We start from the raw sequence: 125,867 nt of genomic DNA on the forward strand, positions 1-125,867 counted from the left end.
GGCGATAATCACGAGAAATAAAACGACGCCAACGACGACACCTGTAACAGTGCCGGCGCTAGACTTTGATGGCCGAGGTGCCGGTGATTTTGAGGTGCTGGTCGACTTGGTAGTGACATGTGGCGTTGAGATTAGTTAAGAAGACGGTAAGAAGCATGGCCCTTACCCATTAAGCGTCGGAGCGGTTGTTCCCAGACTACGATTTGTGAATATTCGCTGTTGCATGTTATATTGAACCTACGCACATCTCTGTGTCGGCGTTGCTTCTTAGGGCAACGACCCTGAATCAAGAAACAGGTCTAGGAAGTGGAAGGAGGATAACTTTGCTCCCGAAAACCGTCTTACGATTCAGGTCTTCGATTAAAGGTAGGAAAGAGTCACCCGGAAATGTACATACCATTCCCAGCAGGTGATTTCGATTTGAGTCGGAACCTGCAATGGCCCATGCACTGTTTGAGCCGCAAGTCGTCAGAGAACCGACTGGGCGTTTTAATGTCTGGAATCCCTTAATCGCCAACTCGTTCCACTAGCACACCTCGGGTCAGCGTTCCCATCTGTAGGTATACTTCGGAATGTAAGACATGTTTGGAGAGTGAAAAGGTTGGCAGAATAAGCAATCTGCTGATGCAGGATATTGTGAACAGGAAGGAATAACTCCGAAAGGTGATATACAGGCCCATCACCGACTCGCCGAGCCCGTCGGGCTTCAAAGCCCATAGCGATAGAGGAGGCAGCGAAGTCTGACCGCCCGAAAATGGCAGAGTGCCGGCAAAGCCAGAGTAAAGGAAATCATCTGACTCTTGATACCAGAGTGAGGGTTTATTCAAGTTAGGAACCCCCGCTGGGTCTGCTGTTTGATTGGTTTGTCACAGATGCGTTTGTCCAATTGCGAGAAAGGTCGACAGAGAGTAGTGTATTTCCTGGAGGCTGGCAATGAGTCTAGGCGAGCAAAAACTTCTTAGGAAGCGTACAGTAATTATAGCTCACGCTTCCGTTGTCTCCGTTGTTTGCGAAAGCCGGTTCCCCACCATCTAAGGTAAATTATCCCATCGCTGGCAGCGTGTAAAATTCAGGGGTTCTGCCCGAACATCAAAAAGTCTCTTCTTACAACCTATCGCAACTCAACAACGAGGACACCCACGAAAAAATTTATAGTTTCGCAATTGTTCTTCTCAAGCAGATATCAAACTTCACAGCAGACTATTTTACTGTAAAGCTTATCACTAAAAACTTACTGCGTTGTAAAAATATGGCACTTTGGATGTTCTGCCAAGACATTTTACACGCAAGGCGCCAGTGGATGGTATATAGCCATTTGCCAACAGCGGCTATAACCGCGGTTGTTCTTCGGTCCATGATCTTGATGATACATACTAGCACCCACAAGCATGATTACTTTGTCTTAAAAATTCGGTAATGGCAACGACGCCGGCAGCTTGACGGACGCCAAGGCTTCTTGGGAAGATATCTTGATGAAAAACATGGCTCGATAAAGTCTTGCTGCGCGGAATAATGGAAAAGTAGAGAATGCCTGAAGCGGCATACGACGGGTATTCAAGTCGCATGGTGACAAAAGCACAGAAGGAGGTCAAAGTCGTAGAGGACGGAATATGACGGAACACAGACTGGGCTTCGAGCAAAGGAGATTCGGGACAAGCAATGCTTTTGCACGGCCGGGACTCCAACCAACCATGGCGCAGGAAAGGCGATCTTTCGCAAGCACAGCCTGCACCTTCTAAATCCTACGCTCCAATGTTCACAAGATCTTGGACTTCATGTGGGATGGCTGATGACAGTAATTGCACTGCTTAACAGTCAACTCTATGAGGCAACAAGACGGCACAAAAAGTAGACGAGTTGCAATATGTGCCTTATGCGGAATGGAAAGCGCGCTTTATTAGCGTATGCACAAAGGTCCTGAATCCTTGGCGCGAAGAAAATTGTATACACCCCACCAAGAACAGTAGTGAATAAGGTAGCTTTATCTTCTTCGCTATCGGGTACATGCATCCGGTATCGGATATGTCTCATCACCGAAAAGAAATTAAACTTCATAATCGACACCTTAACGGGAGGCCTTGAGGGAGAAACGGCTAACAACCGAAGATGAGGACTTCAAGCAGACGCACTTCCATATAAGCAGACCTTTTTCACTCCCATCCTCGGAGAACGTTGGTATATCTTCGAGGTAAGATCATAAGTAAGACTCGCTACACCGCGGTGCGTGCCGAATTGATAGGCTTGACTATCTGAGTGGAATTCTACGCTTCTTCCACCAAACCTCGTCTGATGTGAAATTTATCAGATGGGCATTCGCTGTGATGCGAACCATCTGCCTCTACAATCGATAATCAAATGCTTCCAACTGGATTTCCCGATTGGAGGAAAATTGGATGGCACGTTGGCAAGAAGCTAAGAGACATCATCAATCCTCCCGCAGATACAGGTCCATCACGAGAAGAGCGGCGGGCACAAAGACACCGTGATGGACTCAAAGGTCTGGTCTACTTTGATGACTTCGACGAGGTGGAAGCCTGGTCAGCAGAAGATGTCGACCCAGTCCAGCAGGCCAACATGCCCCTCTTGAAACGCTCGGCCTCTCGAGTTCATGATCATGTAAGGCCTACTACCTTGGTACTGCTGTGCCATGACTATAGCGGCGGCTACCATGATTACGAAAGTGTTCGTCCACCTCTACTCAAGGACAAACTGTACGCTTGCAATTACCCTCAATACGTCGATACGTTTGTCTATTTCTCCCACAAGCTCGTATGTGTCCCACCGCCTACATGGATAAACACCATGCATCGCAATGGTGTCAAAGTTCTAGGGACGTTCATTGTTGAGCCCGGAAAACTTAATGTTGAGCGAATGCTGGACCAAGTGAACGGCGAGTTCATCATAGCCAAACAGCTAGCTGCTATGGCCGATGTCTTCGGTTTCGATGGATGGCTGCTCAATATCGAATTGGAGTTTCCCAAATCCGTCAAAGATCTTACAAGTAAGATATGTGCATTGATTCGGAGTCTCAAGCTTCTGTTAGGGCCTGCAGGGAACGTTGTCTGGTGTAAGTCTACTTTCCGGAATGAATCCTTCCTGATCTTTCCCGGGAAATCTGGGATGTAAGACATGTTTTGGGAAGTATCTCACTCTCCGAATGGGCCTCGTAACTCAAACCCTATTTGAAAAAGTGACACTGACTCCGAAAACATGAAGATGATGCTTTGACTACTGATAACGAAGTCGACCATCAAAATGGCCTGACCCTGAAGAACGTTCCCTTCGCTCTTGCTGCGGACTTACTCTTCACGAATTATAAATGGACAATGAAAACCTTGAAGGAAGCGGACTCAACGGGTGAAGTATATGGACTTCATCCAACGAAGACCCTTTTTGGTATTGATGTGTGGGCTCAGAACACTAATATGCCAGGTCCGCATCGAATCACCTTTCCTCCGAAGGGTGGAGGAGGGACAAACACCGGGCTTGTAAGCTTCAGAATCACAGCCTATCTTTGACCGAACGTACCACCTTGCGAATTCGAAATGTTTATTTCAGGAATGAAAGCTTATTAAATCTGATATCTAGGCCTTGGGCGTTTTAGCAGAGGCTGGTTTTTCTACAGCCATCTTTGGGCCAGCCTGGACCCATGAGCATTTCTCCACCTCTGCGGAATCTACTCTGTCCACCGCAGAACGCGTTGAACATGCTATGTGGCTAGGGAAGCGCTTACCATCCGACCTCGGCTGCGATTGTCACGAAGGACTGCCCCATCAAACACGGGAGTACGTCGGGACTCCTATTGTCAATCACGCTTGCGAGTTCCCTGCCGGATCGACACACTTCTTCGAAACCGACTTCAATGGAGCTTTCCAACGAGTGGCAAATCCAGGAGCTCAGGTAAGCCCTCGTTGTCCGTTGATGACGATCAATTAAGCCATGTTCGTGTATCTAGAGTGAGAAGCATATTCGCCCAATGCTTGGATCTCAGGGACCACTGCCTCATCTATTGCCCATGTCGCTACCAGCGTGGGAGCAAGCGTCAGATAGGCCTCCGACCCGTGTGCTTTATGGAGAATTGCCAGATGAGGCTCCTGGAGGCCTAATCGTGAATACGAGGATCATCCGCATGCACGAGAAGACCGCCCCGTTTGAATCATGGGGCTCACATCCTCAAAGAGGAACACATTATCGTCTATGCCTTTTCAAGTTGAACATGCTTGCCGATGAGTCACTCGCCGCTACGATCAGGTTCAAATGTCTTGAAGCGAGCACGGACATAGCTCCAGGTTTCTACATGGGCTATATTATGTCAGACTCTGAGAAACTTTGCTACATCCACGTAGAAATATCTTTCCCGCGTTCGAACCAGGTCCAGGACAAGACGATCATGCTCTCTTTCCCTACCGCCGACTCGCGCCTCGTAGAATTTGGAGTATATGGTCTAGGCCTGATCGAAGACCCAAAGCCACTGGCGCTGTGCCAGATCTTCAATCTCACTATCAAACCAAGAAGTCAAGCGGAATCGTGCTGGACCATCGTTGGCGTGAGAGTGACGAAGCGAGGCCGTTCTCCAGATCACGAGAAAAGGCTGGCATGGAAGTGGAGCAGCTCGGACGATTCACGCCCAGCATTTCTACCGTGGAGCAAGACAACGGGCCCATTCACGTACTTTGATGTCATGATTAGCGGAAAGGAGCTCGGTAGGGCGTATTGCACGGAATTTCCCATCCACAGTGAGGACTTTGATGGGTGCAAAGGTGAAGAAGTGGAGGCAGTCATACGTGGACGCCTCTTCGGTGGTAGCGAGGTTGCCAGCTTGCCGATACAACTATCGAGGGATGAGTTTGGTGTTCCTTGATAGAAATACCAGTATCTTAAAGCTATCTGATTGTATCGTTGCCCGATCGTCGAGACAGGTTCTCTCACAAATTCAAGACACATGGTCATCCTCAAAATCAATCTCTGCTGTCTTGGCGTTCCTTCCCTCGTCGTCTGTATCGACCCTCCTGTCCTCCGTCAGCCTCTCCCTCACGGCCATCAATGCTCTTCCTAACAGGTTCATTCCCCGATCATTGCGTTCTCCCCCACCACAGCTTCATCAGATCCAACCCCCACCTGCGATCAATCTGGCTCGCCACCACCAATTCCCTCTTCTTGTTGCAACTAATCCCTGTCCTAATGCTTCTGTAACCTCAGCATCCTCTTCTCCTAAGCCTTCCCCTAAAAATTATGCCCCTGTTTTACCCAACAGAAAGATTGAACAGTAACGCACCGCCACTCTTTTTACTGTTCCACGATCGCTTCTCAATTTTTTGCAAGGTATTTCGCTTGCGCTAAAGATGAGGAGGCAAGGAAGAGGGCCGCGGTCGTGGGCGACCCGAATGCCACTACTTTGGTATACCTCTATGGATAGTTCGGAGACAGCGGCTCTTCTTCAGGGCGAATACTCGGGTAGTGAGACGGCTTTAGGGCAGTGAAAGGACGCTTCTACTCCCGAAACTTGTCTGGTCACAATTCTAAATATCGTGTGAAACAGGAAGATCTTGCTCCCAAGTGTACGTACCATGTATTGTTCGGCGCAGTTGGAGATGTGAGAAAAGCGGGGGTTGCAGAGGTGAGGCAGAGGACAGAGTAAGGGTGGGATGTTGGAGGGGGAGAGTCAGAAGTAAAGCAGGTGTCGTTAGCAAGGGTGGAGGGGCAGGCAGCGGTGTAGCAGGTGAGCTGAGTTTTTTATCGTTCCTGTGAGGCACTACGGAAATCCTCGGGTGTTGGATGAACCTTCAAAGGGCGTGGGTGAAATCGAGATTTGGCCAGCTGGTCGTGGCTTCAGTATCCCATGGTACTGTGAGCTGTCAAGACACTGCTAAGGGAGCTTGTTCGTTGTATAAATGTGAGATCCATCATCAGAGGGGATTTGGAGCAGAGAGATTGCGAAATGTAGATTGGGCACCTCGAGCCAGAGGCGGAGTACCTATCTAGCTGTCAAGAAGGGGTAATGTGAGAAACGACTGAGCTTGCACGCCGGGAGCATGTAAACCCAAGTTCGCAGTCGTCTATTTGAGATCACAGTGTCGAGTATTCACGGAGAGAATTAAGACGGCTGAACATTGTTCTTTTCAATGCTGGTAGGCCCCTTCTGGAGATTTCCTCAGCGGTGTACATCGTGTCGTTGTCCGATGTCAAACCGCTTTCTCTCTCCATCAAAACCCACTCAACCCTCTTCGAGATTCTCGTGTATTTTAATGAAACTATCGCTTGGCTCATCCGAGCCGGGGTAATCGTAAAAGTGCTGCAAAGTCCACCTCGCTATGCCTGTCGTAATACATGGTATCAATGTTCAGCCTCTCATCATGAGTATCATTGCTTTGCCCTACAGATGCCCTTACCAGACTCGCCCTGCAACGCCTCGAGATGAATTTCCATCTCGCACCTTTACCATCATGATAAAATCGCATATCTTAAAGCTCAAGCTTTGGCTCCCACTTTGTCCCATTCTTCTTTGACCACTCCTCGAGAAAGCTCAAGCCAAAATTCACAGCCTGTAGACCGCTAGTCATTGACCCCATGGGCAGATTAAACTTCCGCTGATATTCGCCTTGTACTACGGCATCTGCGCTTTTGACAGGGAGAAGAAACTGTCGTTCGCGCTTGGCCCAAGTCACGGGATATTCAGATTCGATGTCGCTGATTTTCAAGAAGTCCAGTCCCGAACGCCATGCACTCTGCGATTTCTCGAAGCAGCGACGGAATTCATGGAATGACCCGTGATATGCCGCAGCTTGGCAATATTCTTTCGTCTTCGCAGGATCCGCGGCCGCAGTCTCAGCTAATTTCTGCTCAAGTGGATTGTAATCGAGTCTTTTGAAATCGTAGCAGACCATGTAGTCTCGAATGATGCCTTCGAGCTGGAGGAGGAGACCAGTCAGGTGTTTGAACGGTTGAGCTTCTCTGTTGATGAGATCCAAGAGCCGAAGCATAGACTTCCAGCCATCGATATTGCCAATCTGCCCAAATTGTCGTTGGGGTTCATCAAAAAGCGTGAAAGCCAGAATGTAGCAGAGTACGGATTCTGTACCAATCATGACGCCTCGTTTACGTTCGCTATCAGTCATGATCGGAATTTCCTTCAAAAACACATCCGAGGCATGCTTTAAGTCTGTTGCTTGTCTCAAATACTTGCTAGCGTCACGCTTCACATCCTGCAGACTAGGCTTGCGACCACCAGACGACGTGACAGAATTACGCCGGTTTCCAGCATCTGGTACATTGGGGGTACTATTCAGAGCAAGGCCTCGTGGTGTGGTGGTCGAGCCTTCGCCGGACTCAACACGCAGCATGGGGGCGCTCTTGGGATCAGCCTTCGGAGTGAGTAATTGTGGTTTCTGCGTACTTCCAACATTCGATGGAGCGGGAGAGCTAGTTGAAGGTTGTTTCGGTGTATGAGCGTTTTGCGAAGCCCATCTCGGAGTCTTGTGACGTTTGGCGGGAAGCTCCGGTTCGTCTCTACGATCTAGAGACCCACGCCGCTTTTCGCCAGCGTTGGCAGCCTCTGGATCATTACGCTTTGGTTTCGCCTGTATCTCGAGCCGATTTTCATAAGAATTGCTGGCATGCTTCTGCTCCGACTGCGGAGTCCTTGAACGCTGTTCGTGCTCTATCGTTCGACGGATGTGTGGGTACTTTCCTTGTGTGGGCGGCAACCTTAGATATTGAGCAAGATTTTTGCGATTTGTCTTCTTCCTGATCTTCAAAAGTAGGCGCAATCTTCGTTTCTCAATTCTCTGAGGTGTTGTTGATGCCGTTACCGGTGCGGTGACGGGAGAAATGAGAAGCTTATTCGGTTTCGAAGGTGTAACTTTGTTTGACACAATGTTCTTAGCTGCTTGCCGAGGAGCTGAGGTCACTTGTGGTTGAATCCGTTGGTGTTTGACAGAGTTGACGGAAGCTGTCGTGCTGGTCTTGCTCGATGCATAAGCCTTCCCTCCGACGCTTGACTTAGCGCCCTCTTCGTCGGTTGACGAGCCCGTATCATTCTTCTGCTGCTTGATTTTGGAAGATGGGTTAGGGCTTTTGCTCTTCGCGATGCTGCCACTGCGTCTTCGAATGCTAGGGTTCAACTTGGCGAGCTCCTCTTCGATCTCTGAAGGTAGTGTGGGCGATAGCATTGGCGGGAGACCATGCAGGTTGAGTGCCTCCGTCTTCTTCTCTTTCGGTACGACTTTCTCAGGACCGGGTTGCTTTTCTGTCGGCGGCTTCTCAGCCTTGGGACTTTCATGAGATCTGACCTTTTGCGCATCAGATGAGTCTTTGATGATGCCAATCTCAACACTTGTTCTTTGAGGGGGAACTTTGAGCGGCCCTGCTGATGCGGGGTTGGGCGGCTCAGACGTGGTTCGCGCCTTCTTAGCAGATGGAGCAGCTAGAGGTTGCTCGGAAGCATTGGAATCTTTCCCCACTTCTATCGCGTCCGCCGATCTGACAAATATAAGTATCCAAGAAGCTTTCCAAACATCAGCAGAGCATACCTCTTTTGACCGTGCTGCTCGACCTGGAGAGGCTTTGGCAGTTTGACATTTGCATCAAGTCCCTGGATACTCGCGTCATCTTTCTGATGTTCTTTTGGTTTCGGACCTGTGGGTTTTGTTGTAGCTGCAACAGCCTTGTTCTTATCCCTTTTGTTGTAGTCCGCCAAGCTGATCTTCTTCTTTTGACCCTGCCCTTGAAGTGGAGTCCCGTCGCTACTAGTTCTGCTGTTGGGCTCTTCTGGCGGTGCTAATCCTCCTTTTCCATCGTCCCACCCGCCACGGCAAAACAGACCAGGGGTCAAGTCATTCGTCCGGTCTTTGAAAGTGAGGTACTGCAATTCTTCTTCGTTAGGATCGAAATGACTACCAAGTCGCCAGAGGTTCGCATGCTCTGGGCTTTGGCGATATGTAGATCTAACATGTAAGATGTACGGCGTTTCAGGAAGAACTTTGGCTTTGAGTCGTCTAAATCGAGCGTCCACTGGATGCTCGGCTTTATTCGTGGTTCTTTGAGCTTCGGAAAACCTGGCTGGAGTGGAAGTAGCTTCTTTGGAGGGAAGCGACATGTTCATAGTGTTCAGGTGGAGACCTTGGTACTATGACGATTACCAGCGCCGTCAACAGCGCGAGGTGATAGTCGAGTTCGAACTGGTGGTGAGCGCTTCAGTAAGAGTGAATTGCGGTAGGAGTTACAAATAGAGTCGGGAGGTTGTTTGAGGGGGAAGAACAGGCCATCTGATTGTAATGAGAGGTGGTGGTAGGCTCGGAGTTGTGTCAATGGGCTTCTGATGTATTCCCTCGGTTGTTTTTGCGCTCATTGACGACAGGACTCCTCCTCCACCTTTGGTGTACTGATCCTCGTCTGATTATCACATGCAGTCTCGCAGTGGCCAAAACGATGCTGCGATATCAGGGTGGAATGATGCGAATGACGGATTCCAAATTGCTAAGGTATAGCAGCTGGTGGAGCGAACATGTGATCAGGTTCCATGGAGAGGACAAAGACGAATGAATAAGGGCTAAGGCGCCGATGTGGAGGCAACGACCAAGAAGGAGATTCTGGTGGCGATGGCGATGGCGATGGCGATGGCGAAAGCATTAGACAAGAAGCGGTGGGAACAGATTTGCTGGAGTTGCTGGAGCTGCTGTAGAGCTGATTTGCATAGTACCACAAGCTACATGTACTTTTGACAAAGTTCAAGTGAATTAATCCTTACGAGTAATCCTTAATGCTCTTGACGCTTTTCAAAGATGGACCATGAGGTACCTTACGGCACACCTTCCTTACTTTAGGGCTGGGCGGTGCGGTACGAGTAAAAGGTATGAGTACCTTAGTACGGTAGCACGGTAGGTACCTTAGAGCAACAGATGACTGCGGGCGCTAGACTACCGGAAGACCGGTATTCGGCCGTAATCTTTATGGATGTACCGAGGTAATGAGGTAATAATGTACCTTATCTTAAAGTACGGTACGATTCTTTTCTTTCTCCCTTCCGCTTCATCAAAATACATGGGAAGACTTTCTTATGAGCCACGAAAATCCATAGGTTGGAGTTGTATTAAGATTGGCAAGTCAATGCCAAATCTTCCTCCCAATCATCACCTGTCCCCATCATTTGATGCCCATTTCCTTCGTATCCCTACTTTGCTCCATCGTTAAGCATTTTACCCCCGCCCGGAGACTTCTCCTTCGCAATTCCCTGACCCCCAATCAAAACCTCGACCAGCTTGGATCAACCTGGGTCCCTGCCGCGCTAGGTCTTCGTATCGTCCCGCCATCGACGAATGATCCTCCGAGGTACTCGACAACATATTCAGCTACCTATTCATCGAGGATATCCAGAGACACCCATTGCCATGGCAGAGACCTGCACTCCACCATCATGATAATGAGAAAAGTGTGCAAATCGAGCAGCAGAGCCGAGCCGCAATCTAAAGGTACGGAGGAGCCTAGGATGGTACCGGTAGATGCATGACGTGCAGATTGTACATGGATGATTTCGGGAGATATGTTTCATCTTGAGCCGCGTGTGTCTATTGTCTTGAATGTTTCTTGCGCTTCCCCCCACAGTTGTAGCAGGTGTTCTCGGAACAATGTCTTGTAGCTTGTAGGCTTGCTTGTCCCGTCTCCTTTGGATGGTCAATGGCAGAAAATTCTTTCAGTTCTAAATCTCTGCATCTCTGCATGTACCGTGGCCACTGAGGCAGTGAATTGTTTCAAGGTAAAGTCATTCCCGGGATTGATCCTTTATGCTGACGCTGACGCTGACGTGGGGAAACTGCTTGCTTGCTTTTGATTGTTTGCCCTGCTAACAAATCTAGTGGTATTTTGCACCGATTATGTATGAGACAAGATGAATACATCTGCTAGAACAACCATAATTCCAGCAATGCGTAGAGACGTGGAAGGTGAGTCCAGCGCAGCTGTCCAACGACACCCTGAGAAGCAGAAATAACAACGCCACTGCTCAATGCGAGAATGCAATGCCAAAAGATATGATATGCTATATATACACAATGTCGAAGATGTTCAACGTTCGCCAATCACGAGTCGCAATCGTTATTCAGCGGCGGGAAAGGACATTGGTTGTTGATCAGAGCAACAGGACATGCTGCTCCGCACTCAACCTTCGTCGGGAGCTGCGAGATACACGCAATGTCCAACGTTCCATCCCAGTTGAAGTTGACGATCGAATCCCCAAAGTTCCCTTCCTGCGTGCAATTGAAGCTGCCATCGAACAGCACTTGGAGAATGGCCCAGTTGTTGTTAACGGTGTCTTGCAGTAGCTGATATGCATCAACGCCTACCAGGCCAGCATTCTCGTTGGCGAAAGCGTAAACACGTCCCGTAGGCTGGCTCCAAAAAAGTGCTGAACCCTGACCGTTGGTGCAAACGCTGTTGTTGCCCATGGTGCAGTCCCCACCGCCACCTCCGATCACGGCGTTCTCGACGTCTTGCACGGTCTCGAAAGGGCCAATCATAGGCGTCGATACCCAGCCGTTTTGGGCAAACGCTTCCGAGGTCATGTAAGTCCTGAGAGCATAGTCGAGGCCCTCGACTTTGCTGGGTAAGGAAAGCGACTCGGCGCCCGAATACTGCCCGCTTTCGACAAACTTGACAAACGTTGGCATATCGCTCATGAGCAGTTGAACCGCGTTATTGACCATGTCTGCGAGCTGGTTTGTGCTGTTCCCTAGCTCCGCTTCTAGATTGCCGATTTGCACAGATTGCGAGTTCTGGGTGCCCGTCGGCCAGAGCGCTTTTGCGGTGGAAGGCGCTTGCTGCAGACTGATTGTCAAAACCTGAGCGGCAGACTTCGCGAGGGAGGACAGTCCGAGCACTGTTACTGCGATACTTGGTGCTCCCAAGAATGCCAGACCCACCGAGAGTGCAGTCAGGAGTGTTATGAGGTTGAATGTGGCTGGTTTGATCGGGTCCACTTCGTTAATAAGCCCTTGAATCGTCGTTGATGCATCGCTTTGGGCGGCCGTCAGCGCGTTATAATAGGTAGTAAAGAAATCGTTGAGCGCTAAGCCGTGAGTTAGCTAACGATTCCATAAGAGAGGCTATGAGTTCAGAAGAATACCATAGATGTTTTTCTGTATGTATTGGACTTCTGGCCGGATACTATCAGCTAGGCCGGCGCTTAACGCGTTCTCCGATGGCATGGAACAGAACTGCGCATTAATCTGCGAACAATCTTGTGTCCCTCCGCCTTGCGCAAGACGAAGAAAACAAGTCGTCCATGCCTCGCCGGGCAAGCAGCAATTCGTGCCGTCGTTGCTATTGACATCTGCTGATTGACTGTCGCAAACTCGAGTCGATTTGTTCCAGCCTACTCCCCACTGCCCTCCTCCCAGAAGAAAGTTACTCAGTTGAAGTTCTTGCCAGCATTGAGAATTGAAAGCGGCCGACAGATCCGTGCAATTAACGGTTTGCCTCTTTTCCTGCAGTGGCAGATCCGATCCCTTCTGCCGCAAACGCAGTGGATTCCATCCTGATAATGAAGATAATGATTCCTCTATTCCCATCAAGTGAGACCGTTGCAAGGGCGAAGCAGCAGCCAAGATCAAGACAAGAAAGACCGCAGCCGCGGGAAACAAAGACGAAGACCGCCTCATTGCGTCGACAGTCACCGGCATGGACAAAACGAAGAGGACGGAATGTATGGACGTAATGGGAGTAACAGAACTTGTTGTAGTTGAGAATGCATGAGGTGGAATTGGTTCAGGCGAGCACAACGAGAGTGGGGAGATGCTAGACTATATTATCATCATTAGACGGTAGGAGGGCAATGGCTGACTCCTTGGTAGAAGTGGCCATATCGAGCACGTGGATTGGGCCGCAAGCTTTTTTTTGAAACTTGTTTGGTAAAGAATTACATCCTCCGGGCATTGTTGTAAGCAGCTGGACTCGCAGTAACCCTTGCACCCCATGAGGATCGGGGACATATCCTTGGCTGCGCATGTGAGATGGCTGACTTTCGGAGTCTCGGCTGTGTGGGGGGGGGGCGAAAGCGGCAACTGGGTGAGAGGACAGCAAAGGTTAGTAGGGATTAGGAGGAAATAGTAAGAGAATAATAATAACGGGTAGGGAACAACGGGTGAGTACATATTGAAACTCTCACCTGAGACTTGACTTGGTCTTACGCGACAAGCGCGCCTATATCGAAATCGTGGGGCAAGAAAGGCTAAGCATACGGGAACTTGGAGGGCACAAGACGTCCAAGGAACTGGCGTAGAGTAGAGCGATCGTGAGTAAGAGGCTCAGAGGTACATAGGATCCTACAATAAAGTAGTGTATGCAGACGTACCGCTCGCTTACTCCACGTATTTGCCATGCGGCTCAGGTGATCAATCCTGAATCCTGGGGGGGATCTAATTCCCCAATGCCCATGCTGCTCCACGTCACTTCTCCGCATCTACTTTGTACATCGTATTACCCATGTCGAGGGCAGCTCTCTGTGACAGCAAGTGGCAATTTTTGACGTCGTGTAATAATAAGCTCACCCAGTCATCCTTTGCTGTGCGTCATAGCTGACCAAACACGTCTCACTGCACTTGATAACAATACGAGCCATGCTCTGGTTCTGTCATTGTAACAGACCCTGAAATCGCTGAGCCCGTTGTCCGATTGTTCGTGTCAGATTTTCAAAAGCCTCAAGCTACGAGGTCAGTCAGAGTAAACAGAAGCGGTCATCTATCCGGCTCATCGCGCAACTGTATCCCATGTGCGGTTCTGACAGTCAGCCAATCAGATGCATAACCGTTGCACTAAAACGAGCATTCTGCTCTGGCGACCAAAGTCTATCTTGCAGATCTGATGTTTCTCTCTGTGGCGTTGGACAGTAGCGTTCGATCAAGCATCAGATCCCTTTTTCTCTTCTGTACAAGCTTGACGCTCCTGAGGCAGACTGTGTCTCTCGAAACGGCGAAACAATTGTGGGAGATTTGATAGTCACAGCTATGTTTCCCGCCCAGTAATTCTGTAGTTCGTTACTAGAGCAGCTTCATCGTAGATTCAATCAATTGTCTTTTTACACGCTCGAGAAGACGATCTACCTAGTCGATGAAATGGTCTTTGGCACCGGGCGTTATGGAACTGATGCACGAGTCAGTCATTGGTCAATGTTCTCTTCCTTCGACCTGCTATATGACGCAAGGTGATTGATCTAGGAGAATCCATACGTGCGCAACCAAAACTTCTCATACGACCAGGTAAAAACAACCTCTTGCTAGCTGAAGTGGCCCCTGCGCTGCGGCGAAAAGGTATTTCGATATCGCAAGCAACGATAGAGCAGCTAGAAGTTACAATCACGAGGCACAGTGATGGATGAAAGCACGGCATCCCAGATCCAGCTGGAGGGCAATTCATTCTTTCGCATCAGATCATCTGATCAAAGAGGCAGTATTCCCGGGTCTCGTAGACCAGCACTACGTTTCCCAGCCAGACCCACGTGGCTCGACCTCTGAGAGGCTCCTTTGTCTGCGTTTGGACGCGTGTACGACGGGTTATTATAAACATAGACCCAGGAGCCTTCAGGAGGTGAGACTTCGAGACGAAGCTTTTCGGATAAGAGGACCGAGCGTGGGATTCTGATACTAAGTCCACTCCTTCAGCAATTATGGTGAATCGGATGCGAGGCTAGGATTGGCGCCCGCATACCGCACCTTCTGTTGTATCTCTAAGCATCGATTCGATTTGCGGGACCCCTTACAGAGGCCTTGGGGTTTTAAATGTGAATCCAAAATCCCCAGGAATACTAGCAGGCTCCATTTTTAGGGGTGCTCTGCTCCATGCTACCGGCGCGAGCACTGTATAGAAGTGTTGCAAGAGCAATGGGATCTGCTAGGCCTGACGAGAAACTTCACTGTGGTGAAATGCGAGATAGACATAACTGTCAAAAGAGATTCATGCTGGGAAATGGCCAAGATGACCCTATTTGGGCGCTGGTATTCCGGCCGAATAGTAACTTAGATATATGCATCATGGCCGATCTGCATCGACAGCGGGGTGGCGGTAGCTGTAGCAGACCGCTTTGCTCTTCAATTTTTCGAACCGGAACTTCTAATTTCAACGGACATCAATACGCTGTACCGATTTGCTAATAGCAGGCATACCGTTTCCGAAGCCAGAAGGCGATGCTTTCTCAAAACCTCTGAGCAGCTTCTGTCTGCGCATCATTTTCTTTGACACAACCAACTACTTGTATTGGAATAACGTCAACGAAGTCCTTATTCTCATCTCAGTGGGATGCAGCTTACATGATGATTCCATTTAAAGGGTGAACAATATTAGAAAAATCCTGTTCGACTGATCAGGGACTAGATTCTCTTGACTTCTAAATGTGTTGCTGTTTCCCGTACTCAGTGTAATCTGTGAGTTCTGTCCAAAGAGACAAGGGCACACATGGCCAGCTTTTCAAGACTATACGGCATCAATTATCATAACGAGCCGTGGTCTGCAGTATTCGCATAGGGACAAGTAGTAATCTTCATTCTTTCTTGGGTGAGTAGTTGTACAATTGCTCCCATTAGGCTTAGCGCGTGGATCTTGATTGTTGAGCCAGAGTGCAGCTATTGCCTTTTGCCTTTTCAGGCAACCAAAGCACAAAAATCCGTTCACAACAATTTGACACTCCACTCTCTCTTCCAATATCTTTACTCCCTGTCTACTCCTGATCTCTCCCATCCTCCGCTGATCGAAGCTGTCTGATACCGCGTAACGGCCAACGAGAGCGGCATCCTTTTCTTTGTCTCCTTGCAGCAAAGACACACCCAACATGGCAAACGACGAGTATGATGTATGTCCACGTTCTCTGCCTACTCCTTGAGCTGTGCTAACGGATCTTCGTGAAGTTTCTGTTCAAAGGTACCCCCCCTTGGGCTTACGGCCATTAAAGACAACCTCGCCCATGCTACATGCTACCCACCACCTTCTGCCTAATGGCTCTTACTGATCCTTCAATCAGTGGTCCTCATCGGAGACTCTGGCGTCGGAAAATCGAACCTTCTTTCCCGATTCACCCGCAACGAGTTCAACCTCGACAGTAAATCCACCATCGGCGTGGAATTCGCAACCCGATCCATCCAAGTCGACGCCAAGACCATCAAGGCTCAGATTTGGGACACAGCTGGACAGGAACGCTACCGCGCCATCACATCAGCATACTACCGAGGAGCTGTTGGAGCACTGCTCGTGTACGATATCAGCAAGCATCAGACCTATGAAAATGTGCAGCGGTGGTTGAAAGAGCTAAGGGATCATGCGGATGCGAATATCGTCATAATGTTGGTCGGGAATAAGAGCGATTTGAGGCACTTGAGGGCGGTCCCTACGGAAGAGGCGAAACAGTTTGCCAGTGAGTGGGTATATTCCTGTTTGGGAGACATGGGCTAACGGTCAAAGGCGACAACAACCTATCATTCATTGAGACTTCGGCGCTAGACGCAAGTAACGTCGAGCTTGCCTTTCAAAACATCCTCACAGGTATTCTTGGATGCCCAATCGACTTGATGGCAGCTTGCTGAAGGTCTACAGAAATATACCGTATTGTCTCGAGCAAAGCCCTTGATAATGGCGACTCAGCCCAGAACCCAATAGGCGAGCGTAAAGTCCTTGAGATCAGCAAGTCATCGGATCCAGAGACGAAGTCGGGAAAGTGTTGTTAGGGTACTAATATGTTCGAAGCCTGAAGCCGTTCGGTGTACCAAGGACTCGCTAGATATGGATGCTTTAGTCGTTCTCGGGCTTTAGTGGTTCGGTTTCCTCTTCGAGCTCACGAAGGTGGCCTCAAAGATTTGATCCGTAGTATTACTGATGCGTGAGCAATGCCTCGGATTATTGAGATTAAATTGGCGTCCATTAGGGTGGTGTTATCTGTGAAGCTCTGCTACCGAGTCTGCTTCAACGTGCCCCTTTCAGTGACATCTTGACTGTTAGTGTGCTTCGATACCACTGGCACCAGCATGGAAGCACGGAGCCAGCCTGAGCTCATCCTTGCCTTGTCAACGACGTTACAATGAGATGAAGGTATGAGGAGTGATCTACTGTGTGCAGGAATGACCGTTCTTGTACCGCAAAAGGTTCTCTTGTCTTTTGTCTCTAAGAAGATTCAATCTCAACATGCACACATCCACAGTCTTGCTCTCCTTTTGCATAAACCATGACCGAGTTCTAATCCTCAACTCCACCGGCGCCTCCTTCTCTCGAAACGCCGAAGCCCTTGATCTCAGCCGTTCAACTTCCCCTCCCCTCGAACTCCCTCATCCTCCCAGTGCCATCTTCATCTGCAACACAACTCCATGCTAGCTCCGGCGTTTTTTTCTTCCACGGCCTTCCCAATAACCAATCGGTCACACTAACCACCCTACTTGTCTTCTCTAGATCCCCGTTTTCTTCTGCGTGCTCAATGGTGTGTGTAAGAATCCTTCCCTCCTCGTCAAATTCGAATATGAATTTCCCACAAAATTCCTCATCATCCCTCGCGTCGCCACCCAACCATTCGGTAATCTTGTCCACCTGTTCACTAGCCCCAATCCCACGATACAGCGCACCCATGCCTTTGCCTTGTGTCTTGCCACACGTTTTCCAGCGCACAACAAGGCGCTCGTTGTTGATATGGGAGTAGGTAGGTCCGTTTTTCGCTACGCGCTCACTGAGAATTATAAGCTTGACATTGCCGACAATTGGGACGCGGCCCCAAGCCATAGGGGCGGTCCAAAGGGCTGCATGGTAGGCGACGCGGCCGGAGACTGTGGGAAGGTGGGGGTGGGTCGAGGGGAAGAGGTGGAGGGTAATGTGGGGTGAGAGTATATCGGGTGGAAGGGGGGAGGCAAGGAGTGTAGGGAGGCGGGATTGTAGGATGCGGAGGGCTGTTGCGAGGAGGAAATGGGTCAGTACTTCAAGTCCTTCGAAAGAGGTGCCGAGTGAGACGTACTCTTGCCCAGCTTCAAGGTCCGCTCGTCTGGTGGTGCATCTTCAGATTTGGCCCCAGGTTGTTCGGGCGCACGACGGCGCGGACTTGAGCTCGTGAACCAGATTTCAGGAAAGATTTCGCGGTTCGACTGGACTTGTGCGAGCGAACGGCATGGTGAGCAGAAGGTGGTACGGAGCCCAAAGCCTGTAGGGCGATGCCCCGGCTTCAAGGCATATTTGTCGGCGCGGACAAATTTGGGGAAAGCTCTCCTCATCAGGGTAATAATCAAGGTAGCTCGGGATGAGACATATGGATTGTTAGGAGAGGGTGACTATCATCGTAAAGTACGCAACGAATTCCACACTAAACTACTCTATGGGTGATGAATACTCCAGCCGTGTTGAAAAGCTGCTTGCACGTGACCTTCAAATGACGTACTCTGCGCTCGCTCACGTCGGCTGTCCTATGTATAGATGATCGATTCCCACTTATCGAATCAATGTCTGCATCCCATAGATATTACCGCAGGAAATCTTGATGAGCTCTGGCTTCAGTGCAAATGACTTCGTCCATCTGTATTCAATTAGCACACAAAGTCTGGCGAGAATCCCGCGATGCCCCAGAGACTTCCGGACTGTCTTCGCAGAATCTGCCAGCCTCCAACTCGTGCTCAAGGAGGTGCAGGAGGCTGTAAACGACAATGAGCGGAATCGAAGCAAGAAATCCGATCTATCGAAAATGATAGACGGGTACCACGCCGTTTTACAAGAGCTACATGGTTTGCTGAATAATAAGTACAATAGTCCTGGGACGCAAAGCAGGAGAACCGGTGACAGAATGCGATAGAGTCAGGACCAAATCGAGGAATAGGCAGCGTGCCATATCAAATACTGGTCTGCTGACTTCATTCCACGTTGGGCTAATTGGGTATATTCCTAAGATCAGGTTATGAGATTGTGTCTGCTACTCACTCTCTTGCGCACAGCGCTGGCCAAGCTCGAATTGGGTAGCTTCTAACGCCGCTGGTATGGGAGCATCAGTCTGGACTACGCGAGTGCTCAGTCAGATCTGTGGATAATTTAGAATCAGCCGAAGAAGGCGACGAAGATGTGTGGTTTCAGATGGCTCGAAAGCTAGAAGACGTTGGCATCACTTCGACTATGGTCAATGAAAATTGTTCGTACATCACCGCTTGGATCAAAGATGCCTTGAGAAGTGGCTCTCTGGGCGAGTGTGTTCGTTCGCCAAGCTCAGACTCCCGAGCGTATCTGGCGATGAATGGTGCGCTTCGTTCCAAAGCGTCCTCGATGAGTACCACGAAATCCAACATGAGATCACAAACTCAAGTGGTTTACAGGAGAATATCCGACCGGAACCTAGCCTCTAGACGAGATACCGGTGCGCGCATACGCTCGGTGCGTCTGTACTTATCCAAATTGTTATTGACAATCCTCGCACACGGGAGCCTTGTTCGGGGCCGACCTTCTTTGACTTGCTGCCACACCTGCGAGACGTACACAGCGTGGAAGATCACTCAATTAGCGAAATTCTTTCAGGTGTAGATTTTCTTCACTGCCACCAAGATATGACCATCCACCCACCCACTTGAAGAATACTGTCCTTGTGCCTGAGGGAGTAGGCTAGATTTTCTGGGATCTGGCCGGAGCATTTGTCTGATGCTAGGCACACGGCGCCCACAGGCGACATCTAGAATGCTCCCTTTTGGAACATCATATCAGAGGGTAGCAGCCACAAAATGGGCAGAAGTGTGATCGCTTCGAGTAGACAGCCATACACAACGAAAAGTATCAACAGTTATGCATGGGTCCAATGGACGCATCGTGGGTGTACAAGATCTATGGTCTTACATAGAATAGCATGTTTGAATGCAGTCAACCATGTGGCGAGAGCGGACTATGTTCGACTCTTCGCTACCATGATGCTGCTAAATGCCATTCAAACAACCCCGGAATAAGCCGATAGTAGAATACAAGAGCCAAGCGCTTTCAGCCACATCGATCGTACACATCACGGAGCCTCTTCCTTGTGCATTTTTCTCTTCGCTCAATCCTCGCCAGGCTTGCCACCCACCCGCACCCTTTTAGTCGGTGATCCTCCATTTCTCAAACCATTTGAGATGCCTCCACTGCTTATTGTCACCCTCCATACCGAATACAATCGCCCTAAACAAGACGAACAGCCCGATGACCAGCACGTAAAGCGACCCATAAAGTGCCCACTCAATTCTCTTGTCCTTTCGCGCCAACGGCTTGGTCATCCAATCCGTAACGAATCCCATGGTCAGGATAGCAAAGTACAGTGCCGGGTAATAATGGTGAACATAAGTAACACGCGCCATAGCCACAAACGGTAGATAGTGGAGAAACCAGCCTACAACGGGATAAAGTCCGGCGTAATGAATTTGGTCAATCTCCGAAGGTTTGAGCTCGTCATATCCGCGTTGCCAGCGGACGAGATACCATGCCATCATTGCGCCAAAGACACCAAGCGAGAGGGTGCTGCCCCAATAGACAACGGGGTTGCCAAGGAGGAAGTACTTGACGATGTGATTGTCCCAGCCGCACATACGAAGGCCGACGTTCAGGATAGGCCACTGCCAAAATTGAGAAGCGAGGTCATCTTGTTTGTCGGGATCAGGCACCAAGGCGTTGTTGGACGTCATCATCGCTACGTTAAGGTGCATGAAGTCGCGTAAGAATGGGGACTTGTAAGATCCAGGGTCACCGGCCCGTACTGTGCGAATTCATCAGTATATCATTGTGAATAAAACACAGCAAAAACTCACGTCTTTCGTTCCAATGAGACTCGACGTTCCAATGGGTGTATACATCTCGAGGCTTGTTCTCTTTCGCACAAGTGACTTCAATCTGCTTGAAACCCCACTGCGGAAGATTGACGTTCCCAGCGCGCAGATAGCAGCCCAGAGATGTGTGCCTCAGCCTAAAGGATGTCGTCAACGTCCTAATTTTGGACCAGTCTCTCGAAGCTGCATCATCTACGACCTCAACAGTCCAATGATCTTTGTCGTCACCGATCGTAGTATTGCCATATGACGAGACCTCGTTGTCACTTTTGGTCACAGGAGCGGAAACCGCGTGCGAGTGCAGATTGCGACCTGTCTGAGAATGGATCATGCGGAGGACATGGCCGTCTCCAACGAAGCTAATAGGCTGCTCTGGGTCGTACAAAGGCATACTCCGATTTGGATAGAAGAACCAGTCGTTATTGGCATCCTTGTGATGGTAGCAAGTCACCTGCTGCTGTTGAGATCCCTCGGGGTATGTTTGAACGTGGGAATGCAGTAGACCGCCGCCATAGCCCATGTTTTTCAGTGTAGCTCTTGAACCATAAGCAACCTCCAGTGGGCTATCCTTTCCGACATCGGTGCCTTTCAGATTTGCCTGGAACAGCGAGCTCATCTGCGCATCTCCTGGGCCGCTGTTTTCCAAGATAAGGAAGTGGACCCAGAACGAAAACATGTATACAAGTAGAGGGAGGACGATAAGGCCAAAGGCCCTAGCCACGAGGTGCTGGCCTAGTTCAACCTATGATCCATTAGTCTTTTCACCATCATATTTCTTGGGCGCGCTTTTTTACCTTTGGCATTTTGACATCTCCGAACTTATTCCACAGGTCTTCAATTGTGTAAAATCCAACCAGGGCTGTGCCAAACATTCCCACCCACTTGACGCTGCACACACATCCAATGCTGATTCCACACAGAAACAGCCAGGTGAACCATTCAATAGAAAAGCTTTGATCCCTCAACCTATGGAATCTTGCCCAGCAAAGAACGGTGGTAAATGTAAAGCAGAGGAGCATCGAGTCTAACAGGATGAATCTCGAGATCGTTGCATAAGAGTTCTCGAAAAGCACGGCCATTGTCACCAACCAAACGGTCGATCGTCTGAAACTCATCTCCTTAGCCGTGAAGTATGCTAGGGGTACGCACACAGCACCAAATGCCGAGTTGAAGAGACGCATGAAAGTATAATTGAGCTCCTCTGGGTATTTCTCGCCGGATTTGAATTCAAACGAGCCGTTGTAGCCAGCCAGCAGGCCGGAAAGGCCAACCAGCATTTTTCCCAGAGGAGGATGTACATCGAAATAGAACTCTCGTTTCAAGTAGTGGGAGCCGAACTTTCCAAAGCTGTACGAAGACGGGCCATTAGTATCGACCTTCGAATTTTCCCCAGTCCCCAACGTGGAGCCTAGACTTACTGAGCTTCGTCCCAGGTCACGATATCTGACAGACCTATCTTGTACATCCTTGTGAAGAAAGCAAGTACTGTGAAGATCAAAGGTGCAATGATGAATTCATATTCGTCTAGCGTAGATAAAATTGAGAGAGACTGCGATTTGGGCTGAAGCAAAACTTGTTAATGCAACCACTTCGGTGTAATACCAGCCATTCAACCGCACCTTCTGGGATTTCTTGTCGTCAACCTCCTCCTCAGAAGATGTGAGGGCGCTGTTCTGTCCACCAGGAACGTTTCTTCTCCTTAGATCTGCACCATCTTGTGCTGTCCCCGACGCATGAACGTCCTTGTTGCTCGTCATTGTGCGGTAAAGAGCCAGCAAGTGCTGTTGCCTTCCAATTCTGAGAAGTCAATATGGCGAATGCGGCTTTGGTCTGGGTAGGAACGTCGAAGCAAGGGGGGCAGCTGGAAAAGGAGCGTGAAGAAGCGTTTAACTATAAGGACTTTACGTTGTCATGGGCAAAGTCTTGGATGATGCAAGACACCTCTGCTTCCAGGCTTCTGTCGGAGAAGGATAGAATCGAGATTTTGAAACGTGTCGTTCCAGAATTCCCAATTACGAGGCTCATACGCCGTTAAAGTGATAATTAAGGCTGACCCTACTTTTGTCCTGGGCGCTAGCACGATTGATGTCGATTAGAATGGCAGACGCTACTGCGGGACTACTGCAAGCCACTTGCGCAGTCATCTCCACTAACCCCTATATAGAATAGGAGGTAAACAATGGAGACGCGCTCATGCCTCGCTCCCATGCTTTCGTCCCATGTTTCTTTCATGTCATCGTCGCTTTCTACCACCTTCTATCATTGTCGACTCCCTCTCCACCCTCCACAGCCCAAATTGCCTAGCACATAGCCGGGATTATGTCGCTGAATACCCTCATCTTCAGAAGCTTCCGACGCCCGTCCAAGCCCTCCTTGCGGATGAGATCACCGCGGCAGGTGATCTCATTATGGCTTCGAACGAGTTGAAAGAGCTGGATGACGAGACTCACTGCGATTGCGAGTTCTTTCGCAGATACCAGCTACCGTGTCGCGATATTTGGGCTTAACATCAGCTCTTTGGGACGCTGAAAGAGGAGGATTTTGACCGCTGGGCGTTCATGTGGGAGGACTCGGGCTTTGAGCTCTATGAGGGTATCACCTCGGAATACTACGAGAGGGGTATCGACGGTGAGATTGGGGCGCCGGCGAGGCGTCGACTTGATATGAGGGAGGCTCTGGATACTGTTCGTTTTAAGTACTACGATTTGGAAGAGTCAGTGGAGCACCTTCCTCCAGCTGAGGCCGATCGAGTCATGAAGTGGTGGATCGCCAAACTCTATGGGCATAGCGGACTTTCAGGAGGAGGTGCAGGCCAAGCATGGGGTGGTGGAAGGGGCAAAGAATCCTCTGGGGGGTCTCTACGACTGTGGATATGGGAACGACGGTAGCGACGTTAATCAATGAATTATACAGCCTCAAATGTACCTAATTGAGTGACAGCGAATTGCCAGAAGATCAGACGATTGTTGATACGATGTTTGCCTGAGTTGCACGCGTCTCCATTGTTTACCTCCTATTCTATATGAGGAATGGTGGAGAAGACTGCGCGTGTGGCTTGCAGTAGCCTGCAGTAGCGTCTGCCATTCTAATCGGGACAGCACGATTGAGCAAAGCCGGAAAGCTTGGCAAAAATCTGGCGAACGAGGCTGACTTGAAATAAAAAGCACCGCAACACCATTGTACCAGCGCCATTAGGAATCAAACCTAATACGAACTAAATACCTCCAACCACATGACTTTGGCGAGATATGAAGATAAAAACCTTCCATATTTCCTTTACCACAAATTGGGCCTGCATCCACTTCTTTTGGCAGATCTAGCTGTGACCGGACCACTTCCAAGTCGACGAAACGTGCAAATCATCGCCCATCACGAAAATTGATAATGGTCAGCCGCGAAGATATTCTGCATCTTTTACAGCAGAACATCACCGGCAACTTCGTAGAAGTCAGACCTTGAGTGTTCTATCCCATGTGCTCCTATAGAACACTGTAGATACAAAGTTCTGCTCAAGCATAAACAAGCCATCAAACCGTTCTAAAGGTGTGGCGCTGGGAATCATTCTTCCACTCCAAATTTTCCATGCAAAGGGAACTCTCTATATTCTCCTTTCCTGTTGGGCCGAGCAGATTGAAGTAAAACCTCATTGAGCTCAGTCATCATCTTGACCCAGACGGCCATAATCGCCCCCACCTTTACCCTCGCCTTTCGTCCTTTGTACCATTCTTGATATCCACCCTCCAAGCCCTTCACTACTCGCCGGCGCGTCAGGCGGAAGCCGAGGCTTGCCGTTTTCCACCGGAACGGATGGCGGATTAATGTCAAGACCCGGAATTGCATTGTCTGCTGTAAAATTACCAGGCCCCCCACGCCTAATGTCAAGCGATGGCACGGGGGATCGGTTGCCACTCATCAGAGATTCAACCTCTGCGTGTTGAGCAGGAGTCGGCATCGCCGTGGTAGCGTCGCCGAAGAGTTGGTCCATGTCTTCGAGTCGCACGTTGGCGGTTTCAGGGTAGAGAAAATATACTACGGATGGTCAACACAGACATTACTGGGGTTTGATGATATTGAGAACGGAGACACCATACCGAGAACAAAACTGACAGCGCAGAAAAACGCATGTACGAGATATAACCGCCATTTAATCCATTCTTGTAAGACTGGCGTCAACTCACCCACAATCCAATTGCACGCCCAATTGGATGCTGTACTCAGGCTTGCTCCTTTGGCTCTGATGCTCAGCGGCAGGATTTCTGGTGGGTAAAGCCATGGTATGGGGCCCCAGGAAGCACCGAAAGCGGCATTGTAGATCATGACGAAGATGACGGTTAGTACTGGGGTGTAATGTATGTCGATGAAGATGAAGTATGATATGGCGGAAAGCGAAATGATCATAGCAATGGCTCCAGAAAGAAGGATCAAGCGTCGACCCCATCTGTCCACAAGGTACCATGGAGGAACGGTCGAGAGTAGGTAGGTAATGCCGTTGATTCCGGTCATAAGGATAGCATCACGGCCGACCCATCCGGCCGACTCGAATACGAGAGGTGCGTAGTAGGAAATGACGTTGATGCCGTTCAGCTGTGCCAAACCCTGCGCGGACATGGCGATGAAGAGCCGCTTGTAGTATTTCCTGAACATTTCATAGTACGACCTTTCCCCTTCCTGTCGCTGGAGGAGAACGTCCATCTTGATCTCCCGGTACTCTTGGCGAGCCTTGTCATTGTGAATGTCTCCGCCACCGTATAGGTTGGCAATCACTACAATACCTTCTTCATCGTGATCATTATCCAACAGCCACCTATACCGAGTTGGTCAATCACACGCCACGACTTGCAGTCTAGGGGCGACTGACCTTGGCGACTCGCAGATGATCAGACTACCCAGACCTAGGAGGAGACCCATGAAGCACTGAAGCAGCAGCGGGATCCGCCATGCATAATCACTCGGTATAAAGCTACAGAAATAGTCCACCCACACGCTGGCGGCGTAGCCGCTTATGTTGCCAGTGAATTCGATGCAAGCAAGCTTCCCTCTGTTGTGTGGGGGAGATATCTCGGATTGGTAGACAGGCACAATTGTCGACAAGGCCCCCACGCCCAGACCGGCGATGATTCTCCCAAGAATCATCATCGGCATGCCGTTTGCAAACGTCTGGAGAGCTCCACCCACAAAGAAGATCATTGAGCCAAACAGTATGGTTCTCCGACGGCCGATCATATCTCCTATTCTTCCAACGCAGAGAGATGCAATGAACGCGCCGACCTCGAGAATGGCCACCATTGTCCCTATTTCGGCTTTTGTAGGCTGATTGAAATAATCTTTAAAGTACGAACCTCTGCGTGTGTTGACATCGATCAGCCAAAGATTCCATTGAAGGGGGACCCGGCGTCCTACGTTATGATTCCAGACATCACGCCTTGATCATATCCAAACAGAAAAACTCCTACGGATACAAACACACTAGTGAAGTATCTGCGGTACGTCAACACTGATCCTCAATCATGGAACATTTCATGGAACATACAGCAACGGCTTCCCTGTCAAGCCATGCATCTGGCTTCTCTGTCGGTCGCCCGTCATGATGATGGCGAGGGCTTTCTCTGTGCGTCCGATCTGCCTCGCCGGAGGGTTCGGTATTTCAATAGCCTCTTTACTGAGTCCAGGATTGGTAGCCTTATGCTCTAAATGGATATGCTGTGAGTAATGAACGTGCTTAGGCCGCCGGTGTAATGGGCGTGGGTTGGATCTGCCGATGCCCTGGTGGTCTCCCGACTCCCGTAGACGTATGCGTAAAGGATCCTCCTCGTCGGCAAGCTGTTCGGCAAGGTCGCCAGTATCACTCCAGAGTGAAAAGTCAGAACCCGCAGAATCGGAGGAGTGCCGATTAACCTTCTTCTCGTTGAGCAATGCGGCCGAATCCTCCGCTCTTGACTGAAAGGGAGATGCTAGGGTGCGGAGAGGGATAGTAGCAGAGTCGTAAGGCTTTGAGGAAGGAATTGTGACGGTTGTTGAGGGCAGTAGCCCGTCTGATGGGTTAATCGATTTGGTCCTAGGAGAAATGCGTTGTGGGACGCGGGGGAGGCTTCCTGGAATGGAGCGGGCGACTTGCGCGCTCTCTGCTGAGCAAATAAGATCACGACAGGCGTAGATCACACAGCACTGGACAAGCTGCTGGTTCCTTTCGTTTTTGAAGCTGGTGGGCGAAAAAAAGACGAGTGACTTTGTCACAAGACCCGGTTAATATGCTGTCGTTGGGCGAATAAGTTTGGCAGTTCAAGTTGCAGTGTTAGTGAGTGAGTGAGAAGCCACGGTAATAATGCTTGCTCTTCTCTTAGTGTCATGCAAAACCGTCTTCGCGTTCGCGGCGATTCTTTTCGTCCTGTTCGCTACTTCTATGGTAATAAGTCTTTGTAGAGTCGGCCTGTCCGATCCAAGTCTAGGGTATTCAATGTACGGTTAAAGTAATGGACACAGTCCATGATGAGCTTGTCGATTACGGTAATAGACCTAATGAAGCAAGCTAGGTGTACAGACTACAAAGACCCTCTATAATATAACAAGGAAAGGACAGGGTCCAAATTCCCATTACCCAAGTGCTCTACTGTCTAGAGGTAAGTTCCAGTGTCCCCCACGGCGCGGGTGTGAGATTGATGAAGCTCAGAATACCACCCTACGGACGACATAGTTATTGCTTGCAAAAGCGGCCGCGAGGGGCTAGATGGGGTGTGGCTGGCGAGCCTCCACGCTGGAGCACGACCCTGCATAAGGCAAGCATGTACCTTCGTACCTACCGAGTACCTTTCCCCTCGGTTTTATAGTCTCTTCGTGAAAACCCACCTGAGCGGCGACCCCACGCATCATCATATTGAGAAGGCCAGCTAACGTCAAGAGGTCTCAGAGACTAGCCTTTCCAAGGGTTTTCTCATCTATCCTTGGCACTGAAGGTGGCGAACCTACGGTCAAGTCTGTGCAGGTGCTAAAAGAGCATGTGGGGACCCTCAATATAAAATCGTAGAAGTCCTGTAATTTAGGCGCGATACCAGAAAAAGGTGATAATTCTCTTTAATATCTCCTGAAAAGCGCCATTCTATCTATAAGAGAGTTAATGATTTATACATTTGATTTCCTTTTTCAATGTCTTCTGATAGAAAGATTTATCTTGTTCTAATTGATCATTATAAAATATAGACAAAGACAAAGAAAAAGAACTTATCCAATCTCACGCAAAGAAGCAAGGGAGGCAATTATATGTTCAAGGATGTGAAGCATGAAGGCGAATATAAGAACACACACGGTCTCAGTCTAGTATACGAGTATGTCATGGTACCTGTTCCTATTTTGGTAGCATACTTGCAGAGAGGGGTGGGATTGAGCCACGTGGCTATTCAATATTCAATTGATTTGTCCCTCCAAAAATGAAAGTTCTGACGTCTTCTAACGACAACAAACAGTGTCTAGGACTGCAAAGAATAGGATCAGTCATTTTCTGATGGAATAGATTCAATCAATTCTCCTGCTTCCCGGAGCTTAATTTTCACCACAGACGCCGCTTTCCTCTGTCTTCCTGAGTATTAGGTAACATAGCTTCTGGCGAGCGGTACTCCATGACCCTGACAACAACTCGGCGCCGGCATGCAACGATTTGGTAGTCCATTGTAGAACTAAAGGGGAAAGATTTAGAGTCCGTAGATCCAACGGAGAACATGATGTGTTGGCATCGGTACGTGATTGGTAAGAAAGGGACCCATTGCCTTTTGATTTAGAGAAGATGAATATCAGCTTGAAATCCCCAGGTTGCTGTGGAGTGTTGAAGATCGAACCGAGGGAACCCCGAGTCCCCAAGAGGTTGAGTTGTCAGGTCCGTGGCGTCACTCGCAACATCCGAGGGATCGCTTCACCAGCCACTTCAAGTCGCGCCTCTCATCTCATTTCCCTTCCCGCAAAGCAATCTCCCCTGCAAGTCAGACATTCATTCTCTAGGTAAAGTATTCTCTCCCACCTTCTACCGTATTCGATTCACGCCGACATTGACCCTCGTCGCCATCAAAAGTAGCACTTCTCTCTCTCTTGAACTCCGATCTCTTAGGGTGGTGCTACTCGTTGAAGGTGCAGAGGCTCCGTCACCGTCCCGCAGCTGCCCTGCCGATCTCGCGCGTCGCTCCTTTCTTGTTTTTAATAACAGGCCACTGACAGACACTCGCTCCTGCACCGACAAGCCGACTCTGCAGCCATTGACTCCTCCAGTGCGACGTCAAAACCTTCAAACACAGTAAGGCTACTATCTGCGTCTTTGAGCAACTGTCGTCATTCCGTGGTTACCATCTATGGGAGTAGGGAGTCGGCGAAAGTGGACAGCACGCACCCTCCAACAACCTTACGATGGGTTCCACACAATTCGGCAACTTTCACGTACGAAGCGCACCGCAAATTCCTCAAATTCGGTTGGCTGACCTGCGCAGAATTTCTGTCGAGACTCCACTCTCCCAATATGCAACGTAAGTTTACTCTGAAGCGAACCCTTACCTACTCGACCTTGGAAACGGCTGCGACTCGGTATCACAACAGATGCTGACTTAGACCACAGCTGTTCAGTGAGTCGCCGACACAAAGTGGCACTGGCAGTCAATTAGGAGGATATGGGTTCGGAGGGTGTGGTTTGACAGGCATAACACTCAGCCATGATCGAAATTTATCGAACCTCGGTATGTGCGTATAGACCATAGGAATTTCATCAGTACTGACAGCTTGTAGGGTCAATATTGCTTTGTGGGCTAGCCATCTTAGTGACCACCGTCCTCCTATGGAGAGCAGACAGGAAGCAAGCTGCAGTAGGCCGAAGGTATGGTCTGTCCTGCCAGCTTCTGCCCGCTGCTGACAATGCACAGAGAGTTCCAGCTGTTCCTCGTTGGCTACATAATTGTTGAGATATGTGAGATATTCACAGTGGGCGGTTTTCCCCTGGAACGTAAAGTTAGGCTCGTACGGCTTTTTCCTCCTCCAGCTATGCGCTTCAACTATGCTAACATTTGTAGGGTTTTACTGCTGTTCATCTCGGTTCGATCGTTGCAACTCTATGGGTTTTGCTCTTAAATGGTATTGTCGGCTTCCAAATTCTGGATGATGGCACACCTATATCCCTGGGATTGATACTTTTGTCCGGAATCGCATTCTTCGTTGGCACGGGTTACATAGCTCTCGACACCGCTTTCAGCTACACCCACACGTTTGTGCCCAGTCTCTTAGGGCCGGATAATCGAAACATTGCCCTCTACGTGCTCTATCAATTATGGCCTCTGATATGCTTGGCGGGGTTCTTCCTTTTAGAGACAGTTCTTGTCCTGAGAGTACTTGGGGAGAAAAAGCCGATGTGTATGTGGTGCCCCATCTAAATCAGTGCCTGTAATATACTTACATTAAATCTAGTATATCTCGTGGCGGCGGCGCTGTTGTTTGCTATCGGCCAAATCTTCCAATACGTCATCAGCACTCACATCTGTCGAGGAACCAATGGCAAGATCGACGGCGCACTCTTCGAAACGTTATTCACGCTTCTATCCGTCGTCATGATATGGGTCTTCTGGTCAAGTATAACGGAAGACGACTGGCCTATGCCGACATCAGGGGAGAGCACGTATACATAATGGCACTACTCCCGAGTATCTTCCTTCTTATGTGATGATTGATGTTACTTTAGCGCATTAGCTCTCATGATTATCTTGCATCTCCTTAGTGTGTACAAACATAATAAATAAGTCACTGCACGATCTTGGGAAGGCCAGGCTCCGCTTATTTACGAAGTGGGACTTGAAGCGGATGTGCTGGAAAAGAGGGCGGAGGAATCAGGTGTGATAATGCTGGCGGGAGAAACGTAGTTGTACAATACAAAACAGAAAAATGTACACGTTAATCGTACACGTTAATCAGCTACAACCTCTCATATTCTCGCGGTATTGATCAGAAAAAGGAAGTTGGAAAAGGAACCAACCCGTGGAGGTTCCTGGTGGCTATCGGTCTGGGCGAGAATGTTTCTCTGCCAAGCCTCACGAAATGTACGAGTAGGCCTAATCTTTATAATGCTTTCGAGTCCGACAATCAGCGAGGTAGCCACGTTGAAATCTTCCCAACCTGATTCTTTTGCGAACCTCATCGTTGCACCATGCATTGCATATCAACCCACCTTGTTCAGTAACGATGAAAAGGATTCGGGTACCGGTAAGTTCCGCCAATCTTGGACCTGGCTTCGATGTTTCCGGTCTTGCTGTCCGGTCCGCACCGTCCGCTTCTCAGTCCCAAAGATGGCTCCATTCAATTGCGAGATTGTATGCGAAGGCGAGGGTGCAGAAAGTCTTAGCTGTACTGTCGACGAGAATTTAATTACGAAACTAGCGCTTCAAAAACTATCAGAAGCCCAGGATATTCGTTATGATTGGCAGATCCTAGAGCTAGCTCCAGATGGAGCTATTTGTGATAATTCAATGCAGGGCGCGATACAACGCCGAGACTCTTCTTCAGACACGCAACCTCCCTCGGCGGTCAAAGTGTCGGAAACCAACCCAAGTTAGACTCCACAACAAACGATGTAGGGATTGGCCTGTCAATATCCTCTTTGAGCAAACCGAATAAGACTGAGCAAATAGACGACAATTCGCGAGTCCAAGAATCATGTCGCCTAGCGCAGTAAAGTTAAGTACATCACAGACAAGTTCACTGAGCGAACGGAGTGGGACAAAATAATGCAGCAGAACAACCTTTCTCCAGCCGAAGTGCGCGAAATCATTCGAATTGGTATCGGTGACGACCAAGGGACGGTGCAGAAGACCTTCCTCTCCGACCTTACCATAGCGGGCGTGATTGCGAAAATTAGGATCATAAGACGTCGATCACAAAGAAAGGCAAGCAATACACATACGCTATGCACTTCATCGCCCCCTTGAACATTCAATTATGCGAGTTCAGGAAGTCATCAAAGGCGGTGACACTCAGTCCTCAATCAAAGTAGGCACGCGTTCAATGTCCTAATATCACCAGCATTGACGATGACTGGGCAATCCACGGCATGCATAATATACAAAAAGGAAGCACCGATCGCCAAAGCAGAATGCGCATATCCGCCGCATACACTCACAGGATGTTTGCAGAATTTTCTTCGGGTTCGAGAGAAGTACAGGTGAGTATGGACGACCAAATGCTTAGATGCATATTTCTGACCATGTGGACAGGTCCTCGGCAGCTTCGAGATATTTTCCGCCCAAGTTGCCCAGCATATAATGGGGAGTTGGTCTACACCCTCGCGAGAGCCCTAATGGCTCCTCTTCGCGCATTACGCTCTCACCGGACATCAACCTGAACTCTAGGTCAGGAGCTTCAAATGTGTGCAGTGTGATAGAGGAGGCCGCAGATTTCCGGAATACTCCAGCATCACGGGGCTCTAGCGCAGGAGGAAGTGGAGATGAGGGAGGTGAATATGAAAAAGATGCGGGTGAGGAGCCTGCAGACGACTTAGGAGTCTTAGATGAGGAATACGGATTATCGACCGATGCTATGAGTTCCAGCGCTTCCATGTCGCGCTGCACAAGCATCGACAGCATGGATCATCTCGATAACACTAATCGGGATTCAACCGTTCGTGAAATTGGTGGAGCCAGTATGCCACTCTGGACTAATAATCTGGTACACGCTTCTCAGTCGCCAGCGGTCACGGATCGAGTGATGTCCAGTATGTTTGCATATGTCGAATTGTTCCAAGTATACTGATCTTGCTTATCGCTTTGACGCGCAGAACGCGAGCGCCCTGATACAAATGGTATTCCTGCATACTCAGCTAGCAACTTGCAAATGCCATCTGCTTCACTCATCAGCAATTTGAGGGCATGTAATCGGCCACGTGCCTCAAGATTTGGTAAGCTATCAGGGCTGGAATCACGAAATATATGACGACTAACGTCACATAGAGCTCGACAGAATTCCTTCATCAAACATACCCGACTCCACAACGGTCTCTACTTCTCGCAACGGCACCTCACTTATACCAGCAGGGTATGAAGTCTCATCTTTTCTGCGATTTTCCAACAGAAACACCAGCAAATTATGCATGGCAGGTAGTGTCTTGCGACTTATCCTGGATGGATTGAATGCGCATCGTCTACAGTCCAGAAAGTCCTGTTGAAGCGGACCAAGTCTTCATCTCCAAAAAGGTGCTTTGTTCGATGTTGGTTTGTAATCAATCCCTCTGCTGGAAGACTTTGGCGTATCCACTGAAATGAATTATTTGATCTGCTATATGCGGCACAAGAGATGGACTCGCAGCTTTGATTGCAGCTTTGTCATCAGTGTCCTAAACAGTGCCACATCTAGCTTTCAATGCAGCAAAGAACCGATCAGTGTTTGCGGTTAAGGAATCCACTGTCATCCTTTCCGCCAATCTTCCCTTACTCGTGTGTGCAAGATACCGCAAGAAGCCTTTTGTAGTCGCCAGGCTTGGATTCGGGCTGACCTCCTGAAATGCTGGATGGTTTTCGGTATATATATCCGATCCGAGGAAAAGGGGAGGGAGGAGGAGTAGCAAGAGTCCCTTCCCTTGAACGGGCAAGATGCTCTAAGCCATCAATCCAGCTATTGAACTTTGGTTAGCGGGCGTGTATCCAACCGAAAGAACTCTCTGGTAGACGTAGACATACTCGACATACCCCTGTATGATGTATGCATGGTCTCTTAAAGTCTTCGGTCCATGCGACTGAATTATTCTTGAGTTATCCACTCTAAGATGACCCTTTGGGACGTCGGCACCGTGATCTATAGCATGTGCCAATTGCTCTTGAGGAAAAAGTCGCCGGCCCATCCTGATGGAACGCAGATTTCTTGTGGAAAAGATGGAGGTAAAGAGGGGATTGGGGGAGTGTCTATGAATCTCAGCCAACGCCTGAGCCTGGGGCGGCGTCTCGAGAGCCAGTAGTCGCATGCATGATGCTATGGTTGAAGTGAAGAGGAAGGGGGCATGAAGGAGGGGGGAAGTGGGGGGAAGGGGGGGTGTCAAGGTGGCGTGGTGGCTCTGAAGCAGGGAGTTTCTCGGGCGATAAAGCGGCAGCCGTCGGAAGATCTCCGCCTGAGCTTGGGGCAGATTTTGCCACCATCTCGACACAGGCCTAGCGTGGTCTTGGCACCGCAACTCCGTCTATTTGTACCTGTTTTCATCATGTAGAGAATCAATTAACTATTATATACATCATGAATCCATAGACCAAGTCTTGATTTCTTGACAGATTTCTACTATCTTATCTCGCCAAGTAATTAGGAATGTACCCCGATGTCACCGCTCTTTTGGTGAGCGGAGATTTCTGCGCTGCCCTAACCACCCGAGCATTTTAGCCGCTATTACAACGGAGAAATATATAACATCACAGCTACAATTCGTGGAAGGTGGCCGAGTGGTTAATTATTGCGAGTGACTCAAAAATTGAATTCTTTGACCTGGGTTCTACCTGGTTGTTGCATCTCATATAGGCTTGGGAGACTAGAATACATATTCCACTACCACACATCACCATAATGCCGACTTGATACGTTTACCACCTATTTCTACTAGCATTCGACATCGCCAAGGCATTTCACGGATACGAGACCGGACTTCCTCCATTTCTATCCCCTCAAATTCTTCCATAATCACCTTAATCAACTCCGCCTTGTTCCGTCTTTGTCGACGATGTACACGGGCCTTCAATACATTCCAGACACCTTCTTTAGGATTGAGATCGTGTGATTGAGCTGGATGTTGTAGAGTCTCAATCCAGTTCTCGTCACGTAGCTGATTGGCCCGGCCTACTGGTCCAGATTTCTTGCCATGACTGGGATCCCCATCCTCCATTAGAATACCTCGGCCTTTACTTTATCCCGGTGCATGTACACGTAATTCATGAACTTGTTGAATATGGCCTGGAAGAAGCTCGTCCACGTAGTAATTCTAAGTCATAGAGTTGCCTTTTTCTTTGATTTCGGGCTCGTGAGGCAAGGATTCTTTCCAGAGTTCGATTCGTTCCTCATACTCTGGAGTGGTCTCACGTTTCGGACATCGTGTAGGCTTTCGAGGCTTCTGAATCTTCACTGCAGGAGGATCATAGACAGATCCGGATATGTGCACTGAACAGGGCTCCAGATCCGGCCGAGATTCCATATTTTCCACATCATATCGAGTACCTATTTCACGCAGTACACGTCCTTGTGGCTGAGCGTTTCGTGAAAAATGAGCTTCGTCTGGTGTAGGTAGAGCGTGTCATGAAACCTAATTGGAAAGCTTGCTTTCTCGACTTGAGATCCCAAATGGCTTCTACGCTAAGAGGCTAGTAACCAATCAGATCATCGGAGTTTACGATTCCTAGTCTAAAACACACCTTATTTCTTCATTTTTGATCTAATCACGGATATAAACGGGTACGTCCAAAAGAGGAAGCTGAAAAAGATCTTCAAAATCTTCAAATCTACCTTTCTTAATTCCTTTTCTTTTATCAAAAATATAATAACAAAGTAAGTTTATAGAGTTATAGAATTAATTATACGCTTTTGAATAATATAGCGTAGACGAAATTTGATAAATCATATAACTATGAGGTATTGATTGATCTTCCCACGGTATCGACAAGCTTTCCACTACTGGGAAGCCCACGCCCCAGCACATATTTATTCCCGATGGAATATCGCGGGGTTGAAGATCTTGTAGGATAGGAGAATGTCGTAGGGTAAGAGAGTGTTGTAGGGTTGGAGAATTTTGCGGGGTTAAGATGTCGTAGGAGAGAAGAATATCGTAGAGTAAGAGAGTAAGTTATCGTAGGAGGGGAGAATATTATAGTATAGGAGGCTATCGTACGGTAGACGTCTATCGTAGGGTAAAAGAGTACCGTAGAGTAAGTAATATTTATCCATCTCTGCTCACCTACCTAGGTCATCTAACTCACTCACCCCCATGCGACCTTCTAGGTGCCAAGCAACAAATCAGCTCCACTCTTTATCGCATCTGAACCTGTGGGACATGGCCACACTGCCTTGCCATGAATTCTGCTGATAATATTTTTTTCTACTCGTCATCATGGCCGAATCCGACGACGAGTACGTGCAAGACATCTCCGACGAGGATATAGAAGCCCATCAAGTCACCCGGGGTGCTGGGGCGGGCTCAAGGGTGACCGGACAGGGCAGTCGAGGAGCAGGATGGGAGGTAACCCGCACATGGGAGAACGTTGTAGAAGGCGCGGATGGCACAATCAGTTCCACAGTCGAGGGACTTCTTGAGGCAGGCAAGAGGAAGAGGTGAGAAGCACAGGGTGAAACTCACTGCGATTGAACGCAAGAGGAGCTGCATTTCTAATTTGGATGGAGCTATATAGGCTGCTCAAAGACACCACACCCCTCCAGAGAGGCATCATCCGCCATCTGCTCCTTGTTCTCGACCTTTCAAATGCCATGTCCGACAAGGACTTGCGCCCAACCCGCTACCTCCTCACTCTCCGCTACACCATAAACTTCATCACCGAATTCTTCGAGCAGAACCCTATCTCTCAACTCGGGATAATAGGCACACGCGATGGTCTTGCGCTCACGATATCATCCCTTTCAGGTAATCCAAACGACCATATCTCCAACATCCAGAAATTGCATGAGCAGGAACCAAAAGGTCAACCTTCTCTCCAGAACGCCCTCGATATGGCTCGTGCCGCTCTCTTTCATGCGCCTACACATACGACCCGCGAGGTCTTGATCCTCTTTGGCTCCCTTCTCTCCTCCGACCCGGGTGATATACATGCCACTATTTCCGCCCTTGTCTCCTCCCACATAACTGTCACAATCATCGGTCTCGCCGCCCAAGTCGCCATCTGCCTCACCCTGGCCACCCGCACAAATCCCTCACTACCTCCAAGCCAAACATACAACGTCGCTCTCAATGAAATCCATTACCGCGACCTGCTCATGCGCGCAACCACCCCTCCAACCACGCCCCATTCCACCACTGAGCGCAGTGGAGTTGAAAGCAGTCTACTCATGATGGGCTTTCCGAGCAGGATCGTCGACCCAAGTCCTACACTATGCGCATGTCATTCACGTCCCACGCGTGGCGGCTATCTCTGCTCTCGCTGCAGCAGCAAGGTCTGCTCGCTACCAACACAATGTCCAGCATGCGGCCTCACCCTCATCTTAAGCACGCATCTAGCACGCAGCTACCACCACTTGTTCCCCTTACGCAATTGGCGAGAAGTCACCTGGGCACGCGCAAACGAATCGGGTCAAAAGGTCTGCTTTGGCTGCCAGGCACCGTTCCCTGAACGACCTGCCTCACTGCGGCGCCAGAGTACCTCTGGCGCGCAGAACCATGTTCGGATGTCGCTTGCTACTTCGCGGAGCCAACCTCACCCTCCGAAAGCTGTGCATACTAGTACTGCGAGTAAGGATGGGGTATCCGAGTCTGGACGGTATGAATGCGAAAATTGTGGAAGATTCTTCTGTATTGACTGCGACGTATTTGCACACGAGGTTGTCCATAATTGTCCCGGATGTCAGAGTCGGGAAGGGATCTTGACTGCTGGGACTGGGAAGGGAGTAGGTCAGACGGAGGTGGTGGTTGAGGAGATGACCGGTGAAACGGCTTCCTAGGGGCAGTTTTGTGTGACTTGGAAGGCGGAGAGCGGAATAGCGGAGCCGTAGGATGTTTGAAGTCACGAAAGCGGCATTGAAAAGCGTTGGATACATGGATGATACCATTGACTTGCATGAAGCCGCCTTGAAGATGTGATCGAGAACCAGACGTCCTACCGAGTAGATGTCTAATATTTATAGGCCAACCCTCAGAATCCTGACGTTGCAGAAGAGTCCTGAAAGCTCTCCTCTTGCACGACTGTGGCTCCTTCCCCTTCGTCTGCATCAATTCGTGGAGACACGTCCTCATAATAGATCAGAATGAAGCTTATAACCACTCTCAATTTCCCACTTTGGCCTCCTTGCGATTCATCAGAGCAGGCCTAATAGACCTTGTCCACCATGAATTAGAGAAAAGATGGAGCTTTTAAAGTTCATCACACTCTTGATAGATCTGGGTTAATCCTCTCCACGAGTATTAGATTCAAGCCATTACAAATGTATTGAATTACCAGATTTCTAGAAAAGCCCCTCTCTGTCTTCATCATTTTCCAATCTCTCGTGGCTCTCTCGGTGTTTGGAAACTTAACCCTCGTCCCTCGCCATTTACGGAAATCGAGCTCGTGCAATTCCATTGACTTCGGAAACATGGTAAGTACTCCTCGCGATCCACTGAAGTCAAACTCGTGCAACTCCAGAAGGAAAAGGCGCCATCAGATGCACGTTCCTTGAAGATCGTAGGTGGATGTTGGATAGCAGCGACATGGCAGGTGCCCAACCATTCGTACGCCTATTCTGGGTGTAAGTCGTGGTCTTGTTGACGTCTCGGGGAACAACCACACGCTTAAAATTTCAATTTCGGTTTTGCGCCCAGATTCTTCCTGTCAGGGGCAGTGAATCGAAATTAGCAAATAGCCGTCTCACATTACAGCATCCAATACTCTTCGCTTGATCGTCCTCAGCTCTTCCTCCTTTTCCAGCAGCCTTTTCTTCAATGTCAGCGCTCTCCGCTTCCAGTCAATGTTCTCTTCCTCTTCGTTCCCGTCATCCTCCCCATCTTCTTCGGAGATCTCATCCAAGTCGTTGAAGAATTCGACGGATGACCTCCGTTCATGGTTCACAGACGCTTGCCGATTACTCTCACCATTGATAAGAACTCTAGGTGGCGTGGCAAGCCGCACAGGTCCGCCAGAATGCTCCGGTACTTGAAGCTGCAATTTGTTAGGTTTTCGGGGTTGGGACAAATCGCCAAAGGCGGGCTGCTGATTGAATGTGAGGCTTTGCTGGGTACTTGGAGGCGTCTCGCGGCTTGGGCTTGGACTGGTATGGGTGGGTGTGCCAACGCTGATTGCAGGGGTTTCTTTCGCGTTTGGATTGACGGGAAAGGTTGAGAATGGCCCATCCTGTACTGAGCGATTGCTCGGAGGTCTGCCTCGTAGCTTGCCGGAGGTTGTACTGGTAGTCGATGGCCATGCGCTAGAAACAGCAGGGCCGTGTCTTCTACGGTTCCTGTTTGGCGATTTGCTTGAATTGGTTGAAGGGTGAGCAGACCTGGGCTCGTCGAATGCTAAGCTGGCGGAGAATCCATTTCTGGGAGCAATGGCGGACTGGGAATATGGAGAGGAAGCTGTTTCGTTGCTGGTAAAACGCCATCGCGTGTGCTGACCCATGCTCTGAGCACTCAGCTGATTTGGAGTAGATGTCTGCCCGGTACTGGGCGTCTTGGGTGCAATGGCTACTTGAGCTGCTGCCCATGGGTCACTTTGCTGGGCTTGTGCGCTCCAAGGCATCGCGCTAGATGGGGCTGTTGAGTACTGCTCCTCAAACATGCTTGTGAAATCAGCGCTGCTAGAGCGAGTATGCAATTTTTTATTCGCCGCAGTCGCTTCGACTTCAGCCTCAATGTCCTCGGCTTTTCGTCGGCCACGTTTGGGTCTCCATTGAGGCAGCAGAGCACGCACGGCGAGGTCTTCTTCTGGCGGTATACCATCTCGTACAGTCTCTGCTAAAGATTCCTCAGTCGCGGGCCTTTCTTCAACATATAGAGTGGGCTTGCTATGCAGATAATTGAAGAAAGCATCGACGTGGAAAGCATGAAGCCATCGCTGTTGACACAGAAATCAGTACATCTAAGAGTGATAGCAGATGACAACAGGACGGCAATGAGATCAATATGGGAGAGAGGGTGTGTACTTTTAGCCTGACAGCGTACTGCTGGACCTTCTGAGAACTTTGATTCTTCGCAGCGTCTGGCTGCTCAACGCCCAACTCTATCACAAGCTGGGTCCAAGTCTTGATGTCTTTAGCTTCCAGCCTAGAGATCAAGCCGAACAAGGTGTATGGACTGAAAGTCTTTCCATCGCTCTTTGGCGGTGTACGAAAACCTTTCTTCAACTCGCTGGTATCAACATTTGCACGAATAGATGGATTACAATACATGATAAACTGAACATAAGCATCATCGATAGAGTTGTCGTCGATTTCTCTCAACGGTAGTTCACGCTCTGTAGAAGCGTTGTGATTAGGGTGAAAGCCATTCGGAATGATATGATGATTGGGGATTTGAGGTCTTCCGTAGGCAGCATTAATTTGTGATTGTTGGATATGATGGTTTTCAAGGTTTGGATCAATCATGGAGGCGGTGGGAGCAAGAGTGACGGGTTCGGTGGCCCGACGGGCCAAGGGGATTTGATGAGACTGATAGAATTGATGCATCGTGTTGCCCGTTTCAAAACCATGTACAGAATCCCTTTTCTCCCCCCACCCCAACAATTTAGAGGCAGAACAAGAACAAAGAAGTCTACTTTTTCCCAGGTAGGGTATGTCTGCAAGTGCTTTCAGAGAGTCAGCTTAGCTGATTGCGAGCCCACCAGCTGGCAACAGACTGCCGCTGCCCGCTGGTGCCGCCGCGTCAGCCCCACCGAAGGAGGGAGGGGGCCAGAAGCCCGAGCGAGTGTGTTAGAAAACACCTCAAGAGCTTCAACCACCCAATATCGCAGCTCTTGCTTCTTGGGAAAAGGTCGAACGATTCTTAACAATAATTAGGGTTACTGAGCAGAGCAACTGTTGGTGAAAATTTGAATGATGAAGAGGATAATTAGGCTGCTATTGATGGATTTTGACGGTCAAAATGCGCTGTAAGAGGTAATTGCAGAGGGGTTTGCTACAATTTACAAAGAGCGAAAAGCCCACACTTTTGCGCAGGACATTTGGGGATAACATGTGTATTAAGAGCTGATCTCCTGATAAGTGACATGAAAGAACAAGTACTCTACTTTTTGTCCTATACACATTAATATAGCATATTGCTGTGGTTCAACAGCCGTACTAGGCAAGAAATAGAAGATCCCTCAAGTTCGGTTTGAGCGTTGTCGTATTATCAAGCGGGCAATAGCGGGTCTGAATCTTCACTGGTGCCATGGGACTGGCAATGAATCAACTTGTATATACATGCTTTTGACCAAACGGAATGGTCTGCATGTTCGAAGTTTTCATCAGGAATAGCTTACGAACTCGGGTGCTCTTCATGGTGCTTCCTTGGACCACCAACGCTTGAAGGTGTCCGAAGAAGATAGCTGGATATTGAGCACAGATGTCATTGAGAGCGAATCATAAGCAGCCAGACCAGCGCCACATCTAGCACTGCCTGTGGTCGACAACATGTCCATTGAGGAGACAGACAGCAAGTCGCAAGTAAAAGCAGGACTCGCAACAGTGGAAGTCCTGTTATTAGCAAGAAGGATAGAGTTTGATGCCATCAATTACACTGTTTGGACTGCCTTTATGTCATATTCTTCAAATATCGTTGGCTTGATACGAATACAAGTGTGATCTTCGAAGATGCTAGCATAAAGGTTGCCATCTCTTCGAGAGCAGTACGGGGCTCGGCTTTGCGTACTCTACGTTATAGGCATGATACCACCGGATAAGCACATTCCTCCGGTCATTGACTTGAATTATTTAATAGAGATGTCCTATGCAGGATGTTGTTGTTCCTAGGTCTGAAAAAAAACGTCGGCCAAGCGATTTGAACAAAGAAGCCAGTTCATCTAAAAAGGTCTATCATGCCCGATTTTCACTGACGGCGCACTCCTTGCATTCATGTTCAGGACATACAACATTTGCAACCTATGTAGTGGCGTTTTCTCAATTCCCAACTTCGCCTCAGCGTTCGTTGCGAGAGGTTCTGGTTCCTTGATTGCCTATACATCAATCCTTCCATCGCCTCGTTAAAGATGACATAAGTCAATTTTGCTTCCAACTTAGATACTGTGTAAAGAGAGCAGTCGGCGACAGAGTACGTTTAGGGGTCGTCTTGAGGAAGAAGAACGCTACCACCCCATACACTGATGCGATTGTTCATCTACTGCTGGACTACCGCGCAGACCTGAGCTACGAGGGTGGGCTGATTAGATATGTCTCTGATGAGGGAGCCAATTAGGTAAGTTTGAGTATCGGGAACCTGGTATCCAACCAAGACGACGTTGCCCACGAGGACGTTTGGACATAAACTCAAAGCAGAAGTGGACAGTGAGCGCAGAAAGTGAAGGAGCAACAGGGGAGGGCTGCGATTCGGCAGAAGAAGCGCAAACGATGGTTCAGCGAGCGAGACGTTTCTAAGATTGAACCTGTTGTGAACAAAAGTGCCGTACGCTCCAACCTTGGACTAAGAGGACGATGCAACACTTAGGCCCCATGTCACAGCTACTTATGGGACGGCCTGGCAATTGCAATGATTAGACGAGAGACGATAGGCGACTGGTTTTCTCCGCGTTTTGATACTTACTCGCGATCACACCAGTTTCCTCTTTCCGGTTGTCTTGCGAATGCAGCATCACACACATCAGCTCGCACCAACAATGACTCCGTTCCATCGCCATTAGTACGAACTTGTGATCACTCCTCTGAAATGAGCCATAGCGACACTCGGAGGTTCACTTCGGCAAAATCCGAGGTACCATCCACCAAGCGTGATAGAGCTCATTACTCTTTGCCACTTCCACTTTTAGGATCTCCCGTGCGTCCTGGGACGCTGCTTTCGACATGGCCTTCTTTGATGTTGCAATCATTATGTTTGCTGTGATGCAAGCTCTGACGATGTTCTTGACCGAGGCTCTCCACCAGTCTTCGCATCCAACGCACCGTGCTGTCTCGGCTTTCGTCTTGCTGATAGCTTCCCAATCCTTTCTGGCTGCTTTCAACGCTTGATCTGCAAAGTCCAGGATTGCAACCGCTTGATCGTTGGTTTCAATCTTTGTGGATGCTGTCTGATGGGAAGGATCTCCTGCATCTCTCTCGAGAGTGTGAAGAGAAACACGAGATGCAAATTCGGGATAAGACGGCACCTCAGGGAGAGACACAGAAAGAAAGGGCTGCACTCGGAGAGAATAGCGAAGCGCTGGCGTGCCGTACGGCAAAGGATGGTATGGAGCAGGAATAAGTCCTAGATGAGCTAAGAATGAGAAGAGCTAATGCCGCGGTAGTGAGCACGTTGGCAGATATTCAAAGAGACAACGGAGGCGGTGTCAGACTTACACAGGAGAGACCCTCGGCAAAAGATTGAGTCGCCGATGCCTCAAGCGTAGCGAAATCCAGGAAAGAGAACGAACGGCGAAATGATGTCTTCTGCTTGAGCGTTGGGTTGGCGATGCGCTTAAGCCTGTGCGCGCTGAAAGTTCGAATACGCTCTATGTGCTGAAGCCGAGTGCTTGCCAGATGCTGCAGATACCTATAAATAGCGACTTCAGCCCTTACACATGGTCTGTGGAGGGGTTTCCAGTCTAGATACCAATACATTCCAGCTAGCTCGTCAACTTGGTAGATGTCTAGCTCGAAGCCCATCTGCACGATCCACTCCATCTGGCGCAATTTGTAATAATACGCCCATGACGACAGGGGAAACGACCATATCTCTTCGTTTGGCGCACTTAGTTCCCTAATCGGCTCTTCTTTGGTGTACTTGCGAAGTTCGGTGTCAATCCCTTCAGCCTATTCTATATTTAGCAATAGACAACAGTCAATGTATGATCGGGACCAACATCGAACTGTAGATTCTCCCATTCAACAGCATCGCGACAAAGGATGCGTCGTAATCGAGATCTGTTCAGGCATAGATTTCTAGATATGTTGAGAAAACACTGCTTCTCTTAGCTGCACGAGCCAATCGTGACGTTCATGCTAGACTCACATCCGCAGCTTTTGTCACGAAAGCATCCATCCTCTTCGAGATCTGAAACCTAGGATCTTGGGGCGCTTCGATGTCACCATTGGCTGGGTCGACAAGGATATCTGCAGGCAGCACAAGTTCTTCGAAATCATCAAAGAGAAGTTGCTTCAATGATATGGTCCCAAGTACCCTCATCTCGCTGAAAACCAGTGACTGCAGTAAGCATCGTATGTAAATGGAAGGTTGTGGTATTCGAGATTGGTATGTCAAGACGAACGTCTAAGGATAGGTCAGAACAGCTTTGGTCAAGCGCCACAAGTCAATTCCGCCCACCATGAGACGAGTTCCAGCCTGAGAATCCAGGATTCGGTAAGCATCCCTACCGTTCTGACAGATACCACTTAATCGTGAGAGAGCCTCGTCAAAGCTGATCCTGACTATTGGTCGCGGAGGCACGCTGCTAGCTAGCTTACGCTGTATCTTTATGCCGAAAGAGTTCTCTATCGGCACACCAAGCTTATTCGTCTGCGAAAGCATGGGAAGTAGCTCGAGGCACCTCTCCCATAGCCTCGCTCTTTGACGATCCAAAAATCCATCTGATTGGACAGCAGACAGCAACGTTTTTCGAAGTTGTAGCCGATTGAGGAGGGCGTCTCTGAAGGGACGATCCATCGACTCTATTTCTTTAGTGACAAACGCCATGGCATCCTCTATTTTCGTAGATATATCGGACAATTCGAAGTCGTCGAGCAATTTCCGATGGTACAGACTCACCACAAAGTCTTCTTCCTATACAAAGTTGGCAATTGACTAATTGCCCCCAATCCACCATCGGAAGAAGCGGACTGACCTCGTAGTAATGCTCGGACATGATTCTCCTACGTACAAAGTCGCAAGTTTTGACTAGGCCCAGGCAATATGCCCGAAGTACTAGGTGTAGCAGCTTATTCCCTGGTCCGGACGTCTTGTCCCGCTCAAAACGAGCTTGCTCCAATGTCTTGGGATCGGGCCAGAGAAGTTGATCGATATATGCTGAAGTAAACAACGACTGTGAAAGAGGATGTCCCATGTGCCACGTCATCTACGATACCTACGATCAGTATCAGAAGAGTCCATTGCTCCACATCATTAGGGTACAGCGAAAGCACACCTCAAAGCATAACATTTGGTCCATGATTCCGAGGACCTCCTCTGGTAGTAGCTCTCTCAGGACATCGTAATCATGCTCTACGGATTCACCAGATGTCAAGAAACCGCTATCCATCTTAGGATCCATGATCTATCACAATCTCTCAGCAGTTGATATTGAAATTTTTGCGTGTTGTATGCCGCATTCGCAAGACTGTACGCTTACCTCCAGTGCTCCCACTGCTTCGAATAGAGTGAAGTATTCATCTTTAACAAGTTGACCGGTATTGAGAGCTGTCTAAAATCAGGACTGTATTCTGTCTTCGACCATGCTTGTGAATTACACGGACCTGATGCGGCGGCGAAGAACTCGGAGGTAACATTCTGAGTCACAATACGTTTGCTCTTTGATTGTGGGGGAAGCGGAGAGTGATGCTGCTGTCGCACGTCGTGGTGATCCGGTGCGCTGCTGAGCTTCGAAAAATCCGCCATGAGGTCTCCGGGTTTTCTTAGTTGTGCGATTGCTGGAAAGGATATGGATCTTACCTTTGACGACTTCGAAATTCATGTGGGCTTAAGTCAAGACCGTTGACTATTCGTTCGTGTAGATACACGGGAAGGTGACCTAAGGGTTGCAAGAAGTTACGGAGAGACACGTGATTTGCTACAAATTTGATGTATCTTCTCTTCGATCAACATTATTCTTCCATTTTGCTACCAGCAAATGGAAGTACCAGTTATCTATCGATCTTGTTGATTCCTCGTAAAAGCATCATCTACGGTGAGAGGTGCCTTTCCGCAAGCCTACGACCAGCGTATCTATACACTTGGGAGCCTTTCCCCTCGTTTCCACGCCCCAAAATCCAGCAAACTCCCCTATTACTGTCCTTGTCCATGCCCAGCTCCTTCTGCCATTGAACTAGCATTTGCCTGGGCGAGACTCTTGTTCTCTCCTTGTTTGCCATTCTGCATCATGCCTCGTTAGTTCTCTCTGGTTCGATTTTCTCAACTGTCCAAGCCAGACCCACCTCCCATTTGGCGAACTTCAGCTCCATCTCTCCTCGTCTCTCGGCCTTCAGCCGTTCTCCTTCCTTGAGTGAGCGTCGGACAACGCGGGCTGCGACGGCTAAGTATCGGTTGTAGCTGTGATCTGTCAGCCATTGAATCCAGTTGAAGACAAGTAGACAAACGTCAGGCCTGAGGCTTTCCAGGCGAATGCCATAGTTGAATCTTTGGGGTGTGTGATGGGTCGTAAGATGTTATGGATGGACGGTATATTGCGCGAGGATTCGACTCAATTTATTCGTGCTGTCCAGAAGTGAGTTCTTTGATAGAGCGAGGACACCAATAAATCCTTCCACTTAGCCGAATATCGGTTAATCTATTATTGGTGTCCTCGCTTTATCAAATATGAGCGAAGCGAATAGTCGGACTACGATTAGAAGCTTTGCATCGCGGGACGGGCGATTACAGGTAGCGTGTCACCGTGTGCATAAAGCTTTAGAATTCTTGGCATCGAGAAAATCGCACACACCACATCAACTATGTGCCCTTAAACCCCCTAGAGAACCACCACCGCGTGGTTTAACAACGGGATCCCTATGTGCAAGATACTCGATTCAATGTACTCTACAACTACTCCTAAAGTTGAAATTCTTGGAAGGCGTTCAGAGCAAGCTATCTCTAGATGCTTTATCACGCCCTAGAATAATTATAGAATATCCGGAAACCGGAGGCTCTGGATTTTGGGGCAAGTTGTAGAGTAGATAAAACCGAACATCTTTCATGTTAAGCAAAACATCTTTTCTGCAAGCACGAGATATTGACTTTACAATAGAGTTAAAAGGTACCTTAGTTTATAATGTGTAAGTGTGTTTTTTTTTGACCCGAGAATTCCCAAGCTTTGTGCACATGTTAACCATCCACGGAGATACTAAAAGTAATAGTAAGGTAGGCATCATTTCCGATGGAAGGCTCGGAATGAAGACTGGACTAAGCTACCAAAATCATGGTAGCTCCACTGGTGTTAATTAACAGCGAACACTCCAAGGCGCATTGTCAATGTTTCCATTCTGTACTTGTAGCTGATGTGACAGAGACAGCGCCAGATCAGCCCACTCACACATTCAGGCCTATCTCCTCCGCAAAGGGTAGTATAAACAAGTCACCGACGGTTGAGACCGTTGCTCTTCCGTCCAGCAGAGATTTCGCAACCTTTCAAGAGCAATCCTCGTCAGCAAAGGCGTATATCGGAATTTGGGACGAAGCCTACCGTCTTGACTTGATCTTCGGTAACGGTATCAATAGACTTCCCAAGCTCATCAATCTGGAAGGCTTTGCCGCCTTGTACCAGTCCAGCACCTGTCAGCTCAATGCCTGTATTCATATTTTGGCCCGATTCCAGCGCTTTAAACTTTGCTGCCGCAACAGCCTTTTTGATTTCTTCCCTGCCGACGTTGCCAGCGGCCACGCTTTTGATAGCCTTGACAACTTCTTGACTAGCTTGCCTTATCTGATCAGCATTGCCGTACATTGAAATGGTAAGTAGCCCTGCGTCGGAGTATGTATGATGTGCGGTGGCAGTGTGTGCTTGTGGATAAGCGGCAGTGGCCTTGGACAGCAGGGAAAAGCCTGGCGTCCATTTGATATTTGATTGGCCTCCAAGTAGCGCTGCCAGGACCTGACTCTCTGGTTTGTACGAATTTCCTGTTGCCGATCCTGACCCAGGGAAAGCGATGACCATAGTATTTCCAGAGTCATGAGCTATACGCTCCTCACCGCCGTAGTATTTGGTAGATTCTGTGCCAGTTGACGGAAAGTCCTGCGGCGGTGATTGATCTAATTCGGTAAAGAACTCATTAATCCATTTCGATAGCTCTTGGTGGTCGGCACCATTGGCGACAACGGCGAAGTTTGACTTGGCATACGCGACACGGCTGTACTGCTGGAGACGGTTTTCATTGAGGTATTTGGTCATCGGCGTGGACGAAGACGGGTGGAGAGAGTTCCCAAGGCCACGATGAAACGCGACACCGTGAGCTGAGTTCATGGCAAACTCGAGAGGATTACCGAGCAGCTCCTTTCTTGAAAAGTTCATATTTGGCTCGACCTCTTCGTGAAGCTCGTGGGCTTGCGAAGCTGTCAGTCCTTGAGAGACTTTGGACAAAGGAAAAGGACAGCAACACACCGGTGTACTTGGTTTGGGATATGACCTCTCCTATTAGCTCGGCGAAGTAAGGCAAGTCATCTCTGAGGAATTTTGCGCCAACGACGAGGTTTTCCCTTGAATGGTAAGAGCTGTACTCTCCTCCCAACAGTTCAGTCTCTCTTGTAATCCTCAGAGCAGACCGCTTCCAGGTGTTCTACAAATACGCCGAAAAGCAATCAGCGCGACTGTTCTTCCATATGTAGACGTGTGTGCCTTAACGTCAATTGGGCCGTCAATGCAGTGAAAAACAGACCTTGAATGAGAACTTTTCGAGACCCTCCGAGAACCCCGGCAATGGTTGGTATCGGGTTCCTGCCTTTGCGACGACTGCAAGATGTGTCGTAGGCCCTGGAAGATCTCTACTTGCAACCTTCACCCCTCCAGCATCTCCAATTTCATATGAGAAGCTCCCTGATGCCGCAGTCGCAAGGCAACGCCAGTTGTTCGATCTCATCTGCCATTGAAGAGCGCGCTGCCCATTGCGGGCTAGAGCCGCTCTGGGTATCATATTGGCGGGCGAACAATAGAGGAAAAAAGCCCCACAGTTATCAATGGTTGCTAGCGAAGAGCTTGAGAGATCTTCGTGTCGATGGCAGTCACACGGGTGCCGGCCAATATATTGGCCGGCGGTAGCATTGGCATGAATCCGCCGGACTTCACCCGATATCCAATGATTGCGGCGCCCCACAGAGTGGAAGAAAGGTACAAGAAGCCATAAATTTATATCACTTTAGCACACCTCTTGAGCGCCGGTGGTAATACTCGTGGCAAATCTAGACGATTTGGCATAGTCTCAAGAATGTTTAGATATGTCTCGAGTAAGTGCGCGTTCGAGTCTCTCTCGGGCTTTTGCCTCAAGATCTTGTGTCTACAAGCTGACACCCATTTTCACAGCATGCCTACGAATTATGCACCCTCCTTGTCGATGACACATATGGGGAGTTGACTTCGGTGAGCAGATTTCGGTCGTCCATTCTTGTCGGTTGTAGAAAGGAAAATAGGGCGGAGCTCCGTGGGAAGAAAAAGGCTGAACACAAAAGCGTATCTTCGAAGTTCTACTCTGTTATGGACGCCTGTCTCTCCCCGCACTACAACATCACACACACCTCTCGTATCGCTTGGTCAAACATGGCTTATCCGTCCTCGTTCAGCAACACTTAGTCCTTTGGTACACCTCTTCGGACGATCACCTGACCCTATATGAAGCCAATACCACAGTTGCATATTCCCTTGTGCGATCCGGCAAATATATTAAGATTGCAGAAGCTCAAGCCGGTGAATTTGCTGGCAAAGTTATATCTGATCTCTTGCTTCTAGGACACGCTCGAGTCGGTGATCTAGTGCAAGCTTATGGAGTGGGCCAATCCAGGAGTACCCATGATCGTCTAGCTGCCACTCGCGGACCACCTAGCAACCCTTTGTCGGGTCTATCCGAAGGTCGAAATGAAGAACAAAGTGTTACGCTTGAGTCAATATATGGGACACTTTGTGACCTCCTGCGAACTGAGTCTGTATCACGGGTCCATCTATCTCATTTCCGCTCAGACGCCGACAATCGAAGCGAGGCAGAAAAATTGGTTCCAAAGCCAGAAGAATACAAAGCAAAGAGTAAGAGGGAGCAGGATGCTCAACATGAAGCGGCGGTCAAACGAAAGCTCAAGGAGTGGAAATATTGTGCCGACGGAGAAGAGGGTGAGGTCGAGGATCTCAGGAAAGGAAAGAAGAGGCTACATCAAGACAGTGAACCCCGGCGACCAGATCAGAAGCGCCAACGGCTCTACTCACCCTTGATTCAAGAAGTCGTTGGCATACCGGGAGAAGTCTATCTGCCAATGCTGGGGGAGACTGACTACTTGGATGTACGAAAATTGGAAATTCTTCGAGAAAGGGCCGGACAACTGACTCTTAGTAGAGCAATCTCATCCTTCGGGTCAATCATGCCAAGTTCGTCGTCTTGATGAGGAATGACCACCTCGTCGACCTAGCAGATCGAATAATAAGCACGAGCACTGCCAGAGTCTATGCTCAAGTACTCCGTGCGTTGGAACCAAAAGTACAAGAATGTCGGGAAGAGCCAGAGGACTTGAACAAAATAGACGCAGAAGCTGATCTGGGCTCCTTACCCCAAGTTTCCACAGACGAGCTAGTAGGTGCAATCAAAGACTCTTCCGAGCTGGTCAATGCCTTGGGTAAATCAGACGATGGAAGACTCGACATGGCACAATTTGATCACCCCAAGAAACGGCGGAAGAAACAAGTGATTAGCGACAACGGGTCAGTGGTTGATGGTGAAGCCAGTCTAGATGAAGAAGAGGATGCTTCTGATTCTAATGATGAAGACAACATCTCAGACGTCTCTTCGGATCTCGATGAGGTCAATGGCGAAGCAGGGTTTGACCCTAACGCCATGCCCAGTTTCTCTCATAATCCACACCGCGAACCCATCCGCAATCATCTTCTCGTCCTCGCTATGCACCCTTTAAGCTTTCTTCAACATCTCCCAAAGACATCCATTCTTCCCGAACGATGGACGATCGACTTCCCCACACTAATGAAGAACGTTATCCACCACACCCTTCTCGAGATCATTACATCTCGCCATGGCCTACCCGCCGCACGCCTTACCCGCATCCTCTTCGACAAGGGGAAAACGGATGAGAAAGTATTGTGTTCTACCTCGCTCCTCGCTCAGAAGACTATGCGCAGCTACCTTCTCCCACTCCACAAAGCCGGTATGATCGGATTACAAGAAGTGCCCCGAGACAATAGCCGCAATCCTCAACGCACAAACTTCCTTTGGTTCTTCGACCCGGAGAGATGCAAGGCGAAAATGTTGGAGGAAACTTACAAGACTATGGCGCGATGTTTAGGAAGGGCGAGAGTGGAAGGGGAGAAAGTTAAGGGAACGGTAGAGAAGGCCAGCAGGAGCGATGTTATTGGTAAAGAAGAAAAATTCCTCGGCGTGCAGGAACTCGAAGCGTTGAACGTATGGAGGGAGATGGATGAGAGGATCTGGGGGGAAGTATCTAGGTTAGATGATTTAGTTGCTTGTCTGAGGGACTTCTGAGTTCCGTGACGCTTGAGAATGCGCAGATAGACGGCAAGGAAAGTTAGGAAACTTACAAACCTTCAGTTTTCGGCTGAATCTAAGAAATAAAAGTGTGTCTAGATTATGGAAAGGAGAACGATGGGCCTGGTGGATCGAAATGAACCTTACGAATAGAATACATAGCCAACAACACCCGGCCAACGCCTGCAGCATCTGTTCAATCTGCCAGCCTTCACTTCTTTTGTCAACGCTGGCTGCCATCACTCGCACTGATCCGGCTGCTCAAGCTATTTAGGGGTTCTTCGAAAGCCTGTATGATTGGCCAGTATGCAACTGGTCAGATACTGTTCGCCAGCGTTGAGCAATGCTCCCAGTAGTCCGCCCCCAATTTCTAGACTATTAGGGGGACTGGTCCATGGATGGACGGACTATATATGAACCAGTCTAGATGTCTGGACGGACTAGTCCCACTATTAGTCTAGATATCAATTTGTGTAAGTGGTTTTGGTGGTGTATATCTGGGTATGATGGGCGTATTTTTAGTAGTAATAGGGTTACGATTTCAGATTAAAGGGGTACGAGGCCGAGGGTCGGGTACAAAAGTCTCTGCCGACTCTCCGGCGCTAGGCAGTGAGAAAGTCGGCAGAGATCCTTAGCGAGTAGCAGCGGCCTTCTTTTACTGTATATATACGGTAAATATACGGTTGTTTTATTGAGACGTGTTAGTAGGCCACCTCCGCCTTTAGACGATAAAGAATAAAAAACGGATTAAATAATTAACGGTTATATATCTTAGTACGTATTAATAAAAAATCGTATTAAATCGAAATAACTGTAATATTTTTAATACGTTTTATATATTAAAACCGTTGCGACACCGTTACGACACCGTTCTGGAACCGAGAAACCGTTATAAAATCAAAACCTATTTCGAAAAGAATAAAAAAATTGAGAACTCTGCAATAATAGTTAAGGTCTATTAAGAATAAGATATTTATAAAATTAATTAATTTTAAATAATAAATATATTCGCTAATTCGAACTACGATATTATCTTACTTTATAAATTTTTATTACTCGATTAAATTTACTTAAGCTAAAGAATAGCTTATTTAACTATATAAAGTAGTTCACGTAATTTTTTATTACTAAGGTATCTGTATAAATATCGTTATTCTATTAATTCATAATTACTATCGTAATAGACCAGATCCTCCGATTTAACGTATCAAAATTTGATACGCTTATTGAGAGAAACCAATTTGCTACCGTTTCAAAAAAAGCATCACTAAAAACATATGACGTATTTGATCCTTCTCGAAATCATGGTTGCATTATAAAGCTACCGTTAAAAGGCGGTAAATCTTATTAATTTGATTAAGGTACGGTTAGCGCAACTCATAGCCCTCCGCGAAGGTACCCGACCCTCGGTGGTAGTTTCAAGGCCGATATTATAGAGCTATTGGAGTATCTGAAGTTATGGTTAAATTGAGTCTCTTTACGGAGGAAAATCTATATGCTATTACCGGTACTGGAGGAAGATGTTTTGAAAGTCATAGAGTAGTCGGACCAATTAATGGACTAGTCCAAATCTACTTGGACGGTCAAGCATTTGGACGGACTGTGGACTGTGTAAATAGCTTTATTTGGGACTAGAGTAGTCTAGGCCTGTGGACGGACTAGTCGGACTATTGGGAGCATTGGCGTTGAGTCCTTGTCAAGCTGAGGGAGGCTCTGCTCTCGTTCCGAAAGCTCTTCTAGAAAGGTTTCTGTAGCCGATCTCTCCCAATTAAATCTTCAATCCGCTGTCCATTCCTTGATGCTCCCAGTCCTCTATCTGCCGCGCTACATATGGAGTCGCCCGCTCCATGTGTATTGTTGGGAAATGTGCGTAATGCGACGGTGAGCTGTCACGCCTCGGGAAGACGCCGGGCGTAGGCTCACGCCTTCAGTATCTCGATGGCGTCCAGACCCTTTTTGAATGAATAATATTTTCATGAGTGAGTGTCATCAATAAAGACATTACACATAAGAGTGAAAAAGAAAGGTCCTCTTGTCAAACGATTAGGCAGTTGATGTTATGTTTGAGTCCAGCGTTGGAGCATGCCGTCAGGCTGCCTTGAAATTGTGAAATTAAAAAAACAGATGTGCAAAAATCTCGAAGATTCAGCTAGGAGATCACAACATGATGGTGGAGCAGTGTGCAGGGGTGCAATTTCAACAAAGGATGTAGAATAAAGACATCAATGGCTAGCGTTTTAAGGATAATGGCGGGGCTCAATACTTCCACGGCTTACATTAAAGGTAATTTTACTTCACGGGTTTCGATTCTTCAATCCTAGGAAGATTTGACAGCGCAGTTATAATCGTCTAGATAATTTATCCAATCTTTGAACAGTAGCTAAATAGACCGGCGTTGGTTTTTAGAAGATCCACCCAAACTGTCCAAATTCTGTAACAAGCAACAGATGAAAGGAGGTGTTAGATGGCAGTTACATGATAAGCAGAAGCAGAATAAGTGCTGGGGACTGCGCTTATGCAGTCTGCACTTTATTTGAGTGTTTGGCTAAGGGCCAGTTCGGTAACCACATATTTTGAAAATAACCCCTACTTATTTTCAACTTAGCGTCATATATATACAGGGTATCGTTCGGTTACCATATTTTCAAAATATATTTTCAAAATACCTGAAAACAAGCCTCGAGCCTTGTTTTTTGGCAAAATAAGGCTAAGCACGCTAAAATAATGGACATCCATAACATTAATATACATATATTAGGGTTACCCTAACCCTAACCCACCCAGCAGGGACACCAGCAGGGAGCCAGGGACACCAGCAGGGACACCAACAGGGACACCAGCAGGGACATCAATGGCAATGACGGGGGCAATAGGAGTATCAATGATAGTCAAAGCCTGTGCAGCAGTAGCAGCAGGTATCTCCGCCATAATAACGTGGAATGGTAGAAATTCAATGGTCACTGATGGAGAAGATAATTTTCTCAATTTTTTGCGACGATTCTGACTCAGCCTCAGAAACAGGGTTACCGAACGGAACCGTATATATATTTTACATATTTTGAATATAAATTAGTGCCATATTTTCATTTGCCAAGAGGTGGCGTTATTTAGTGAAAATAAGTAGGGGTTATTTTCAAAATATGTGGTTACCGAACTGGCCCTAAGCCTTCCCCACATTCCGCAGACCTCGGCACGCTAGTGTAGAGGATCTACGACAATCAACTTCCGGTCTTGCTGAACTTCTAACCACCAGTTCAATTCAAACGCATGAAACACACTATGTCTAAAATATCTACTCCCAACAAAGAAGCAATGGCTCCAGCCACATCAGCTGCCCAGCATGGCGATAACATTGCCCATGCCCTCGCAGGTGCTGGTGGGGGTCTCCTCTCTATGACCTTGACGCAAGCCATTCCTTCTCCAGCCCCACCAGTGTTGCAATGCTAAGCGACCTCACAGATACCCACTCATCACGCTTTCCACCCGTGCACAAGTTGAATCCAAGCGCGCTCAATCGTCAACCTATGATGCCATTCGTCGCATCGTCCACCGAGAGGGCGTGACAGGTCTTTACTCGGGCCTGGATAGCGCCCTTTTTGGCATAAGCGTTACCAATTTTGTCTATTACTACTGTAATTATTTGTCTCTATCTATACGGGCCACGGGCCGGCTCACTCGGCCTCAGCATCGCCAGCTAACAATGTCTTTGCCCAGGGTACGAGTGGACCCGTGCCTTCTTCGAACGTGCAGCAATCCGCAGCTCGCGCGCATCTAAGAAGCTCACAACGATCGAGTCTATGATCGCCGGAGCTATCGCCGGTAGCGCCACTGTCCTCATCACAAATCCAATATGGGTTATCAATACGAGAATGACAGCCCCCCTATCCGAATCCTCTTGTTCGAACCTTCCCACATCTTCCACAACGCCCGACAGGCCGGCACGAAAACCATCGAGCTTTGCAACTGTGATGAGATTGATTAGAAGAGAGGGTCCCACTGCTCTTTTCGCAGGGGTATTGCCTGCGCTTGTTTTGGTGGTAAATCCGATATTGCAATACACGATCTTTGAACAGCTGAAAGATGTCCTCGAGAAGCGGAGGAGAGTTACTTCACGCGATGCTTTCTTTCTCGGGGCCATTGGCAAGCTACTGGCGACTAGCATCACTTACCCATATATCACGGTGAAGAGCAGGATGCATGTGGCAAGTGGGGAGACTCCTCGGGACGGCGTGATTCAGAGTCTCACGCGAGTTGTGAGACAAGAGGGTTGGAGTGGACTTTACAAGGGCATTGTACCGAAAGTCACCCAGAGTGTTATCACGGCTGCATTTTTGTTTGCCTTCAAGGACGCACTTTATGAGATGAGCGTGCACGCGCGGAGAAAGGTACCAGCGAAGCTACCGCGGGAAAATAAGAATTAAAGCAAAGAACGATCAGTACATACAGTGTAATTTCTTAATTCCGACGGCCATCCAAGTAGGACAATGCCCACTTATCTACCTGCTGGTTCATCATCTGGGTGTATACGATAATGCCCAACTAAGCATTGCAGCACGACCCACTGGAATTTGCAATCTTTGCCACAGAACCTTACTCATTGATGAGTGGGATACTCTGATGGCGCTGGATTATGTTCTGGTACCAGTACTAATGCAAGGATACGGCTGCACCGGCTGCGTGATGTATTCAGATTTCACGGTACCTTCTTGGGTGATCCTGACAGCTCTCTACTCTAGAAAACATGAAGGGGCTATGCAGGAGCGAATCTTCATTGACAAAGGACTTTGGAAGGTATATCACACTCAGCGTGGAATCATGTGTGCTTTGTTCGCGAAATCCAGCGATCGGATGCCGTATAGTCTTTCTCCAACGGTTCTTCCTTTGTGGTTTTGTCAGTCCGAGTCAGTAATGCACCGGTCGTTTTGCGTGTAAAAGACCACAATGTGGAATTTAAGCCAGTCCATCTCAATGCTATCTTTATGCTGTCTTTATTGGAAAAGATGCCTTATGCAATGCGGCTGCTTAGAACAGCCTCTTTCAGGCCCCAAACCCTTGCTGGTAATGTCACTGACTCACAACGTCTTGCATGTTCTTCTCGTTCAAGAACGTCACTTTCGAAGAGATGAGGCAGCGCAGAAATCTTGTCATGATTCGCTGTCTAGGAAAACCCTCAACATCAATTTGCCGGCTATTAGGTTGCCTCAGCTCCTACTCTACATAAAACATCGATTCACACTACCAACCCCCTCTCCTACAGTTCACGGCATCAAAGCAAACATTGCTGCCCACGTCCTCAGTCCGCCGAGAAGTCCAAACCTAGTCTGACCCCACCGACGACGCCGTGGCATTGCCATCGATCATAGTAGAAAATGAAAAGCAACAACTCAACGACTTCTCTCCATCCACGACCGATGACCAAAGACCCGCCAGATATGCCGGGACTGGGAGATTGATATTCTTTAGAACGTGAATCGGATCGATGACTTCTTCGTACAGTAAGCGTAACGTTTTGCAAGGGCCTCCGCGTACTTCAGGGTGATCGTCAAGGACCCCACTACGTTTCGAATGCGCGCTGAGAGGGGCGTCGAGGGGCATTCGAGCAGCTTGCGCCCGTATACCACAGAGTAGAAGTGGCCGGCCACGTCAGGGGGAACGGGGAGATGGCTCGACTGCAGGCGAGATATCTCGGCGAGCTAGGATTGGATGATCGTGTCTGCTTTGGTGCAGGCGAAAGGGACGGCGTCGGCTCTGGAAATTAAGGTCGGTGCGGGCGTGTTGCCGATTACGGCATTGTGAGATTAAGAGAGTTAGCGCGATAGCGAAGGCTAGGAGAGGAAGAATGTACTTGGATTTCGTCTTCAGATGATTGATTTGTAGAGGTGGTACCTAAATATCCGAGCTGATATAGAACGTGGTATCGAGAATGCCGTATCACCTCGTGAGGTAGTAAGTCACACCCTCGGGCACTAAGCCTAATATGATATGGATCCTATATAAATATCGACTTTCGACGCTACTTCTTAATCTTTATATTAAGAATTAACTAAGTAAGCGAAGAAGATATTACTATATAGCTATATAGATATATAATAAATAAAATAATTTATCTATAAATTTAGATATTATAATAATAATTTATGTTATAATATTAGCCCCTTCGGCTATCGCTAACATATCGCGTATTACCAGGGCTAGTAATTACTAGCCACCATCAGCCACCTATTTTATATATATAAATATTCGTATATTCCATAAATCAATAATCAGTCTTTCAGTCACAATCATTTAATTTCTAACATGTCTGATATCCTACTTTCAACAGGTTATAAGCCCGAAAGCGGGGGGCGTATCGAACATCCTTACACTTCCTAACATAGATATTAAACTAAGTCTTCAGTGATCGTTTATAAATAGATATATCTTATAACGACAGCCCATTTTTTGGCTCGTATCTACTGACGGAGGGCTGTCGCTATTTAATCTCTATATAAAAATATTAAACTAAAATCCTTATTTTATTCGAGGTCCCGAAATCAATACGAATAAAAACCCTTATACCATACGAGAACCCGAATTAATTAAAATCCTTACATTATTTCGAGGTTTCGAAATAATACGGGCAAACCAATAAAACCCTTAGATTATTTCGAGGTCTCGAAATAATACGGGTAAAATATTAAAAATCCTTAGATTATTCTGAGGTCCCGAAGCAATACGGGCAAAACATCAAAAACCCTTATATTATTTCGGGTCTCGAAACGGGTATTTAAAGCCTTGCACTCTTTCTATTTTTCTATCGGGGTTTTTATAGATTTAACGAGGTTAAGTAAATAATTAATCTCGAATATAAAGCGTGGATTTGAAAACTGATATATATAGAATACGATGTGCTGGGGTTTGGGAATCTAGCTTTTAAGGCTTTGAGAGTATTATAATATCAGCCTCTTCGCTATTATATAACATATCGCGTATTATTAGGCTAGTAATTCCAGCCATTATTAGCCATCTATTTTATATATATAAATATCCGTATATCCCATAAATTAATAATTAGTCTTTCGTCCAATCATTCAATTTCTAATATATCTGATATTCTCTTTCAATAATTTATTCTAATTCTTTATATAAATTATTTAAATTAGAAATAATTTATTTAGCTCGAGAAAAAATACTTAATATTATTATTTTTAGCTTATATTTAATTTATAATTAATTACTATTCTCTTAATCTTTACTATTTTAAAATATTTTATTATTATTATTTATTAATATATAAAGATCCTTCCAGCATCTTCGCTTTCGGCGATAATAGAGTATATTATATTTATTATATTTCTAAGAGGTTTATAATATATATTTCTTTCTTATATTATTAGAAATTTTATTTAAATAGCTATTACGTATTATGAATATAATAGAAAAATAGAAATAAAGAGATAGAAGATAGCGCTATTATAGCGTCTTAGTATTAATTTTAATAACTTATAATTATTAGTTATAATATAACTAAGAGCTATAGTTATATAGTTATAGATAAATATAGCTATAGATAATATAGTTATAAATAATAGTAGTTATAGATAATATAGTTATTAGTAATAATAGTTATAGATAATATAGCTATAGATAATAGCTATATAGTTATAGCTATAATATATTAGAGTAATTAGTTTACTTAGCGTATATGTGAAACTAATACGCCTAAAAGACTAAGATATATCCCTCGAAGCGATCCGATTTATTATAGGCTATAAGTCGAAATCGAATAACTCGAAGAGACGAATCTCTAGTAATTTAGCGAGCGACTTTTTACATTTATATTAAATCCATATCTACTACATAAAGTTCTTTCCTTATATTCTATCTATCTATATATACGATTTATTTATATAGTATTTATATATAGCCCTAGCTCTAATTATATTAAATATAATCTATTATATTACTAATAGATTATAAGCTCGAATAGTTATTAATCGAGATTTTAATCTTTCGCTATATTTATCTATTACCGCTATAGCTCTAAATACTAGAGAACGCAGCCGTCTCGAGAATTCCGTCGAAGGATATTCGGGGGTAGAGCTGTAGTAGACTAGGGATACTAATCGAAAAGATATAATATAATATGAAATATTAATCTATTATACTATACTCTAATATAATATAAATTATTAAGATTTATATAATTCTATATCTAATATAATATAAGATCTTAGCGAGATATTTCACGATATAATATATCTATAGTATTATATTATAAAATAATATATATATAAGATATCTTAATTAGAATTTCTATATTTAGAAGTAGCTATTTTAATTATTATTCTAGTTAATAATTACGCTAAATTAATAAGATATAGAATTAAATATAATTATATTTTATTATTCTATATATATAAAAAAAAGCGAGCTATATTTGCTAATAATAAGAAAAGCTTATCTTCTTCTAATATTAGCTATACGAAATTCATCGATACTTTATAATTAAAATTATTAATAATAATTTTATATATCTATTACGTATTTTCGATATCGCTATTTAATATAAAATTATGCGTATTATAATTATAGCCTTTTTATTAAATTATCGATCTAGGAAAATTAATATATTTCTTAGTATTCTTTTGAAAGTATCGTAGTTTAATATAATAAGCTATATTTCTTTAAGCTACTTTCTCGCGATATATAAAAAAAAGATTAAATATAAAAAGTATATAAAAGTATATTTAATAATTTTAGAATAAATTAATAATATTTATAATAATAATTAGAATTAAAAATTAAATATACTCGAATAAGAGATAACTTTATATTATTCGTATAATAGCGATAGTAATAATTAAGATTAAAATATCGATTTAGATAGCGTAGCTTTTATAGTAAATTTTTTATTACTATATATTAGATTAATTACGTATAAATAAAGATTTATAATTTTATCTTTTAAACGTAATCGCGTTTAATATTTTAAGATTTTTATAATAGTTTAATACTTATTAATTAGCGCGTTAATATTATTATATTTAAACTATAATAGCGCTTATTATTAAATTCTATATTACGCTCTTAAATAGCTTAAAAAATAAGATTTATTTAATTATTAATACGTATAATAAAATTACTTTTAATACTTATATCTTATTTAACTTCGATATTATTTATTTTTTCTTAATTTAAGTTTCTATCTTTATTTATATATATAATAATTTATATAATAAATAAAACTTTAAATTTCTTCGTAATTACGCTTATATACTTTTTTTATATAATATTATTAAAATATAAGTTTATTAGAATAATAATTAGAATTAGAAGTTATTTATTATTTATCTATTATATCTTATCTAATTTATTTAAAAATTTATTTCTATTATAATAATAATATATTAATATACTTAGCTTTATACTTTTTAATAGTTATAGCGTAATTAATAATTAAGATATTAGCTTTCTTTATTTTCTTAATTAATTTCTTCTTAAATATAAATATATTTATTCGCTATCGCGATCTCTTAGTATTTTTATTTTAATTAAATTTATTCTCTATTTTTCGTTTTAATTAAGAACTTAATTATTATCTAATTAATTTATATTAAGACTCTTTAATATCGCTATTATTATTAATATTTAATATTTATTATAATAAATTATTAGACTTAATCTTTTTTATTTTAATTATTATAAAAAGATAAATTAGTAAATATATATAAAAGAATTAAAAGACTTATATAAATATTTACGAATATTAAACTATTCTTAATTTTAATTAAAGTTTATTTTATTAAAAAATACGTTAATTCTAATAAATATCGATATTAGAAATAAAGAGAATATATATTATATACTATTTTAAGTATATTATTATAGAGTTTAATTTAGAGAATAATTATTTTTATAAAAATAGTAAGATTTAAAAATAAGAAAATAAGAATAAAATATATGAAAATTTTAATAAGTTATAGTAGTTTAGTATTAGTTAAATTAGATAAAGATAGTTACTTATTAGCTCGCTCTTTTAAATTTTTTATCTTTTAATTTATATAAGCTATAATTATTAGAATCGATATAGATATAATATTAATATAGATATATTTAATAAGATAACTAAGGTATTGAACTATATAGATGAAAAGGAGGTATAATATAATAGGGGATGTCTCCGCCAAGGCCCGCTAGCTATAGGGCTAAGGGGTGTATTAAGAATACGCTCGTAATACTACCCCTCTTCTTCGTTAAATTATATTCTATAATTAGTGAGTGGAAAGATAGAAAAATGGATATACATACATGCTTGACGCCTAAAAAATGGTGAAAGCAGTAAAGAAATAACTATATCCGGGAACCCCAGCATTATATCTTTCTTTATGAGAGGTATTAGAGACAATAATAGCTCTTTATATTTACGCTATAACAACGTCGCTAACTAGAATATAAACGCATATAGAGAGCCTAGCCGGAAGGAAATCGATATAGTATAGCGAAAATCATATTTATAGGCGTAGGGGTAAATAATAATAATTTCCGAATTCGTATTTAAGCGAATAAGATATCGATAAAAAAATACGACGTGATTAGTTAAGGGCTCTCGAATCAAATTAAGCTATAGATACTAAAAACTCTAATTTAATATTAAATAACTTTAATATAATCTTCTCTATAATATATTATTTAGCTAATATTAATTATATTTTATAACGATAATAGTGTAATTTATATATATACTAGTATAGCTTTAAAAGGTCTTTAGAATTATATTAGTAAGGGGGGCTTATATAAAAGATTATATATAAGATAATTCTCGATTAATATAGATCTAAGAGATTAATTCTTAAATTTAGAAAAAATAAGACTATTATAAAGATATCGAACGGTTTTAATTTAATTAAAAACGAGATATTCTCTATTATTCTATAAGTTAACCCTTTATAAATAAAGCTCTTTAAGATATTATTTATAAAAGTCGTCTATTAGATCTTAGTAATTTTCGAATTTATCGCTATTTATATTATATTAGATAGAATTATTATTAAGATCTTTCTACTTAACTTTATACTTAAGACGACTATAGATTAATTTAAAGCTAAATATTTCTTTAATAATTTATTTAATTTAATTATTAATAGTAATATATTTTAATAAAGAGTTTATCTATTCTAGTAATAAATTATTTATTATAAAACTTAAGAGATTAAGATAGAAAACGTTATAAATTCTTATACTTAATAAAAGTTTTAGATAATAAGAGGTTTTAATAAGATCTATAATCTTAAATAAACTAAGTCTCTTATAATCTAATTTGCGGAAAGGGTAATTAAAGATAATATTCTTGCTATTTAGAAAGATCGTATCGCCTATTTAAAAAGTAATCTTTTATTAATACTTATTAGCTTACGTAATCATAGCCTTCTAAACACAATCTATATTACTTCGAATATACATTACAAATCTAAAGTTCCTTTCTGTTTCCGCCGGGTCCGCATCTAAGACATTTGCCGTTTGCCTATTAAGCAGACTTTTTTATTTAATCTTTCCCGTCTGCCGTTTAGTACTTCAAAAATTTTTAGTAACTTTAAATTTCGTAATGCTTAAGTACTTTCTTATACGTCATATGATATTAATATATATCATCATTATATGCGTTATTGTGGCTATACTGGTATTACCCACGCCTATTTTTTAAATCGTCTATTCTGTAATATTTGAGTTACGTTATACTGTTACCGTACCTTATCTCCATTCGATTATTGAACTTTTTTTTTATGCGTATTGCTACTAAACTAGTGACTGCGAAAAGATTAGTTTTTACCGGCTTTTAGCTTTTTTGAGATTTGCTATCGCGAATTTTATTTCCTTTCCGTCGTTTAAATTTATGATTTTCTTTGCTTAAAAACTTATTCTATATAATTCATAATATTCTTTATCTAAATAGTATCGAGACGTTTATATATAGTCTTATAGTCGATAGTATTTAAGCTAAAAGTTATTTAAGAATAAAACCTCTTATTTATAAGGAAAGATAAGATATCGATAGTTAATAAGATAGTATTATTATCGGCAAACTCGATAATAGATAGCTATTTTACCTAGTTATTCTATATATAATTATAGTATATTTAAAGATAACGCTTTATATTCTAATTCGCTCGTTCGGTTTATCTATCGGTTTTAGAGTAGAAGGCTATTAATAGCTTAGCTATAATATCTAATCTCTTATAAAAAAACTTTTATATAATAGCTATAAATTAAGAGCCTTAATTCGATATTATTAAGATCGATAGATTATATAAACGAAATACTTTCTTAAGTAGTAAGTTAACTATCTTCTTAGCGATAGTACCTTTATTAATATCGAAATAGGCTATATAATAACGTTTCTTAATAAGTTAATCGATTACTATTTAAATAGCGTTATAATTATCGAATATAGATAAGTCTATAATAAAGTCGATTAATATATCTTATTATCGCTTCTATAAGATTAATAGAGACTATAATAAATTATACTCTTAATCGTAAGGCGCTTTAGCCCTCTAATAGATATAGTAATTCTAAACGTAGATAGTTATAATAATCCTTATATCTCGTTAATAATATTTTCTTTTAAGTAGCTTATAAGTATATATTATCTTAAGATATTCGTAGAATAATTAATCGTATATCTCTCGAATAATATTAGTATATATATTATCGAATATCTATAAACGATTCTAATAATAAAGTACTTCGTCTTATATAAAGTATTTACTAAGAGTAATCTTTTAAAACTTATTCTTATTTTCGGCGATAGCCTTACGAATTTTTATATAATACTCGTTTTTTTTATTAATCTCTACTATCTTATAATAGATAAGATCGTTAATTATATATATATCGATATATTCGCTATTTAATTTTAATCGATTAGAAATAAGAATTATTTAATACTATTAGCGTAATCGTTCGTCTTTAGAATTAGTTAATTTATATTTAGCTATTTATATAAGTATATTCGCCTTAATATTCTAAGATTCTAATCGATAGATGATCTTTATATTAAATTCGAATAGTATATTTAAATAGCGAGCTTAACGACGACTAAAGTCTCTTCCTTCGACGAAATATATTAAGCTCTTATAATTTATAAAGATCTTAATAGAAATATTAATATATTTTAGCTTAGAATACTAATATTTAAGATAGCAAATAATAGCTAATAACTTCTTATCGTAAATCTAATAATTATACTTAATTAGGGTAAGGTTCTTACTATAGAAGACTATCAGATAAAGTATTCCCTTATCGTTATATTAAAAAAGAATACCTCCGTTAACGTAGTCGAAAGAGTTAGTCTCTAGAACGATATTTTTTATTCTATTAAAATAATATAGGACTAGAACTTTTATAACAGCGACTTTTAGAAAATAGAAGGCCTCTTAATATACTGGCGACTAATCAAATATAGTCTCTTTTGCGGTGAGTTTTATTATGGATTTAACTATTTTAGAGAAATCTCTAATAAACTATCGATAAAAATTATAAAATCCGATAAAGGCCTATATCTCTTTAAGATTAATAGATATAATCCACTTAATAATAGCCTAGATTTTAATAAAATCTATTTATAACCCGTCTATAGATACTAGTAGATCTAGAAATTTAATTTTCTAGACGTAGAATTTACACTTAAGAATATTTATTTAAAGGCCGATATTCTTTAATTTCTAAAGGATTTATCTAACGTATTAAATGTGTTTCTTTTTTATCTTATTATAAATGAGTATATTATCGAGATAGATCTAGTAGAAATCGTTTAGATATTCGAATAGAATATTATTTATATATTATTAATATATAGTCGAGTCGTTAATTAGATCGAAGGGGAGAATCTAATACTTATATACTTTAAGGGAGATAATAAAAGTAATAAAATTCTCGCTATCGAGATATATACGTAGTTTATTAAACGCGGCTATAATATTCAATCGAGTGAGATATTTATATCCCTAGATTCTTACCAAAATCTTATCTATTAATAAAATTAGATATCGATTTCTTTTAATAATAGCGTTTAGCTTTCGATAGTTCATATAAAAACGTAATTCTTTATTCGGCTTTTCCGCGAATAGGATAGATAAGGCGAATAGTGTATAACTTAATATTATAAATCCCTTCTTTAGATATTTATTTAGATACTTCTTTATCTATTTTAATTTATATCCCGATATTAGATAGATTCTACTTTTCGAAAGTTTCGTTTTATCGAAGCTATCGTTGAATTTTAGCTTATAATTATAAAAACGATATAAGGGAAGTATATTCGCCTTAGCTCTATCGAAAACATCGAGGTAATCGTAATACTCTATAGATAGCTTATATTTCACCTTCTTAGAATTAATCTTATCGATACTATTAATCTAAATAGAATAGTTAAAATTACAATATCTTTTATATTTCTTTTCTAAGTTATAGAAATAGAGTTTATTAATTAATATATGAGGATCGCGAGGTATCTAGATAATAGAAGGTATATATAATATTAGCGAGTTATTATAGATCTTATTTATTATTAATATAAATAGTTTATTATCTTTTTCACGAGCTAGTTAATAGTAAACCGCTATATTAATCTTAGCGATATTAATAAACTTAGACTTCTTACTATTCTTATTCTTATTTAATAAGAAGATATTTAAATTAATCTCGTTATTATAGATAAGAGAGAGCTTTATCGTTTTAGTATAATAGATAGAAAGATAAGTAATATAGGTAGCCGAAGGTTCGAAGTTAATAGAAAAGAAAGTTCGTTTATTATTAATATCTAATTATTATTATAATTATATTAATTAAGTAGAAAGAGTATCTTATCTCGTAATATATTAAAAACTACCCTATATTTATTCATTTATGATTTTTCAACTATTATATCGTATTTTAATAATATAATTAATATTAAATATATTCCTTCTCGATAGTCTTTTACTATTATCGTAGAAAATAAATAGTATATAATTAATCGTTTTACGATTTAATCGTTATAATCTCTTAATAATTTAGATTATAATAGTAGAAGTAATTTTAGATATAAAGCCTTATATATCGCTAAAACTAAGAACTTATTTATAACTATATAAGTATCAATATATCTACTATCTATAAGGGAGTTCTTAAATAAATAGATTCTCTCTTATAAGAAAAGCGTAACTTATATACGAAAAGGATAACGTGCTAGGGCGTTATTAAAGGTGTCTACTAGGCATACTTTATAAGTACCTCTTATCGTAACTTTAAAAGAGGCTATTCGTTTCCCGAATCTGAAGAAGAACCGTCGCTACCCGTGATGTCGACGTTATCAATTTCGAATTCTTCGTCTATTTCTATCGCGTGAAGTCGTACTTCCTCGAAGGCCTTTTTACCGGCCTCGGTCTGCGTAGTTATTATATAATCCTTTCGATAGTAGCCTTTCTTATCGTAGTTATAGCATATTAATTCCCTCGATTTTAAATTAATTATAATATTTAAAGGCGTAGTAATTATACTTAAATTAAACTCGATAATAGATATAAGACGTATATTGACCGCGAGTGCTATCGTCGATATTTATATTATAGTTAACTTAATAATAGCTTTTATAAACTTAAAATCCTTATAATTAACACGTTATAAGTTATTTAGCTTTTAAAGATATTCTTTTATAATCTTTAAGATAGTAAAACCTCTTATAACCTACTATATCTTCTTTAGTTTCTTTCTTAATTTCTTAAAAAGATAGTTCTCTAATATAAGAGTTTTATTATAATTAAGAATAATATCTAATTAAATAAAGTCTAAATAGAAGTTAATAAAGAGTTAAATTCTTTATTATAGAGTATATATATTATATAATATATTACTACGTTAATTTAAATTCTTATAAATATCGACTAACTCGTTTATAATCTTAGTAAAAGATTAATATAAATTAGTAAAGTTTCGAAGTCTTCTATATATCGTATATTATATAGCCTTATCGTCGAGTTATAAGATTATATAAATTATCTTAAAGTTCTTAATAAGATAATAATCGCTATTAATCTTAAATTTCTATTTTATTCTAAAGAATTAATCGTTCTAAATAAGGTCGCTATTATTAATAAATAGAGATAAATCTAAGATTTTAATTAATTTCTCTTTTAAATATCTAGATATACGTTTCTCCTTAATCGATAATAGTTATAAATCTTTTATTAACTATATCTTAAGACTATTAACTTTCTACTATAGAGAAGTTATATTCTTTTAAAAGTTTTAGACTAGTTAATTTATCTTCTCGATTATTCTATAGACTTAATATAAATCGTTTATAATTAAGTTCTTTTTTATAATAACGACATAATATCGAGTAATAATCTTTCGAAAATTATTTCTCTTCTAACGAATTTTATTTAATATAGTTATGAATTCGTCGAATTAGTATTTAACTTAATATTATAATTATAGACTATTAGCGATATTTTAAGATATATTTATTAAATTTATCTTATTAGAGATATTATCTAATAAAACTAATATTTATTAAAACTTAATTTACTTTAATAAAGTCTTAATTTAATTTATTCTTTCGATATTAAACTTTACTATAAGAAAGAAGAAAGAAAGGTTTAAAATAAAGTAAAGAGGAGTTTAAATACTTCGAAAGAATGGGTATTAGAGATATTAGATATACTAGAGAGTAATAAAGTTTCTCGAAAACGCGTCGAAATTATTCGATATTAAGAATAAAAATTTTTACTATAAAGCTCGAGATAAGGTTATTTCTTTATAAAGGCTTAATATACTTATCTCTTAATTATTTAAGATATTAAGAAAACTATAAGTACTTTAAATAGTAATCTTTCGAGTATACTTACTTCGCTTAGAGGGTTTCTTATCTTATAGAGAAGTTATATGCGAGGAAGTTTTAGAGAATAGTATTTTTAATTAATTATAACTCGGCCGTTTCTTATCTAATTAGAGCCCCGTTAAAACTCTAGGCGTTATAGTATATAAAGTTGCAGTAATACTACTAGTATATATTTTAAATATAGAAATGTAAGATGATATTAGCTATTTCTTTCGATTCGCTAGCTATATAAATAGTCTAATATCTTCTTTATCCCTTAATTACTATTTATCGAGACCGTTTCGCTATCCCTTTTAGACTTTTTAAAATCGATTTATCTATCTAATAGACTTATCTAGAAATATAATAACTTAACTTAATTTCTTATTAAAGCCCCTATTAGCGTATTTCTTTAAATTCGTTCGCTAATATAAATGAAATAAGTGGGTTAATCTTAGTTATAGTATTAGAATTAATATAGATATAATATTAATATAGATATATTAAATAAGATAACTAAGATATCGAACTATATAGATAGAAAGGAGGCATGATATAATAGAAAATGCCTCCGCCAAGGCCCGCTAGCTATAGGGCTGAGGGGTATATTAAGAGTACGCTCGTAATAATAATAATAATTATAATTATTATAAAAATAGTTAAAATTATATTAGATAATAGCGCTTAATAAGCGTAATTCGCTTAAATTTAAATCTTTAAAATTAAAAAGAAAGTATTTTATTAATATCTAATTTAAGCTAGATAATTTAAAATAATTTAAAAATTTAATACGCGTAATAGATATCTAAGCTTTTCTTTTCTTCTTCTTTCTCTTTAAGACTTTCTTTTTTATATTAATTCTTCTTATTATTAAACTATCTTCTTTATATATTAAACTTTTATTTAAATAATTTAATATTATTATAATAATATTAAAAATATAATATAGTTATTAAATTATATATTTATTTTTTATTTTTTAATAACTTTAAATTAATATATAGATAGACTACGCGAAGAGCTTAACTTATATATACTTAATCTATTATTAATAACTCTTTAAAAAAGTTAATATTATTTTAGAATATTAGATATAGCGTTAAAATAAAGAGTTTATTAGATATTACTATTATTTTAATCGCTATCGCTATTACTTTAATAGATATTTATTATAATATTAGCCCCTTCGACTATCGCATAATATATCGCGTATTATTAGAGCTAGTAATTATTAGCTATTATTAGCCACCTATTTTATATATATAAATATTCGTATATTTCATAAATCAATAATTAGTCTTTTAGTTACAATTATTTCAATTTCTAACATATCTGATATTCTACTTTTAATAGATTATAAGCCCGGAAGCGGGTAGAATAGTATCGAATATCCTTATACTTTCTAATATGAATATTAAACTAAGTCTTCGATAATCGTTTATAAATAGATATATCTTATAGCGACAGCCTATTTTTTTGACTCGTACCCACCGACGAGAGGGCTATCGCTATTTAATTCCTATATAAAAAATATCGAACTAAAATCCTTATTTTATTCGAGGTCCCGAAATAATACGGGTAAAAAACTCTTATATTATACGAGGACCCGAATCAATTAAAAACCCTTATATCATTTCGAGGTCCCGAAATAATACGGGCAAACTAACAAAACCCTTAGATTATTTCGAGGTCTCGAAACAATACGGGCAAACCATTAAAAACCCTTATATCATTCCGAGGTCTCGAAGTAATATGGGTAAACTATTAGTCCCGAAACAATACGGGCAAAATATCAAAAACCCTTATATTATTCCGAGGTCTTGAAACGGGTATTCAAAAGCCTCGACACTCTTTCTATTTTCCCTATCGAGGTTTTTTATAGATTTAACGAGGTCGGGTAAATAATTAATTTCGAATTTAAAGCGTGGATTTGAAAACTAATATATATAAGATACGGTATACTAAGGTTTAGGGAATCTAGCTTCTAAGGCTATCGAGAAGTATTATAATATTAGCCCCTTCGGCTATCGCATATATATCGCGTATTACTAGAGCTAGTAATTATTAGCTACTATTAGTTATCTATTTTATATATATAAATATCCGTATATCTTATAAATTAATAATTAGTCTTTTAGTTATAATTATTCTTTTCTAATATATCTAGTATTCTATCTTTAATAATATTATCTCTATTTTAATAAATATTATCTTTATTTTAATAATATTAAAGTTTTAATAAAAATTTAATAATATATTCTTTTAATTATTATTATATTTATTATATATAATTAATATAAGCTATAGCTTAAACTTTACGCGAGACTTATTATTATTAAAAATTAATTAATTTTATAATTTTAAAGTTTCTCTTTTAGTATCTAGTTCGTTAAATTATATTTAATTAAAATCTATTAAAGCGTTATTATATTTAAAAATTCGCGTTTAAAGTATTATATAAGATAATAAAAGTCTTTCTAATTTATTAATTTAAGAGTAAGTTTTTTATTACTATATTTTATAATTAGTTCTAATAATTTCTATCTAAATAAATATTTATCTTTATATCCCCTTTCTTGAGTTCCGGGTGGACTACGCTAGCAGGGGCCAGATGTAGGGATTATCATTTATCCAATCACCGTTTATCGAAGAAAAATCTTAATAAGCAAGATGAAATCGGTTAGAAGCAGTGATGTGACTAATAATAATCCCTATATCTGGCCCCTGCTAGCGTGGTTCACCCGGACTCAAGGAAGGGGATAATATATAGAAAATAAATTATATTATAGAAAAAAAATTTAAATCTTATAATTATCTTAGTTAAGTTATTTAGAGTAAAGAGAAGAGTATACTTATCTTTAGCTATTAAATTAATTAATTATTATATATATAATTATAAAATATAATTATATATTATTAATTATTTTAATAATTATAAGAAGTATAAGAGAAATAAAATTATATAATTAAGTACTTATAAACTTTTCTTTTTTAAGTATTTATTTTAATTTAGAGTTTAATCGCTATTTAATTAAAAAAAAGTAAGATATAGAAAGTATATAAAAATAGATTTAATAATTTTAGAATAAATTAACGATATTTATAATAATAATTAAAATTAAGAATTAAATATATTTAAATAAAAGATAACTTCGCGTTATTTATATAATAGTAAGAGTAATAATTAAAGTTAAAATATTAATCTAGATAGTATAACTTTTATAGTAAATTTTTTATCAGTATATATAAAAGAATAAGGTAGAGCTAAGCTTGAAAACCTTGAATTTATATATACAGTTAATTATTAATTCGAGGTTATTACGCCTTTTGGCTAGACTAACTAAGTTAGCCCGCTAGCCCTCTCGAGCTCCCTTATCAAAAATTTATATATAGAAGTCTTACACTCTAAAATAACTAGCTCTCTACGAATGCTATTTCTTCATAATTTCGTAAATTATAGAACTCGGTGTGCGCTTTCTAACGCTATAAAAATAATGAAATTTAACCTACTATTAATAAATTAGATTGATATTCAAATATCGTAATTACATTAAACGCGTCCGAGATCGGTTAATAATCCTTTCACCTATTTATATAATTATATTTCTTCTATAATTCTATCAATCCACTAATTATAAATAAATTCGCCCTCGATACCCCTCGTCTAAATGTTACTAAGTATCTAAAGTATATATCCCTTCCGCCCGTTTTTTAAACCTCTTACTAACGCCCTTAGGCTACCCCTCGGCGAATTCGCTACTATTGGCAATCGAGGCCGCAAGCGAGCCTAACAGCTACCTACTACTGCTTATAAACGCGCTAAAAGACCCTTCAAAAGAGCCTAAACGGATATGTAATCGACATCGCTATTAATATTAAGATTTCTAATTAAAGACTATTTCCTAATCTCTATATAATTATTACTAGATATATACTTTATAGAAACTATAGTTAATATACTATTAGTAGAATAGATACTATCTCGCCTTATTGAAATTTAGATAAGAACGTATATAGTAAGTAGTTTCCGAAGGACTTTAGCGATTATATTATCTTTAAACTAGACTTTAAATACTCTATATATCGTCGATATAGGCCTACTAAGATATTAAATAATAAATCTAAGTAAAATTATTAAGTAATACTTTATAGTCTCTATTTATTAATTAAGTATAACGCTTATATTAATATAGAGATTTATATTAATATTAAAGTCTATAAATATATCTTTAAATATATTTATAAGGATAGCGATTAAACTAATCTTTAAATAAAGTATAAGAGTAATATAGATTAAGACGATATAGGGCTAGACTAGATAAACGAGATTTAAGAGTATCGAGACGTACGATGAGTAGGCTCTGCGGAAGCCTATTAAAGGATTTTTAACTTTAAATTATATAATTATAATTCTTCTATCGAACGATTATTTATTTATCTCTCGAATTAATATAACGTAATATTTAATAATAAAGATAACTTATTCTAAGTGGTTAATATAGAATATAAACGCCAGATCAAGCTGATAGCTTTCTTTCAGTTAAATTAAGGATATTGAAAGCGAAGATGAGTAGAAGATCTCTTCTATATCGATCTATTAATATAATATATCTAGAAAAAGAATAAGCGAGGTATATTTAAATAAAGTTTACGTTAGAGGCGTAGGGGTATTATTAAAAGAATATACTATATTAATTTGAACGCTAAGAAGCTCTTCTATCTACGATATCTCCTTCTAAATATATTAAATCTTATATTCTTTAAAGACTTACGCACGATAAATAATAATTTTTTTTTTTTTTATAATACTTATATAGTAAGAGATTTACTTTATAATAACGTCGAATAGAATTAAGTATTAAATAAAATAGCGGTTTAGTAAAGAGAATACGCCTTATAAGGTTTCTTTATAATAATTCTACTATAATATAAGTTTAATAACTCTCTAAATCTATGAAATAATTATAAATTAAGATATATAAGTAATTTCTTCTTTATTAAGTAGAAATACTTTAAGCGTAGTATAATTAGCTTACCGCGCTAACGATAATATTAAAATATTATAACTTTTTTTAATATAGTATTTCTTTTTTTATATATTAAAACTTTTCGCGCTAGGTGTATTTTTTCTTAATAATTTCTTTAATAAGTTAAAGTGCTTTAAGCTAAAGAATAAGAAGAATATCGCGCTAACGGTGATTTTGAAACATCGCGATATTTTTTGATGTGATATTCTTTTTTTAGCTATTAAAACTTTTCGCGCTAGACGTATTTTTCCTTTTTTTATTTATAAATAATTTAATTCTCCTCTCGCACTTTACGTACATTTCTTAATTAACACTTATTATTCTTTATTTAAATTATCTAATAATCTTATTTATATCCTTTAGACTTAGTATTATATTCTTTCTCTATCGAATAATATATAATATAAGTAGATTATCGTCGAAGACTTCTATCTTTATTTAATTTAAATTTAATTAGAGAAAAATAATATTAGCTCTATAAAGAATATTAGCCTTATTATCGGCTTTGGTCTATTCGCAATTTAGCGAGATTATAAATAATATTATATTAACGATCGAAATTAACTTCTACGCGAAGTACGTAGCTATTAAATTAATATCTGAGATTAGATATAAGCGAGTTTTAATAATAATTAAATTATTATAGCTAACGCTATTTAGAACGCGATCTCTTATTTTAATAGTTAACTCTTTTTTCTTAATAACTATAAAGATATCGATAAGACTATACTTTAGAATATCGTATTACGAAGAGTATGAAATAACTCTAAAGTAGCTATTACTATAACTTTATCTAATATTATCTTTATTCTCCTTTAAGATAATATTATCGCTTATTCTCGCTTTAAGATTCTTCTTAATATTATTACTTAGTTTAATTATGATATATTAATAAGATCTAATTTAGCTTAGTTATTAAAGACGATCGAGCTTATTTTCTAAGATAAGATCTCTATATAAAATCGCTACAATATCGAGATCGTCGATTATATACTTTAAGATATTCGAAAAAATCTTACTTCTTTTAATAGTATAGTTATATACTTCTATAATAATTTTTATTAAATTCTTTTAGTTATTAAGAGTGCTAAGTTAGATTATATCGCTCGGATTACGTTAAAAGCGTTTTATCTTTAAAACTATATTTAAATCTTTAGACTAATAGAAAATATAAGATTTCGAAATTCTAATCTTACTAATTAAGGCTAAACTAATATAGAGAAATTCTTTTAGAGGTGTCGTCGGCGACGGTAACACGTTCTAGGGGCGCTAATAGCGGCGTCTAGCTAATAGTACTCGAGTTTATATATAATATCTTAACGTAATAACTCTAAGAGCTTAATATCTAAGAAATCCAGCTATAGACTCTTAACTATTTTCTAATAAAATACCTCTATATCTTTATTAAATATTTAAAAAGAATAAATAACTATATAATAAACGAAGTCTTTTTATTATTCTAATAAGCTACTTTATTTAATATCTCGCTATTACTATATTATTCTTTAAGGCGTATACGCGTTATAATATAAAAAACTTTTTTATTAAATCGAGATAATTAAAAGAAATAACGATTAAGATTTAAGAGCTAAGAATCTTATTAGAAGATATATTCTAAAAAATTTAAATTAAAATATAATATAGATAATTAATATATTATATTAATTATTAATATAACGCTATAATATTAATATTTAACTCTATTAAGATTATTATAAAAGAGTCTTTTTTAAATTAATAACTTAAAATTATTAATAAATAATTTATTAAGAATTAATTAAATAACGAAGTAATATAAGAGAATAGTATATCGTTAAAGTATAGTCTATCTTCGAATAAGCTATAATCTAATAATAAAGTAAATTTAATATCTATTAAGTTTTATTAATCTTCTCTCTCTTAATATAAGAAATATTTTAATCTAGATTTTCTAGAAGAATAAGTTATTAAAAAAGAGGATATTAATTAATATATATTAAAGAAGAAGAAAAGAAAGAAGTAAAGAAAAGCTAAGAAGAATAGATAGCGTGAGAAAAGATAGAGAATAATAGAGAAGTTAAGATAAAGGGGAGAAGATTTTTCTTAATTCTATAAATTCTATAAGTAAAATTATTAATTATAAAACTATAATAAATTAATAGGAAAAATAACTCCTCTATCTTCGCTATTCGAAATATTAATCTTTAAATAAAGGCGAGTTAATACTCTTAACTCTTTTTAATTACTAATAAAGAAAAAGATAAAAAAGACTTAATTATAGAAGATAAGCTTAATTCGCGCTTTATCTCCGATAGTAAAAAGCGAGACGTTAAAAGAAGTAATTCTATTAAATTATATTAAATTAAAGTCTAGATCTAGACTATAGCTTTTATATATATTAATATAAAAGAATAAGATAATATTTATTCGACGTAATAAGAAAGAAGAAGATATTATTATTTTAATAATATCGGCTCTTAAAAATAATAAATAGCTTTATTTAAAAATATTATTTAAATTACGAAGAAAATAGAATAAATTAATTTTAAGATAAATTATAAAGAGGTTAAAGAAGATTATAGAGCTTAAAAATATAATATTTATAAAACTCTATAACGTTAAAGATTAAATAATATACTATTACTCTTCTTTCGCGATCGTTAAAGAAGCTAAAAATCGAAGCTTTTATATTAATATTTTAATTATAAATATTATTAGATATTATATAAGAGAGCTTTAAATATATATAACGAATAAGAGTTCGCTAGATATTATAGATTTTTATCTTTTAATTATATAGATAATAGAGATAAAGAACTTTAAGAGTTTAAAATTCTAATTAATATATTAGAAGTTTAAAAGTATTATAAGTAATAAAATTATAATTATTTTTAAAAAAAGCTTTAAAATATATAGCTTCGAGTTTATAATTAAATAATTAAAATTAAAATATAATAAAGTATTTAATATTAGATTTAGATTAATAAATTTAATTAAGATATATAATATTTATAGAGAAGTATATTTAATAATTAAGTGCGAAAAACTATAGATATTAAAATCTATAAATATTATAAAGTTTTTTCTTATAAAGAATAGATTTATTATATTATAATTATAGCTATATATAAGATATAAATAATTTTACTTAATATTTATTTAATTTTAAATCTAGATTATTTTAGAAAAATATATAATATAATATAGAGTTATAAGGTTAATATTCTACTACTTTAAGAGATAAACCTATTTAATAAGATTATAAAATATTATAAAAGATTATTTCTATAAATAGCTATTATAACTTATCGAGTTAAAAAAAATAAAGTCGCTATTATTATAAATATTAAATTTATAAAATAGTAAAAAGATAAAGACTTAAATTATATTCTTTATAAAGAAGATAATAAAAGAATTTTAATTTATAAAGTTAAATATAAAGAATATATATTTATAATAGTATTAATATACGCTTTAACTAAAGGGGTTATAAGGCTATTATAATTAAAAGTAAATATAAAAATACTTAAATAGATATTACTATGGATACTCTATAATATAATAAAGAGAGATTAAAATTTTACGCTAATCGCTATAGATAAAGTTTTTATAATCCCTCCATCTCTCTTATAACTACGAGTACTATTCGAATTATTATTAAAGCTTAAAGAAATAGCGTATATTATTTAATAAACGATTAGAGAATTTAAAACTTAAATCTTAAAATCTTTATATACTTCTTAAGCGATAAAACCTTAATTTTTAGAATTAATTAAATTTATATTTAAGATAATTAAATAGAAGAATTAAAGAATTAGAAGATAGCGCTTAATAAATTACTTATTAATTATAAAACTATAACGACTATAATAAGAATAATCTTTATAATTACTTAAGAATTTAAGCGATAAAAATTATTATTTTTATTTCTATAAAGAAATTAGATATAAGCCTTATATTTAAAGATATTATAAATACTCTTAAAAGAAAACTCGATAAAAGAGTAAATAATTTATAAGATATTAATAGCGTAATTTATAAAATATATCGTAAAGAATAATTATAGAGTAAATTAGAAAGTTAAATATAATCTATAGCGTAATTATCTATAACTATAAAAGAAAAAACGTTTTAAATTATTAAACTTCGAATTAGAGAAAAGAATAGTAATTATTAAAATACGCGAGAAATAGCTTATAGATATATATAATTAATTCTATTTCTATAATATTATAGCTAAATATCTTATTCTTAATAAGAAGTTAATAAGATAGTTTTTTATAAAAGCTAGATATATAAATTATAGCTTTATTAAAACTCTAAAGAATAATTAAGAAGAGATATATATAAATTTAAAAGATATTCTTAGAATAGTAATAGATTATTATCGAAATCTTTATAATATAAAATTCTTAGATAAGAGCGTTTAAGATAAAATTCTATAGTATATAATAGATTAAGTGAGCTCGATAATATTATTAAAATAAAAAACTCTATTAAAGCTTAAGAGATATAAATCGCTATTTATTAAGCGTTTTTAAAAACCTCGCTAAATAAAAATAATCTTTTAAGCGAGTTTTATAAGATTATTATAAGATATAAGAAGAAGAAAAAAGAGAAAATCTTAATTATTATTACGCGATTAATCTTCTTCTATAATTAAATATAGCGAAAATAGAAACTTCTAAAGTATTAAATAAATAAGATTCTTATTATTCTTTTTAAAAATAAAGGAAAATAAATCGATATTAAGAATTATTATCCTCTATCTATTATAAATATAAATTATAAAATCTTTATAAATATTTTAATATAATATCTAATAAAGACTTTAGGCGGGGTAATTAACGAATAATAATTAATCTTTTTATTAAAAAGACTTATTAATAATAATATTAAAATAATTTAATTTCTAATAATTAAGTATAAACTCGCTAAAAAATTATCGTAGAAATAAGAGAAAATTATTATTCTCTTTTTTAATTAGAAAAAAATATATAATTAAATTAACTATAAGTTTCTTCTAGCGATTTTAAAAGAATTAAATATATTTAAGAAATTTATTATTTAAATATAGCTTATTTATAAAAAAGTTAAGATTAAGATTTATATTAATAACTATATTAAAGAAATAATTATAATATAAAGTAATATAAAATAGAGGGATTCTCTAAGTTACCCCCTATTCGTAATTATAATTAAAAATCTAATTTAATATATCACTTATAATTCTTAAATCTCGAAGATATAAATAGAGAATAGAGTATTAAAGATAATAATATATATTAATAATATTATAATTATTATATAATTTTAAAAAGAGATAAATATTATAATAATAATTTTAAGAATCTATTACGCTATAATTAACGCGAGAATTAATTAAAATAAATTATATATATTATATATAAGAAATATCGCTTATATTTATATTATTAATATAAAGAAAATTTCTCTTAATAATCTCTATAAATATCTAGGGATATTAATTAAGATAGATATTAATTATTAATTAAATAATTTTTAAATTAAAATTCTATAAAAGATTAAGAAATTAGTATAAAACTAGTTATAATTTTATCTATCCTTTTAAAAATAGAGTAATAATTAAAATTATCTTTATAATATCTCTTTCTAAATTTATCTTATAATTTTTATATATATTCTTAATAATACGTGATAAGTTAGAAAAGAAATATTATAAGTTAATATAAGATAATAAAGTTCGAGATATTATTCGCGATCTTTATATTTATTATTAAATAAAAAAAGATAAAGTTAAAATAATTAATTTATAAGTTATTATTAATAAAAGCGTTATAGCTATAATTAATAGAGTAATTAACTTTCTTAAATTAATATAAATTATTTTAATTAAAGATATTTTAGCGTTATATATTTAAAGTTTTTTATATATCTTAATATTTATTAATTCTTAAATAACTCGATTCTTTAATTAATTTAATTATATTTTAAAGCTAATATAAACTATCTAATAGCGATAAAAAAAGATATCTATATAAATCCTTTAAATTAAATCCTCTTTAATTATTATAAAACTATTAATAATATTAATATTCTATTATTTATTATTAAGAAAAGTCGATTTAAAGAATATAAAAAAGTTTAACTTTAAGATTTAATAAGCTCTATAAAATAGAGGTATTAGAGTCTTAAAAGATATATAGAACTCGATATATATAATTTTAATAATTTTAGCTAAAATAGTATATAATAAATACTCTTTTTAGATTAACTATATTATTAATAAATTAATTTCTAACGCTATTCTATTAAATTAATACTTATTACTTTTAATTTTATATATATAAAGATTAGATATATTTTAATAGAAATACTTTATAGAGATTAACGATTATCTTATTTCTTTATTAAAGATTAACTTTTAATAAATCTATCTTATAATTTTAAATAAGAGATTAAAAGCTATTAATTTTAGCGATAAAATTAAAAGCCTTATTCTCGTTTATTAATATTATTATAAATTAAAAGTCTTAATAAATAGAATATAAATTACGATTTATAATAAGTTTAGAATATCGCGTATAGAGAATCTTCTTTAATAATTACTTTATAAGAAGATTTAATTAAAAATTAATTTTATTTAGATATCGATATAATAATAGCTATACTCTATTTATAATATTAATTAATTCTTATTTTATATATAGATCGAGTATATAATATCGAAAGCGATATAAAAAGAGTTTTTTATTATTTTAGATTAATTAATTCTTAACTCGATATCTAAAATAAAAATTATTAATAAGATAATTATTTTTATAGCACTTAGCTTTAATCTAAGAAGTATTAATAAAAAACGATAAAATATCCTTTATTAGATTACTATTTAATCTCTATAGAAATATTATTTATTATATAGTTTTAGCGATTTAGTTATATACTAATTTCTAGATATCGCTCGAAGTTATTATTAAATTCTAATTCGAAAGTAGATCTTTATAAATCGAATTTTATATCTTTATAAGAGATATTAAATTAAGAAATATAATATATAAATATTTAAGAATCTTTAAGACGAGTTTTTCGATCGAATAAAGATTTATAAAAGTCTTATTTACTTAATATTTAACTTCTTTATAATAATAAGTTAAATTAAGCGAAGGGTAATAGAGATAATTAAGAAGCTAAATAATATTATAAAGAATTAAAATATAAGTATTAGCGATATTAGTAATTAAGATAAATTAATAAACTTAAATCTACCATTTAGATAGTTTTTCTAATTTTTTATTTATACTCTTTTTTCTTTAATTTATTTAATTTAGCGTTAATTTAATAAAGTTACTTAATATAGCCCCCCTCTATAAAGGCCTTCGCGTGATACTCTATATATACTCGAGCGAGAGTAGTTTACGAGTTCGAGTCCTTATAGATTTCTAGGTGGGATATCTTTATTAAGGCGGCTACCTTAGCTAAATAGCCGAATAAAATAAATAACTTTCAAATTAACTAATATAAAGAAATTCGCTTAAAGACTATTAGATATAAGTAATAATATCTTAGTAAGCTTTAAAGGATAAGAAGCTATCGATTGGTTTATCGGGTAACTATTAAATAACTTCATTACTTAGCTGATTAATACTATTTATAGTAACCTTAGCCTATATTAAATAGCTAATTTCTATATATCTAAAGCGATTCTTTATACTCTTAATAAGAATATCGCTCGATTTAATAGTTAAGTTCTTAATAAGTTTTCTAGAGTTAAGATCGTTTATAATAGTAGAGATTAAGTCGTTAATAAGAAAGATAGCTTCCTTCTACTTACTAAAATAATAAATACCTTCGAATTAACCTCGCTTTCACCTTATTATTTAAAGTTAAAATAGAATTATATAGTAATGCTGCTAAGGAATTTAAAGCAGCGTATAAATTTATATAATAGAATATATTTATAAGTCAAGCATATTAAGTCTAAAATACTCGATTATCGTATTCTTAAAGGCGAACATAACGATAAATAATATTACATATTATGTATTCCTCTAGCTCCGCCTAATTTAAACGATCTATATACTTTCTTTTAACGCATTTAATTCTTAATTTAATTAGCCTTTAGTATAACGATTAATAAGGCCTAAGACTAGTTATTATAGTAGATCGACTTATATTTATACCCCGAGATCTTTATTTATAATTAACTATATATAGCCCTAAGCTAAGTTATTAATAAGGCCGGCCTATTAATTATAGTTCTAGGCGATCTATTAAGAAGATAATCTACTCGGCCGACGAGATATATTAAGAATAAGGTTATTAAGTAGATACTTCTTCCTTAGATAAGAACGTGATTAATTAGCGATCTATAGTGATAGAAGTAGGCTAAATGGGTTAAATGCCGTATAGAAAGTAAGTAGAGTCCGATTTGACTTAGGGTTAAGGCTTTTACCTTCTTTATTAATTTCGTAGTAGTGAAAGTAGATTAAAAACGCATAGTAAGCGATTAGAGTCTGATTTATACTTAGGGCTAGGGCTAAAATTCGATCTAACTTAGAAAAATTCAACTTTATAAATTTAATTCATGGGCCTTTACTTGTTACTATATATTAAATTAATTATATATTAATAAAGATTTATAATTTTATCTTCTAGATATAATTATATTTAATATTTTAAGATTTCTATAATAATTTAATATTAATTAATTAATATATTAATATTATTATATCTAAATTATAATAAAGCAAATTTTATATTATACTTTTAAGTAGTTTAAAAAATAAAATTTATTTAATTATTAGCGTGTATAATAAAATTATTTTTAATATTTATATTTTATTTAGCTTCGATATTATCTATATTCTTATAATCTAAATTTTTATTTTTATCTATATATATAATAACTTACGCGAAGAATAAAACTTTAAACTTTTTTTAAATTACGCTCGCGTATTTTTTTTATATAATATTATTAAAATATAAGTTTATTTATTAGAATAATAATTAGACTTAAAAGTTATTTATTGTTTATTTATTATATTTTATCTAATCTATTTAAAAGCTTACTTCTATTTTTTTATTAAATCTATTAATTAGATTAAAATTTATATTTTATTTTTATATAAATATCTAATTATTGTTGAAATTCGGATCACGTAACTCTTGGCGTCTTGGCGGTCACGTGACATAATCATATAACACGCCTTAGCGTATCTATATCTAGTCGCTCTTTCCTTTATAATAACTTCATAGTTAACAATTAAGTATCTTATCTTATATTTTTATAAGTTATAAGTCTAAACTCTATCTAGCAACTATTATATTATTATTACTATTCGCCTCTATAACTACGACTGCCCTTAAGCTTTTAATATTTATCTTATAATATCTAAAGCCTATTATATAGAGATAATAATAGTAATAAAGATATTCTTTTAATCTTCTCAATAGAGATATTTCTCTCTTTTAAAATAGTTATAGATTTAAGCGAGTATAATTTATTAATAATATAAGAGGCTAAAAATCGCTATCGCCTTTATCTTAAGCGAGCTAAGATATATCGCCTTTAGTCGAAATATCGAACTCGCTAAGTATATTAAATATATAATTATATTATTATATAATCGAGTTATATTATTAAAGCCCTTTAAATTTTACTAGCTTTTACTAAGTTAGAATATTTAAGTTTATTAAAAATAGAGTTATTTTATATTAATATTAACTTTAAAACTATATATTAACTATCGAATTAATAGTTATTAATTAAAACTAGTTAAATATTAATATTAATAATCTAATTATAGTTTAAAGTATTTTAGAGCTGGTACTATTATCTCTTAATACGTCTATAAATTTACTAAGATTAAAATAATAAGAATATCTTATTAATATTAGCTTTTAAGTCTTTAAAAGCCTCTTAAAAAAGAGGGCTAAGATCTTATTATCGAATTCTTTCTTTATAATCGCTTATATTCTATTATCGTAATTATAAAGTTAGAATAATCTTCGAAGTCTTATAATAATAATTAGCGATATAGATATTCTAAATTTAAATTTCTAAATAAGTAATATAAGAAGAATATTAATCCCTCTTTAAGAAGAAGGTTTATATATTTATAATAATTATACTTTATATAGTCTTATTAGAAATTAGCCTTTATCTATAAGTTATCTTTATTATTAAATATCTTTTATTTTAATTATATCGCCTATATCTATCGTAGCTCTATATATAAATATTTTCTATTTTTTATATAAGAACTCGAAGCTTAAAGATAATAGTTAACTAGTATTAATAAGATCTTTAAAAACTTTAATAACGATTAGAGTATTTATTCTACTTTTACTACTTTATTAAATAATAATTTTATTAATTTTAAATCTAAAGTTACCGTCCTGCCCGTTTGTAAAGTTTCAGAACTAGCGTATTACGGTTATGAAACGGTATTATAACGATTCTATGCTAGTTGAAAAACCGTTCTAGAACCGATTTACAACCGATTCATAACCGTTTTACAACAGTCGTAAACTATAGACCTCTTCCCTTAGAACCCATAACGGTTATAGTTTTACAACCGTTCTACAACCGTTTTATAATCGTTATAATAATATTTTTTTATTTTTATTTTTTTACTAAGTCTCGAATAGGCTAGTAGTATTATATAATATATCTTCTAATATAAAAATTTCGCTAAAATTCGAAAAAAACGAATTTTAAGTTGTTAGCGTTGATATTTAAGCTTATATATACTAAGCGAATTTTCAGCCCTATAAAGAACTTTAAAATTAAAATTTATTTTTAGTTATTATATAGATTATTTATAGTTCTATAAGAATCGTATAACCGTTCTACAACCGTTTTACAACCGTTCGACAACTGTCACGTGACCGTCACGTGACCGTTGAACAACCGATGTGAAATTATGAGTTAGAATAATTCTTCTAACGAGTATGAATTGAGTTTCGTATCGGTTGTATATCGGTGATACATCGGTTGTTTATCGGTTATTAGTTATAGAACCGTTATATAACGGTAATATATCTTTAGTAATGGCCAGGACAGTAGCGAAAATATATTTAGCTCTATAAGCGATACTAAGCTATTCGACCTTTATACTAAAAAGTCTATTATATTTATTTCGAAGTTATTCTTAGAATCTTTCTTTAAATTTACTATTTCGTTTAAAATATTAGTTAAATTACTATTACTATTATTATTATCACCCTCTTTATTAATATTCTATATATCTTTATCTAGATTATCTTCTAGCGATAATAGATCTAAATAATTAATTATAGTATTTTATAACTAAGATTTAATTCTAATTTAGCGAAAATAATTTTCTTTTAATCTTTATCGCTATTCTAAAATTTAATATAGAATATATTAGATAAAAATAAGATATTAAGAATTAATTAATACTTAATAATCTTTTATTTTTTATTAAAATTACGAAGTTTAAAGCTTATATAATTATTTTCTAATATTTTAAATATAGTAATCGCTAGTTTATCGAGATTAATTATAATAATAAAAATTTTTAAATAATATTAGACGTTATTATTAAATATTATAAGTCTAAAGACTTTAAACTCTATATAAAGCTAATTCGCTAATTACTCGATATTACTCTTACTTTTAAAGAAGATATTCGCTAATACGAAAAGAACTTTTATAAGGTTACTATCAAAATCGTTAGCCTATATAAATCGCTCGCTTTTATTAGAGCTCTTTCTAATTTAACTCTTTCTTATAAAATTCGAGAACTCTTTTAATATCTTTATAATTATTTATACTTAGATTTATAAGCTATATAATAATAAGATTATTAAATTTAATAAAGTTATCTATATCGCGGTAAATAAAGAGATCTATCTACTATTATTTAAAGATAATAATATTATTATATACGCTATTTATAATAATAATAATAAAAATAAAAATAAGTAATTTATTAAATATTATAAAACCGACAATTCGAAAATTAATCGCGAAACTTATTCTCTATATAAGATCGCCGAACGTAAATTTAGATATTTCCTCGCTAAATACTAGACTAAGTTCTCTTATCTAAAGCCTAAAAAGTTTATATCAAATAAAAAAAAAAGAAGAAGACTTATATTATTATAATTAATTTTAATAATATAGAGAAAGATCTTAGCACTAAGCGTAAGCGTATCGAAGAGATATTCTTTAATACCTTTACTTTAGAGAAGAATAAATATCTTAATATTAATTATATCTTTCTAAAAGAATTAGATTTAATTATATATTATATAAATTCTAATTTTAATAATTTTAATATTCTCGATATAGCTAATAATAAAAAAGTTATTAACTTAATAATTATCGATTCTAATTTAAAGTATAACTTAATAACTATTAACTCTATTAACTTATACTCTTATATAATAATAAACTCTAATTACTCTCGCTATTCCTTCGCTAATTATTTAATATTTATTATTTATAAAAAAATCTACTCTCGCTTTATTCGCGATATTAAGAATAATTAAATTTAATTCCTTAATTATAATATTATTAGTTTAAATTACTTCGTTTAAGATAAGTATATAAATATTATTTTATTTAATATCTTATATATATTCGATATAGACGTTAATCTTCTTTCTATTAATAAACTCTTAAACTTCGATATTATAATCGTCTTTTATAAGACTAGCTACGCTTTAACTAAAGACGATCTAAAGCTTATAAATATTTATAATCGAGATTTATTTTTTTTTAACCTCTAAGATAGTTTAAATAGTACTTTAGCGATATATAGTATTTCTTTAAACTCGATTTATTAACTTTAATATATTTATATAAGCTATTTAAATTAATAGAATTTAAATAAGCTCTTTATAATAATAATAAATATAGATTTTATTAAGAATATCGCGAATAAATATACTTACGAGTGCTATATTATAAAGTGTTAGAAGACTATTCCTTATATTAATCTTACTACGCCCGATATATAATTAAGCGAATTTATTTATAGCGATCTTATAAAATCTTTATTTCTTATTAATTTTAATAGCTATAAATACTTTATAATATTTAAAAATAATTTTATCTTCTACTCTAAAGTCTACTATATTTATTATAAGAGTAAGATTTTTACTATATTTTTATAATTTAAAGTTTATCTTAAGTTATATAGCTATAAAATCTCTTATATTCGCCTCGATAATAAAGGCGAGTATATATTTAAAGTTTTTCTTAATTATCTCGCTCTATTAGATATTAAATAGAAATCTATTATCTTTAATAATCTCTAGATAAATAATATAATTAAATGTTTTAGATAAACTCTATTATATAAGATATATTCTATTCTATTAAGCTTTAATCTTAATAAATTCTTTTAATCTAAAATTATTATTATCGCTAATTATTTAATAATATAATCGCTTAATATTAAAATTATTATAATCTCTTTTAAGGCCTTCTATTAATAAAAATCTATTCTTTCTTACTTATATATAATTAATTCTATTACTTACGCGATAAAATAAATTTAGAAAAAGCTTATAAATCGAAGTAAAAAGTATATATTACTAAGATATAAAGGGGAGTATATCTTTTAATTATATAATCTTATTAAAAAGATAATTATTCGCGCTAATAGCGTATACTTTATAAAAAAATAACCTCTAATTATAAACTCGAAAGAAGAAATCGAGGTTTATAAGCTCTTAAATAAATAATAATATTTAATAGTATTAGTATTCGCTATAGGGGAGATATTAAATAAATAGCGTATTACTAATATTTCGAAAGATATTAAATCTAAAAACGTTATATCTATAATTAAAATAGCTATTAAATCTTTAACGACTTTAAAATCTTTAATATTTATAAGATTAAGATTAAATTTTCTTTAGTTAATTAATAAGAAAGCGCCTTCGCGGAGATCTATATAAGAGTTTTTAATATAATAAATTTAATTAATTACGCGAGAGCCCTTAATTTAAGTATTTTTAATACGAGCTACTCGATTAAATACTATATCTATATCTATATTAATAATTTAATCTACGCTATCTATATAGAAAATTTCCTTAAACTTAAATTTAATATTCTTAAACTTAGATTTACTATCTACTATTATCGAAGTTATATAAGCTATTCGCGAAGATTATAAGTTGAGCGCTATTTAAAGAGTGCTATATAATTATTTAAATCTTATAATTTTAAATCTATAAGATCTATCCTCTAACCCTCTTTTGAAAACCTTTATAATATTCGCTTTACTTATTAATTATACTAATAAATCGAATATTTTTGAGCTTATTACTTATAAGTAGACTATATTTAATTAATTATCTCAAATAAATTAAAAACTTTCTATAAAGAATAAGTATAAATCTTTTATAAATAATAATTACTTAATATCTTATCTAGACGTCTTTTAAGATTTATATTCTAAGAGATAGATAAGTCTATATCTTAAAATAGGGTCTCGATAAAGAAATTATTCGCTATAAGATACGCTAGATTATTTAAGAATTTAAATAGTAGAAGAGCTATAATTATTATAATATTTTTATATTAATAATAAAGTCTATAAGTTATAAGATAATCTTCGCATTTATAATTATTCTAAATTAGAATCTAAAGTAAATAGATATTAAAATTATCTTTTTATATAATAATATAAAGAAAGAGATTTATATATATTAATTTAATAGCTTTAGTAAAGATAATATTAAGATCTATAAGTTAAATAAGATATTTTATAATTTAAAATAATTCTCTTAAGTTTAATATTAATATTTCTTAAAGTATATAAAGAAGCTAGGTTTTCTCTTTATCGAATTAGATAATAGCGTATTTATAAACTCTAAAGAGGGTATTATTATAGCGCTCTATATTAACGATATCTTAATTATTAATCTTAATAAAGTTAAGATTTAGCGGATTAAGAAGAAACTTAACGCGAAGTTTTATATATCGAATTTAAAATTATATATCTACTACTTAAGTATAACTATTAAAAGAAATTATTATAATAATATTTTTCCTCTAAAATAAGAGACTTATATTATTTAATTTTTAAACTATTTTAATTATTAAAATCTTACTCTAATATCGATATCTCTTAAAATTAGTTATAAACTAGCTTTCGCCGAAGAGGGCTATATCGCCTTAAAGAAATTATAAAAAAATTATTAATCCGCGGTGAGATCTCTTATATATATTATACTCGATATCTATTCTAATATCGTCTATACGATATTATTAATAAATCGCTACTTAGTTAATTTAACTTTAATATATTAAAATATAATTATTTAAATCTTTCGATATCTAAAAGATATAATATATTACGAACTCGTATATAAAGGCTCTCTTTAAGAGCTTATTGATTATATTAATTTTAATTAAGTTAATAATATAATTTGAAAGTCTATATCTAGCTATCTCTTTAATATAGAAAGTAATATAATTAATTAATTATCTAAGCGTTAAGTTATTATAATATTATTTACTTATAAAATAGAGTATATTAATTAGATATAGATTATTAAGAAAGCGATCTAATTAAAGAATCTACTTAATTAATTTCTTTATCTCGATAATATAGACTTTAAAGCTATTATTATTTTTAATAATAATTAAAGCGTAATTACTCTCGTAAAGAATACTTAGTTTTATACTCGTATTAAGTATATTAATATTACTTATTATTTTATATAGAAAAAAGTTAATAATAGTACTATAAATATATAATATATTTCTATTAATAAATAAATGGCTGATAGACTTACTAAGGCCCTTTATCTGAATAAATTCGTTACTTTTTAAGACGCTCTTAGAGTAAAAGCTATATCTACTTACCCCTTAGATAATTACTAATCTTACTACTATCTTAGTATAATCTTATTTTATAGAGAAGCTATTCTACTATATCTATATCTAGATTTAAAGAAGCCGCCTATTATCGCTTACTTTAGAAAAGTTATTTTATTAATTTCCACACTATGAGTAATCTATCTAAGTCGTTTATCGAGCCGCTATATTAGGCTTAATACTCTACGAACTCGCTATTTTATATTAGAATAGCTATTTCTTCAGCGCTACTACCGCTATCGCTATCAAACTCTTAAGACTCTTTTAAGAGACCTATATCTATTCGTCACTAATGCCTTCGAGTATTATATCTCCAAATTATCGCTACCATAGCCATTATTATTAAGGATTAATCACCTAAAACGGCCTCTGTAGAAGCCTTATAGCCGGCGATATATAGCTAGAAGGATTTCTTTCAATTATTTTATTTAGTTATTCTCACAAATATCCTCCGGCCTCGAATCGATCGATTTTTAGTATACACTAGATGGCCTAGAAATAAAATTTCTAAAAAACCGCTTTTTAACAAAAAGTGGAATTTCGATCGAATTTTAGTAGGGGCCTAGTCTGATATAGTCGTTTTTAGATTTCGACTTTTTACTTTACCTACTCTATTTTAGATATCGCGAACTTTAAATCTCGCGTTTTTCAATTTCGTTTATATAAGAGAGGGAGTAGGGGTATAGGAGGTATAAGGGGTATACTTTTACGCTAGCTACCCGGCACTAACTCACCTTAACTATTCGATATTAATTTTACTTCTACTACTCGATATTAACTTACTCTAATTATTTAACTTAAATTTCACTTTAATTACTTAACACTAACTTACTTCGATAACTCGATGAAAATCGATAAGTTATTTCACCTTATCTACTCGATTTTAAACTCGTTAGTATTAAACTTCGTATTTACTAAATTTCGCTTATAAAAGAATACATGCGAAGAGGAATATTAAAATTCGAATCACGTGACTCTTGGCGTCTTGGCGGTTATATAATATAATCACGTGACACGCCTTAGCGTGTCCGTATCTAGTCGCTCTTTCCTTTATAGTAACTCCATAGTTAACAACTAAGTATCTTACCTCATATTTTCACAATTATATATTAAATAATATTTTATTATTTAAGATTTTTAAATATAATCTAACTAAGAAAAGAATCTATTATATAAAGAATTATAAATTATAATATATATTTTTATAGCGATAGAGAATTTAATTATCTTTTTAATTATTATTATTTAAAAATAATTATAATAGCGAAAAATATTTATATTCTTATTTTTAATTTAGAATTAGAATTATATAATTTATTTATTAAGATTTTAAATTTAGATAATTTATATTTTTATAAAAATATTTAGATTACTTAAATATATTAGCGATATTTTTATATATTAATTTAATATTAATAAGCTTAAAAGTCTTTTATATCTTTTCGCTTACTTTATTAAATATAAATTTATATCTTATTATATTATAATTTTTAAATTACTATCTAATTAATTTTAATAATAATATTTATTCTTTTTTATTTTTAAATATCTATATTATATAATTCTTAAAAACTATATATTTTATTTTAATAAAAAATATATAGAAGAAAGAAAGATAATAAACTTTCTTAAACTTTATAATTTAAGATTTCTTATAAGTAAGTTCGATATAAATAAAATTAATATATAAATAATAAGTTTATTTAAATATAAATTAGAATATTAAAATTAAAATTAATATAGAGAAAAATTTATATTAGTAAATATTATTTTAGCGATTCTTTTTTAAGAAAATTTCTATAAATTATATAAGACTTCTATATAATAAGAATAAATATTCTTCAAAGAGTTTACTATATCTTCGAAAATTTCTAGATATTTAATCTTCTTTCTAATAGATTTAATTATAATTTATTATACTCGTTATTATAATAAAAAAATATTAATAAATAATAAAGTACCTTTCTATATCTCTATTAAATATCTAAAAAAAATAAAATAACTATATAATAAATGAAGTCTTTCTATTATTCTAATAGATTTCTTTATTTAATATCTCGCTATTACTATACTATCCTTTAAGGTATATATATATCGTAATATAAAAAACTTTTCTATTAGATTAAAATAGCTAAAAGAGATAACGATTAAAATCTAAAAATTAAGAGTCTTATTAAAAGATATATTTTAAAAAATCTAAATTAAAATATAATATAGATAATTAATATATTATATTAATTATTAATATAACGCTATAATATTAATATCTAACTCTATTAAAATTATTATAAAAGAGTCTTTTCTAAATTAATAATTTAAAATTATTAATAAATAATTTATTAAGAATTAATTAAATAATAAAGTAATATAAGAGAATAGTATATTATTAGAGCGTAATTTATTTTTAAATAAGCTATAATCTAATAATAAAGTAGATTTAATATCTATTAAATTCTATTAATCTTCTCTCTTTTATTATAAAAAATATTTTAATCTAGACTTTTTAGAGAGATAGATCACTAATAAAGAGAATATTAATTAATACACATTAAAGAAGTAGAAGAGAAAGAAGTAAAGAAGAGCTAAGAAGAATAAATAGTATAAGAAGAGATAGAGAATAGTAGAGAAGTTAAGACTAAGGGAAGAAGATCTTTTTTAAGCTCTATAAATTCTATAAATAAAATTATTAATTATAAAACTACGATAGATTAATAAGAGAAATAATCTCTTTATCTTTATTATTTAAAATATTAATCTTTAAATAAGATCGAGTTAATACTCTTAACTTTCTTCTTAATTATTAATAAAGAAAAAGATAAAGAAAGCTTAGCTATAGAAGATAAGTTCGATTTATATTTTATCTTTAATAATAAAAAGCGAGATATCGAAAGAAGTAGCTTTATTAAGTTATATTAAATTCAAAGTCTAAGTCTAGATTATAACTTTTTATATATATTAATATAAAAGAGTAAAATAATATTTACTCGACGTAGTAAGAAAGAAAAAGATATCATTATTTTAGCGATATCGACTCTTAAAAATAATAGATAACTTTATCTAAAAATATTATTTAAATTATAAGAAAAGTAGAATAAATTAATTTTAAAATAAATTATAAAGAGATTAAAGAAGATTATAAAGCTTAAAAATATAATATTTATAGAATTCTATAATGTTAAAAACTAAATAATATATTATTACTCTTTTATAATCATTAAAGAAATTAAAAATTAAAGCTTTTATATTAATATTTTAATTATAAATATTATTAAATATTATATAAAAAAGTTTTAAATATATATAATAAATAAGAGTTTATTAGATATTATAGATTTTTATCTTTTAGCTATATAGATAATAGAGATAAAAAACTTTAAAAATCTAAAATTTTAGTTAATATATTAGAAGTTTAAAGGCGTTATAAGTAATAAGATTATAATTATTTTTAAAAAAAGCTTTAAAATATATAGCTTTAAGTTTATAATTAGATAATTAAAATTAAAATATAATAAAGCGTTTAATATTAGATTTAGATTAATAAATTTAATTAAGATATATAATATTTATAAAAAAGCGTATTTAATAATTAAATATAAGAAATTATAAACGCTAAAATCTATAAACGCTATAAAGTTCTTTCTTATAAAGAATAAATTTATTATATTATAATTATAGCTATATATAAGATATAAATAATCTTACTTAATATTTATTTAATTTTAAATTTAGATTATTTTAGAAAAATATATAATATAATATAGAGTTATAAAGTTAATATTCTACTACTTTAAGAGATAAATCTATTTAATAAAATTACAAAATATTATAAAAGATTATTTTTATAAATAATTATTATAATTTATTAAGTTAAAAAGAATAAAGTCGCTATTATTATAAATATTAAATTTATAAAATAATAAAGAGATAAAAACTTAAATTATATTCTTTATAAAGAGAATAATAAAAGAATTTTAATCTATAAGATTAAATATAAAGAATATATATTTATAATAATATCGATATATATCTTAATTAAAGAGGTTATAAAATTATTATAACTAAAAGTAAATATAAAAGCGCTTAAATAAATATTATTATAAATATCTTATAATATAATAGAAGAAGATTAAAATCTTACGCTAATCGCTATAAATAAAGTCTTTATAATTCTCTTATTACCTTTATAACTATAAGTATTATTTAAATTATTATTAAAGTTTAAAAAAGATAAAATATATTATCTAATAAACGATTAAAGAATTTAAAATCTAAATTTTAGAGTTTTTATATACTTCTTAAACGATAGAATCTTAATTTTTAGAATTAATTAAATTTATATTTAAGATAATTAAATAGAAGAATTAAAGAGTTAAAAGATAGCGTTTAATAAATTATTTATTAATTATAAAATTATAATAATTATAATAAAAATAATCTTTATAATTATTTAAGAACTTAAGCGATAAAAATTATTATTTTTATTTCTATAAAGAAATTAAATATAAATCTTATATTTAAAGATATTATAAATACTTTTAGAAGGAAAACTTAATAAAAGAGTAAATAATTTATAAGATATTAATAGTATAATTTATAAAATATATCGTAAAGAATAATTATAAAATAAATTAGAAAGTTAAGTATAATCTATAGCGTAATTATCTATAATTATAAAAGAAAAGATATCTTAAATTATTAAATTTCGAATTAGAGAAAAGAATAGTAATTATTAAAACGCGTAAGAAATAGCTTATAGATATATATAATTAATTCTATTTCTATAATATTATAATTAAATATCTTATTCTTAATAAAAAATTAATAAGATAATTTTTCGCGAGAGCTAAATATATAAATTATAGCTTTATTAAGACTTTAAAGAATAATTAAAAAGAGATATATATAAATTCGAAAGATATTCTTAGAGTAGTAATAAATTATTATTAAAATCTTTATAATATAAAACTCTTAAATAAAGACGCTTAAAATAAAATTTTATAATATATAATAAATCGAGTAAGCTCGATAAATACTATTAAAATAAAAAACTCTATTAAAGCTTAAGAGATATAAATTACTATTTATTAAGTATTTTTAAAAATCTTATTTAATAAAGATAATCTTTTAAGTAAGTTTTATAAGACTATTATAAAATAAGAGAAAGAAAAAAAAAAAGAAAATCTCAATTATTATTATTTAATTAATCTTTTCTATAATTAGATATAGCGGGAATAGAAATTTTCAAAGTATTAAATAAATAAAATTCTTATTATTCTTTTTAAGAATAAAGATAAATAAATTAATATTAAAAACTATCGCCTTCTATTTATTATAAATATAAATTATAAGATCTTTATAAATATTTTAATATAATATTTAATAAAGACTTTAGATAAGATAATTAGCGAATAATAATTAGTCTTTTTATTAAAGAGACTTATAGATAATAATATTAAAATAATCTAGTATTTAATAGTTAAGTATAAATTTATTAAAAAGTTATTATAAAAGTAAAGGAGAATCGCTATTCTCTTTTTTAATTAAAAAAAAGTATATAATTAAGTTAATTATAAGTTTCTTCTAGCGATTCTAAAAGAATTAAATATATTTAAAAAATTTATTACTTAAATATAGCTTATCTATAAAAAAATTAAGATTAAGATTTATATTAATAATTATATTAAAAAAATAATTATAATATAAAGTAATATAAGATAGAGAAATTCTTTAAGTTATCTTTTATTTATAATTATAATTAAAGATCTAATTTAATATATCATTTATAACTTTTAAATTTTAAGGATATAAATAGAAAATAGAGTATTAAAGATAATAATATATATTAATAATATTATAATTATAATATAATTTTAAAAAGAGATAGATATTATAATAGTAATCTTAAAAGTTTATTACGCTATAATTAACGCGAGAATTAATTAAAATAAATTATATATACTATATATAGAAAATATCGCTTATATTTATATTATTAATATAAAGAAAATTTCTTTTAATAATCTTTATAAATATCTAGAGATATTAATTAAGATAAATATTAATTATTAATTAGATAATTTTTAAATTAAAATTCTATAAAAGACTAAGAAATTAATATAAAATTAATCGCGATTTTATTTATTTCTTAAGAGTAAAGTAATAATCGAGATTATCTTTATAATATCCCTTTTTAGATTTACTTTATAATTTTTATATATACTCTTAATAATACGCGATAAGTTAGAAAAGAAGTATTATAAGTTAATATAAAATAATAAAGTTCGAGATATTATTCGCGATCTTTATATTTATTATTAAATAAAAGAGAATAAAGTTAAGATAATTAATTTATAAGTTATTATTAATAAAAGTATTATAACTATAATTAGTAGAGTAATTAACTCTTTTAAATTAATATAAATTATTCTAATTAAAAATATTCTAATATTATATATTTAAAGCCTTTTATATATTTTAATATTTATTAATTTTTAAATAATCTAATTCTTTAATTAGTTTAATTATATTTTAAAGTTAATATAAACTATCTAATAGCGATAAAAAAAGATATCTATATAAATTCTTTAAGTTAAATCTTCTTTAATTACTACGAAACTATTAATAATATTAATATTCTATTATTTATTATTAAGAAAAGTCGATTTAGAGAATATAAAAAAGTTTAATTTCGAGATCTAATAAGCTTTATAAAATAAGAATATTAGAGTCTTAAAAGATATATAAAACTTAATATACGCGATTTTAATAATTTTAGCTAAAATAGTATATAGTAAATATTCTTTTTAAATCGACTATATTATTAATAAATTAATTTTTAACGCTATTTTATTAAACTAGCGCTTATTACTCTCGATTCTATATATATAAAAATTAGATATACTTCGATAGAAATACTTTATAGAGATTAATAATTATTTTATTTCTTTATCGAAGATTAGCTTTTAATAAATCTATTTTATAATCTTAGATAAGAGATTAAAAGCTATTAATTTTAGCGATAGAATTAAAAACTCTATTTTTATCTATTAATATCATTATAAATTAAAAGTCTTAATAAATAAAATATAAATTACGATTTATAATAAGTTTAAAATATTATATATAAAGAATCTTCTTTAATAATTACTTTATAAGAAGATTTAATTAAAAATTAATTTTATTTAAATATTAATATAATAATAGCTATATTCTATTTATAATATTAATTAATTTTTATTTTATATATAAATTAAATATATAGTATCGAAAGCGATATAAAAAGAGTTCTTTATTATTTTAAATCGATTAACTCTTAATTTAATATTTAAAATAAAAATTATTAATAAGATAATCGCTTTTATAATATTTAGTTTTAATCTAAAAGATATTAATAAGAAATAATAAAATATTCTCTATTAGACTATTATTTAATCTCTATAAAAATATTATCTCTTATATAATTTTAGCGATTTAGTTATATATTAATTTTTAGATATTATTTAAAATTATTATTAAACTTTAATTCGAAAGTAAATTCTTATAAATCGAGTTTTATATCTTTATAAGAGATATTAAATTAAAAAGTATAATATATAGATATTTAAGAATCTTTAAAATAAGTTTCTTAATTAAATAAAGATTTATAAAAACTCTATTTATATAATATTCTATTTTTTTATAATAATAAATTAGATTAAGCGTAGAATAATAGAGATAATTAAGAAGTTAAATAATATTATAAAGAATTAGAATATAGATATTAGCGATATTAGTAATTAAAATAAATTAACGAGCTTAAATCTATTATTTAAATAGTTTCTCTTTATTTTTATTTACCCCCTTTTTTATCTCTAATTTATTTAATTTAGCGTTAATTTAATAAAGTTACTTAATATAACCTCTCTCTATAAAGGCCTTCGCGTAATACTCTATATATACTTAAGCGAGAGTGATTTACGAGTTTAAGTCCCTATAGATTTCTAGATAAGATATCTTCGTTAAGGCGGCTATCTCAGCTAAATAGTCGAATAAAATAAATAACTTTCTTAATTTTAATATATAATATTAATAATTAAAATAATTAGAAAAAGAAGAAATAATTTTTATAATTCTAATTATTATAATAAAAAGAGTTTAAATATAATCTTTTCTTTTTTAATTATTATTTTAATTATCTAATTTTTTAAATTAAATAAATTTAAAAATACGTTAATAAGAATAAAGAGTTAATATATATATTTAATAATAATATATCTAGCGATAATAATAAGACTTTATTTTAAAATTAAGCTATCTTTTAATTTTAAAATATTATTTATAAAAATAGAAATTTTAATAATATATATAATAAAAATATTAAAATTATAATAGTTAAAGAATATCTATTTATAAGAAAATTATTAAAAAAGAATAAATATAATAAGAAATTTAGAAAGAGAAGATTTAATATACTTTTCGCGATGATTATAATAAATAAAATAGTATTTTAAATATTATTAATAATAAAAGTAACTAGAAAGTTGAGTAATAAGATTTTAAGAAAATTTATTATAAATTAAAAAGATATAGATAAAAGAAAAAGCGTTATTAATTATATATTTAAAATAAGAAAATTATATAGATTTTATTTAGATAGTAAATTTAATTTTATATATATTTTTAATTATCTTTCTAATTATAGTCTACTAGCTATTACTCTTTATAAAATTAAATATTTTTAAAAATTAATTAAGCTATTAATTTTAAAAGCTTTATTTTAAATTTTTTTTAAGAAATTTCGTTAGATATAATAGATAAATTTAGAAATAATATTAAATATTATTAATAAAGTTTTATTATTAAAATAATATAGAAAATAATAAAATCTTTTTTAACTAATAATTTTTAAAATAAAACTTTTTATTATTTTTATATATAAATTATTAATAATAGAATATAGATTCTTAATTTTTAATAATTTATAATAAATATATAATATTATAAATTAAGAATATATAGCTTTTATATAAACTTTTAAAATTATTTAATATTAAGTTATATATAAATATAATAATAAATTAAAAGCTTATAATTTAATTTAAATAGATTTTTAAACTATTATAAATAATAAAATAAAAAACTTTATAATTAAATTATTAATTTTTTTAATTTATAATATAATCTTTAATTATTATATTATTTATAAAAGTATATTTTATTTTAAATTAATATTATATAATATATTTAATTTATAATTTAAAAAAATTATATTATATTAAAGAATTAATATTTTTTATTATTATAAAATTATTTATATTATAATTATAGTTTTAATATAAATATATATTATATTTTCTTATCTAATTATTAATAATTATATATTTTTATAAATTTTTATTATTATCTTAAAAAATAAAAGATTTTATTAAAGTCTATATATATTTAATTATTATATTAATTCTTAATTTAGAATTCTAATTATCTTTATAATTAATATTATATAAAATTATTAATTTATAATTTTAAAAAATTATATTATATTAAAAAATTAAAATAAATTATTATTATAAAATTATTTATATTATAATAATAGTTTTAATAAAGAAGTATATTTATTATATTTACTTATTTAATTAATAAATACTATATTTATATAATAGATTCTTATTATTATTTTAGAAAATAAAAGATTTTAATTAAAATTTATAAGATATTTATTTATTATATTAATTTTAAATTTATATTTAATTTAGAATTCTAATTATCTTTATAATTAATACTATATAAAGTATTTAATTTATACTTTTAAAAAATTATATTATATTAAAAATTATATTCTATTAAATTATAAAAAAAATCTATTATTATAAAATTATAAATATTATAAATATAGTTTAAATATTTTATTTTCTTATTTAATTAATAAGTATTATATTTAATAATAGATTTCTATTATTATCTTAAAAAATAAAAGATTCTATTAAAATTTATAAGATATTATATTTTTTATAAATAAAGATTTATAAATTAAATTTATAATTATTTTTTTAATTAGAATTATTAAGTAAATAAATAAGTAATTTTTAATAAGCGAATTTTAATAAGCGAGTTATTTGGTTATCGAGCGAACTTTAATAAGCGATATTTAAATTTCTTATATTTTAATAATTATTAAATTAAATTTAAAAATTCTTTTTTTATCTAAAAGTTCTTATTTCGTTTTATAATTTTAAAAAAAAATCTTAAAATTTTAATAAAAATAAAAAAGTTATTCTAAAATTAAATAATATATATCTATTTTTTAATTAGAGTTATTTAGCTATATTTTTTTTATAATTATAAATATTAATTTATTTATTTATAATAATTTAATTAATCTAATTAAAGAGTATAATAACTTTAAATTTATAATTAATTATATATATTAATTTAAAATTTTAAAATTTTATTTTATTTTATTTTATTATATATACTAGTAAAATTAATTATTAATTATTAATTAACTTATTAATATATAATTAAGCTTATAAACTTTTCTTTAAATTTAAACTTAAATTCTTTTTTAAGTTTTTTATTATATCTATTTTATTTTTCTTTATTTAAAAATTTTATAATTTTATAATATTAATTATTATTTTAAGTTTTACGCGAGCGCTATAAATTAAAATAAAAATAATAAATTTTTTATATATTACTTTTTTCTTTTTTTTTTTTTTTTTATTTATTATAATATTATAATAATTAAAAAGATAATTAGAAAGATACTTAGAAGTTATATTTTATTTTCTTCTTATAAAATATCTTTTATATATTATTATTTATAGATTTAATAAATATATATATTATAAAATTAACGTAATAGTAATTTTATATAATAAGAAGATAAATAATAATAGAATTATAAATAATTTATTATTAAAAGAAAAAGATAAGATTCTTTATTATTATAAAGTAAAATTAAATTTATAATTTTAATTATATATATAGAAGTAGATAATATAAATAATTTTTAATAAATATTTTATAATAATAATCTTTTAATTAAATTTTTTTTATTTTTATCGCTATTAAGATCTTATAATTATCTAATTAATATTAAAAATTATAAATATAAAGCGATAGAAAAGCTTTTTAGAATTTTTATATTATTAAATTCTATTAATATATAATAATTTTTAAAATATATAATTTATTTAAAGTTTATTTATAAAAAGTATATAATATTAATCTTAATATAATATTAATTATAAGAGATAAAATTAAAAATATAAATAGATTTAAAAGTATAAATTTAGAGAAGTAGAAAAAGATATTATAAGAGATTAAAGATATATATTTTTATAAATAATAAGATCGATTATATTATAGTATTATTAGATATTAATATATATAATTTTTTTATTTAATATTTTAAAAAGAAAATATATATTTATATTAGCTATATAATTAAGTCTAAATAATTAAAAATAAAAAAGTATTATTAATAATAATAAGAGTATAATTTTATAATAAAAAGATTTAATAGAGAAGAAAATATTAAATAATTCTATCTATCTTATAATTTTAAAATAAATAAAAAAAGAGAAAGAATAAGAGATAAGTATATTATTAGATAATAATTTAAAATTACTAATTAAATTATTTAATATAATTAAATAATCTTATAAATAAAGATTATTTTTTATCTTTATAATAATTTAAAAATTTTAATAAAAGATTTTATTATAATATTAGTCTCTTTAACTATTATATAATATATTATATATTATTAAAATTAATAATTATTAGCTATTATTAACTATCTATTTTATATATATAAATATTTATATATTTTATAAATTAATAATTAATTTTTTAGTTATAATTATTCTTTTTCTAATATATCTAATATTCTATTTTTAATAGATTATAAGTCTAAAAGCGAGTAGAGTAATATTAAAATATTCTTATACTTTTTAAAAGATATTAAATTAAATCTTTAATAATTATTTATAAATAAATATATCTTATAGCGATAGCTTATTTTTTTTATACTTATTAATAAGAGAGTTATTACTATTTAATCTCTATATAAAAAATATCGAATTAAAATTCTTATTTTATTCGAGGTTTTAAAATAATATAAGTAAACTATTAAAAATCTTTAGATTATTTTAAGATCTCGAAATAATATAAATAAATTAAAAACTTTTATATTATTTCGAGATCTCGAAATAATATAGATAAACTATATAAAACTCTTATATTATTTCGAGATTTTAAAATAATATAGATAAAATATTAAAAATTCTTATATTATTTTAAAGTTTTAAAATAGATATTTAAAAAGCCTTAATACTCTTTCTATTTTTTTTATCGAGGTTTTTTATAGATTTAATAAGATTAAGTAAATAATTAATCTCGAATTTAAAGTATAAATATAAAGATTAATATATATAAAATACGATATATTAAGATTTAAGAAATCTAGCTTTTAAGACTATCGAGGAGTATTATAATATTAATCTCTTTAACTATTATATATATATCGCGTATTATTAAAGCTAATAATTATTAGCTATTATTAGCTATCTATTTTATATATATAAATATTTATATATTCTATAAATTAATAATTAATCTTTTAATAATAATTATTCTTTTCTAATATATCTAATATTCTATTTTTAATAGATTTATTAGTCTTTATAAGCGAAAATAATATATATCGACTCTTATAATTACGAATTTTATTATATAATTAAAAAATATAAATATAGAGATTTTATAATATAGAATTATTCTTTTAAGATTAATTATAAGATATATTATTATTATTTCTTATATATATAAAATTATTAATTTATAATTTTTAGATTAGAAAAATATATAATTATATATAAATAAATTTTATAGTAAGTATTCTTTTTATTTATTACTCTCTCTTTAATAAAAGTATATTAAAATTTAATTAGACTAATTAATTAAAATTTAACTTATTATCTTTATATATTTATTTTAATAAGATTAAATATATAATATAAAGAAATTTAATAATATAATAATTTAATATAAATAATAATAATTTTCTAGATTTATTAGACTTAATTAAATAGTAATTAAAGAATTATAATTATACGCTAAATAAATAAAAATTAAATAAAGATAATAATAGAGTAGAAGAGGCTTTTTAAATAATAATTAATAACTATAATAATAAAATTTCGAATTACTTTTTATTTTTATTATTAAAATATAAATATTTAGATATAAAAGCTTAAAAGAAGAGATTATAATAGATTTTACTATTTATTAATTAAAAAAATATTTAAAATTCTATATTATAAATTCTTTCCCCTTATATTAAACGCTAATTTTTATATTATATATTATATTCTTTATTTAAAATTTAAATTATTTTAATATTACGATAAATTTAGAGTTTAGATAAAAAAATAAATTATAGTATTTAAAAATATAAGAATTTATAATAAGTATAAGAGAAGATAAAAATTTCTTAAGTAATTATACTAGCTAGAAAAGATAATTATTATTAAATTAGATAAATATTTATAGATTATAATATAGATATTAAAAAGCTATATAATAAAAATCGCGAATAAAATTTTTTACTAATAATATTAATTTTATATCTATTAAATAATATAATAACTTAAATTTATATACTTTAGCGATACTTTTTATTAAGAGATAGCGAGTTAATTAATATTATTAAAGAGATATTAATTAATACTTCTTATAGACGAAATTAATAAAGAATAAAAAAAAAATCTAACTAATAATAAGAGGGCTATTATCTATTTTTAATTAAATTAATTATTATTAAAGTTTTATTAAGATTTATAATATTCGTCTTTAAAGTTTTAGAGTTAATAAATCTTTTTTAAGATAATTAAGAGATAGTAGACTTATTAATATACTACTTAATAACTCTTTACTATTAATCTCTTAATTCTTTATAAAAGCTACTTCTTATATTTAATAATAGCGAAGTAATAACTTTATACTATTAAGTTTTTAATTATTTATATTATCTATCTTATAAATCTCTTTAATATTTCTATTAAGAGTTATAATTAATTTTAAAATATAATTCTTTTTAACTACGATATCTTTTTTACGTAATAAATACTTTCTACTTATAGATATACTTAAAAATAAATAATACTTCTTAATTAAGATTTATATCTTAAATATTTATATTTATTAGATATATATCTTATTTTTTTTAAATCTTTCTTCTTATTAGCTTTAATATTTCTATTAAATTTATTTTTATCTTTCTTTTTTAACTTTTTAGCTTTTTCTTCTTCGATCTTATAAATAATATCTTAAACTTTCGCTATTATATTAAATTCTTACTTCTAATTTAATTTATATTAAATTTATTTATAATTATTATTTAATTTATAATATTATAAAATTCGAGAATTTAAAATTTTATATTTCGTATTAAAATATTTAGTTATATATCTATTCGAATAAGAAATTCTCGCTAATAAAGAGAATATAAAGAGATTATTATTAGAATAATAAATTTATATATTTTTCGATAATTAGAAAGATAATTAGAATTCTATTTTATATTAAATATTTTAATTCTCTTCTATCTAAATAAAGTACTTTTAATTATCTTATTCTTATTTTTTATATACTTTCTTTTATTATATATCGATATATTATTTATATAAGCTTTATATCTTTAATTATTAATATAATTCTTTTATTATAAATAGTATAGAGATTACTAACTATATAATTTATTAATAAAATAATAATTTAATAAAAAATTAATATATAATAAAATTTCGATATTAAAGCCGCTTTAATAGCTTCTTATAATATATTTAATATAGAAATCTAAATTTATATAATATAATAAGATAATAATATTATATTAATAATCTCTTATATTATATAAATAAAAGGTCTTTTTAAAAGAAATAAATTAATTAATTTTTAATATTTTTTAATCTTTTATAAAGTAATAGCTAAAATATTATTAATTATATATATATATTACCTATTAATATATTATATTACTATACTTACTTTCTTACTTTTAATATTAATTTTTAATCTTTATAAATAAAGATCTCGATTTTTTTTTTTTACGATTTTTATATCGAGAGCGCGAATAATTAAAGACTTATTTTATTTAGTTTTTTTCGTAATTATCTTTTTATAATTAGAAGACTTTAAGATTTTCTTTTAATTTAAAACTTTAATATAAAGATTAAATAGATAATTATTCAACTAATTATTTATATTATTAAAAAGATTATTAAAATTTATATTATTTTTTAAATAAATTAATTTAATATATAAATTAATATTATTATCTCTATATAATAATAGTATAATAAAATTATTATTAGAATTAATAATTATTAATAATATATTATTATTAAATTAAATTAAAATAAATAAAATAAAATAATTATAATATAAAATATTAAATAAAAAAAATATAATAAAATATTAAGAAAGAAAAAAAGAGAGAATTTCTACTTATAGTTTTAATATTTTAAATTCTATTTAGCGTTATATTAGCGAAGTCTATTAAATTTAATTTATTAAATTAAATTATATAATATAATTATTATATTTCTAATTATTATTATAATTATATTAATTAATTTTAAAAAAATTAATTTTTTAATTAGAAGATTTATATCTAGATATTTAATAACTATATATTAAAATATATTTATTTTAAATTTTAGATATAAATATCTTTATTTTTAAATAAGATAAAGAAGTTATAAATTTAAAATCGAATATTATTAAGAGTTATTTACTATTTTTTACTATTTTTTAATTATTTATAATTATTAATATACTCGCTAATAAGAAAGACGTATTATTATTATATAAATTTAATCGCGATATTAATAGTTATTATAAAAATTAAAGTTATTAAATATAGAGATATTTATTAATAAGAAAGATATATTATTATTATATAAATTTAGTCGTAATATTAATAATAATTATAGAAATTAAAGTTATTAAATATAGAAATACTCGTTAATAAGAAAGATATACTATTATTATACGAATTTAATCGCGATATTAATAATAACTATAAGAATTAAAGCTATTAAATATAGAGATATAATTTTTAATTTAATATAGATTTTAGAATAAGAAATCTCTTTCTTAATTCTTACGGGCGTATATTTATATTTAAATTAATTTAAAAAGTTCTATTTTATAAATATAAAATATATAAAATTATTAGATTAAGTATAATAGTTAAATATTATTAATTAAGCGTAATAAGTAGAATAATAATTAGAATATCTTATTCTTAACTTAGAATAGTTTTTCTTTTATTTATTATATATTTTCTTTTTATAAAAATTATATCTAGACTTTAATAATATTATATTATTATTTATAAATTTATATCTTATTATAATTATTTAAAAAGCTATATATCTTTTAATTATAAAGTAATTTTTTTTATATAAAATATATATAATTAAGTCGCTAGATATTAGTTAATAATTTTCTTTATTTATAATTATTAAAGAATAAGTTATATTATTAAAATTACTTACTAATTTTATTTTTATAATTTTTTAAAATACGCTTAATATAGAGAATTAAATTTAAAGCGAATTAATTAAATTTAAAATTATATAAATTAAGATTTTCTTTATTATTTAAATAAATATAATTTAAGAAATAATTAAATTCGTTAAATTTTATAATCCGCGGATTTTTTTTAATATATAAACTTTAAAGTCTAATTAGTAATAATATAATTAGTATATATAATTAATTTATTATTTAATTTAAATATATATAATTAATATAATTACGTATTTTTCTTATTTATAATTATACTTTTTAAACTTTATATATAATCTTTTAATTTTTATCTTCGCGAAGTCTTATTTTTACTTTACTTTAATAATTTAAATAAGCTTAAATTAATAGTTAATAAATTATTAAGAATTTTCTAAATTTTTATAATTATTAAATTAATAGCTTTAATAAATAATAATATTATATATTAATAAATTATATTTAATATTATAATTAATTATTATATTAAGAAATATAGCGTTATTAGATATATATTTATTTTATAAAAATAATATTATTAATTTAATTTAATTATAGAATATAGAGAAAATAATTTTATTTTTTTTAGATATAAATAATATTATAATAAATAAATATATTATAATATAATTATTATAATAATAAAAAGAATTTTTTAAAAAAAGAGAATAAATTAGAAAAGAATAATATTAAATATTCGTTATTAAACTAATTAATATTATATAATTAAAATCTTATTAAAATAAAATATTATTTAAAGATAGATTAAGTTTAAATATTAATTAGAAAGCTAATTAAAAAAAGAAGTTAACTTTTTTTTTATTAATATATATCGTAAAGCTATATATAAGCGTTTCTTTTTATATTTTAAATATACTTTAGATATCTATAACTATATATATATACCCTCTCTTATATTTTATATATTTCGATATTCTTTATATACGCGATATACTTATTAAAGATAATCTTATTAATCTAATTAATTTCTATTTAATCTTATATTTATTAATTATAAAAAAAGCTCTTTATTCTAATATTATAATTTTATTAATTTATTATTTTTAAATATTAAGTTCTTTATAGCTTATAATTAATTTATTTACTTTCTTCTCTTCTTTTATTATAAAAATAAAAAAAGATATTATTTCTTTTTTATCTTTATCTATAATAAATTAATTATTATTTTTATAAAATTAAAGATATTAATTTAAAGACGAGGTCTTTTAATTAAAAGTAAAGAATATAATATTTTAATATTTTAACGTTTAAGTAAAAGATATTATAATATTATTTAAATAAGAGAGAGTTATATTAATAAGAAAGATTTTAAAACTTAAGAATAATCTTAGTATAATAAAAGATTTAATTTTTATATATAGAAGATTTAGATAATAATTAATTTAATTAATTAAATTATTAAAGCGTATAAGTTAGATTTTAATTCTATATTAATATCTAATAAAATTTATTTAATAATTTTAAAATATTAATATATATCTTTATTAATATAATTAGTAATTAGAATATTAATTAAATAAATATAATTTTTAATTTTAATAATTAAAATAATATAGTAATAAATAAGTACTAGTATTAAAGCGAATAGAGTATATATTATATTAAATAAAAAAGCGTTAATAATTAAATTAATTAAAGTTTTAAATTAATAAGATTAAATATTAATTTTATATTAATATTGTTGAAAGTAGTAGGTGGAATACTTGGTTGATTAGATCTAACTGCAGAGAGCATCATGAATACATGTGTCGCTAAGCCTCGGCAAACCTTCCTTGCCTCGGCAAACCTTCCAACTTAGTTAGGTGACACATTTCAACACTCCTACATACTCGAAATGCAGCTCGAATCAAACAAGTACAAAAAATGAAAACACTCCCCCTACCCCCCCCCCCATTCGAGCAAATGCCATGTCCGAACGCCGGGTGGTAAAGGTGAAGAGGACATGTGCATGGGAAAAATTCCATCCACCCCATATAAAAATTCCATTTTTTGTCAAAAAGCGGTTTTTTGAAAATTTTATTTCCAGTGCACTTGGTGCACACCAAAAATCGATCGATTGGAGGCCGGAAGATCGCGACGTCCACAATAGGGTAGGTAAGGTGAAAAGTCGAAATCTGAAAACGACTATGTCACGTTCCGGGCATCTGGTCCTTGGCGATATGGTAGTGATGTGCGCCTCGTGCATGGTGCGCCAATGGGATGAGGTATAGGTAAGGGCGTTTTGAAAGTGCCCTGAAAATTTGATAGCGGTAGTGGTAGTAGCGCTGAAGAAATAGCTGTTTCGGTGTGGAATGGTAAGTCCGCAGAGTGCCAAGCTTGATATGGCGGCTCGGCGAGCGGCTCAGGTAGATTACTCGAGGTGTGGGGATTAATTAGAAGTAGACTTTCATATAAGTAGTAATATTAAAATCCATTTACTTCTTAAGGTGTTAAAGTTAATTCTTTCTTAATAATAATCTATTTACCCCTTAAGGTGTTAAAGTTAACTCTTTCTTAATAATAAGCGTATCGCTAAGATATGAATCTATTTACCCCTTAAGATACTAAAGTCAACTCTTTCTTAATAATAAGTATATCGCTAAGATATAAGAAATAATAATTTTATAGGCGAGGTTCTAAATTAATAAATTCTCGAAAAAGCTTAAATTTATTCTTATATAGAGCTTTAATAAGTTTATCGACTATCTATTTATTAATAAAAATATATTTAAAATTTATATTATTATTAGCAATTTAGCCGCGTACTTAATAATATTAAATATTAATATACTTAATACGATTATAATATTAAGAATTCTTTATTAAAGCGATTACGTCTTAATTATTATTAAAGATAATAATTATTTAAAGCGGTTTATTAGAGCGAATTTAATTAAATAGTTCTTAAAGTTAAATAGTTTTCTTTATAATCTAAGTCTAATTAATATATTTAATCTTATAAATAGATAATATAATAATAGCTTATCGCTTAAAAGATTAGTTAATTATCTTACTCTTTAGATTATAGATATAATCTAAGATTAATTTATAAGTATTATAATTATTAATTTAATCGAAGTCGATATAATTAATTAGATTTTAAAGCGAACTTTTATAGATAAGATATTAGTAAATAATTATTTTAAGATATTAAAAGATATACTTAATAGCCGCGTAATAGACTTTAATAGAGTTTAAAGAATATTATAAAATTATTAATATAGCGAATATAATATTTAATCTTATATTTAATATAATATATATAAGAAATTTAATAGCTAATTAATAAGTTTTTAATAATTTAGTGAACGCTATATAACTATTCTCGATAAAGAGTAATTACGCGTTAATCTTTATAGAAGTAAATTATAATTTAAACTTCTATATTTTATAATATCTAAGAAATTATTTAATATAAATTAATTAATCTAAATATAATATTTAATTAATATAATTATAAGTTATAATTATATTTAAATAGTAATTATAGAGATTTAAATTACTTATTTTAAACTTAATATTAAATATATTCTTAATTTATTAAATATTAAATTAAGAAGAGCTAGTAATAAGAATATTATTTATATAAAGAATAATAATAATATTAATATCGAGATTAATAAATATATTATAATCGATATTAATAAAAATAAGATCGATTTCTTATATATAATTAATAAAGATATTATATTATATATACGGAAATTACTTTAAACTATAGAGTATCTTATTAAGCTTATAAACTTATTAAGAATACTTTTTCGAGATAAAATTAATAAACTATTTTATATAGATTTCCTCTTTAATATCTTTATAGAGAAAAGCGATTTTAATATTTATTTATTCTAGATCTTAATCTTCGATAATAATTAAGATAAAAATAGCTTTATAGAATATAGACTTAATTACTAAAGCGAAGGTTTTATTATAATTTAAACCTTCGCGTTATTTAAAATTTTATATTATTTATCAAGTTTTATAGCGAGTAATTTTATTATTAGATCTATATTTTAAAGTATAAATCTATTTATTACGAAGTGCAGTACGTCTATAAGATAGATTAATAAGAGTTTAGATATTATTCTCTTCTAGTAACTTAAATTCTTCGATTATACCGCCTTTCTATTATTTATAAAAAGAATTATTTATTATAATCTCTTTATAGATCTTCGACTTATATAGCTCTATATTTATAATTTAAATAATTATAATATAAAGTATAAAAGAGTTTAGAGAGAGATTTCGAGGAATTAAGTAAGGATAATTAGAATATAAAGATATATCGCTTTATATCGTCGAGGTAAATCGAGGTATAATAATAGAAATACTTATATCGAAGTTAAAAGAAGTTATTATAAGCTTTAAAGGCCTTAAAATAGATCTAAATAACTAAATAAGTTTATTTATATCTATTATATTTATAGAAAAGAAATTTTTTAGTTAAGGGAGATATTATAGATCTAGATATATTCCTCTCTATAGCTAAATTATTTAGCGATTAAAGAGATATTAAATCAGATAAGAATTCGTTCTTTTCTCTACTCTATATAATTTTTAATAAATATATAATATTATTATCTAATAGTAATATTCGATAAATATAATCGTCGTTATAGTTTACGAGAATATCTTCTTAAATATAATATTATTCTTTCTTTTATTTAGTAATTAATTTTCTTATTATAGCGAAGTCTTTAATTTTAATATATTTAATATATAATAGATAAAGCTTATATCTAATATAAGTCTTATATAAAATAAGTTTATAATCTATAATAGAGCTATAATTACGAAAATAGTTTATTACTATTATAAGCTCTAATTAAAACTTTTAATTAATATTAATATTCTTTATAATAATATTAATAATATTAAAGAGAGTTTAATTAAGTTATTCGATAACTTTATTTTATTTAAGATTCTCTAATTAAACTAGCTCTTAAGTAATATTATAATTAATATAATAAATATTAAAATTATAATTCTTATACTTATCTTTATAATTACTTCGTAAACGTCTAATAGTAAAATCGCTATATTTATTATAGAGTTAAAAGCGCTTAAAAGTCGTAAAGATATCGCTCTTTTATTTAATAATTTTAATCTTAAAATATTTATTATAATTATTTAGAAAGATAATAAAATATTTATCTCTATCGAAGTCGCGCGGGGTGATAGGTTTATCCGATAACCGCCCGGAGGCAACAAATGCGATTTCTATCATTATTATCAATACTACCACTCCATGACTACTATATAATCTACACTCAATGGTCTAGATCCATTCTATAGACTCTATTTAATCCTTCCTATCATAAAATCGTTCTATATAGTCCCCTTTACGATATAAAGAGACTTTATATATAGCGTATCCCCCTCTAGTCTTTAATGCTCCTTTATTATTACTACTAATTTCTCTACTAAAACGCCTCTTCTAAACGTTTAAATAATATATAAGATACTATCGAATAGTATTTAAATCTTACTAGTTATAATTACCTTATAGTAATTTCGATAGAGTAATAATTAGAGTAAGAGGCGGCCGAGATCGAATACCTTCTCTATCTTCTTTAACTAATTTTACTACTACTAGCTCGAGAAACTTCTAATACTTCTAATAAAACGTTTCTATTAATTTATAGAGCTTAAAGATATTTAAAAGACTTTTATCTAAATATTAATAAAGTAGAGGTATCTAGTTTTAATTATAAGCTTATTAAAAAGAATATATAGCTATCAGAGTATTAAATCGATTAATCTCCTCTATATACTTATTATAATAATAGAAAAGCTTAAGAACTTAAAACTCCTTCTCTTATATATTCTAATTATTCTCTTTAAAAGTAGATAGAATTATATAACTATTTATACTAGTCTTACTAAAACGTTTTCTCTTTTTAAAGATAGAGTTATTAATCTCTCTTATATTATATATAGTAATTAGAGCTAGAATAAGATTATTATCTTATTAAACTATTATTAATATATTATTCTAAATTACTATAGCGAGAACTCCATACGAAATATCTCTTATAAAGACTTATTTTATCTCTATAAGCAATTTTAAGAGATCTAATCGATTTAGCTTTATAATTTTATATATCGTAATTTCTCTATCTTTTAAAGTTATAGCTAGCTTAGATTCGATAAAATAATTATTTATAAAGAGAATAGAGTTATGAAATAATATATTAATAGCTAATTTAAATACTATAGCTAATATATCTCTAAGATCTTTAATTTTTAATCTATTCTTAAAACTTTATATAGGAGAATATTAGATATAATTATAAAGATAGCCCTTATCGCTAATTATAAATAGCTTATATCCCTTCTTAATTAACTTATCTAAAGCTATTATAAAATAATATATATATCTTATCTTCTTAATTATATATTTATTAATTACGATATAAGAACTCGAGATATAAAGCTTCTTTTAATTACTTCGTATCTTACTCATAAATAACTAAAGCTTTTTATATTATATAGACTATTTATATCTATCTATTTTAATAATTCTAAAGTTCTCTTCGATAGAGTCTAAGTAATAAATAAATTTCCGAAGAAGAATATAGCGATTTCGAGTTATATTTCTAGTAATTAATAAAGCCACCGAAGTAATTTTATTAATTCTCTAATAATTATAAATAGTAGAAAAATAAAAGATTTCTATATAGATTATAATAGTAACGAAGATTTTTAGCTTCGAAATATCGATAGGCTTTTAAATAAAATCTAAAGTACTCTATAGAGAGATATATAAATTAATATTTCTATAAAGTATATCCTAGATAGTAATAATCTATATAAGACTAAATATTATATATAAAGTAATTTTTATATCGCTTAAAAGATAATTAATAATTATATAATACTTAATTTTTATTAGCTAATACTCTAATAGTAGAGATATACTTTAAAGAAGAATATTACGCTATTCGAGTCTCTTCTTTCTTATATTAATCTAGACGTCTCTTTTCTAATATTTTATAACTTAATCTAATTCTTTCTTATTAGAAGTAGATAGAGTAGCAATTTTAGCTATATTAAACTTAATATAATAGAGTTATTATAAAGAATAAAAAAAGTCGCGTAATTGAGACGCGGAGAAAAACCACGCTAATTTGTTACCTCGGTCTAGGCGGTTATCGGATATAGAGATATTAGACTTAGCGGGAATAGAAATATCTTTATTTATTAAATTAGTTTTTTTTTTATATTTTAAAATAACTTAAAGTATAGCGAATTTTATATTATACTATTTAAATATTAGCATAAATATTAATTTAGTTTTAAACGATATTAATATAGATTTTAACTTCTATATATGAAAGATATATAGATTATTTTCTTATCCGATAACCTCACATGTAACAAATTTATTTTTCCTACTACCCCTCGTACCATCTCCATCACATTCCACTCCCACCATATAATCTACTATGAATGGCTTGTATCTAGTCTAGAGACTACATAGCAACTACCCTATCATGAAATCGCTTCACACAGTCCCCTTTGCGACATAAGATGACTTTACATATACTGCACCCCTTAGTCCTTAGGGAAATACCACTATTACGACTAATCTCTCTACCAAAACCCCTCCCCTTAATGTCTATGCGACATTGAACACACGTACGACTACCCTTCACACTAAGGCGTGTCACGTGACGTAGTCACGTGACCGCCAAGACGCCAAGAGTCACGTGATCCGAATTTCAACACTCCCCTTCGCACGTATCCTTTTATAAGCGAAATCCGGTAAATACGAAGTTTAACGCTAACGGTGTTAAAACCGGGTAGGTAAGGTGAGACTAGCGCCGGGTAGTTAAAGTGAAATTAGTACCGGGTAGCTAAGGTGAGTTAGTGCCGGGTAGTTAGCGTGAAAAGCACACCCCCTATACCCCTACCCCTCTATACGGACGAAATTAAAAAACATGAGATTTAAAGTTCGCGACATCTAAAATAGGGTAGGTAAAGTGAAAAGTCGAAATCTGAAAACGACTATGTCAAACTATGGCCCCCACCCAAATATGACTCAAATTCCACTTTTTGTCAAAAAACGGTTTTTTTGGAAATTTTATTTCCAGGCCATCTGGTACACACCAAAAATCGATTAATTCGAGGCCGGAGGATATTTATGGGGGTGACTGAATAAAATAATTGGAAGAAATCCTTCTAGCTGCATATCGCCGGCTATAAGGCCTCTATAAGGTCGTTTTAGATAACTAATCCTTAATAATAGTAGCTAATAATAGCAATTTAAAGATATAATATTTAAGATATTAATAACGAATAGATATAAGTTTCTTAAAAGAGTTTTAAAAGTTTTAATAACGATAGCGGTAATAGCGCTAAAGAAATAGCTATTTCGATATAAAATAGCGAGTTTATAGAGTATTAAGCTTAATATAGCGGCTCGATAAGCGACTTAAGTCGATTATTTATAATGCGAGAATTAATAAAATAGCTTCTTCTAAAGTAGATAGCTTCTTTTATATTAAGACTATTAAGCTATAATTATAAGCGATATTTTAATTTAATAAGTTAATAAAACCTCTTAAACTTATTCTTATTAAGAGTCTTAATAAGATTATTAATTATCTATTAATCGATAAAGATATAATCTAAAGCGATATTTTTAGCGATAACTTATTTTTATATATAGTAATATTAAATATTAATATATTTAATATAAATATAAAACTAAGAGTTTTTAGCTAGTATTATAGCGCCTTAATTATTATAAAAAATAATTATCACTTATATTTATTTATTATTAAAATTAAGCTAATTTAATAAATTACGTAATTAAATTACTTCTTTAATAATTTATATTTAATTAATATATTTAGTCTTATAAATCGAGAGTATTATAATAAATTATCGCTTCGATAATTAATTAATAATCTTACTATCGATATTAAATATATATTTAGATATAAAGTAATAAATATCTTAATTATCGACTTAATCGACATCGATATAATCGCTTAGAGATTTTAGATCTCCTCTAAAAACGAGTTAATAGTCGACGATTTATCTAAGATAGCGAAAGATTCGCTTAATCGCTTTTTAATAGACTTTATTAAGATTCGAGCTATATCGAGATATTATCGAGATCGCGAATATAATATCTAATCTTATATCGAATATTATATATATTAATAATCTTATTATTAACTAATACTTAATGCGAGAGACTTTAAAGACTTAAAAGTCCTCTTCGAATATCTAATATCTTTCGATATTTATAAAAGTAGATATATCTTTAAATTCTTATATATTATACTTAGTAAGAAACTTTTTAATATATTTTATTTAATTAAGTTAAATAATATAATTAATATAATTTTTAATAATAGTTATATCTAGATAATAGATATATAATTTTAAATTAGTTATTTCGAAATAACTATTAAACTTATCTTTAATATCTTAAATTTCTACTTTATCGAGGTTAACTAAGAGAATATTATTTATATAAATTATAATAATTATAATATTATTAATAAAAATTAAGAAATTAGTTATAATAGACTTAAAGCTTAATTTCTTTAAATATATAAAGAGAATATTATATTAAATTCTCGAAGATTACTTTAAATCGTATAGCGCCTTCTTTAACTTATATATCTTATATTTATTATTAATTTTAAAGTTTATAAACTATATTATATAAATAATTTTCTTTATATTATTATAGAGAAAAGTGATTTTAATATTTATTTACTTTAATTTTTAATTAAGAGTTATTATTAAAGTAAAGATCGCTTTATAATTTATAGACTTAACTATAAAAGCGAAAGTCTTATTAAAATTTACGCCTTCGCGCTATTTAAAATTATAAATTATTTATTAAGCTTTATATCGTATAATCTTCTTAATAAGATCTCGCTTAAATTTATAAACTTATTTATTATTTAGAATATATATATTTAAAAATAAATTTATTAAGATTTAAATATTATTAGCTATAAGAGAGTTAACTTCTTTCTATATAATAAGTTTCTATTTTATTTTTCGATATTTATTCGTTATTATCTCTCGATATATTTAAGACTTAAATAGTTTAAAAGCGTTAGCTTTAATTAAAAGAATAAGTAAATCTAGCGAGAGATCGCGATAAGCTTTAAGAACTTTTATATCGTTTAGACTATTTTAAAAAAAGCTATTAATTAATTATAAATCTAATTATAGATCTTATTAAGGCTTATACTAAAGATATTAATCTTATAAGCGTATTTTCGCTTAGAGTTTTAAGTAATTTCGACTTTATCTCTTCTAAATATATCTATAAAGATATCTATAATAATATCCTATATCTACGGCGGAGATATCTACGAAGATACTTCTCTAATAGAGATTTATATAATAATAATAAATTCTCTTCTAACGGCTTTAGCTAAGATAATTATTACTTTAATAAATATTTTTTATCTTATTCTTTTTAAAGCTCTTTTCTTTAAAATTAATATTAAAGAAATAGTCGATAGCTCGTATATAATCTTTTATAACGTATCTATATAACGCTTATTTCTATTTTTAAATAGATTTTAATTATTTATCTCTCTTTTTTTAGCGAGATTAAGCTTAAATAAAATAAACTTAAAAGAGATATTATTAATTTAAATTATATTTAAATAAATCTAAATTTTATTATTTAATATTAATATATAATAAAATTAATTAGCTTTATAATTAATTAAGCGCCTCTTATAGGCGTAATTCTTATATTTAATTTAATCGATATTTAATAGATATATTTAATAGAAACTAGTTTATTCAATAATTTAAAGATATAAAATATTAGATAAATAGTTTATAGAGGCTTTATAAGAGGTAATATTCTTTTCGAATATTAATTATAGATTGCGTAGATAATTAGAAGTCTACGCGAATTTCGATTAATACTTTTATAATAGTTTACTCTCTTTAAATATAGCGCTAGTCTTATATTATATCGTTTAATTAAGATATTTAAATTTATTATTTATTTAAGAGTTATTAGATATAATATTTTTTTAGATAATTTCTTTAATAAGTCGAAAAGTATATATATTATAGTTATTATACTCGAAATTATAGTTACTACGAAATCTAATATAAATATAATTTTTATACTCGACTTAATTTAGAAAAGACTTAAACGTTATAAGAATTATAAGATTATTTTTATTAGAAAATAAGAATATAGCGAAATAAAGCGTTTTATCGTTTAGAAAGATTATTATTTATTTATAATTATTATAAAAAATAGAAAAAGACTCTTAAAGATTATTATAAATTAAATTATTCTCTTAGCGATCTAACGTTATATAATATTTATATAATTTAATTTTTATATTAATAATACTATATAATTTATATATATTCTTAAAAAATAAAATAAATAAATTTATTTCGATATATATTTTAATTAATTTCTTTAAATTCTAATATTTTAAGTAATTATAATAAGCGTATTATATATATAAGATTTTTTTATTAATTTAAGAATCTAGAATATTAGCGAATAAGAATAAGAATTTAGATTTAGATATAGATATAGATATAGTAAACTTATTATAGATAGAGATATCTTTATTAATAACTACTAAGTATATAAAAACCTCTATTTATATATTTAGCGTATAAAGATAATTACGCTAGCGTCTAAAAATAATATTATACTTCTCTATTTTAATATTCTTAAATATAAATTAAAGCGAATAGTTTTAATCTTTAAATTATTCTTAAGAAATTAGATTAAAACTACTATTAAAGATATATTAGATATCTTTTATATATAAAGTTTATTTATTCTCGAGATTTTTATATTTAAGCTTAATACATTTAAAGTTAATAATTATAATTAAGTTATTAACTTTATTAATTAAACGATATAATTTAAATAAAATAAAGATTTAAAAGATTAAGAAGTTATAAGTAATATATTAAGTATAAATATTATTAATAAATTATAGATATAATAATATAACGATTATAAATATCGAAGAAGTTTAAGCTATAGTCTTTAAGCCCTTTTTAATAAAAAAATAATAGATTTAATTTTATAAGAATTAAGAATTAATAATAAGATATATAATATTCTTTAAATTAGAGTTAATATATATTATAAAACTATATATTATCGCTAATTAAGTATACGTAATAATAATCTTAATATTATTAAGCTAATAATTAATAATAAACTTATTATTTTAAATATTTTTATCTTTATTATTCGAGCTAGAGAAATTATTATTATTATTATTTTTATCGCTATAATCGCTATAATTATCGCGACCTTTATAATTATCGTAATCTCCTCTATTATTATTACTATTTTATTTCTTAAATTTAAAATATAAAGAGATATATTTAATATTATTATATTAGTTCTTTTTATAATAATTATAATACTTATAAGTTTAAATATAAATATAAAAGTTATTAATATAGACTTCTTATTAAATTTTATATTTAATAATTTTATCGATAATAATTAATATAATAACGCTTTATAGATTATATATAAAGAATTTATTAATTAGCGTAGTTAGTATATAGACTTTAATACTAATTAAATTAATAAAATTAATTATAATATTAATAAATCGAGTAATTATATAATTTAGATCGAACTTTATAATATTATTATTTTTAAAAATATTATAATTTTAATTATATTATTTATAATATAAATTATATAAAAAATCTAAGTTTAAATAAAAGCGATAGATTTTTTAATTTTTATTAAACTTTAGCTTTAAGAATAAGTTATTAAACTTATTTAGAATCTTTATAAATCTATTAATATAGAATTAAGAGTTATTATTATACCTCGTAAAAGTAATATTATTTATTTTTTTAAATATAAAATTAAGAATACTTAAGTCTTAAGATTTAAACTTATTTAAAGTCTCTTAAACTTTTTTAATATTAATCTTATTCTTAATTTTAAAATACGAGTTTTTTTTATAGCGCGATTTTAATATAATATAGATTTAATCTTATATCTATAATTAGTTATTAATCTAGACTTTAATAATAATAATATTAATAATTAATTTTATATAATTTTTTTTAATATAGCGCTATAGTCTAAGTAGCTTTAATTTATTCTTAAATTATTACTTTTAAATTTAATAGTTAAAGATATCTTTAAACTTATTAATATTATTAAGACGACTTAAAAAGATTAAGATTTTAAATTTCTTAAAAGATATAATACTTAGAGACTCGATAAGCTCTCTTTATTAGAGAATAAGCTAAATAAATTAAATAAGCTCGCTCTATTAAAGTCTAAACTTAAGAATAAAATCTATATATTAATAAGATTTAAAGAAATAATTAAAATAAACGATATTAACGAAATTAAGCGCGCTTAAAAATTAAAGAGATCTTTATTAAATATTAGCTTTAATAGAGACTTAGAGATTAATTACTTTAATATTAAATTAAAATTAATAAAAGAGCTTAATATATACTTACTCTCGCTATTAAAATATTCTTCGTAGTATATTAGAGATTTAAGCGTATAAGAGAAATCTTATTAAGCTTTAAAATTAGCTCGATATAGCTTAAATCTTTATTTATAAAGATTTATTATCTATTAATACTCGAAATAGCGAATAATATTCTATCGAAAAATTAAATAATTAATAAATATTAAAGATATTAAAGTAATTTAAGAACGTTATAATAATAGAAATCTATCTCTTATATATAGATATAATACTATATTATTAAAATTATATTAATTATCTTAATAACTAAAAGCTCTATTTATCTTCTCTAAAATTAACTTAATTAAAGTTTAAGACTCAAGACCAAGATTAATCATAAGGTTATTTACTTATTATCGAGATATTTTATCTTTAAAATAAATATTTATATTAAGACTTCTTTACGATAATAAAGATTTCTTTCCCCTTTCGCTTTTAAGACTAAGATTCTTATTTTTTTAATTAATATATCTCTATTAGCGATAGCTAAAAACTACGTAATTAACGTTAAAGCTAAAATTATTTTTTTTAAATTATATTTCTTCTAGCGATAATTAGAATAACTAGTTTCTAGCCTTTATTACGAATATTTTATAATTAAATAAATACAAAGTCTAAATACTCGCTATCTAATTCTTTAATATTTATAATATATAAATAAGAGCGTATTATTTCTTTATTTAGCGTATTTTATATAGGAAAGCTAATAATATTCTAGAGACTTTAGTAATAATATAATTTAATTAATTATATAGCGGCTTCGATAATTTTAACTAGATATAATATATTTTAACTCGCTTTATATTATCTTAAATAAAAAGTAAAAGCGCTTAAGCGATAGTCCTTAGCTTTTAAATTATAAGCGAATTATAGCTATTTAAATCTAGAATAATTATTTTAAAATAGAAATTTCTTATATTAAGAAGATTAATAAAGTCTTCTATAGTTATAATTATCTTTATTATAATAGATATAAATATCTAAAGATAATCGTAGCTATAGCGGTAAGTTATATTATTATTAAAATAGTTATTAAATATAGTTTAAGCTTATAATCTATTAAAATATAAAGATAGAATACTTAGTTATATTAACTATAGAGTTCTATAAAAGAAAAGAGCGACTTAATATAGGCGTACTAAGGCGTATTACGTAACGTAGTCACGTAACCGCCAAGACGCCAAGAGTCACGTGATTTTAAAAAAAAAAAAAAAAAAAAAAAAAAAAAAAAAAAAAAAAAAAAAACGCTATAATATTAATATCTAACTTTATTAAAATTATTATAAAAGAATCTTTCTTAAATTAATAATTTAAAACTATTAATAAATAATTTATTAAGAATTAATTAAATAATAAAGTAATATAAGAGAATAGTATATCGTTAAAATATAATCTATCTTTGAATAAGCTATAATCTAATAATAAAGTAGATTTAATATTTATTAAATTCTATTAATTTTCTCTCTCTTAACGTAAAAAACGTTTTAATCTAGATTCTCTAAAGAAATAGATTATTAATAAAGAGAATATTAATCGATATATACTAAAGAAGAAAAAAAGAAGAGAGTAAAGGAGAGCTAAGAAGAATAAATAATATAAGAAGAGTTAATTTGAAAGTTATTTATTTTATTCGGCTATTTAGCTAAGATAGCCGCCTTAACGAAGATATCTTATCTGGAAATCTATAGGAACTCGAACTTGTAAACCACTCTCGCTTAAGTATATATAGAGTATTACGCGAAGGCCTTTATAGAGGGAGGCTATATCGAGTAACTCTATTAAATTAACGCTAAATTAAATAAATTAGAGATAAAAGAGGAGAAATAAATAAAATAAAGAAACTATTTAAATAATAGATTTAAACTTATTAATTTATTCTAATCGCTAATATCGCTAATATCTATATCCTAATTCTTTATAATATTATTTAACTTCTTAATTATTTCTACTATTCTTTATTCGATCTAACTTATTATTTGCGAGAGAGTTAAATATTATATAAGTAGAATTCTTATAAACCTTTATTCGATTAAGAAACTCGCTTTAAAGATTCTTAAATATTTATATATTATACTTCTTAGTTTAATATCTCTTATAAAGATATAAAACTCGATTTATAAGAATCTATTTTCGAATTAAAGTTCGATAATAACTTTAAGCGATATCTAGAAATTAATATATAACTAAATCGTTAAAATTATATAATAAATAATATTTTTATAAAGATTAAATAATAGTTTAATAGAGAATATTTTATTATCTCTTATTAATACTTTTTAGATTAAGACTAAATACTATAAAAGCGATTATCTTATTAATAATTTTTATTTTAAATATTAAATTAAGAATTAATCGATCTAAAATAATAAAAAACTCTTTTTATATCGCTTTTAATATTATATACTTAATCTATATATAAAATAAGAATTAATTAATATTATAAATAGAATATAATTATTATTATATTAATATCTAAGTAAAATTAATCTTTAATTAAATCTTTTTATAAAATAATTATTAAAGAAGATTCTCTATACGCGATATTCTAAACTTATTATAAGTTATAATTTATATTCTATTCGCTAAGACTCTTAATTTATAACGATATTAATAAACGAAAATAAGATCTTTAATTCTATCGCTAAAATTAATAGCTTTTAATCTCTTATCTAAAATTATAAAATAAATTTATTAAAAGTTAATCTTCGATAAAGAAATAAAATAATTATTAATCTTTATAAAGTATTCTTATTAAAGTATATCTAATTTTTATATATATAGAGATAAGAGTAATAGATATTAATTTAATAAAATAGCGTTAAAAATTAATCTATTAATAATATAGCTAATTTAAAAAGAGTACTTACTATATACTATTTTAGCTAAAATTATTAAAATCGCGTATATTAAATCTTATATATCTTTTAAAACTTTAATACCCCCGTTTTATAGAGCTTATTAGATCTTAAAATTAAACTTTTTTATATTCTTTAAATCGACTTTTTTAAATAATAAATAATAGAATATTAATATTATTAATAGTTTCGTAATAGTTAGAGAGGATTTAACTTAAAAAATTTATACTAATATCTTTTTTTATCGCTATTAGATAGTCTATATTAATTTCGAGATATAATTAAACTAATTAAAAAATTAGATTATTTAAGAATTAGTAAATATTAAAATATATAAAGAACTTTAAATATATAACGCTAAAATATTTTTAATTAGAATAATCTATATTAATTTAAAAAAGTTAACTACTCTACTAATTATAATTATAATATTTTTATTAATAATAATTTATAAATTAATTATCTTAATTTTATCTTCTTTTATTTAATAATAAATATGAAGATTATAAATAATATCTTAAATTTTATTATTTTATATTAACTTATAATACTTTTTTTCTAACTTATTATATATCGCTAAGAATATATATAAAAATCGTAGAGCGAATCTAGAAAGGGATATTATAAAGATAATTTCGATTATTACTTTACTCTTAAGAAATAGATAAAATCGCGATTAGTTTTATATTAATTTCTTAATCTTTTATAGAATTTTAATTTAAAAATTATCTAACTAATAATTAATATCTATCTTAATTAATATTTTTAGATATTTATAAAGATTATTAAGAGAAATTTCTTTTATATTAATAATATAAATATAAGCGATATTTTTTATATATAATATATATAATTTATTTTAATTAATTCTCGCGTTAATTACGACGTAATAAATCTTTAAGACTATTATTATAACGTCTATCTCTTTTTAGAATTATATTATAATTATAGTATTATTAATATATATTATTATCTTTAATATTCTATTCTCTATTTATATTTTTAGAATTTAAGAATTATAAGTAATATATTAAGCTAAATCTTTAATTATAATTATAAATAGAGAATAGTTTAGAAGATTTCTCTATTTTATATTACTTTATATTATAATTATTTTTTTAATATAATTATTAATATAAATCTTAATCTTAGCTTTTTTATAAATAAGTTATATTTAAATAATAAATTTCTTAAATATATTTAATTCTTTTAGAATCGCTAGAAGAAATTTATAATTAATTTAATTATATATTTTTTTCTAATTAAAAAAGAGAATAGCGATTTTCTCTTATTTCTATAATAATTTCTTAATAAATTTATACTTAACTATTAGATATTAAATTATTTTAATATTATTATTAATAAGCCTCTTTAATAAAAAGATTAATTATTATTTATTAATTATCTTATCTAGAGCCTTTATTAAATATTATATTAAAATATTTATAAAGATTTTATAATTTATATTTATAATAGATAGAAAACGATAATTTTTAATATTAATTTATTTATTTTTATTCTTAAAAAGAATAATAAGAATCTTATTTATTTAATACTTCGAAAGCTTCTACTTTCGCTATATCTAATTATAGAAAAAAATTAATTATATAATAATAATCGAGGTTTTCTCTTTTTTCTTCTTTTTATATTTTATAATAATCTTATAAAACTTACTTAAAAGATTATCTTTATCTAGCGAGATTTTTAAGAATATCTAACGAATAATAATCTATATCTCTTAAGCTTTAATAAGATTTTTTATTTTAATAATATTTATTAGACTTATCTAATCTATTATATACTATAAAATTTTATTTTAAACGCTTTTATTTAAAAGTTTTATATTATAAAGATTTTAATAATAGTTAGTTATTACTCTAAGAATATCTTTTAAATCTATATATATCTCTTTTTAATTATTTTTTAGAGTTTTAATAAAGCTATAATTTATATATCTAGCCCTCGCGAAAAATTATCTTATTAATTTTTTATTAAGAATAAGATATTTAGCTATAATATTATAGAAATAAAATTAATTATATATATTTATAAGCTATTCTTTACGCGTTTTAATAATCGCTATTTTTTTCTCTAATTCGAAATTTAGTAATTTAAGACGTTTTTTCTTTTATAGTTATAGGTAATTACGCTATAAGTTATATTTAACTTTCTAATTCACTTTATAATTATTCTTTATAATATATTTTATAAATTATATTATTAATATCTTATAAATTATTTACTCTTTTATTAAATTTTTCTCTAAGAGTATTTATAATATTTTTAAATATAAGGTTTATACTTAATTTCTTTATAGAAGTAAAGACGATAATCTTTATCGCTTAAGTTCTCGAGTAATTATAGAGATTATTTTTATTATAGTTATTATAATCTTATAATTAATAGATAATCTATTAAACGTTATCTCTTAATTCTTTAACTCTTTTATTTAATTATCTTAAATATAGATTTAATTAATTTTAAAAACTAAAATTTTATCGTTTAAGAAATATATAAAAGCTTTAAGATTTAAGTTTTAAATTCTTTAATCGTTTATTAGATAGTATATCTTATCTTTTTTAAACTTTAATAATAATTCGAATAGCGCTTATAACTATAAGAGAGATAAGAAAATTATAAAGACTTTATTTATAATAATTAATATAAAATTTTAATCTCTCTTTATTACGTTATAAGATATTTATAATAATATTTATTTAAGTATTTCTATATTCGCTTTTAGCTATAAAAGTCTTATAACCCCTTTAATCGAGATATATATCGATATTATTATAAATATATATTCTTTATATTTAATCTTATAGACTAAAATTCTTTTATTACCCCCTTTATAAATAATATAATTTAAGTTTCTATCTCTCTATTACTTTATAAATTTAATATTTATAATAATAATAATTTTATTTTTTTTAACTTAATAAGTTATAATAGCTATTTATAAAAATAATCTTTTATAATATTTCGTAATCTTATTAAATAGATTTATCTCTTAAAGTAATAGAATATTAATTCTATAACTCTATATTATATTATATATTTTTCTAAAATAATCTAAATTTAAAATTAAATAAATATTAAGTAAAATTATTTATATTTTATATATAGCTATAATTATAATATAATAAATTTATTCTTTATAAAAAAGAATTTTATAATATTTATAGATTTTAGCGTTTATAATTCTCTACACTTAATTATTAAATATACTTTTCTATAAATATTATATATCTTAATTAAATTTATTAGTCTAAATCTAATATTAAATACTTTATTATATTTTAACTTTAATTATCTAATTATAAACTTAAAATTATATATTTTAAAGCTTTTTTTAAAAATAATTACGATCTTATTACTTATAATATCTTTAAACTTCTAATATATTAATTAGAATTTTAGATTTTTAAAGATTTTTATTTTTATTATCTATATAGCTAGAAAATAAAAATCTATAATATCTAATAAATTCTTATTCGTTATATATACTTAAGACTTTTTTATATAATATTTAATAGTATTTATAATTAAAATATTAATATAAAAGCTTTAATTCTTAATTTCTTTTATAACGATTATAAAGAAGTAATAATATACTATTTAGCCTTTAACGTTATAGAATTCTATAAATATTATATTTTTAAGCTTTATAGTTTTCTCTAATCTCTTTATAATCTATTTTAGAGTTAGTTTATTTTACTTTTCTCATAATTTAAATAGTATTTTTAAATAAAATTATTTATTATTTTTAAGAGTCGATATCGCTAAAATAACGATATTTTTCCCTTTCTTATTATATCGAATAAATATTATCTTACTCTTTTATATTAATATATATAAAAGCTTTAATCTAGATCTAGATTTCGATTTAATATAACTTAATAAAACTACTTTTTTCAATATCTCGCTTTTTATTATTAAAGATAAAGCGCGAATTAAGCTTATCTTCTATAGCTAAACCTTTTTTATCTTTTTTTTATTAATAATTAGAAAAAGCTAAGAGTATTAACTCGCTTTTATTTAAAGATTAATATTTTAAATAGCGAAGATAGAGGTGTTATTTCTCTCGTTAATCTATTATAATTTTATAATTAATAATTTTACTTATAGAATTTATAGGGTTAAAAAGAATTTTTCCCCCTTTATCTTAACTCCTCTATTATCTTCTATCTCTTCTTACGCTATTTATTCTTCTTAACTCTTCTTCACTTTTTTCTTTTCTACTTCTCTAATATATATTAATTAATATTTTTTTATTAGCGATTTATCCCTCTAGAGAGCCTAGATT

At 32.2% G+C, this 125,867-nt stretch overlaps 20 protein-coding genes across 20 annotated transcripts; 10 read left to right on the forward strand and 10 right to left on the reverse strand.

Moving 5' to 3' along the window:
• Nucleotides 1-2,355: 2,355 nt before the first annotated feature.
• On the forward strand, nt 2,356-5,416 carry HO173_010496 (uncharacterized protein; the record flags this gene model as incomplete). Its single annotated transcript, XM_037312381.1, has 5 exons — nt 2,356-3,067; nt 3,217-3,488; nt 3,589-3,900; nt 3,956-4,845; nt 5,323-5,416. 5 exons carry the CDS (start codon nt 2,356-2,358, stop codon nt 5,414-5,416), a joined length of 2,280 nt encoding a protein of 759 aa, XP_037160786.1.
• A 1,045-nt stretch (nt 5,417-6,461) lies between these two features.
• On the reverse strand, nt 6,462-9,100 carry HO173_010497 (uncharacterized protein; the record flags this gene model as incomplete). The annotated part of the gene is made up of 2 exons (XM_037312382.1): nt 6,462-8,478; nt 8,529-9,100. 2 exons carry the CDS (start codon nt 9,098-9,100, stop codon nt 6,462-6,464), a joined length of 2,589 nt encoding a protein of 862 aa, XP_037160787.1.
• Nucleotides 9,101-11,072: 1,972 nt separating this feature from the next.
• On the reverse strand, nt 11,073-12,650 carry HO173_010498 (uncharacterized protein; the record flags this gene model as incomplete). Its single annotated transcript, XM_037312383.1, has 2 exons — nt 11,073-12,058; nt 12,116-12,650. The coding sequence occupies 2 exons, from the start codon at nt 12,648-12,650 to the stop codon at nt 11,073-11,075; spliced, it is 1,521 nt and encodes a 506-aa protein (XP_037160788.1).
• A 3,161-nt stretch (nt 12,651-15,811) lies between these two features.
• Nucleotides 15,812-16,700, forward strand: HO173_010499 (uncharacterized protein; the record flags this gene model as incomplete). The annotated part of the gene is made up of 5 exons (XM_037312384.1): nt 15,812-15,832; nt 15,888-15,900; nt 16,001-16,390; nt 16,438-16,518; nt 16,570-16,700. 5 exons carry the CDS (start codon nt 15,812-15,814, stop codon nt 16,698-16,700), a joined length of 636 nt encoding a protein of 211 aa, XP_037160789.1.
• A 568-nt stretch (nt 16,701-17,268) lies between these two features.
• Nucleotides 17,269-18,221, reverse strand: HO173_010500 (uncharacterized protein; the record flags this gene model as incomplete). The annotated part of the gene is made up of 2 exons (XM_037312385.1): nt 17,269-17,903; nt 17,969-18,221. 2 exons carry the CDS (start codon nt 18,219-18,221, stop codon nt 17,269-17,271), a joined length of 888 nt encoding a protein of 295 aa, XP_037160790.1.
• Nucleotides 18,222-18,526: 305 nt separating this feature from the next.
• Nucleotides 18,527-19,277, reverse strand: HO173_010501 (uncharacterized protein; the record flags this gene model as incomplete). Its single annotated transcript, XM_037312386.1, has 2 exons — nt 18,527-18,635; nt 19,132-19,277. The coding sequence occupies 2 exons, from the start codon at nt 19,275-19,277 to the stop codon at nt 18,527-18,529; spliced, it is 255 nt and encodes an 84-aa protein (XP_037160791.1).
• A 771-nt stretch (nt 19,278-20,048) lies between these two features.
• On the reverse strand, nt 20,049-22,528 carry HO173_010502 (uncharacterized protein; the record flags this gene model as incomplete). The annotated part of the gene is made up of 5 exons (XM_037312387.1): nt 20,049-20,701; nt 20,754-21,513; nt 21,566-22,118; nt 22,190-22,332; nt 22,391-22,528. The coding sequence occupies 5 exons, from the start codon at nt 22,526-22,528 to the stop codon at nt 20,049-20,051; spliced, it is 2,247 nt and encodes a 748-aa protein (XP_037160792.1).
• A 53-nt stretch (nt 22,529-22,581) lies between these two features.
• Nucleotides 22,582-22,806, forward strand: HO173_010503 (uncharacterized protein; the record flags this gene model as incomplete). The annotated part of the gene is made up of 1 exon (XM_037312388.1): nt 22,582-22,806. One exon carries the CDS (start codon nt 22,582-22,584, stop codon nt 22,804-22,806), a length of 225 nt encoding a protein of 74 aa, XP_037160793.1.
• Nucleotides 22,807-22,990: 184 nt separating this feature from the next.
• On the forward strand, nt 22,991-23,278 carry HO173_010504 (uncharacterized protein; the record flags this gene model as incomplete). The annotated part of the gene is made up of 1 exon (XM_037312389.1): nt 22,991-23,278. The coding sequence occupies one exon, from the start codon at nt 22,991-22,993 to the stop codon at nt 23,276-23,278; it is 288 nt and encodes a 95-aa protein (XP_037160794.1).
• Nucleotides 23,279-23,329: 51 nt separating this feature from the next.
• HO173_010505 (uncharacterized protein) lies at nt 23,330-23,659 on the forward strand (the record flags this gene model as incomplete). The annotated part of the gene is made up of 1 exon (XM_037312390.1): nt 23,330-23,659. The coding sequence occupies one exon, from the start codon at nt 23,330-23,332 to the stop codon at nt 23,657-23,659; it is 330 nt and encodes a 109-aa protein (XP_037160795.1).
• Nucleotides 23,660-24,423: 764 nt separating this feature from the next.
• On the reverse strand, nt 24,424-27,256 carry HO173_010506 (uncharacterized protein; the record flags this gene model as incomplete). The annotated part of the gene is made up of 6 exons (XM_037312391.1): nt 24,424-24,800; nt 24,863-25,575; nt 25,630-26,112; nt 26,172-26,249; nt 26,302-26,803; nt 27,232-27,256. The coding sequence occupies 6 exons, from the start codon at nt 27,254-27,256 to the stop codon at nt 24,424-24,426; spliced, it is 2,178 nt and encodes a 725-aa protein (XP_037160796.1).
• A 1,900-nt stretch (nt 27,257-29,156) lies between these two features.
• HO173_010507 (uncharacterized protein) lies at nt 29,157-30,418 on the forward strand (the record flags this gene model as incomplete). The annotated part of the gene is made up of 7 exons (XM_037312392.1): nt 29,157-29,186; nt 29,237-29,272; nt 29,362-29,479; nt 29,529-29,616; nt 29,663-29,756; nt 29,810-30,146; nt 30,201-30,418. The coding sequence occupies 7 exons, from the start codon at nt 29,157-29,159 to the stop codon at nt 30,416-30,418; spliced, it is 921 nt and encodes a 306-aa protein (XP_037160797.1).
• Nucleotides 30,419-31,510: 1,092 nt separating this feature from the next.
• HO173_010508 (uncharacterized protein) lies at nt 31,511-32,531 on the forward strand (the record flags this gene model as incomplete). The annotated part of the gene is made up of 4 exons (XM_037312393.1): nt 31,511-31,624; nt 31,777-31,944; nt 31,997-32,051; nt 32,137-32,531. 4 exons carry the CDS (start codon nt 31,511-31,513, stop codon nt 32,529-32,531), a joined length of 732 nt encoding a protein of 243 aa, XP_037160798.1.
• Nucleotides 32,532-35,853: 3,322 nt separating this feature from the next.
• Nucleotides 35,854-37,412, forward strand: HO173_010509 (uncharacterized protein; the record flags this gene model as incomplete). The annotated part of the gene is made up of 2 exons (XM_037312394.1): nt 35,854-36,074; nt 36,152-37,412. The coding sequence occupies 2 exons, from the start codon at nt 35,854-35,856 to the stop codon at nt 37,410-37,412; spliced, it is 1,482 nt and encodes a 493-aa protein (XP_037160799.1).
• A 902-nt stretch (nt 37,413-38,314) lies between these two features.
• Nucleotides 38,315-40,109, reverse strand: HO173_010510 (uncharacterized protein; the record flags this gene model as incomplete). The annotated part of the gene is made up of 2 exons (XM_037312395.1): nt 38,315-39,499; nt 39,588-40,109. 2 exons carry the CDS (start codon nt 40,107-40,109, stop codon nt 38,315-38,317), a joined length of 1,707 nt encoding a protein of 568 aa, XP_037160800.1.
• Nucleotides 40,110-42,328: 2,219 nt separating this feature from the next.
• HO173_010511 (uncharacterized protein) lies at nt 42,329-45,256 on the reverse strand (the record flags this gene model as incomplete). The annotated part of the gene is made up of 11 exons (XM_037312396.1): nt 42,329-42,862; nt 42,930-43,122; nt 43,183-43,382; nt 43,433-43,531; nt 43,582-43,839; nt 43,894-44,349; nt 44,411-44,641; nt 44,711-44,839; nt 44,915-44,982; nt 45,039-45,185; nt 45,235-45,256. 11 exons carry the CDS (start codon nt 45,254-45,256, stop codon nt 42,329-42,331), a joined length of 2,337 nt encoding a protein of 778 aa, XP_037160801.1.
• A 311-nt stretch (nt 45,257-45,567) lies between these two features.
• On the reverse strand, nt 45,568-45,910 carry HO173_010512 (uncharacterized protein; the record flags this gene model as incomplete). The annotated part of the gene is made up of 3 exons (XM_037312397.1): nt 45,568-45,654; nt 45,717-45,831; nt 45,879-45,910. The coding sequence occupies 3 exons, from the start codon at nt 45,908-45,910 to the stop codon at nt 45,568-45,570; spliced, it is 234 nt and encodes a 77-aa protein (XP_037160802.1).
• Nucleotides 45,911-46,806: 896 nt separating this feature from the next.
• HO173_010513 (uncharacterized protein) lies at nt 46,807-48,404 on the reverse strand (the record flags this gene model as incomplete). The annotated part of the gene is made up of 4 exons (XM_037312398.1): nt 46,807-46,902; nt 46,961-47,817; nt 47,876-48,050; nt 48,150-48,404. 4 exons carry the CDS (start codon nt 48,402-48,404, stop codon nt 46,807-46,809), a joined length of 1,383 nt encoding a protein of 460 aa, XP_037160803.1.
• A 301-nt stretch (nt 48,405-48,705) lies between these two features.
• On the forward strand, nt 48,706-50,963 carry HO173_010514 (uncharacterized protein; the record flags this gene model as incomplete). The annotated part of the gene is made up of 4 exons (XM_037312399.1): nt 48,706-48,714; nt 48,791-48,847; nt 48,937-49,755; nt 49,809-50,963. 4 exons carry the CDS (start codon nt 48,706-48,708, stop codon nt 50,961-50,963), a joined length of 2,040 nt encoding a protein of 679 aa, XP_037160804.1.
• A 3,315-nt stretch (nt 50,964-54,278) lies between these two features.
• On the forward strand, nt 54,279-55,387 carry HO173_010515 (uncharacterized protein; the record flags this gene model as incomplete). The annotated part of the gene is made up of 3 exons (XM_037312400.1): nt 54,279-54,370; nt 54,426-54,598; nt 54,681-55,387. The coding sequence occupies 3 exons, from the start codon at nt 54,279-54,281 to the stop codon at nt 55,385-55,387; spliced, it is 972 nt and encodes a 323-aa protein (XP_037160805.1).
• Between the last annotated feature and the right edge of the window lie 70,480 nt (nt 55,388-125,867).

This window comes from Letharia columbiana (genome assembly GCF_014066305.1).
Source record: "Letharia columbiana isolate WasteWater2 chromosome Unknown Sc0000049_s0, whole genome shotgun sequence".
In the NCBI taxonomy this organism is placed as follows: Eukaryota; Fungi; Ascomycota; class Lecanoromycetes; order Lecanorales; family Parmeliaceae; genus Letharia; species Letharia columbiana.